At 37.1% G+C, this 144,179-nt stretch overlaps 1 protein-coding gene across 3 annotated transcripts; it reads left to right on the top strand.

Annotated features, from left to right (window-relative positions):
• Positions 1 to 24,164: 24,164 nt before the first annotated feature.
• On the top strand, positions 24,165 to 130,476 carry HECTD2 (HECT domain E3 ubiquitin protein ligase 2). 3 transcript variants are annotated; one of them, XR_010341779.1, is made up of 22 exons: positions 24,276 to 24,413; positions 37,985 to 38,114; positions 75,866 to 76,004; positions 76,710 to 76,812; positions 77,549 to 77,638; positions 94,375 to 94,439; positions 97,216 to 97,261; positions 99,005 to 99,114; positions 100,540 to 100,688; positions 101,644 to 101,767; positions 104,106 to 104,202; positions 107,289 to 107,396; positions 109,013 to 109,145; positions 110,063 to 110,151; positions 112,830 to 112,988; positions 114,398 to 114,472; positions 115,164 to 115,251; positions 115,336 to 115,442; positions 116,807 to 116,922; positions 117,491 to 117,634; positions 122,510 to 123,596; positions 129,502 to 130,476. XR_010341779.1 is itself a non-coding variant. In XM_012454765.3 (21 exons), the coding sequence occupies exons 1-21, from the start codon at positions 24,276 to 24,278 to the stop codon at positions 122,628 to 122,630; spliced, it is 2,331 nt and encodes a 776-aa protein (XP_012310188.1). In that variant the 5' UTR covers positions 24,165 to 24,275; the 3' UTR covers positions 122,631 to 124,980. The 3 variants fall into 3 exon arrangements, 1 of the variants encoding a protein (XP_012310188.1); XR_001107869.3 differs by lacking the exon at positions 129,502 to 130,476 and having other exon boundaries at positions 122,510 to 122,851; positions 123,429 to 124,013; XM_012454765.3 differs by lacking the exon at positions 129,502 to 130,476 and having other exon boundaries at positions 24,165 to 24,413; positions 122,510 to 124,980.
• The last annotated feature ends 13,703 nt before the right edge of the window (positions 130,477 to 144,179 follow it).

Raw genomic sequence — 144,179 nt, 5'->3', positions numbered from 1 at the left:
GTGATGCAATGAGATGAAGTGAGGTAAATGACATAGGCATTGTGACTTAGCATTAGGCTGCTACTGACCTTGAACCAAGCACTGTGATTCAGCGACAGTTGAGATAACTACTAAGTGGCTAACCAGGCAGGTAGCATAGACAGGGTGGATATGTTGGACAAAGGGAGGATTCCCATCAGAACAGGACAGAACAGGATGGCACAAGATTTTATCATGCTGCTAACAGAGGCACACAACTTAAAACTTATTAATTGGTTATTTCTGAAATTTTCTATTTAGTATTTTCAGACTGCAGTTGACTTCAGGTCTCTGAAACCACATAAAGCAAAACCAAGGATAGAGAGTGGGGGTACTGTACTGGCATTCTTATTTTTGAGAGCTGCCTTTTCAGCTGAGAAAAGGGGGAGTAAGTCCAAGACAGCCACATCTGCCAAATAGCAGGTTGCATGGATGGAATGGGCAAAGACAGAGTGAATAAGTAAATCATATGGTTAGCCAAGAAACTTTCCCCACTTTTTAAAGGCAGTTTTAATAGTTTGGAACATGTATGGTTTTCTTTAGGAAAAATCACAGGAATATCTGCATATATGAAATAATTGCATAGGCACCATAACTCCAAAAACAATTATTCCTTGTCTGATGAGAATTAGAGATGCTGCTGATTTTTAACTCATGACTTTGATTCAGGACTCAACTGGAGCATGGCTAAGTTACTTCAGATAGAAGTAACTTAGTTTTTCTAAGAAGCTCCAGTTACCTGGGCTACAAAGCCCATTCCATAACACTATGTCCATCGTACAGATAAATAAATGACCAAAATGTGATGACCATGTTTGATCACAAACATGGACTTTTTGTCTTCTAGCCTCAATAAGTTGGGATTTCTCTTCCTAGAAAAGTCCACGCCATTTGTCCTCTGCACAGCTCTCTCCCTCATTTGCTCACTTTCATCACCCCCAAAACATGCACCCTTCCTCTCATCTCCCACCAAAACTCTTACTTATTCTGCCTGATTCCATTTACCTGCCCACTTCACCTCAAGGGCCAGCTTAAATTAGGTGTCCTTGCTCCATGCTCCATTAGTACCCTTTGTTTAGCTGTTCCATGACATTTATTCAGCTGAATTGTGGCTGGTTTCATCATCTGCTTCTTCCTACTTCACTAGGGGTGGGCTTCTGGAGGGCATCTATTGGGTGCTTTAATCCCAGCATTTTATTTGGCACAAAATAGACTCTCAGTAAATGGTGTATGAAAGATGTTAAGATGCCCTCCCTCCCGTAGTTGTGTGAGAATCCAGTGAGATGAGATATATGAGATCAAGTTTCAGATGGTAAGACTTTTTCTAGATGTTAGGTAGTTTTGGCAAAATGGAACACATATAAAATTTGTTTTATTGTACCTATATTTAAGAGGAAGTTTGGTACAGCTTAAGCTTTTTTCAATGATTAAGGGGAGTTGGGAAGGTAATTAATCTTTATAGATTACTTTCTCAGTGCCAGGTCCTTTTCATATATTCTTATTAATCCCTCCAGCAATCCTGAAGATAGGTATTAATATCTCCTTCTTACAGATAAGAAAATTGGAATTCAGAGAAACCAAAACACTTTCCAATATCACACAATAAATGGCAGAGCCTGGATTTGACCTAAGTTCTGTGTGCTTCCAGCACCCATGTTTGCCTCCCTACAGGCCTTTGCAGAGGGAAGGATCTTAGGTCCTAGACAATTACTCTGCTCACCCTTTCACTCATTCCCCTATTCCACACACTTGAAAAATATTTATATACCAGAATAAATTGCCTAAGGTATGCAGCTGAATGGTAGCTGAGCTCAGGATAGTCCAAGAGTCTGCATAGGTGTTGACTGGACTCCCAGAAGTCAGAAATTGTCTAAAGTCTCTCCACAGCAAAAAGACATGACATTCATCCATAATGTAAGCAAATTCAACAAATCAACTGGATTTTGATAATTAAATAAGTTGCGTCTCTGAAAGATTTTGGTATCAGAATGATGCTGGCCTTATAGAATGAGTTAGGAAGGAATCCCTTCTTTTTTTATTTTTTGGAATAGTTTCAGTAGGATTGGTACCAGCTCTTCTTTATACATCTGGTAGAATTTAGCTGTGAATCCATCTGGTCCAGGAGTTTTTCTGTTTGGTAGGTTTTTTTTAAATTGCTGATTCAATTTCAGAACTCATTATTGGTCTGTTCAGGCAGTCAGCTTCTTCCTGGTTCTATCTTGGGGGGATTGTATGTTTCCTGGAATTTATCCATTTCTTATAACTTTTCTAGTTTGTGTGCATAGAGGTGTTCATAGTCTCTATGGATTTTTTTAAATTTCTCTGGGGTCAGTAGTAATGTCACCTTTGTCATTTCTAATTGCATTTATTTGGATCTTCTCTTATTAGTCTAGCCAGTCATCTATCAATCTTACTTATTCTTTCAAAAAACCAACTTTTGGTTTCACTGATCTTTTGTATGGTTTTTCACATCTGAATTTTGTTTAGTTCAGCTCTGATTTTGGTTCTTCTGCTAGATTTGGGGTTAGTTTGCTCTTGCTTTTCTAGTTCCTCTAGTTGTGATATTAGGTTGTTAATTTGAGATTTTTCTAACTTTTTGATGTAGGCATTTAGTGATGTAGGCACTATACTTTCCTCTCAACACTGCTTTAGCTGTGTCCCAGAGATTCTGATATGGTGTATCTTTGTTTTCATTCATTTCAAATAATGTCCTAATTGCTAAATTAATTTCATTGTTTACCTAAAAGTCATTCAGGAGCAGATTGTTTGTTTAACTTCCATGTAATTTTGTGGTTTTCAGCAGGTTTTTGAGTATTGATTTCTATTTTTATTGTGCTGTAGTCTGCGAGTACGGTTGGTATGATTTCAGTTTTTTATAATTTATTGAGAGTTGCTTTATGGCCAAGTGTGTGGTCTGTCTTAGAGTATGTGGCATGTGTAGATGAGAACGATGTATGTTCTGTTGTTGTTGGGGGTAGTGTTCTGCAAATGTCTGTTAGGTTCATTTGGTCAAGTGTTGAGTTTAGGTCCCAAATATCTTTTTTAATTTCCTGCCTCAGTGATCTGTCTGATGCTGTCAGTAGGGTGTTGAAGTCTCCCACTGTTATTGTGTGGTTATCTAAGTCCCTTCATAGGTCTCTAATAAATTGTTTTATGAATCTGGGTGCTCCAATGTCAGGTGCATATCTATTTAGAACAGTCAACTCTTCTTGTTGAATTGAACCCTTTGCCATTATGTAATGCCTTTGTCTTTTTGATCATTGTTGCTTTAAAGTCTGTTTTGTCTAAATAAGAAAAGCAACACCTGCTTGCTTTTTTTTTCCAGTTTGCTTGATAGATTTTTCCCCATCCCTTTACCTTGAGCTTATGGGTATCACTGCATTTGAGATGAGTCTCTTGAAGACAGAATACCTGAAACACTTCTATGAACTTTTCAGGGTGCTGCTCAAGTGTAATGCATTTGAAAAGCCCTTCTGGATGCACTTAGAGTTAATTATTCCTTCCTCAGAGCACTCATAGACCTTTGTACATACTTCTGCTATAGTTCCTTTTCACACTGTGCTATGCTGAAATGCACCTTCTGCTAGAATGAGAAATCAAAAAGAGTAGGAACTGTTTCTTAATTGTCTCAACATCCTCAGAGCCTACCTACACAATTAGATGCTCAATAAATGTTAATAAGATGACTACCAAAAACGAAATGCTTCTTGCACGTTATAGCCTACTACCACCACTAGAGAGCAATGTAACCAAGATTACTATACACCACAGGTACAGTTCCAGATGAATAACAAAAGTAGCTTTTTAAAAAATATCGTATTTCTTATACATTCTTTGTAATTTTTTCCACGCCTTTTAGTCAATTTGTATTTAAGTTTGAGGAAATATCCAACAAATGTAAAAGGAACACTTGAAACAGAGACTAAGTGCCAGAGTGCTAAGGAGTGTAAGAATTAATTGCCTGGCCTGGAGACAAAAAACTACAAGCTACAAATGGGATTGGAGATGGGATTCCTTTCAGACAGAAAGCAGCCATCCTAATAAATTAGTGCTGTATCTTCTCACATTCTCAAAATGCTCCATTCTCCACATTAGCCATAAGGTAGAATTAAGCATTATTGTATTTAACAACGAAATGAATTACAAGGAAATACGAATATTGAGTGCTTATTTCCTTGTAATTCAGTAAAATACAAATCAAGCGCAACTTTCAGTTTAAGAAGTTTCCGTATATTTATTTCTGGAACATAGCAATTCTACAGCTGGTTTTCCTTCTGTTTAGATTTCAGGCCAGTGATAAAATAAGAATTCAAGGGGCGTCTTTTTCTTTCTTTCTTTCTTTCTTTCTTTCTTTCTCTTTCTTTCTTTCTTTCTCTTTCTTTTCTTTTTTTCTCTTTCTTTCTTTCTCTCTTTCTTTCTTTCTGAGACTGAGTCTCACTCTGTCACTCAGGCTGGAATGCAGTGAGTGATCTCAGCTCCCTGCAAACTGCCTCCCAGGTTCAAGCGATTCTCCTGCCTCAGCCTCCTGAGTAGCTCGGATTACAGGTGCATGCCACCATGCCCAGCTAATTTTTGCATTTTTTAGTAGAGACAGTGTTTCTACATGTTACCCAGGCTGGTCTTGAACTCCTGACCTCAAGTGACCCACCCATCTCAGCCTCCAAAAGTGCTTGGATTACAGGTGTAAGCCATTGCACCCGGCCTCAAGGGACAAGTTTCCAATGTGACATTTCTTCTGTACAATGTAAATAAACTTTAGTGGAAACTCCACTCAGTGCCATTGCCAGGGCACCAGATGACACCTCCTCTGTGAAACTTTTCCCCACCTTTCCAGTCACAAAAAAGTTCCCCACCAGTTTTGCTCCCATAGTTCTTTATTTGTACCCCCTTGATAGTACCCTTCGCATTCTACCTTGTGTTGTATTTACCTGGGTTCATGCCTTAGCTCCCCTCCTAGACTGAAAATCCTGGAGGATCTGGGCATGTCTGTTCATCCCCATGACCCAAAGAGTGTCTATTAACATCTTGCACATCATAGATGTTTGCTAAGTTGTGTTTAATTAAACTAAATGGAATGGAGTTTGTGTTCCAGTGACTGTGGCTCTGAAGCCTGCTTTTTTAGTCTGTTTTCACTTTCTCTTCCCACAGTTGATTTAGCAGAAGCACCAATCAGTTTTAAATGTGGACAGATTAATTTTGATTAAATAGCTTTCTATCATAAACATTTAGATCCAGTACCACAATTTAGCTAATAGTCACATATTTATTACTTAACCTCACTTGGCTTCAGTTTCCTCATCTGGATTTTTAGAAGGGGAAACGGACAAAAATGTTCAAAGAAAAACCATAAATTAATAACTAATGTCCCTTTTGGTACTTTTTCCTACCCATGAAGCCTATGTTTTGAATGATTTGGCCAATCTAACTGCATTTACACATTCAAAGAAGTTTATTATTATCTCTCTAATGAATTCAAGCAAAAGTAATTGTTAGCAGTTGAATAATGTGTCGTTATAATACTGATGATGACAGTTTTGGCCCTAATTATGTATTTGTTTATTGAATGCCTACTGGTTATCAGGTTCTGTTCTTGACATTAAGGATAATGGTAAACAGAAGAGTCAACATCCCTACCTAAGTGGTGCTTACATTCTAGTAAGGGTAAAAACAAAGAAACTTGATTATCAAAGTGAAGCAGGTCTGTGCAGCACTATTTGATTAATAATTATATGACTTAATTTAGGCTTTTTAAAGCTTTGAAAGAGTTTGGGTTTCATACTGTCTACTGTGTCTAGGGACATTCTTTGTCAAGGACACCAGTGGATAGAAGCTCTCTGATATTTCTTCTACCTTGAATATTCTGGTCACAATTTTCCTGACTACATTAGTTTTCTACTGTGGTGTCAAAAATCACAAACTTAATGAATTAAAAAAAAATCATTCATGATCTCATAGTTCTGTGCGTCAGAAGTCCAGGTAGACTTGACTGGTTTCTCTACTTAGGGGCTCACAAGGCTGGAGGCTCTACTAGAGACAACCCACTTATAAGCTCATTCAGGTTGTTGGCAGAATCCAGTTCCTTGCAGTTGTGGGGCTGAGATCCCTGTTTCCTGGCTGGCAGTTAGGCAGGGACCTCTCTCTCAGCTCCTTAGGGCCATTTATATTCCTTCTCAGGTAGCTCCCTCTATCATCAAAGCCAGCAATGACACAGGGAGCCCTTCTCATACTGAGAATTTCTCTGACTTCTGCTGCCAGTCAGAGAAAGCATTTCTGTTTTCAGGGCCTATCTGATTAGATGAGGCCCACCTGGATATTCTCCCTATCTTAAGGTCAACTATGCCATATAATACCATACCATCACAGGACTGAATCTCATTACAACAGAGGGCCTGGGTAGTTGGATATAACATCTTGGGAGATGATTTTAGAAATTCTGCCTACTGTACTAACCAGTGGAATTTTTGCCTCAAGCAGTCCATCATTAAGAGTCTCTTATTGCCAAACAGAAAGATTTCAGATTCATGCCACAGATAAGGGTTTTAGAATCATATAATGTGATTTTATTTAATAGAATGAAGGTCTTTTAAAAGTGCAGGTTGGGGCCATGTTTGGTGGTTCACGCCTATAATCCTAGCATATTGGGAGGCCGAAGCAGGCGAATCACTTGAGGTCAGGAGTCTGAGACCAGCCTGGCCAACATGGCAAAACCCTGTCTGTACTAAAAATACAAAAATTAGCCGGGCATGGTGGCAGGTGCCTGTAATTCTAGCTACTCAGGAGGCTGAGACAGGAGAATTGCTTGAACCCAAGAGGCAGAGGTTGCAGTGAGCTGAGATCACACCACTGCACTTCAGCCTGGACCCTGTCTCAAAAGAAATAAAATTAAATTAAAAAAAAATAATAAAAGAGCAGGTTGGAATTTTATGAGACTTTTTTTCTTTTTTTCCTTTTTTTTTTTTTTTTGAGATGGCGTCTCCCTCTGTCATCCAGGCTAGAGTGCAATGGAGGGATCTTGGTTCACTGCAACCTCTGCCTCCTGGTTTCAAGTGATTCTCCTGGTTCAGCCTCCCTAGTAGCTGAGATTACAGATGCCCACAACCATGTCCAGCTAATTTTTGTATTTTTAGTAGAGACGAGGCTTCATCATGTTGGTCAGTCCAGTCTTGAACTCCTGACCTCAGTAATTCACCCGCCTCAGCCTCCCAAATTGTTGGGATTACAGGCGTGCACCACCACACCTAGCCCTTTATGGGACTATTTTAAGATTATTTTAATCTATTTCCCTTTATGTCTTTTCCTTATGAAACATCATCTCTTTAGAAAAGTATAAGGTTAATCACAGATATAATGAGCAGCTTCAAGTAACTGAATTCAATTAATGTTAAGAATATTTAAGAATTGCCATTTATAAAATATTTTTATGCCTAATCCTCTAAGATATAGGTTAATAAACAATACATTTTGGGGTTCCATTTTTAACTGGCATTCATTAACTTTTAATATTTAACTATTTCATCAACAGAAATAGAATAGGATGAGCTGACATCTGAAAGGGTAAAATGATGATAATCATACTATCAATTTTATGCAGCATTTTTACTTGTGTGGAGTTGAAGAGTAAAGGAACTTTGTTTTGTTTATATTTTTGAATCTATTGACAATTTGAGATGACAGTTCAATTTTCACTAAGTAATGATTACTTAAAGCTCATTTTCCCCACTTCAACAGATAAAAAATATAAAATTGGTGTCACTGCAGCTGCAATGAAATAATGCCTTAAAGAAAAGCATAAAATGTATGATTTTAAGTTTCAAGAGCATTTATCTCTGTCAGATGTATTATGGACAAATGACTCAATCCATCAAAATACAATTCGTTAAATATAGTTTTGTTAAATGTTGTAATTAACCTATGTCTTTTCCTTAAAAGTTTTCAAAACTAAGATTAGGAAGCAAACACCACTACTCTCTGAAAATGATTCTGGCAAAACATATTAGACTAGATCTACCACCATCTGCTTCAGAATCACCTGGAGTAGATCATTAAAAATTAGGATTTCTGGGCCCACTCCCAAAGTTACCATACCAGCTAGGACTTGTTTTGTTGCAAGTAACAACAACAACAATAATAATAAAACTCAAACTCTTTCTTAAAACAAAGAGGACTAAATGAGTCAAAGGAGTTCAGTAGCTCATCAACGTCATCAAACATCTGGTTCCTTTTGTTTCTTCCTCTCTGCCCTCCATGGCGTCAGCTTCATTCTGAAGAGAACTATCTCCAATTCCCTGGGAACTTGCTTCCTCCACCACATCTTGGAAGAGAGAAGAGCTTGCTCCTGCAAGTTCTCTATGTAAAGAAGCAGCCTGACTTAAATGTTCCTGGAAAAACACTTCATCTCTTGCTAACCTGAATTAAGTCAAGTTCCCATTCCTGAGTGATTCACTCAAGAGATGTACTTGCACTGATTTACTTTGAGCCATGTGCCCTCTTAAAAGCAGATATGGAGACATCTCCTAAAGCACATTGGATGGGGATATATATAAACCAAGAAATGGAGAAATTGATGATGGGAAGACATCACAAAGCCCATGATATTTCTCAGACTCTACATTCACACAAATAGTACATCACATTTCAGGGAGCACCCTTCTTATAGAATACGATATGAAGCCCACCCTCCCCCTTATTCTCCCTTTATAGTTTCTCAACTTGACAGCCCTAGTCTCTGGGTGAAGTCTAAAAGTATGAATTTTAATAAACTACCCAAGTGCGTCTGCTGCATACAAAAGTTTGAGGACCACTGCACTGCACTGTAATACTTCTTGAGGATAGTTTCATTAATTCTTATATCCTGGGAACCAAGTCAAATATGTGGTCTAATATACAGTGAGTGATCAATAATGTTAGTCAATTGATGATTTATTACTTTTTGTCAATTAGAAAAAGTTGGTCAAAAAACCTTTTAAAATTAAAACTTTCAGTGGCACAATATCTATAGTGGGAAATAGCAGAGAGCACTGACATTCAGCCTAGCTTTTCTGGGCTTATAGACAAATGTCTCATCAGTAGCAATAAACAAAAGAATCTAACAATATAAATTGTTGTGGACATCACTAAGAATTCAAATTTCTCCTTAGAAATGTGTTTCCAAAAGAGGTTTATGATCAGTATAAATTATAAAAGCATATAAGTTTCAAGATCATTATGGAACTTCTTGACTTTCACTATGAGCTTCTTTACTAACATATTAATACTTCTATATTGTAGAAGTAGATATTTTAGTGCCATTTAGCGTTCTGTGACTAAGAAAATTTCCTTTGCACTGAACAGAAGGGTCAAAGAAGGAAGTGTTGGTGTCCTCACCAAGAGGTGGCATCTAAGTGTTCTGAGGAAATAAATGTATAGGCCCTTATGTACAGACCTGTGTATAAACAACTTTTGTATATACACATAGGATAGCTTTTTTGAACTTATACAGCTGTACATAAAAGTAGCTGATATTAAGCCTGTGTCAATAGTTTGGATTTTTTTTCACTTGTACATTTGGGATTTTCTTTTGGTTGATCATTAGATTGCATTAGCACAGACCATGAAGCCAGGAACTCCCTGACATCCTGGAAGGTGTCCTCATGTGGGCAATCCTCATACCTTTTATCCTACGGCTGATAAAATAACACAGCACATCAGCCTCCTTTGAAGAAAAATATAACAGAGTAGCCCCTGGAAGGCTTAAAGTACCTCCTTTTTTTGTGGAGATTTACCATGTGAGTAAATCTTCATTTCTGCTTGAAGAACTTTCTTTAGCATCTCAGGAGTATTAATGCCTTTGCCTAAATAGTGATACTGGAAATCAATCTCATAATTGCCTGCTCTTTAAAAAGTAAACTCCAGAGTTGCATCAGTAAGATGGTAGAATAGGAGCTTCCAGCACTAGTGTCCTCACAGAAATATCAATTTGAACAACCATCCATACATGAGAATGCCTTCACAATAGCTGGGAAATCTAGTTGAGAGATTATGGCACATAGTGGAGCATAGAGATGGGGAAGGATGCATTGTAAAGAGTAGAAAGGATAGTTTCACATTATCTATATCACTCCACCCCCAAGTAGTAGTAGCCTGAGTAGTGTAGTATGGATAGAAAGGCCCTCTGTGAGGGGCAAAGGAGAGTTCAGTGAACATCAAATGTCACTGTAAACCCCATCACCAGGCCTGCCCGAGACAATACTAGGGCTACACTGGCCACGTGAGACTCCTAGGACCCAGGCTCCAAGCCCACCCCAGCAAGAGGCCAGCCTCTACAGACTCAGAATCAAGGCCTGCCTCAGTGACAGTTTAGCCCCCATTAACACAGGTATCAGGCCAGCCCTTACAAGCCCAGACTTCAGGCCTGGCCTCATGGAGCCAAGCTCTAAGCCCATCCTCCTAGATCTAGTCACTAGGTTCACTCCAATAGACTCTAGTAACAGGCCAGCTTCCATGTATTGAAGCACCAGGCCCATCCACCCATGGAAACAGTCACCAGTTCAGATCACTTGGGGACTCTAGTATGAAGCCCACCAATAGACCCTTTCAGTCAGCCCACCCAGAATCTTTGGATGGGCTGACTGGTGAAGTACTTTCCTTGCTGAAGTCAGTCTATAAAGACTGAAAGATGTGCCTACTTCAAATGCCAGACACCAAAGCAAGGCCAAAAGGATCAAGAAAACATACAGTCCTAAAGGAATAAAATAAATCATCAGTTACTTATCCTAAATAAATAGAAATCTACAAACTGTCTGACAAATAATTAAAAACAATTGTCTTAAAGAGGCTCAGTGAACTGCAAAAGAAATGCAGATAGATAACAAAACAAAATCAGGAAAACAATTCTTGAACAAAATTAGAAGTTCAACAAAGAGATTGAAGCCACACCAAAATAAATCCAACAGAAAATCTGGAGCTGAGAAACATAATGCCACTGAAAAATTCTATAGAAAGTTTCAACAAGCTGACAAAATCAAGGAGAAGAAAGAATCAGTGAGCTCAATGACAAGCTACTTGAAATTATTCAGTCAGAGGAACAACAACAACAAAAGAATGGAAAAAGTCTACAGGACTTAGGGGATTCCATCAAGCAAACCAATATATGGACTATGAGAGACTCAAATAGAAGTAGAGAGAGAGAGAGGGAAGAAAGCTTAAAGAAATAATGACAGAAAACTTCCCAAATATGTAGACGGAAACTCCAGCTTTACCAAGCCCAAAGAACTTTAAATAGATTAAACATAAAGAGATATTCATTGAGACACCTTATAATCAAATTGTCAAGAATCAAAGAGAAAGAATTTTGAAGCAGCAAAAGAAAAGCAATTTGTCACATAAAAGGAATTTCAGTGAATCAGGCTAATAGTCAATTTCTCAGCAGAGATCTCACATGCAAGGAGAGAGTGAGATCACATTTCTAAGTGCTGAAAGAATAATATGAGTAAGATTTTCAACCAGAAATACTATTGGCAAAGCTGTCCTTCAGAAATGAAGGAGAGATAAAGACAAACAAAAGCTGAGGGATTTCCTTCCTACTACACTTGACTTATAAAAGATGCTAAAGAAAGTTATTCAAGCAGAAATGAAAGTAACATTATTATCATTAGTAACATTAAAATATACAAAAGTAAAAAATATTATAAAAATAATAATATAGTCAAATTCAGAATACTCCAATACCGTAATGTGGTAGTGTGTAAATCAATTTTAACTCTAGTATAAAAGTCAAAAGACAAAAGTATTAAAAATAACTACAGCAATAATAATTTGCTAATAGATATACAACAAAAAAAGATGTAAATTGTGGCATCAATAACATAAGTTATGAGCCGGGGAGAAAGAAGGTAAGGTGCACAGTTTTTGTATGCAGTCAGAGTTAAGCTTTTATTGACTTAAAGTAGGCTGTTATAACTATAAGATGTCCTAGCTGGGCGTGGTGGCTCACACGTGTAATCCAAGCACTTTGGAGGCCAAGGCAGGTGGATCACCTGAGGTTGGGGTTCAAGATAACTATAAGACATCTTGTGCAAGTTCCATAGTATTCACAAGGAAAAAAACCTGTAGTTGTTGCACAAAAGAGAAAGATATTAAAGCATATCACTTTAGAAAATCATCAAATAGCAAATGGAGGCAGCAAGAGAGAAGGAAAGAAACAAAGGAACTAAAAACAGAAAATAATTCACAAAATGACCGAATAGGTTGAGTATCCCTTATGTGAAATGTGGGACTAAAGGTATTTAAGATTTTTTTTTTGATTTTAGAATATTTTCATTATACATACCAGCTCAGAATCTTTAATTCAAAAATCCAAAATCCAAAATGCTCCAATGAACACTTTCTTGAAGCATCATGTCATCCCTCAAAAAATTTCAAGATATGGAGTATACTAGATTTTGAATTTTCAGATTATGGATACTCAACCTATAGTCAGTCCTTACTATCAATAATTCATTTAATTGTAAATGGATTAAATTCTCCAATCAAAAGACATAGTGTTGCTGAATAATTGTATAAAACAAACACAGGATCCAACTATATGCTGCCCACAAGAGACTCACTTTAGGTTTATGCACAACACATAGATGAGAGCGAAGAGATGGAAAAGGATATATACCATGCAAATAGTAACCAAAAGAGAGCCAGACATAGCTATACTTATGTCTGACAAAATAGACTATAGGTCAAAAACTGTAACAACAGACAAACAAAGTCATTATATAATGAAAAAGGAGTCAATTCATCAAGAGAATATAACAGTTATAAAATGTAAGTGCTTAGCATCAGATAATATAAATGTATAAAGCAAAATATTAATAGACCTGAAGGAATAAATATATGGCAATTTGATAATAGTAGATGATTTCAACACCCCACTTTCAATAATGGATATATCATCTATACAGAAAATCACTAAGGAAACAGAGGGCTTGAACAACACTATAGACCAAATGGACTTAACAGATATATACAGACTAGTCCATCCAACAGCAGTAGAATGCATATTCTTTGCAAGTGCATGTTCTGTGAACAATCTCCAAAACAGATATGTTAGGCTACAAAATAAGTCTTAACAAATATAAGATTGAAATCATCTTTTGTGACCACAATGGTATAAAACTAAAAATCAATAACAGAAAAACAATTGAAAAATTCATAAATATGTAGAAATCAACATATTCTGAAACAACCAATGATTCAAGAAGAAATTTTTTAAAAGGTTAAAAGTAAATCTTCAGACAAAAATAGAAATACGATATACCAAAACTTATAGTGAAAGCAGTTCTAAGAGGGAAATTTGTGGTGCTGACTGCCTATATTAAGAAAAAAAAAGATCTCAAACAATTTAGGCTTAAACTTCAAGGAACTAGAAAATAGAACAAACTATACAAAAGTTAACAGAAGGAAAGAAATAAAAATCCAAACAAAAATAAATAAAATGAGACAAAAAAAATTTATTGAAAATAACGAAACTGAGAGTTGACTTTTTGAAAAGGTAAGATTGACAAATCTAATGAAGAGACTCAAATCAATAAAATTACAAATGAAAGAGTAAACATTACAACTGATAGTACAGAAATACAAAGGATCATAAGAGACTAAAATGAGCAACTGCATAGCCATAAATTGGGTAACCTAGAAGAAATGAATAAATTTCTATAAACATACAACCTAATAAGGCTGAAGACATGAAGAAGTAGGAAATGTGAACAGACCCATAATAGGTAAGGGGATTAAATCAGCAACCAAAAACCTCCCAAGAAAAAAGGCCCAGAACCTGATGGCTTCACTGGTAAATTCTATCAAACTTTTACAGAATAATTAACGTCAAATTTTCACAAACTTTTCTGAAAATCGAAGAGGAGGGAACACTTACAGATTCATTTTATGGCCAACATTACACTGATGTCAAAGCCAGACAAGGATTCTACAAGAAAAATACAGACCAATATCCCTGATAAACATAGCCACAAAAAATTTTCAATAAAATACTAGCAAATCAACTTCAACAGCATATTAATATATCATATATCATGATCAAATGGGATTTATCCCTGGGATGCAAAGAAGTTCAACATATGCAAATCAATAAATGTGATATACTACATTAACAGAATGAAGAATAGAAATCATATGATCATCTCAGTAGGTGCAGAAAAAGCATTTGACTAAATCCAAATCCTTTTATCATAAAAATGCTCAACAAATTAGGTATACAAGTAATGTACCTCAATCTAATAAAGGCCATATATGACACACCCACAGCTAACATCATACTTAATGGTGAAAAGCTAAAAGCTTTTCCTCTAAGATCAGGAACAAGACAGAGATGCCCACTCTTACCATTTCTATTCAACATAGTACTGGAAGTCCTGGTCAGAGCAATTACACAAGATGAAAACATAAAAGTCATCAAATAGAAAAGGAAGAAGTAAAATTTTCTCTGTTTGGAGGTGGCATGATCTTACACACAGATGCTCCTAAATTTATAATGTGGTTACATCCCAATAAATCAATGGTAAGTTGAAAATCTCTAATGGTAAGTTGAAAATCTCTAAGTTGAAATGCATCAAGTTATGTCCCAATAAATCAATCAAAAGATTGAAAAATCATAAGGTAAGCCATCATAATTCAGATACTCCTCTATTTACAATGGGATTATATCTTAATAAACTCATTGTAAAGTCAAAAATTCATAAATAATACCATCATAAGGATGGTGTGTACAATAAACTCTAAGGACTCCACAAAAAATGTTAGAACTAATAAATTTAGTAAAGTTGCAGGATGTAAAATAAACAACATTATTAGTTGTTTATTATACACAATAATATTATTAGTCTGTAGACTAACAATTAACTGTTCAAAAAAGAAATTAAGAAAACAATGCCATTTGTTAAAATGTCCAAACTACCCAAGGCAATCTACAGATTCAATGTAATCTCTATCAAAATTCCAATGGCATTTTTTTACACAAATAGAAAAAGCAATCCTAAAATTCACATGAAATAACAAAAGATCAAAATAGCCAAAGTGATCTTGATCAAGAAGAGCAAAGTTGGAGGCATCACACTACCTGATTTCAAAATATATTACAAAGCTATAGTAAACAAAAATAGTATGATACTGGCATGAAAACATTCACATACACCAATCAAAAAGAATAGAGACCTCAGAAATAAATCCACTCATTTAAAGTCAATTGATCTTTGACAAAGGTGCCAGGGACACACAATGAGGAAAGGTTAATCTATTCAATAAATGGTACTAAGAAAACTGTATATTTGCATGCAGAAGAATAAAATTAGGCCAGGTGCAGTGACTCACACCTGTAATCCCAGCACTTTGGGAGGCCAAGGTGGGCAGATCACCTGAGGTCAGGAGTTCAAGACTAGCCTGACCAACATGGTGAAACCCTGTCTCTACTAAAAATACAAAATTAGCTGGGAGTGGTGGCCATGCCTGTAATCCCAGCTACTCAGGAAGCTGAGATAGAAGAATTGCTTGAACTCATGAGGTGGAAGTTGCAATGAGCTGAGATCATGCCATTGCACTCCAGCCAAAAAATAAGAGTCAAACTCCATCTCAAAAAAAAAAAAAAAAAAAAAAAGAATAAAATTAGATCCTTACCTCACACCATCTACAAAAATCAGGTCAGAATAGATTAAAGACTTAAATGTGAGACCTGAAATTGTAAAACTACCAGAAGAAAATATAGGGGAAAAGCTTCTTGAAAGAAGTCTTAGAAAGGAATTTTTTGGCTATTATCCCAAAAGTATAAGAAACAAAAGCAAGTATAGATAAATGAGATTCCATCAAACTAAAAAGCTTCTGCATAGCAAAAGAAACAATCAACAGAGTGAAGAGGCAACCTATGGAGTAGGAAAAATTATTTACAAACCATGCATCTGATAAGGGGTTAATATATAAAATACGTAAGGAATTCAAACAACTCAATGGCAAGAAGACAAATAACCTGATTTTAATGGGTAAAGGATCTGAAAAGACTTTTCTCAAAAGAAGACACACAAATGGCTAACAGGCATATTTAAAAATGTTCAACATCTCTAATCATCAGAGAAATACAAATCAAAACCACATTGAGATATTGCCTCACACCTATTAGAATGGCTATTATAAAAAAGATAAAGGATAACAAGTGTTGGAGAGGATTTGGAGAAAAGAGAACCCTTATGCACTGTTGGTGGGAATGGAAATTGATATAACCATTATGGAAAGTAATATAGAAGTTCCTCACTACCATATGATCCAACAATCCCACTTCTATTAATAGATATACATGCAAAGGAAATGAAATCAGTATCTTAATATCTGCATTTTCATATTCATTGCAGCATTATTTACAATAGCCAAGAAATGAAATCAACCTAAGTGTCCAGGGATGAATGAATGGACACACACACACACACACACACACACACAAACACACACACACTGGAATGTCTGTCATTCCGCCTTTAAAAAGAAGGAAATCCTGTCACTTGGGACAACAAGGATGAACCTAAAGGATATTGTGCTAAGTAAAATAAGCTAAGCACAAAAAGACAAATACTGCATGGATCCTCACTTATATGTGGAATCTAAAAATGTTAAACTCATGGAAGCAGAGAGTAGAAGGGTGGTTTCCATGGCCTGGGAGGCAAGAAAAATGGTGAGATGTTGGTTAAAAAGTAGAAAATTTCAGTTATACAGTACAAATAATGCCTTTGTTTTGTGCTGTTATCACAGAATACTACAGAATGGGTAATTTATAAAGAACAGAAATGTATTGACTCAAAGTTCTGGTGCCAGCATCTGGTGAGGGTTTTCTTGCTGAGTTACTCCACTACAGAAGGCAGAAGGGTGAGAGAGTGAGAGAGAGGCAAAAGAAGCCTAAACTCATTCTTCTATAAAGAAACGCACTCTCGTGATAACAAACCCACTCCTGTAATAACAAATACACTCTTGTGATAACAGCATCAATTCATACATGAAGACAGAGCCCTCATGGCCTACTCACCTCTTAAAAGTTTCATTGCTACAATAGCGATTAAGTTCTAGCACATGAACTCTAGGGGACACATTTGAACCATAGCAGATAAGTTCTGGAGATCTAATGAAGAGCATGGTGACTAGAGTTAATAATACTATATTGTATACTTGAAATTTGCTAAGAGAGTAGGTCTTAAATGCTCTCACCACATACAAAAAATAAGGTAATTATAAGAGGCGATGGAAATATTAGTTTGATTGTGGTAACTATTTCACAAGATATACATACATCAGAACATTGCATTGTATACTTCAAATCTATACAATTTTTATTTTTCAATTATACATCAATAAAGCTAAAAAAAACTATAAAGTAAATCAACTCCAATACCTGATGTGTTCAAAGAATACAAGATTTATTCAAATCTTTCCAGAATGCACCCTACTGATCAAAGCATGATTATAAAATAATATTAATAGTTGCCGAGTCCCCAAAAGCAGTCTCTGTGAAGCATTTAACGTTCACCCATTCAACAATATTTGTTGAGCCTGAGGGCCAGGAAGTGTGCTAAAGACTAGGGATCCTCTGTATATGTCCTTAAAAACCTCTAAAGGCAGAGATGTTATTACCTAAAGATGCTTAGATTGGATTTTCACCTCAGTAATAGCTGATTATTTCAGTATCTCTAGAAGAAAATGTTCTGTTAGGATGCTGGACAATAGGGAGGCGCTGAGTAGGCTTCCAATAGCAGTCCTTTATTAAGTGGCCAAATCTACTCTGGGTTTACAATATCCTAAATGGTACACAATTATAGGATAGCAAAATAAATAAAATGAACATTTATTCTTGCCATAAACATTTATCGAACAGCTAGTCTATGCTTTGTGGAGAGTACAGAGATGAATCTGAACAGTTTACTAGAAATAATTCCTTAATTTGCCCATCTATGAAATGGGAATGAGTCCCTACTCTACAGCAATACTAAAAGCAGGTTTCTGAGAAGAAGACATGAACAAATCCATGGAAAGTGCTTAGCACAGTCTCTAGTGCCCAGCAGTGCTCATTAAGTTGGATTCACTAAAGTTCAGCATAGTTCACAAAGCACTTTTGCATGTTTTTTCACTTTTTTCCACAACAGTCATACAAGGTTAAGCAAATTAATTCAAATACAGCGATTTTGCCAAAACTACATAATTAGTTAAAAATTGGAAGAGCCAGGACTAAAGCCAATTTTCAGAATTCCTAATTTTATTCTAATACTTTGAGTTGAAGTGTAGAGGCATCTTTTCTAACTCTGAAGAAGAAAATTCATGTTTTTATAAAGGTTACTGTAATTCCTGAACTATTATTAATCATAGAATCGAGATAAGAAGATAGCTATTTTACTTGATTAAAGTTGTGCCTGAAACAACAGGTTAAACCAGTAGAATTTCAACCAATTGACAAGTTTGGGAATGAACTAAGACAAAAAAACTATGGGTTCATATGTGTGTGTGTTTGCACTCATGCATGTGCACATATGTGCATGCATTAAGTGTGACAGGAATTGTTTCGCTGTAAATGACAGAAGACTAATATGGATTTAAACAAGATAGGGATTCATCTGTGTCACATAAAAAGAAATGCAGATATGGGCAGTCCAAGCACGTTTAGCAGTTCTACAATTTCAGGACTGTTCCAACTTCCTTCTCTCTCTCCATCACCCTGTCCTTAGTGTTTTGACATTCATCCTCATGCTTGCAGCCTCCTGTTATAAGATTGTAGCACCATGTTCATATATCATATTTTCATTTCAGGAAGAATAAAGGTAGCAAATACTTTCCCTAAAATGTTCAGCATACATCTCATTGGCTAGAATAATGTTACATGATCATCCCTAGCTGCAAAAAAGTCCAGAAAAGAAATCACTTTTATTTGAGCATACTGTTATGCCAAATTAAATCAGGGTACTCTTAGCAAGACAAAAGGTAAAAATGTATATGCCATTCTGACTTGTTTGGATGACTTCAGCAGCTTTAGAATACACAAGTTAACTTAGACTCAAGAACAATTTAAATAAGTATGTCACGCATAGGATTCTTCTGATATGTGATTTGTTTTGTTGTAGTTTTTCTTGGTTTTGTGTAGAAAACAAATGTAAAATTGGGGTTAAATTTAGAAGGGTTATAAATATATCCAGGTTAGACTATTAAAATTTCACATGTGGCATTTCTATAGAACTAGTTTATCAAGCAGAACTCTTTAATTAGCATTAGCACTAATTAGAACTTTTTAATTAGCATTTCCTTTGAAAATATCTAAAGAGGACATCCAAAACCAACTTGAAAACACATACAGCCACATCATAAATTCGGTTTCACCAACAAATGCAAACTCCTATGAAAACAATATTTAAAAAAGAAACAATAAAAAAGGAAGAAGTTATTTAGCCTTTTAGGCTTTTATCAGAGATCTTTTAAACCTGCTCTCATTACTTTGGTGAACATTTGCTTACATATATTCTGAACAATGAGGTTAAGATACAATGAGGCTCATTAATTAATGAGTCACTAATTTGGACTTGATCTTTTAGAGCTGAGATGCAGCTCTAAAATGTACTGTCCAATATGGTGGCCACTAGTCACATGTGGCTGTTCAAATATACCTTACATAACATGAACTAAAATTAAAAATTCAATTCCTCTGATAATAGATACATTACAAGTGCCCAATAACTACATGAGGCAATTGGCTACCATATTGGACAGTGCAGATATAGACCATTTCTCCTGTTACAGAAAGTTTTACTGATAGCACTGCTCTAGAAGATTACGATTTTAAAGAAGCAATATCAAGACCAAATCATCTGAATGAGTCTAGTCCATCACTCAGAGCATTTTATAATTTATCTTTGGAAAAGATTTCAGAGCCCCCGTACAAACCACTTCAAGAAAACATCTTGTTTCGTTTCTTCTGAGTTTGCTGAGTGCTTCCTCAATAGCACACTCCAGTCACCCTCAATAGCACACTCCAGGTAGTGGGGACTCAAGGAGTAATTAGACATAATCTTTCCCATCTATGCCATGACTTATTAGGGAAATAAATAACTAAGATGTATTGTAATAGGTCTATAAAAGTAAGTATATACAACATGATCTGTGAGCGGAAAGAAAGGAATGATTCTATTTAGGATATTAAGAAAGTGCCTTCTTTTGAAAGAATTCAGGAGAATGCCACACTAGGGGGCAAATTTTTAGCATAAAGGGTTTGAAAGACTATTACGGAATTTTAAAACAAAGGGCTGGCAAGAAATTATATATTTTGAAGAGGTCATTCTGGTGGCTGTTAGAGCAGGTAAGAAACTGAAGGTAAGACCAGTTACTAGGCTACAGAAATAATCGGGGTTAGAGATGTTGAAGGCCTTGATTAGGTCAATGGCAATGGGCATGCAGACAGAGAACAGATTCAAGAGAAGTCTGACTAAAAATAACAAAGCTTGATGATCATTCACTTTATTCTTCAGTCTTGGCTCTGTATAACATTGTGCAATTTTAAAAAACATCCTCTAAAGATTTATCACATCGCTGGGGTTATTCTAAAGAATGAGTTACAAAGATTCAAAACCAGTCTTTCAGTATGTTCTATTTTTATAAAAACAATGGAAGAAATACTGTGTGGGGTGTGTGTGTGTGTGTGTGTAGATACAGGAGATTTGTAAAGATACAGAGCAAGGTCTTAGTGAATATCTAAAGTTTAACTCATTCTGCTAATCTGTATTTTCTATGTTTTTCTGTAATGACAAAGCATCTTTTTTTTTTTTTTAAATAAAGAAAAGATTTTTTTGTTTTGTTTTGTTTTGAGATGGAGTCTTGCTCTGTTGCCCATGCTAGAGTGCAGTGGTGTGATCTCAGCTCACTGCAACCTCCGCCTCCCAGGTTCAAGCAATTCTCCTACCTCAGCCTCCCCAGTAGTTGGGATTACAGGGGCCCACCAAAATGCCCAGCTAAATTTTTTTTGTATGTAGAGACAGGCTTTCACCATGTTGGCCAAGCTAGTTTCAAACTACTGACCTCAAGTGAGCCACCTGCCTTGGCTCCCAAAGTTTTAGGATTACAGGCATGAGCCACTGTGCCCAGCCAAATTATTTTTTAAATAGTCATTTAAAAAATCCACAATCGTTACACCTAAGAAAGAGTTCTAACAATCTTTTTAATAAGGTCAATATGGCTAAAATAAGTATATTTCCCTAAGTTTACTACTGGACAATACTCAGTTGAAACATACAAAAGATGTCTTTTTTAAAAAATAAGTTGCACTATTTCATGGCTATACCTTCCAAAATTAAGGTATTAGTGGTATAAACCATTCTTAGGTGACCTGTGCACCTATTTTGCTATTGTTTACTACATTAGTATTACTATATGTAATTAAAATAGAAGTTATCTATAATTTCAACCTTTCATTACCTTGCAATTTTGTCTTTCTTTTTCTTCCAGGGAAATAATGAGTTCTCTAACCTCCACTCCCACCCTGCAAAACCCTAGTCCCCATAGGTAAATTAATGAGCTCAGGTTTTCCATCTGGACTTAGAAACATGATATGCTTCTCATACCACACTCCTAGTTTTTCCAAAGCGAATGAGTTTATACTTGGATACCCTCACTGTTGCACTTCTGACACTTGGCATAGCTAAAAATCACTTTCTCCATATCTCTGTACAGAATGGCCAGAGCTCTCTGTATGTCCTGCTTTACAATACTCTCTTTTCCCTTCTGGGTCTCCAGAAGCACACTGATGGCATTTGGTAATGTGTCTCTCAAGCACACCACAAGTTCCCCCAGAGCTATCATTTTACAGCTTTCCAGCAGGCCCCATTCCCATCCTCCAACCCCCTCCTGGACTATGTATGAGGGAGGGATGAGGTGGTGTGATTGAGGACATTTATTTAATAAGAAGTAAAAGGAAACATGAACAAATTATCTTTTTTTAATACCGAACTCACAAGTGAATTACTCAGAGAATTTGTTAAGAAATGGGTTATTATCTACTCTGGTGCAGTAGCAGAAATTAACATTTCTGACTTGCCTTGTTTTGCCAATATTTAAGCATTTTGTTCTATTGAATGTGACTACATGTACAGACACTTTTATTTAGTCTCACACATAAAAAAAAAAGCAGAAGGTCTGTTATCCAAGTGGTTTCTCATCCAAGCATTTTTATAGCAAATTACTAAATCTAGTTGAAAACAATAGGAAAGAGGATACTTTTCTCTCTAGCATTTGTTTTATCAACCTAGACTTAGCAGCACAGAATATCTGGAATTGCAGTTAAAATAAAGGCTTCATTTTATAAAATAACTGTTGAATTGTTGCTGTATCAATGATCAGCATACAGACCTGTTAAAGCAGAAAATAATGGTATGTTCCTCTCTATGGGATGAGCATTTCAGTATAAAAGGAAAGAAAATCCTGAAAAAGAATTTAAGAAAAATATTAATAGAAAGGAGAAGGAGGATGCTTCAAAGTAATTCCTGGATACATCATTTTCCCTCCAATGGTAATTAGTAATGAAATACTTTTTGCTGACTATACGGCACTAATTCTATAACTTTTGTTAATTAACAATAGGTGGCAACAGCAACTATATTAAAGTAGAAAGCCTTTCTATAAATTAAAATCAGATTTCATAATTTAGAAGGCAACATTGCTTGTTTCAGATCTACTTGTTACAAATTGTGGATCTGAAAAACATGCAACCTCATCTCATATGCACCATAACTAGTATTTAGTTTTACTAATAACTCCAAATTATGTAAAACAATAGATACTCCCAAATCATCTTTGGGTTTGTTTCAGAGATATTTCTGGTTCTTATATTTGGACCTAGGTACTTTTAATCTAAAAATTCACTCCACCTCAAATAAAATAATGAAGGCACGGATTAAAAATCTGATAGACCTGAATATCGAAATTCCTTGCTTTTAATAGGCAATATAGCACATTCTTACTCCCTCCCTTCTCCTAGATCAGCAGGTGTCTCCGCTGCTCCAGTAGACCGAGAAAAAGGAAAAGGAGGGGGCGACAACAAAGGAAAGCAAAGCGTCTAGGTGTCCTGGTGGTGGAGGTGGAGGATATTTTAATTTCAATAATTAAAACTCTTTTCTTCGGCTTTCAAGTTCTTACTCCTATTTCTAATGATTTGATTGAGGACTGTGCAGCAGGGTTTGAGTACGTACATCTCTAACGGAAAGGAACAAAGAAGGGATGGATAGGAGGCAGCAAAGGGTTGCGAGGAGAGAGCAAAACGTAGGTGCGTGGGAACGGGAAGGGAGAGGCGGATTTGGCAGTCAAAGAGGGACAAGAGAAACAGGAAGGGAAAGTGTGGCATGGCCGTCCAATCCTGTGGGGGAAGAGGGAAGGTGGGGCCCACCACGTCGCACTCCTCCCCACCTCCAGGCTGTGCCGGTGTAGTTTGAGGCCCTCGAGGCGTGTACGAAAGGGTCGGTCGCTGAGCAGGAAAGGCTGTCTCAGGCTGCGCAGGCTCAGGGCCGCCTCTCCTGGGCCCAAAAGGGCGGGCAAGGATAAGATGGCAGAGGCCCAAAGGCGGACAGCTTTTGTGGGCGCCTGGAAGAAAAAGGCAAAAGGCCACCAGCCCAGACCCGCAGGGCGCTCGTCCGCGGGACTAGGCACCACAGGCCAGGGCCGTCAGTGAAGGGTAGTCCGTGCCTACGTCCCGCCCTATTGGTACCACTAGGACACTCTATCCCCGCCCAACCCTTTGCAGGGCTCGACTTCTCTCCCTCAGTGCCCATCCCTAGTCCATGTTCTCCTGCGCTGCCCCGGTGCGGGAGTCCCCTCCTCGTCATCTCGGACGACACTATGCAAACAACATGGCGGCCGGGCGTCGACTGCGGCGCCTTCTCTCAGGGTTGATGAGGGCGGCTACTGCCGGCGCTCCCGACCCGCGTCGCGCGAGCCCCGGGCGGGCGGGGAGGCAGGAGCAAGAAACCTGTGGGAGCGGAGGGGAGCCGCGTCCGCAGAGCTGGCGCGCGCGGGGGTGGCCGTGGGTGCGCGCGGCCTCGAGCTCGCGCGCAGAGGCGCGGGGGCGGAGTAGCGGCGGCGGCGGCGGCGGCGGCTGGTAGCTGCCGCCCAGAGCCCTCTCGCGGCCGCGGCGGCAGCAGCAACGCCAGCCCCTGCTACATTGAGGCCGCCGCCGCCACTTGGCGCTGCTGCCGCCTGGCGCTCCCGCCGCCCGGCCCGACATGAGTGAGGCGGGTCGGGTACCCTCGCCCGCCACTCCGGTGGTGGTGGCGGCGGCCGCGCCTGAGGAGAGGAAAGGGAAGGAGCCGGAGCGCGAGAAGCTGCCGCCCATCGTGTCGGCAGGCGCCGGCGCGACCGCGGTAGGTGCTGGGCCGGGGCCGCCTGGCGCCCCGACGGCGGGAGTCGGGAGGGACGGTGGCCGCGCGAGGGGCTCTGGGGGCCCCCGGGCAGTGCAGAAAGACGCACCCAGGCCGCCCTTCCTTGGGCCGAAATATAAAGAGTTGTGCTTCGTGGACATCCCCGAACACTTCGGGAGCTACACCTTCCACCCTCGGGAAATGTTGGGGATGGTCGGTACCGCTGGATGTTTGGGTTATTTTCTAGGGCTTGGGCCCCCACTTTCTCGAAGAGCATGACCTGCGTCTTGAATCGGCATGATCTGTTGGATGAGCAATAGGTGTCAGCAGGCGGGAGTGGGTTTTCCACAGAGGTGCCTGCCTTCCTTGGAGGCGCGCAGATTTCTGTCTTTTTCCTCGCTTTTCTTTCCCTTCCCCCTTCAGATTAAACAGGCTCTGCGGCGAGTTTCCACTTAATTGTGACCTTTCCGTTGCTGTCAGGGTAGTGGGAGGTAGATGCATCAGTGATGGTTTTATTTTTCATATGGTACAGACATGTGACTCAGGTTGGGGGAGGCTTTTTGAACCTTTTATTTAAACTCAAGTTATCTAAGCTTGACAGGGATGATTTCCCAGCTGTATCTTCCTAAGGGTTATTTGAAGAGCGCTCTCAGGCTTCAAACTACATATTGCCAGATGATGTCATGGGACAGCCCCCTCCCCCACTTTCTCTATTTTTACTGGTGGTTGTGACTGGTTAATTTGAAGCACAATTAAAAAAAAAAAATTAACCTCGGATTTTGCGATTTTTTATTTTGACATAATATTTAACTACTTTTTGAAAGTTTGCTTTGATATATTTAAAGATCATGACTTGTCATGCAGTTGTGTGTGACAAAATAGTAAAAGTTTAGTGAACATTATACATTTTCTTTATTCCTACTTGCAATTCATTTCTTAAAACCTCCCTCTTAAATGACTAAGAACTTACCAAAATAGCTCACTCTTCGTTAAGTACTGTATTGGTGTTAGGAATAATGTTTGGATTCGGTAGGTTTTAAAAAATGTCTGAGGGCCGTGTTAACTGGAAATTGTTAAAACAAGCTCTTTAAGTTAAATCAATGCAGCAAATTGTGAACAGTTATGATACACATTAAGGGTAGCTACAGTTGATTGGTAGATTGGAGCTGGGGTTAGGGATTACCCTGGGAAATGCTTTGAAGGAATTTGTCACCCAGCTGTTTGGAAACCTGGTTCTTGATGCCAGTACCTCAGGTTTTCAGATTTTTTATAGGAAGTTTTTAACTCACAGAGTTCCAGCAGTTCATTTCTAATTTGGTTGTTTAAAACAGTAAATGCCTGTTCTTAAAGAAACAGTTAAATGAGTGGGTTTAGGTCCTCAAGCAAATGCTTTCCCAAAAACCTATTTATCCCAGTGTAACTGAAAAAATGCCATTTTGGAATAAAAATTTGCAAGTGTGGATACAGGTCTACAGTCTGCTTTGGGATTTCAAGTTTTTCAGATTTTAGAAAGGTAATTCAGTGCGTGTATGGTATTTAATACCCACAGTAAGGGCCTAGCCAGTTCTCTCTAATCAAGCATATTAATAATTGCAGTGAAATGTATGTGTTCATGCTAAAGGGAACAAAGTCAGTAGCGTCAAGCCAGTTCAGGACAGGTGCACGTTCTTGCCTCCAAATGAGTTGCAAAAACATTTCAGTTTCAAGAATTTATAGGACTTTGAAATTGTAAATAGAGGATTATGGACTTGTACTACTAGACAAAGAGAATATAGTCAAGAAAAAAAATTAAATCTTGAATTAAACTTTGAAGAGATCTAAGTTGGAATAGAAGAGGATAAAGATACATAGAAAAACTTGAGGGTTTTTTTTTTTTTTTTAATTGAAACGAAGTCTTGCTGTGTTACCAGGCTGGAGTGCAGTGGCGCGATCTCGGCTCACCGCAATCTCCGCCTCCCGGGTTCAAGCCGTTCTCCTGCCTCAGCCTCGCTTGTGCCTTATAAAGTCTTTTGGAGTCAGTACCACTGATTTTTTATGACAGCTAAAAAAAAAACCCCAGAATTTATGACAGGATCTGTGGCAGAATATGTGTGTGTGTTTGTCAAAGAGAGACTTCAAAGCTACAATTCAGAGCTATAGCAGTGAAGAGCCTAAGTATAGAAAATCTATGCTTGGTCCTTGGTGCATTCAAAGAATAAGAAATCCAGGAGAACTGGGATGGTGATGGACTTTCACAGCGGCTAGAGAAGGCTATGGTATGTGTGGGGAGGGGAAGAAGGTCTTGGTGTATGAGGTAGGTGGGCAGGGAAAGACAGCTTGCGGCCTCTTTAGTTGTTTTTCAGCCTCCTGTAGATTAAATAGAGCTCCTAGAGGTTTGCTTATGAACCTACGTGTCATCAATAACTTTTTCTTTGAGACATTCCAGTGATTCTTCCTTTTTGCCCCAGCTTTATGGCTCTACCTGTCTACTTTGTGTTTATGACTCAATTCATGACTCTATAATAGTGGCTTTTTCAGAAAATCATTGTATCACATTTATGAGAATGTGGAAACAATTGAATGTGACTGCTTACTAAAATAAATAGAAGATCAGTTTACAGTGACCCTAATTAAGGTTGAAGAGTTTAGGTTACATCCTGTATGTTTACAGAAAGGTAACAGGGTGGGAAAAAGAATGCTGGAAAGGGCAGTCCCAAAGTGTTTTATCCTACGACTACCTAAGCATGAAGGAAGTCCATTCCAGGAGTCAGGAGGTGCCTAACACAGAAGTTTCAAACCTGACTGGCCACAGAGTTACCTTGGTAGCACGTTAAAGTCCTGTCCTACATCTCACCCTAGAGTACCGGTTTTCAACCTTAGATGCACAGTAGAATTAACTAAGGAACTTTTAAAGCCATCATTATCCAGGTCCAAATGCAGGCTTATTAAATCAGTATTTCTGAGGATGTTGTTCAGGCATCTTTAATTTAATTCCCTGGGTATACTAAGATTGAAACTTGAGACCGTATATACTGAGTTAAAAGCTCCACGGGCAAGACATAGGAATCTGTATTTTGTAACTACCCTCTCCCAAATCTACTTAGTTTGTGGAGCAGCATTTGAAATGGACTGCTGACAGGCATGGATTAAGTGGAGGAGACAGCAGAAATCAGGCATGGTGGGTAACTGAAAGAAATGGCAGGTTACGTGGTTCTAGTTAAAGATGTTCAAGAGGCTCAAGATAGAGCCCTCAGAGACTTTCAGTGTTTGGGTCTTGGCCTTGCTGCTGTGGAGAGGTGATGCAAAGTCCATGGAGTCAAGCAGAATAAAGAATTTGAAGTAGTGTATGGTTATGAAGGGCTGATGTTATGAATATTAAATTTACTGAGGTTGATGGATTGGAGTGGATCATTATAAATTAATTACTGATGTATTACAAATATTTTAAAAAGTGGTGAATGAGAAAGAAGAAAATGCTCAGAGGTGGGGCAGAAATAACAGGGGCTGTGAGGATGAATTTGACTGTCTACTTCTATACCTACAGGTGAACAGAAAAGAGAGGTTCTGCATGGGATAGGGTACCAGTACAATGGGTTCCAGAAAGAGTTAGATTTGACTTAGGTCAGGGAGATGAAGAGAAATGGGAGGAAATTAGTTGAAAATTTTAAAGGGATGCTAGCCCATAATGAAAGATGAGGGTAAGAGCTTGAAGGTGAGCTTAAGTTGTATGGAGAGGATTTGATGGAAAGCTCAGTTACAAGAATGAGAAGTTTGCTTATCAGGTGCATATAAATGGGGTTGATGGAGTCCCTGGGACAAAATGTAACTACCAATTATCGAACATCTGTTATGTTTAGCTTTGTGCTAGGTGCTACAAAAAAAGCAAAAACAAGGTTTTAAAAAATGGTATCTGCCTCAGTGTATACAGGGTTAACACATGAAAAGCAAAGCAATATGTAAAAGCTATAATGAGCCATAGAAACAATTTGTACTATCAGAGATGAGAGAAAGGAGATCACTGTGTGCAGAACTGTGAAGAAAGGCCTTGAAGTAAAGGTAATGATGTAGGCTGGCTGGCCATGAAAAATGATAGGGTTTGGATAGGCAGAAGAAAGTGGGCAAAGTAATCCAGTGAAGAAAACAACATGATCAAAGCTTAAAGGGAAAAATTAGCAAGTAATAAAGTGAACCCAATGGAAGCATGCTGGGAACTTGTGGGAGGTAAGAAAGATTCCATGCGGGCTGGAGCCAGATCACTAGGCAGAGAAGCTTAGACAGTTTTTTCTGTGGTTAGTGGGAAGCTATTGGAATTTCTGAAATAGGGGAACAACATAATGAAATCATTATGTTAGTAGTGTATAGTTTAGCTAGAGGAGGAAGGAGGAAGAAAGTGAAGCAGGGAGCATTGTAGCTCATACCTGAGGTGATGAGTGCATCCACATAGGTGGTGGCCATGGGACAGAGTGTAAGGGATGTAAGCATACACACGATATGGAACCTAACTAGACAGCAGAAATGAAAGAGAAGAAAGATTAATAAAGGAAAAGGACTCTGAGGTTTCCAGATGAGGTCAACAGCATCCCAAATTAGAGAGCAAAAAAGAGAGAGAGAGAAAGAAAGTGTGTGTGTGTGTGTGTGTGTGTGTGTACGTACTTAACAACAATATGCCCAACTAGGTATTTGGAACAATCTTATATGGAAAATCTTGTGCCCTTTGTTTATTATATTCTAAACAAGAGGTAAGACGGGAAAGAATGAATGCTATGGTGATGATGTTTTAAGTAATTTAATAAACTACAGATATTACAAATATACAAAATAAGTGTTTATAACAATAATAGCTATTTATTGTGTGCCTACTTCGTGCTAAACATTTGCCATGTAGTCTTTTATTTAGTTAAATAATGCAACCAAAAGCAATCACAACAACCCTTTGAGGAAGATATTTTCCCACTTCACAGAAAAGGAATCTGAGCAGGTTATGTGTACCCTGCTAAAGAGTAAAATGGCTAGTCAAGGACAGAGGTTGCTTTATAACTGAGACGTTTCTGACTCATGTTCTTTGCCCAATTCTGAACATTCTATATCTGTGGTCATAGGTAATAGGGCCATGTGGTACAAAGAAGCTGCAGTTATAGCAGTATTTCTAGTTTGAAAAAAAGCATGTCGTCCAGTAACAAATTTGTTCAAATTTTTATTACTAGAGATAGAACAATTAGAGGAAAGATTTGTTCTAGGATATCTGATTTTTTTTTATGGTATGAATAAATCATTAAATTATATGTAAAATCAGTTTGATTGAAGCAAAATACTCCAAGAGACTTAAGATATAAAAAGAGAGGGCTATGGCTGTATAAATACATACCCAGCATGTCTGTAAGTTTGAGTGGGTTGTAAAGTCTCTTTTTCAACTTTTTTTAAACTACAAAGCCATAATGTATTGCTTGCTTATTCTCCCCTTCATAAATAACTCGTTAGGACACAAATAATTTATAACTATATTTAACAATTGGAGAAAAGTGGTCAGTATACATTGTGAAGCAGAGAACCTCCAAAAAAGTCAAATATGATGCTGCTTTGCTGTTTGAAACTCTCTGTCTGTAAAATGGGGAAAATAATACTTGAACCTACCTCCTAAGGTAGAAATGAAGTCTAAATTAATACACATAAAACATTTAGAAAAAAACCTTGTACAAAGTAAGCACTTAATGTTACATGAGATTATTAAAGTCATGTGTCACATTAACAATGTTCCAATCAATGACAGATCACATAATCTGAAGGTGGTCTAATTCCTTTTCTATGTTTAAATATGTTTAGATGCACACTTACCATTGTGTTACAGTTGTTTACAGTATTCAGTATGGTAACATGCTCTATAGGTGTTTGTAGCTTATGAGCAATGGGCTATATCATATAACCTAGATGTGTAATAGGCTATACTATGTAGATTTGTGTAAGTGCACTCTGTGATGTTTGCACAGCTGCAAAGTTGTCTAACGAAGCATTTCTCAGAAAATATCCCCATTGTTAAGAGACACATGATTGTATTTACAAACCAACATCTGTAGCTGAAAAGCTGTTTGTAAGCCAGCCAGCCCGCCCTTTCTACTCTACTCCTGTCCTGTAGATTTAGTTCTTTTTTTCCACAGCCTTCTATATCAAGCTTTAGGCCCTGTATATATTGCTTTTGCCTTTATAAACCTGTCTGACCCTCCACTGTCCCCCCCAAATCAGAGTTATATTATCCTGCCCCTCCCAACCCCCCAGAATTAAGGGATGTCATACACTCCCTGAACTCTTTGTGGCTGATTTATGTCTCAGTTTGTATTAATTTCTTTTGAAGAGGAAAAGAAAGAGCCTTCAAAAGGTGTACAGCTACTATTGCCAAGTAGCAACTTTTGGCATAGTGTTTGGAAATTAACTTTATTTTTAGTTAGAGATGAAGAAGAGTAGAGAAAGATCAACAGAAGATGATGAGGAAGTAGATGGAGCTGAGAAAGCTCTAAGAAGTTTTGATTTCCCTATTTTTTCTCCTTTTTTTTAAAAAAAATAGTTTTATAGTTGACTCTGAGTGAAGAATCCCTTCTTGTATGGTAAAATATTATACTGATGAGCTATATGAATAACTACTTGTTCTTAAGTTGAGATGTGTAACTTGGAGGATATCTGTGTGACATTCTAGTAAGCTATCGAAAACATTTTTTGAAATGAACAATTAAATGAATATGCCTTTTAAAAATAGAAATTATTGAGATTTTACCAATTCAGCTGAATTGAAAAGTAAGTCCGAAATTTGAGTCTGCTTAATATATTTCAAATTAACGTGGTTTTGTTCTAGATGTTATTGTTAAAAAAAAAGAACAAGACTCTTAATTGGTTGAGAAATTTTGCCTGCATCAAATTACACATTTTAAAAGTAGTATTCTACTGTGTAAGTATAATGTATTCATGTATTTTTATCTTTTCCTATGTAATAAAATAAATGAATAAAATCTCTGATGCCACCTTGCTTTCCTAATGATAAATGAACACTGAAATTTCTGAGCTTCAGGACTGATGTTTTTAGGGCTAATTTTCAGCCATCTTATGATCAATTGCATTGATTTTTTTGGCGGTGTGGGGCAGGGACAAAATTTTGTTTCAGAATCCACATCCTTATTTCTTAGTCTCCATTTAAAGATATGATTTATATCACTTAAACCAACTTGGGCTGGTGCTATGTAGGTTGGGAGGGAAGTTTGCACCTTGAAAGTAGCTGACTTTTCGTATCTTAGTAGAAGGATGTAGAACAAAGTTAGCATTTCTGATTTTATAACCTACCATCCTAACAGGGAACTGTGAAAAATACAAAAAGAGGAACAAAATATCTTTACCCAGTATCAGGACCTAATAGTAGACTCTAAGTTATATTGTTGGCTCCAGGATGGCTCTGACTGGTAGTTTCGATCAGTTTATTAAAAGCTGGTAAAGCAGGATTTCTTAAATTTTTCTGTTTTAATTTGAATCATATAAATATACTTTTATTTACCAGTCTTTTGACATAATAACCTTGGCTCAGTATCTCAGGAAGCCACTCATTCTTTTGAAAAAGTAGTTCGTATATGCATCGCAGATTTCTGGACTCATTTAGACTAAAGGGTGAATTTTGTAGACATAGCCATTCAATTTAAAATATATTTTAATTCAGAAAAGTGTTTCATAATGGAACAGTCAGCACTTCTTTTTCAAGGATTGGGTAGAATGTGAAGAAAAATGCTGGTCTTCTAAAGCAACTTTTGGAGTAGAGAGGATGATCAAAATAAATTTTAGCAGAATTTTGAATATAGTAGAACTTGTTAGTCAATTCAGAAGCAATTATGGAAAACCATGGTTATTCTTATTGCCATTGGTAGAAAAATATAACGAAGAAATCGGAAATTTAAGATTCAGACTGTTCCTTAATAGAGGTTGAAAGTAGGAACTCATGTAATCAAATAAAATTTAAAATAAGGTTGAAAATATTTAACTATGTTAATAGCAGAACAGAGACTCTAAGTATTTGTGTATTTCAATATTTTGAGATTATTTTATACTATAATTTTACATATCATTTGTGTGACTACATCATCAAAAAGACCACTGAAGTCCATGTAAGGTACTTGTGAAGTAAGATTTTTGATTAGTTATTATAATTACTACGTAACATTTTTCTGCTGTTTGCAGTGTTTATTGAATTCGAGTTTAATAAATGTATGGTTAGCCTCTGCCTAGAGAATCAGGTCTATTATTTATTATGCCAGGTTTAAATATGTTGATTAGTTTTTTCCCTCAATGAATTCTTAGTGTTTTTCCCTATGTTCTCTATTTGTACTTTTCTTCAATCTGTAACAGCTGGTTGAGTATCCTGCTACTCTATTCTTCAACACCCCCAGCCTACTGTATGTAAGCTGGCCACATTCCAGGCCATGACCTTTAGTGTTCTCCCATAGGACACATAGATAACATTTACTACACTTCTCACCAAGCCAGATATAATAGCTGTGATCCAAATTTCAGAAGGTTTGTAAAGTAATGTTCTTCAATGTTTAGTGTAGTCTGGAGTTTGGTGTCATATTAATACCCAATAGCTTCTTGATTTTATTCTCTAGTATTAATCAGTTTGCCGTTGCACAAATGATGCCTGGTTTTTTTTCTCATGAAAGTGTTAGGTTGTAAGATTTATTTTGTGGAAGCTGATGTGGGGCAACTGCTGTTTTGAAGATTTACTTAAATCTATCAATCATGAAAGTATCCATGATTAATTTCATGTCATCTCAAGTATAAAGTGTCAAGAGCACAATTATTTTACAAACGAGATTTATTAGACCAAGGATTTTTTATGTTGTTTAAGCTTTTCTGATTACAAAAAAAAGAAAGAAAGAAAATCAGTCCACTATGCCTCCTTTGGCAAAAGAGAATTTATTGGAATGATGCACATGGATTGGAACCAGAAAACAAACGGGAACAGAGTGGCTGTTTTTTGTGCTCTGCTATTCTCTCTTAGTCAGTCTTTTCTATATTCCTCTAAAATCTGGAAAGACCTCTGATCGACTTATTAGGAAGCATCAATGTCCCCCATGCCAAGCCAACTAATACATGGCTACCCTAATTGCAGATGGGCTACCTCTTGGTCGAGTGCCTGCCTCTGCTGTAATCCACAGCCATTCCTGCACAAAGAATAATAGCAATGCTATGGGGACCATGAGTGGGCAATTTAAATAGAAGGGGACATTAGATTTGGCAGCCATTATAATGTGCTTAGCAGCTTTTCCCTCAAACCTTTGCATTCTTCCCTCTTCAGGCTTTTTTCCCCTTCAGTAAAGCTTCTGAGCCATCCCTGCTCATTGCTTTCATTTTCTAACTTCCCATTCATTTGTCAATTTATTTTTATAGTCCCTGCCACTACCATTACCCTAAATCTGTTGTCTCAGCTGTCCTCAAGATTTCATAATTGCCCATTTCAGTTAGGCACATTTTAGGCCTAACTACTCTTTATTATTTAACATTATTGACCATTTTTTTTCTTGAAACTTTATCCTCCCTTATTTTTAACACATCACTTTCTTCTGGATTTCTTATCTCTTTGGTCATTCATTTTTAATCTCCTTTGCCAGCTCACATCATATGTGCCAATATTTCCCACAGTTCTGTCCTTGTATTATCAGGTGTGTCCAATCTTTTGGCTTCCCTGGGCCACACTGAAAGAAGAATGGTCTTGTGTCACACATAAAATACACTAACCCAAACTATGGCTAACGAGCTAAAAAAAAAAAATCACAAAAATTTTTTAAATGTTTTAAGAAAGTATACAAATTTGTGTTGGGCTGCATTCAAGGCCATCCTAGGCTGCATGCAGCCTGTGGGCTGTGGGTTGGACAAGCTTGTTGCAGGTTTTCTGTTGCTACATTACAATAACCCTGTTATAAAAATTTATAATTTTTTCATGCAAAGCATACTTTTGCCTAGTGAGCATTGGTTCCTTTTTATAGTTACTCATAAATCATGTTGATATAACCCAGTCTAGAATTTTCTTCAAAGATGCCCTCTTCTATACAGTGAGGGTGTCAAAATATGCCTATTCTTCTGAAATTTGAAGAAAGCATTTTACATTGTTCATTTCATTGACTTTATAATTGATGGGAGGGTTTGTTCATTCTCATTATGCTTCAGACTTACACCTCAAATAGCTGTTAACATTTGGTCATTGCTTGGCCCAGGTTGCCATTCCTCTTCATTCCCTGTTATTACTATCTCTGTTCAAATTTCATTTCTCCGAGTAGGCCTGGTTTAGCTTCCAGTATTCCTGCCCTTTATTCTATTCCCTAGACTGCTACCTTAGTGATTTTTTCTAAAATACAGATATGATCATGTCATTTCTTGCTACCATATTGATTTTTTTCTAAAATACAGATATGATCATATCATTTCTTGCTGAGAAGTCCTCAGTGATTTTTCCCTATCTCCGTGCAGGATAGAATCTATACTCTGTAGCCTGAAGGCCTCATAATATGACCACTACCTACCTTTCTAGTCATATCTTGCTAGACCATTCTCCCTTTCTGATTCTATATTCCAACTGCACTGGTACCTAAGTTCTACTGTTGCTTAGTCTTAGATGACATTCATGACAATTGCCAATGAAAAAATTCCCTTCATGTGTTAAATTATTGTGGATATTTACAGTTAAGTTAACAAAGGTCTGTTGCTGAGGGGCTATTTATTATATAAGCATGGCAAACCTTATTTTACAAATTGTTTACTTTCTTATAACTTTAAATTTGTGTGTCCAGTTTGGCATTTGTTCCCACTATTAAGATTTTCTGACAGAATAAAACATACAAATAAGCAAACTTAGCCCCAGTCATTAATAAAATTCTCATTTAAGCATCCTAATATATATAATAAGGAGTGATTTACTTTTTCAAATATGTAAACTGTTTAGATTTCGTTTTCCTAGTCAACACACTAGTTTTGTGTACTTGAACAAATTGCTTTAATTTGCAATATTATGCAGTTACGTAATTTACTATTTTATAGAAAGATAATGTGTATCACTGTCTTACCTCTCTTTTCAGTTTTCTATCTTTGAGACTCTACATTATAAATCCACTAGACATTATAACTGATAGTTGTTGAAAAACTTAATTGAATTTTTAATTTTTATCATTTGGAGATCCCACAAGTGAACTAAGCAATATTCTTTGAGACCTCCTTTTATTAAGAAAAGGTGAAGGAAGAGGGAAGAAAAGAGAAGAAAATGTTAAAGGTTTTCCTGGATGGCTTGGGACAGCAGAAGTTTCCCTAAAGTACAATTAGTTCTGCTTATGTAATTTTCTCTGGTTAAGTGAATTGCTCCTAAAGCGATTAAATTTAACTCCTAAAAGCAGAGATTACATCATCCACAAAGGGTTACTGTGAAAAAAGTCTGATGTGTTTAACACACCTACTGTCACATGGTAGGCCCTTAATTAGTGGCAGCTGCTGAAGTGAGAGACTGTAATATAAGTGTTAAGAATACAGATTTCATGGTCCTTCAAACTGGAGTTTGAATCTTGGCTTCCCATTTATCAGCTCTGTGAACATGGGCATGGTAATTCAATTTTTCCATCTATAAAATGGGGTGTAAATACATGTGGGAATGTTATAATGTATTAAAGAAGCTACTGTAGTAGGAGATATATAACAAATACTCAATAAATAATTTGTTTCCTAATGCAGAAATGTAAACCCAGACATTACTGAGCTGAAATCTAGCCAAGAATCAAGTAGCAAGCAAAAACAAAACAAATTATAGTAAAATCTATGAACAAGCAAAGATGTCACACCAAAAAAATGCTTATATTTCTTTACTTTACTCATGGAAGTGTCCCTCAGGTTCCCATTTAGTGCCCATTTCATCTCCATTGCTTGTTAGTCAGGTCACTTCAGGTGAGTCTCAGATAGTTCCACTTTTCTTTCTGTGAAATAAAGGAATTAACTAATTTCTAAAAGTCTCTTAATTCCAGAGACTTTTTAATTCTATGTGCATAGTATCTGAAATGTATTGTCTTTGGGCTCCTTTATACTAATTTTTTAAAAAATAAATTTACTCTAAAGTATAGCACCTATGCACAAGATTCACTGTATGACAATCTTTGTGATGAATTTCTAGTCCAGCATGAAGGGCTAATATAGAATGATTATAATTTCAGTGGAACAATTTAAATAAATTACAAGAATAAATAGGAATGATTGGTTTTGTAGAAATGTTGAACACTGGAAAAAGCTTCAGAAGCAAGTTATGATAGGCTATTCTGCAGTTATAAATTAGCCCCAAGTTTCAGTGATTGAAAACTGTTAACATTTCTTATTGCAAATGGTATAGTCTAACATTGGTCACGATCGGCTCTGTTTCACATAGTTACTCAAGAACCCCAGCTAAGATGCTGTAACAACTCAGCCTGGATGGTTGCCACAGTTGAAAAGAGAGAAGAGCTAGAGTTTTGCTCCAGTCTTAAATGCACTGATACTTTCTGACCCAGAAATAACAGATGTAATTTCCACTTGTGGCCTATTAGAATTAATCAGATGGCTCTACCTAACTGTAAGAGAATGGGGAATTTAGTGAGCGTAAATGCTTCTGCTATGTTATGATTGAATTCTGGAAAGGTAAATGGTGATCATTCTGGTGAATTAAGGGGGAGATGAAAAAGAAACTCCTCCTCTACTGTTGAAGTGAAGATGTTACCTTTAGATTAAAAAGTAGATGTTAAAGAAGTTAACTACTATATTCTCTTGAGCATCTGGAAGCTGGAACATAGTATAAAAAGATCTCAGAGAGCTGAGAATAAGCTCTGAGGCAGCTCTATAGCTTAATCTTGCACTTTAAATTATGCATAAAGATTTTATATATAATTACAAAATACTGATTAATTAAATATGTACTATGAATTTTATAGAGTTATTTCATGTAAGATGTGTTAATGGATAGATTCTGTGTTTTAGAAGATTGCTGTTACCTGTGCCTAAGGATCCCAAAGTACTTGGCACTACTTGTGAAAAAAAAAAAAAAAAAAAAAATGCTGGTATAACCAATCACAGTGTTTAGAAAAAATAAACTCTAAAGGGTTGTCTTTTTACCCGAACCTGTAAAGTTGCATCAGATGAGAGGATAGCCTTCAGTGAATCAGCCTGTAAAGAATCACAGGCATGCTATTTATTAAAAATAACATTTATGGAGGTCACAAAAATAGTATTATTTAAATACATAGTTGAAATAGTAGTTAACATTAATGGAGGGTGTACAATGTGCAAGGAACAATGCTAATTATATGCATTATTTCTGTTAAATTTTACAATAACTCTGTAAGATGGGTACTGTTATTCCTATTTCCAAACTTCTCAATTTGTAAGTGGTTAGATGATAAGGCCCTTGCAGTTAAGTCCTAGAAAAAGTAAGTTAAATTTATATACATTTTTATTATCTATGTATTATCAAATTAAAGTCTTTTATAAATGTTTGTGATTTTTACAATAAAATAATTTAAGTATAGGTAGTAGGAATTAAATAGCAATGTTAACTTTTCTGTTTTTAGGGTTTGGACAGAGGAGCCAAAGGCCAGATTTCCACTTTCAGCAGTTTTATTTCAGCTGTTAGCCCGAAGAAAGAAGCCGCTGAAAACAGAAGTTCACCTGCACATCTCATTTTCCCTAACATCAAGAATGGTAAATAATTTTTAAATATATTTTGGCTGAAAGTATATTATTAAATTATTTAAAAAGTAGACATTAATTATTCAGCATTATTCTGATATGTCTAGTTAATACAACAAAAAGAAGCCGTATACATATTTACTGGAAACAGCAAAATCTTTATTTTTAGGTGATTGTTACCTAGAATAAGAGAATGAAATACAAAACTCGTGAATAATAAGCAAATTTGATTAGAGAGGTGGCTACATTATAAATAAAATAAATATACATATATATTTTATATATCTATTATATAAATGTATGTATGCAAATATTTAGTAGATATCCCATATTTGAGCAGTAATCAATTAGAAGACTTTATGGAAAATATATGAAATACTTAGAAATAAACCTAAAAGGAAATGTGTAAAATATATATGGAGAAAGCTATAAAACTATTATCTAAAGACCAAAAGGTAGTTTGAATAGAAAAGCTTACCATAAATATTACAGAGATGTAACATAAGTAAAAAGATAAATGGAAAGAATGTACATTATTTATAGTAGTGATATTTGAAGCAATCTAATTAGATTAGTTAACTAAATTATGTTAATCTATATTGCAAATACTGTGCTGCTGTTAAGAATATGATGTGTATGTAAAGTGACTAAGAGAAATGTTCACAATACATTGTAAAGTGAAAAAAGTAAGTTACATCATTATAGGTAAAATATGACTCCAACATTTTTAAGTGCAGCGAAACCTTTTGTACTTTGAGCATAGAAGGGTGCTCACCAATCTGTTAATAGTTTCCTCAGGGAGGTAGAATTGTATATATTATTAATGTTTCTTTATGTAGCTCTATACTGTTTTATCACAGAAAATGTACATTACTTAAATACTTCTAAGTGCCCCTCACCTTGTAACAAGACAAACCTTCAAAGGTTTAAATGCCCCTCACATTCTAACCAAACAAAACAAACCTAGAAATATTTAAGGACATAGTTTCTGGTAAATTACCTATGTCCATAAGCTGCATGTGGTATAAATTATTCTTACACAGAGATTTTCTGTTTGACGCTCTAAGCCAGTGCTAGACCTATTCTACATTCATACAGGTTAGTGTTTATAATACTTCATTTTTGAACATTTGCTGTTGATGACTTCTTTATTTATTTGCATACACAAACACCCCTCCATTATGCCAATATTGCCCCAAGGAGACACCTTTGAATTTACACTCTGATTTCTATCTACTCCATTCTTTCTATACTAATATCTTGATCTCTGAAGTCAGTTTGCCAACTCATATGCCTACAAGTTTTTGAGTGGCTATATTGACTCTGAATATGGTCCACTTATTTGAGCTTCTACCTCATCTGTGTCTCAGATGTCTGCTTCCCTCTCATCTGTGCCAGTCTTGTGGAATCTGGACTTAGCCCCAACCTGAACTTGGGGTATTTGCATACGTGACTTTGACCCTAGATGAGTAGACCTTTTAGCAGACTTCCTTTATCTTATTAGAACTCCTGGTGCTGAATTCTCCTAGCTGTTCTATCTGGATGCCACCTCAATTCAGGTGTGGCATGAAGTTCATTTGTTAGGGGCACTGTGGAAGTAGTTCTTTTATTATAGAAAGTTAGACTACATCTTCCAAATGTAAGTATGTTTATAATTACTTGATCTCTTGGGAAGCCACTCTTACTTGCCAATAAGAATGTTTTCTCAAAGATGCCTCATTCTTGGCAGTTATTACAGTTTTCCTCCCTCTTCTCTGGTAGCAGGACCTATGCTGGGTATTCTCTAACAGCTTGTTTCCCATGTCTTGTCTTCAAGTGGTATTAGGGAAACTGCAAAAACCCAGCGTGGGTTCACCTAACAGCTGAGGAATGCCTTTGCTCCCTGTGAATCACATGACTAGGTATGCCTGTCAAATTGGCTGTCCTTTTAGAAAGATGTGAAAAGTGTAGGAGTTTTACCTACTATAACAGCTGCTAGTGGTGATACATCTTCAGAGAAACAACCTGGATGGTAAGTGATAGAGGAGAGGAGGTTAGCACTACATCCTCTCTTACACTTTTGTATCTTTCTAAAATTATGATGCCCCTTTCACACTTGAAACATTTTTAAGCAGCACGGTTATCTTTAAAAGAAATGAAGCAATTCTTCCCCAAATTTTTAAAAATATCATTGCAGTCTAAGTAGTTCAGAAAAGAGTAGCTGTGAACTCTGACATTTACTTTAGGAGCAAGCTCATAGCCAGCTCAACCCATTTCATGAGTTTAGTAGAACCTTGATATGACATAATGAATTCTGCAGTTTTTTCTCACCTTGGATAAAAGCATCCTGTGATCTTTGTCACTCTAAAATAGCCAGGGAAGAACAAGTGGTCTTCAGCTGAAATAACGATGGGATCTGTGTGTGAGTCCTGTGATCTTCACAGATAAAGTACCATAGAGTTTCACAGTTTCTCTAAGAGCAACTTGAGGGGCAGCTGTTAGACGAAACCTGGCACAGGGCTTGCCATTTGGGAAAAGCAAAGGACTTGTCACATTAGGATTCCTACCTTAGAAGTATTTTCAAGGCCCAGGTAACTCCATCTACAGGTTTCCTTAGAGAATGGACTGACTTTAGACTAAATCTCTCAGATCTTTCCCTTGATCAGAGTGGGAAACTTGGATTTGACTTTTCTTAGCTCTTCCTATGGGAAGAGTTATTTTTTCTTTTTTATATTAAACTCAACTTTTTATTGAGTAGGTAACACATTTTCAAAAATGAAAAATATAAAAATAAATATGTTTCAGACATCTCACTTTCACTCTCTTTTCTGTTGTCTCTTGTATTCTTTCCTGTTTTTTTTTTTTTTTTTAGGCAAACGCAAACAAATATAAATAAATATTCTCATTTTCCCCCTTTGGTGGGTAACTGTGTATACATCATCTGGAACCTTGCTTTTTGTTCAGTTCATGTATTCTAGATATCTTTCTGTATCAGTACATGGAAAGCTTTATTATTTTTTACAAATATATTCCATCGTATGGAATGTATTGGATGTACATTGTTACTGGAGTAAGTAAACTGGATTTATTTACTCAGATTCCTATTAAAAGAAATGAATTGTGTTCATTATTTTGTTATTGTAAACAATGCCACAATGAATGACTATACATATATCACTTTGTTCATCTACAGGTGTATCTATAGGATATTTCTAGAAGTGGGGTTGTTGGGTCCAGGAGTAAATGCATGTACAGTTCCTTCAGTTTGAATCCGTCTGTTTGTTTTAAAGACCCAGCATGTGGTACATGCAGTCTATACTCAGTTAATAATTTACTGAATGAGTGACGAATGAATGGAAGGCACTTTTTCTGGGTTTCTGGCATGTTTACCCTGTTGGAATATCAAATTGATCTCAAGGCTGTAATAAGTTCTGTAAGATATGTCCAGATTAAGACATCTATTTCATAAAAGAAAACTTTATAGAGAGGAGACTTTCAAAAGTTTTTATAACGAGGCTCATAAAAGAACATTTCACTGATGCTTTTATTACAGTTTTACAAAATATACATCATTGAACTTAGTAAAAAGTACATCTCCAAAATCTAATGAATGTATTTGCTTTATTTGGCTCTGATGGCTAAAGTCCTGTGAGTCAGACTTTTTTTTCCATCTTTCTTTCTTTCTCTCTCCCACCTTCAATTTTATTTTTTGCCAAATGTTCAGAAAAGTCATCCTATAGACAATGATGTAAACACCCCTTGTTATGACTAATCCATTCTGGTCTTTCCTCATTTCAGCTGCCTGCCACTATTGAAGTAGTCATAGGCAGTACCAAAGTACTAAACTGATACAGGGATCCTTCAAATTGTAACTCATTTATTATTACATGCCTGGACTCACACATTGTCAGTTAAGAACTGAGTCTTTGACTCAACTACTACCTATAACTGCCAGTGTGACCTTAAACAGATAACTTAGCCCTCTTGTTTTTTATCGTGACTGAACATTTGTAGAATGAGGAAATTGGGCATGTTGAGTCTTAAAGTGTCATTTATACCTGAGTTTTATTATTTAAATGGTTAATTTCCTAATATATTGATTTTGCTTGATGCTTGTTGAATTTTTTTTCTTTCTTTGGACGTCTTACAGTTTACTAGCTCCTACACCCATGTGGATTTAGTTTTTCATTTTATTATTTGTTTTTATACATAGTATAAGGTTTGGCATTGTTCAACAGTCAGAATAACACAGGTTTTATAGCTTTTCAGGCTGGGTTTGAATTCTGGCTCCATAACATACAAACTGTACAATCCTAGAAAATGTGTTTAACCTCTCTGTGTTTATTTTCTCATTTGTAAAATTGGATAATAAAGAAGCTACCTTATGAAGTTGTAAAGATATGAATGAAAGCATTTAAAAATATTTAATACTATGTCTTAGGAAATTCAATACATGTTATGACAATGTATATCTATTGTGGAGGAAGGTATTATGATAGGGCAGGAACATTACTCTTATCTCAGCAACTGATGGCACACATTTTTAAAGTCCAAAATGTGTTACACATGCAGAAGATGATAATCAACATTTCTATGCATCTTGATAATAAAATTAAAACCCAAGAACTCAGCACTCAAGAACACTACTGGTACTGTAAAAGCCCCAGGGAGCCCACCCCCAATCACATTGCCCCACCCTTCTGTCCAGAGGTTAACTATTGTTCCCATTTTTATAGTTCCCTCTGTGTGAATGAGTCCTGAGAAACAAAGGACACCTCTTGGAACATCTAGCAGAGCTGCAATTGAGACTATTAGATGTCTGTCAGAAAGAGCCCTCCAACTGTCAAGAGTACTATAGGTTTAATCTGTGAGGTGAACTGAGTATCTTCAGCTGAGTCAGCAGAGAAAGAAGAAGAGAGCAGGGACTTCATGACACCCCTGGTAAGCCAGGAATAAGAAGTCGGCTCACCTGTACATTCTATCTTTAGTTTAAAAAAAAAGAGTACAAAGGCAGTCAGGGTCTTGGTGATGATAGGTGTCAACATTGCTAAATTTCAGGCCATTCATTCTAATCTGTATGGAGTGTAGTTCTCACCCCAGGCCGCTGTGATTCCTGTTCCTTTGAATCAGATATCTCTCTACCTTTGTATCTGTCTCTCTGGAAGCTTGTTGAGCCATCTCTTGCCTTGGAGGTTTTGAAATTGCAGTGTTGTGCCTTGGTGTGGGTTTGTATTCATCCCTTCTGCTGCTAGACATACTCATCTAGCAGCTGTATGTCCTGAAATTCCAGAAAATTTTGTTGGATTATTTTGTTGATGATTTTCTCTCCTCTGTTTTTTCTATTCTTTCTTTCTGGATCTCCTATTATTCAAAAGCCAGATTTTCTGGACTCCTAATTTTCTTACATTTTTACTTGTATTTCCCTTCTCTTTTGCTTTATGATTTACAGAATTTTCTCAAAACTTTTCTATTGAGTATTTTACTTCTGCTATAATGCCTTTAATTGTGAAGAATTTTTTTCCCCTCTGAATCTTTCTTTTTACTGGTACCCTTTTATCTCATGGTTGTACTATCTTCTATTCCTCTGAGAAAGCTAGTAATAGGTTCTAAATTTTTTTCTTCTTCCTGCATGGTTTGATTCTTCCACATTGCTTTTGTCTGTTTTGGTCTCTGTCCTCCATATTGGAGGCTTTCATCAGAAGTTTGGTAGTCTTTGATTTTCTGCTCATGGTTAATAGTAGGGAACTAAAATGGATAATTGGAAGGTGAGGCATAAATAAGATTTGTTGACCATAGCTTTATTATGAGGTGATATGAGTGGCCTGTTGATTGGGGAACCCTGATGTCCATGTCTTCAGTTATTTCTTCTTAGTCTAATCAGATTCCCCATGAAAGTGTCTTCCAATCTTCTGTCCAAGGGAGGGGCAGGGTAAGTATTCTATTTGTTGGAAGAAGGAGATTGGGAGTCTCTCTTGATTGGTCAGTCGGTTAGTATTCAGTAATTAGTTGTTTACTGCCCCTATGTCTTGGTATAGTTCTTATAACCTCATCTGTGTCTGGCATTCGCTAGTCCAAAGCACCTCTGTTTTACCCTCTCCAAATAATAGGAATTTACAGACTTCTGCTTGTGTAGGGATGGAGGAGGGATAGTTATATAGTGGCAAGGGAGAGATCTAGGAAGCTTTTTCTTTAGTTTTTACTATAGTTCTAATTTTTGCCTCCCCCCTTATATTCCCAGTTCTGATTCTGTGCCCTTTAAGAATGCTGCAGCGTAAATCAAGTTACTTTGGGCTTGGTATTTAGCTGTTTCAGGTCTACTAAACCCATTTTCACTGACATCTCTGCCTTCTAGTTTTTTACCTTTGAGGCTCTGGGTATTTCACCTGTTCTGTTTGTCTTTATAGAGTTATACCTTTGAAACAACAACAGAACCTTTTACTGTAGTTCCAGTGAAATTTCAGGAGGAATTAAATGTGCTCAGTCTGCCATCTTAACCCAAAAAACCTGCATTTGTTTCTTTGTTTAACAGATAAGGAGTATGAGATTCTGAGAAATTATGTGATTTATGTTTATACGTATTGAAGTATCTATTGAGTATAGTAATAAACCATCCCAAAACTTGGTGGCTTAAAATACCAGTAATGTTTATTTTATTCACAAATACATAATTTCTCTGGGGATCAATGGGAACAGCTTATCATTGTTCTCCTGAGCATTAGCTGAGGGGGCTTGAATACTGAAAGCTGGACTCACCTGAAGGCTTGCTCACTCCTTTGCCTGCTGATTGATGCTGACTCTAGGCTTGGACACTAGATGAAACACCTATATGAGGCCTTTTCAGGTGGCTCCTTGGCTTCCTCACAGCATGATGACTGAATTCCAAAGACAAACATCCTGAAAGAGAGAGCCAAGCACAAATGTTACTGCCTTTTAATAACCTAGTCATGCAGCTTCACTTCTGCCACATTTGTTGATTAGCAAGGAGTCATTAAGGATGGCTCATATTCAAAGGGAGGAGAATTAGACTCCATCTTTTGTTGGGGGGAGTATAAAATAATTTATAAACATAATGTAGATCCAGAAAAAGAAGACAAATTTGTTTGATTGGTTGTTTATTTTTTTAGTTTTGTTTTGTTTGTTTTAGAAATTTTCTTATACCATGTTCTAAGGCAGAAATTCATAATTAAAAATCCATTTTCTATAATAGACAATGTATACATTGTAAATTTCCATACATGCTGAATTCCACTATTACAGGTCATTATATAGGTTACACTATTAGAGAATTTTAAAACTTTTTGGTAGGTTTATAAGTCTTTTCCATTTTGTTCTTGAATAGTGTAGAGATGAAAGCAATCTTAAAAAATGATCTAAACTAGTGGTTTTTAAACTTGTTTTTGTTTTTGATTGTGACAAAACACTTAAATACAATTTTTTAGAGCATAAGTATAGTAAGCTGAGTTACTCTGAGTAAACCTATTCATTTGGCCCCATTCCCCTGAGGTGGCCCTTAAAGTTCTTTTTTGAAACCTTAGGAATGACTGACTTAAGCCATCCTCTTTTTTTTTTTTTTCTTTGGTCCTTTAAGTTCTGGGATACATGTGCAGAACATGCTGGTTTTTTACATAGGTATTCACGTACCATGGTGGTTTACTACACCCATCAACCCATCATCTACATTAGGTATTTCTTCTAATGCTATCCCTCTCCTAGCCCACCACCCCCTAACAGGCCCTGGTATGTGATGTTCCCCTCCCTGTGTCCATGTGTTCTCATTGTTCATCTCCCACTTATGAGTGAGAACATGCGGTGTTTGGTTTTCTGTTCCTGTATTAGTTTGCTGAGAATGATGGTTTCCAGCTTCATCCATGTCCCTGTAAAAGACATGAACTCATCATTTTTTATGGCTGTATAGTATTTCATGGTGTACATGTGCCACATTTTCTTTATCCAGTCTATCATTGATGGGCATTTGGGTTGGTTCCAATCTTTGCTATTGTGAACAGTGCTGCAATAAACATACGTGTGCATATGTCTTTATAGTAGAAAGATTTATAATCCTTTGGGTATATACCTTGTAATGGGATTGCTGGGTCAAATGGTATTTCTGGTTCTAGATCCTTGAGGAATTGCCACACTGTCTTCCACAATGGTTGAACTAATTTACACTCCCACCAACAGTGTAAAAGCATTTCTATTTCTCTACATCCCCTCCAGCATCTATTGTTTCCAGACTTTTTAGTGATTGCCATTCTAACTGGCATGAGATGGCATTTCAATGTGGTTTTGATTTGCATTTCTCTAATGACCAATGATGATGACCTTCTTTTCATGTTTGTTGACTGCATAAATGTCTTCTTTTCAGAAATGTCTGTTCATATCCTTTGCCCACTTTTTGATGGGGTTGTTTTTTTCTTGTAAATTTGTGTAAGTTCTTTGTAGATTCTGGTCACTAGCCCTTTGTCAGATGGATAGATTACAGAATTTTTCTCCCATTCTTTAGGTTGCCTGTTCACTCTGATAATTGTTTCTTTTGCTGTGCAGAAGCTCTTTAGTTTAATTAGATCTCATTTGACTATTTTGGCTTTTGTTGCCATTGCTTTTGGTGTTTTAGTCATGAAGTCTTTGCCCATGTCTATGTCCTGAATGATATTGCCTAGGTTTTCTTCTAGGGATTTTAAGTCCTATGTTTAAGTCTTTTATCCATCTTGAGTTAATTTTTTTATAAGGTGTAAGGAAGGGGTCCAGATACAGTTTTCTGCATATGGCTAGCCAGTTTGCCCAGTATCATTTGTTAAATAGAGAATCCTTTGCCCATTGTTTGTTTTTGTCAGGTTTGTTAAAGATCAGATAGTTGTAGATATGTGGTGTTATTTCTGAGCCCTCCGTTCTCTTCCATTGGTCTATATATCTGTTTTGGTACCAGTACCATGCTGTTTTGGTTACTGTAGCATTGTAGTGTAGTCAGAAGTCAGGTAGCATGATGCCTCCATCTTTGTTCTCTTTGCTTAGGATCGTCTTGGCTATCTGGGCCACTTTTTGGTTCCATATGAGATTTAAAGTAGTTTTTTCTTCTATGAAGTAGGTCAATGGTAGCTTGTTGGGGATAGCATTGAATCTATAAATTACTTTGGGCAGTATGGCCGTTTTCACAAAATTGATTCTTCCTATCCATGAGCATAGAATGTTTTTCCATTTGTTTGTGTCCTCTCTTACTTCCTTGAGTAGTGATTTGTAGTTCTCCTTAAAGAGGTTCTTCACATCCCTTGTAAGTTGTATTCCTAGGTATTTTATTCTCTTTGTAGCAATTGTGAATGGGAGTTAACTCATGTTTTGGCTCTCTATTATTGGTGTATAGGAATGCTTGTGATTTTTGCACATTAATTTTGTATCCTGAGACTTTGCTGAAGTTGCTTATCATAAGCTTAAGGAGATTCTGGGCTGAGATGACAAAGTTTTCTAAATATACAATCATGTCATCTATAAACAGAGACAATTTTACTTTTTTTCTTCCTATTCAAATACCCCTATTTCTTTCTCTTTCCTGATTGCCCTGACCAGAACTTCCAATACTATGTTGAAATGGAGTGTTGAGAGAAGGCATCCTTGTCTTGTGCCGGTTTTCAAAGAGAATTTTTTCAGTTTTTGCCCATTTGGTATGATATTGGCTTTGGGTTTGTCATAAATAGCTCTTTTATTTTGAGGTATGTTTCATAAGTACCTAGTTTATTGAGATTTTTGACATGAAGAAGTGTTGAATTTTATCGAAGATCTCTTCTGCATCTATTGAGATAATCGTGGTTTTTGTCATTGGTTCTGTTTATGTGATGGATTACATTTATTGATTTGCATATGTTGAACCAGCTTGGCATCCCAGGGATAAAGCTGACTTGATTGTGGTGGATAAACTTTTTGATGTGCTTGCTGGATTTGGTTGGCCAGTATTTTACTGAGGATTTTTGCATCGATGTTCATCAGGGATATTGGCCTGAAATTTTTCTTTGTGGTGTCTCTGCGAGGGTTTGATATCAGGATGATGCTGGCCTTGTAAAATGACTTAGAGTGGAGTCCCCCTTTTTTTTACCATTTGGAACAGTTTCAGAAGAAATGGTACCAGTTCCTCTTTGTACCCCTGGTAGAATTCAGTGAGGAATCTGTCTGGTCCTGGGCTTTTTTTGTTTGGTAGGCTATTAATTACTGCTTCAATTTCAGAACTTGTTATTGGTCTATTCAGGGATTCAACTTCTTCCTAGTTCAGTCTTGGGAGGGTGTAAGTATCCAGGAATGTGTCCATTTCTTCTAGATTTTCTAGTTTATTTGCATAAAGATGTTTATAGTGTGCTGTGATGGTAGTTAGTGTTTCTGTGGGATCAGTGGTGATATCCCCTTTATCATTTTGCATTGTGTCTATTTTGATTCTTCTCTCTTTTCTTCTGTATTAGTCTGACTAGTGATCTAACTATTTTGTTAATGTTTTCAAAAAACCAGCTCCTGATTTCATTGATTTTTTTTTGAAGGGATTTTTGTGTCTCTGTCTCCTTCAGTTCTGCTCTGATCTTAGTTATTTCTTGTCTTCTGCTAGCTTTTGAATTTGTTTGCTCTTGCTTCTCTAGTTCGTTTAATTGTGATGTTAGGATGTTGATTTTAGATCTTTCCTGTTTTCTCCTTTGGGCAATTAGTGCTATAAATTTGCCTCTCAACACTGCTTTAGCTGTGACCCCAAGATTCTGGTACATTGTGTTCGTTCTCATTAGTTTCAAAGAACTTATTTATTTCTGCCTTAATTTTGTTATTTACCCAGCAGTCATTCAGGAGCAGGTTGTTCAGTTTCCATGTAGTTGTGAGATTTTGAATGAGTTTTTTAATCCTGAGTTCTAATTTGATTGCACTGTGGTCTGAGAGACTGTTTATGATTTCCATTATTTTGCATTTGCTGAGGAATGTTTTACTTCCAATTCTGTGGTCAATTTTAGAATAAGTGTTATGTGGTACTGAGAAGAATGTATATTTTGTGGATTTGGGGTGGGGAGTTCTGTAGATATCTATTAGGTATGCTTGGTCCAGAGCTGAGTTCAAGTCCTGAATATCCTTGTTAATTTTTTGTCTAATTGATCTGTCTAATACAGACAGTGGGGTGTTAAAGTCTTCCACTATTATCATGTGGGAGAGTCTCTTTGTAGGTCTCTAATAACTTGCTTTAAGAATGTGTATGCTTCTGTATTGGGTGGATATATATTTAGGATAGTTAGCACTTCTCGTTGCATTGATGCCTTTGCCATTGTGTAACGCCCTTCTTTGTCTTTTTTGGTCTTTGTTGGTTTAAAGTCTGTTTTATCAGAGTCTGGAATTGCAACTCTTGCTTTTTTTTTTTTTGCTTTCCATTTGTTTGGTAAATATTCCTCCATCCCTCTATTTTGAGCCTAGTCTTTGCACGTAAGATGGGTCTCCTGAATACAGCACACCCATGGGTCTGAACTCTTCATCCAATTTGCCAGTCTGTGTCTTTTAATTGGGGCATTTAGCTGGTTTGCAGCTGGTTAATATTGTTATGTGTAAATTTGATCCTGTCATTATGATGCTAGCTAGTTATTTTGCCCATTGATTGATGCAGTTTCTCCACAGTGTCAGTGTTCTTTACAATTTGGTATATTTTTTCAGTAGCTGCTGCCGATTTTTCCTTTCCATATTTAGTACTTCCTTCAGGTGCTCTTGTAAGACAGACCTGATGGTGACAATCTCTCAGCATTTGCTTGTCTGTAATGGATTTTATTTCTCCTTCACTTATGAAGCTTAATTTGGCTGGACATGAAATTCTGGGTTGAAATTTTGTTTCTTTAAAAACATTAAATATTGGCCCCCACTCTCTTCTGACTTGTAGGTTTCTGCAGAGAGATCTGCTGTTAGTCTGATGGGCTTCCCTTTGTGGGTAACTGAACCTTTCTCTCTGGCTGCCCTTAACATTTTTTCCTTCAACCTTGGTGAATCTGACAATTATGTGTCTTGGCATTGATCTTCTCAAGGAATATCTTTGTGGTATTCTGTGTATTTCCTGAATTTGAATGTTGGCCTGTCTTGCCAAATTGGGGAAGTTCTCCTGGAGAATATGAAGTGTATTTTCCAACTTGATTCCATTCTTCTTGTCACTTTCAGATACACCAGTCAAACATATGTTTGGTCTTTTCACGTAGTCCCATATTTCTTGGAAGCTTTGTTCATTCCTTTTCATTCTTTTTTCTCTAATCTTGTTTTTATGCTTTATCTTATTAAGTTGATCTTCAATCTCTGATATCCTTTCTTTGCCTTCGTTGATTTGGCTATTGATACTTGTGTATGCTTCATGAAGTGCTTGTGCTCTGTTTTTTAGCTCCATCAGGTCTTTTATGTTCTTCTCTAAACTGGTTTATTCTAGTTAGCAATTCCTCTAACCTTTTTTCAAGGTTCTTAGCTTCCTTGCATTGGGTTAGAACATGCTCCTTTAGCTCAGAAGAGTTTGTTATTACCCACCTTCTGAAGCCTACTTCTGTCAATTCATCAAACTCATTCTCCATCCAGTTTTGTTCCCTTGCTGGCAAGGAGTTTTCTTGCTGGTGAGGAGTTGTGACTCTTTGGAGGAGAAGAGGTGTTCTGGTTTTTAGAATTTTCAGTCTTTTTGCGCTGGTTTTTCCTCCTCTTCGTGGATATATCTACCTTTGGTCTTTGATGTTGGTGACCTTCAGATGGGGTTTTTGTGTGGACATCCTTTTTATTGATGTTGATGCTACTATTCCTTTCTGTTTGTTAGTTTCCTTCTAACAGTGAGGCTTCTCTGCTGCAGGTCTGCTGGAGTTTGCTGGAGGTTCACTCCAGACCCTGTTTGCCTCAGTATCAGCAGCAGAGGCTGTGGAACAGCAAAGATTGCTGCCTATTCTTTCCTCTCAAAGCTTCAGAGAGGCACCTGCCAGATGCCATCCCGAGCTCTCCTGTATGCAGTGTCTGTCGACCCCTGCTGGGAGGTGTCTCCCAGTCAGAAGGCACAGAGGTCAGGGACCCACTTGAGGAGGCAGTCTGTCCCTTATCAGACCTCAAGCACTATGCTGGGAGATCCACTGCTCTCTTCAGAGCTGGCAGGCAGTAACATTTAAGTCTGCTGAAATCCCCCACAACCACCCCTTCCCTCAGGTGCTCTGTACCAGGGAGATGAGAGTTTTATCTATAAGCCCCTGATTGGGCTACTGCCTTTCTTTCAAAGATGCCCTGCCCAGAGAGGAGGAATCTAGAGAGGCAGTCTGGCTACAACAGCTTTGCCCAGCTGAGGTTGGCTCCACCCAGTTTGAACTTCCTGGAGGCTTTGTTTACACTGTTAGGTGAAAATCGCCTACTTAAGACTCAGTAATGGTGGACATGCCTCCTCCAACCAAGCTTGAGCATCCCAGGTCAACTTCAGACTGCTGCGTTGGCAGCAAGCATTTCAAGCCACTAGATCTTAGCTTGTTGGGCTCTGTGGGGGTGGGATCTGCTAACTAGACCACTTGGCTCTCTGTCTTTAGCCCCCTTTCCAGGAGAGTGAACGGTTCTGTCTCGCTGGCATTCCAGGTGCCACTGGGGTATAGAAAAAAAAAAAAAAAAAACTCCCACAGCTAGCTCAGTTTCTGCCCAAATGGCCACCCAGTTTTGTGCTTGAAACCCAGGGCCCTGGTGGCATAGGCACCCGAGGGACTCTCCTGGTCTGTGGGTTGCAAAGACTGTGGGAAAAGCATAGTATCTGGCCAGAGTGTACCATTTCTCAGGGCACAGTTCCTCCTGGCTTCCCTTGGCTAGGGGAGAGAGTTCCCCTACCCTTTGTGGTGCTTCCCTGGTGAGGTGATGCCCCACCCTGCTTCGGCTCACCCGCTGTGGGCTGCACATACTGTCTAACCAGTCCCAATGAGATGAGTCATGTACCTCAGTTGGAAATGCAGAAATCACTACCTTCTGAGTTGATATCTCTGGGAGCTGCAGACTAGAGCTGCTCCTGTTTGGCCATCTTGCCAACCACTTCCTCCTCTTTCATTTTACAATGTCTAAACTGAGGCCTAGGGACTTTCAGTTGCCTACTAAAGTTAACAAATTTCACAACTCAGCCAGCAATAGGACCAGTCCCATACTTATTTAATTAAAAATTATTTATGGTATGGGTGGCAGCTCACACCTATAATCCCAGCACTTTGGGTGGCCAAGGCAGGCGGATCACCTGAGGTCGGGAGTTTGAGACCGGCCAGACCAACATGGAGAAACTCCGTCTCTATTAAAAATACAAAATTAGCCAGGCATGTTGGTGCATGCCTGTAATTCCAGCTTCTTGGGAGTCTGAGGCAGGAGAATCGCTTGAACCCAGGAGGTGGAGTTTGCAGTAAGCCAAGATCGCACCAATTCCACTCCAGCCTGGGTAACGAGCAGAAGTCCATCTCAAAAAAAATTATTTGTAATGAAACTCAAGGTATAGCATTTTGCAAGAATGTGTATCCAGCAGCAAACCTTTTTATGTCAGCACTTCTTCTGTAGCAGTAGAGGGATAAGGAAGGGAAACCCAGGTTCTTCCTCCTGAATATCCAGTCTCCATAAAGACTCTTACTTACCTCCAAAACTGCTGTTGCCATCTATGCTGGCTAACCAGGAACAGTTATCAATCTCCTAATCACGTGGCCAATTTAAAATGTCAGTCTTTGTTTTGGTGGCTGTAGTTGTAGAAAGCTTCATATTCCCAGTTTCCAACCAGAGTTGTGATGCCTATGAAAACAGTGAGCTCACAAAATTTGGCTAATAATTTCACACTCTTATATATAGTTATATTCTGATCTTCACATTTTTTAATATATTGGCAACCCCCACCACAGCCCTTATTCTTCTTACGTTGGCTTCTAGTGTTTTACTTAATGTTTCTAAGCAACCAACTAAAATTGGCAAGGGTATATTAAAAGAAAGGGAAAATGATTACTGCTTATCAGTTTAGCACAGTGTTCCTAAGTATTCACTGAATGAAAGTTAAATGATAGATTTTTCAATGATAAATATATTTTTGTTTTGTTCACTGTATTACAGTATTCTATATTGCAGAAAAGTTTGCACATAATAGAACAAAGATTTGCCTCTATTTATAATGTCATTTTGAGATTTAATTAGTCTCTCATCATCATACGTATTGATTTTCTCCTTTTGAATTATATTTTAATAACCATCTGTGAGAGCAGGCAGAAAGCCTGTCTCTGGAAACAATGCCTTGATATTCAGAGACTTGAGAACAGCTATGATCTGTTATTTTTCTTTTCTTAATAGCTGAATGTCACATCCTGTAGTTTGGTTTTCATTCACTAATCTGAGCAAAGGATTCTGCCTTTCTTTCTAATTCATATTCCATTAACATAGTGTGTTAAGATTCTGCATGACTCTTCAGTTTAAGTTACCTTTTCAATTAAAAATAAATCCAATCTGGGCTTCTGTTTTCTCACCTTGCCCTATAATCCTCTTGGTCTTGGAATTACTATTTCTCTTATGTAAGAATCTGCCCATTCTCAGGCTCTGCCAAAATCCAGTTCTCTTACTAATTCAGATTTCACTCGTCCATCTCAGCATGGTATTAATAAAATGAGTGGGTGTAAAACTGTATATATGTTCTGTGTGTGAATAAGTTAATTTATATTTGAATGAATCTGTTTGTATTTAATTGTAGGTGCTTATAGCCAGGTTGGAAAAAAGTGTGTGGGAAGGGATAAGAAAGGGTAAATAAGCCTGGTGAAGAGGAAGAAAAACTACAGAGGAACCACAAAAGATAATAGTAATACAACTGATGTTGAAGAGAGGAGATGACTATTATTTATATATTTTCTGCTGAGATGCCCTTTTCATTCCCTTCAATAAAGATTTCCAAGTATAATCTATAAGAAGTCATTTGTGGAGATATCTAATTTTGTCACTAGGTTTTTTTTAATTGTATTTTAGGTTTTGGGGTACATGTGAAGAACATACAAGATTGTTGCATAGGTACACACGTGGCAGTGTGATTTGCTGCCTTCCTCCCCTTCACCTATATCTGGCATTTCTCCCCATGTTATCTCTCCCCCACTCCCCACCCCCCGCTGTCCCCTCCCTTATTTCCCCCCAACAGACCCCAGTGTGTAGTGCTCCCCTCCCTGTGTCCATGTGTTCTTATTGTTCAACACCCGCCTATGAGTGAGAACATGTGGTGTTTCATTTTCTGTTCTTGTGTCAGTTTGCTGAGAATGATGGTTTCCAGGTTCATCCATGTCCCTACAAAGGACACGAACTCATCATTTTTGTTGGCTGCATAATATTCCATGGTGTATATGTACCACATTTTCCCTGTCCAGTCTATCATCGATGGGCATTTAGGTTGGTTCCAGGTCTTTGCTATTGTAAACTGTGCTGCAGTGAACATTCGTGTGCATGTGTCCTTATAGTAGAACGATTTATAATCCTTTCGATATATACCCAGCAATGGGATTGCTGGATCAAATGGAATTTCTATTTCTAGGTTCTTGAGGAATCACCACGCTGTCTCCCACAATGATTGAACTAATTTACACTCCCACCAACAGTGTAAAAGTGTTCCTGTTTCTCCACATCCTCTCCAGCATCTGTTGTCTCCAGATTTTTTAATGATCACCATTCTGACTGGCGTGAGATGGTATCTCAATGTAGTTTTGATTTGCATTTCTCTAATGACCAGTGATGATGAGCATTTTTTCATATGTTTGTTGGCCTCATATATGTCTTCTTTTGTAAAGTGTCTGTTCATATCCTTCGCCCACTTTTGAATGGGCTTGTTTTTTTCTTGTAAATCTGCTTTAGTTCATGGTAAATTCTGGATATCAGCCCTTTGTCAGATGGGTAAACTGCAAAAATTTTTTCCTATTCTGTTGGTGGCTGATTCACTCTAATGACTGTTTCTTTTGCCGTGCAGAAGCTGTAGAGTTTGATCAGGTCCCATTTGTCTATTTTGACTTTTGTTGCCAATGCTTTTGGTGTTTTGGTCATGAAGTCCTTGCCTACGCCTATGTCCTGAATGGTTTTGCCTAGGTTTTCTACTACGGACATTATGGTGTTAGATCTTATGTTTAAGTCTTTAATCCATCTGGAGTTAATTTTAGTGTAAGGTGTCAGGAAGGGGTCCAGTTTCTGCTTTCTGCATATGGCTAGCCAGTTTTCCCAACACCATTTATTAAACAGGGAATCCTTTCCCCATTGCTTGTTTTTATCAGATTTGTCAAAGATCGGATGGTTGTAGATATGTTGTGTTGCCTCCGACGCCTCTGTTCTGTTCCATTGGTCTATATCTCTGTTTTGGTACCAGTACCATGCTGTTTTGATTACTGTAGCCTTGTAGTAGAGTTTGATGTCCGGTAGTGTGATGCCTCCCACTTTGTTCTTTTTGCTTAGAATTGACTTGGCTATGTGGGCTCTCTTTTGGTTCCCTATGAAGTTTAAGGTGGTTTTTTCCAGTTCTGTGAAGAAGGTCATTGGTAGCTTGATGAGGATAGCATTGAATCTGTAAATTACTTTGGGCAGTATGGACATTTTCACGATACTGATTCTTCCTAACCATGAACATGGAATGTTTCTCCATCTGTTTGTGTCCTCTCTTATTTCGTTGAGCAGTGGTTTGTAGTTCTCCTTGAAGAGGTCCTTTACATTCCTTGTTAGTTGTATTCCTAGGTATTTTATTCTCTTTGTAGCAATTGTGAATGGCAGTTCGTTCTTGATTTGGCTCTCTTTAAGTCTGTTATTGGTGTATAGGAATGCTTATGATTTTTGCACATTGATTTTGTATCCTGAGACTTTGCTGAAGTTGCTTATCAGTTTCAGGAGATTTTGGGCTGAGATGATGGGGTCTTCTAGATATACAATCATGTCGTCTGCAAATAGAGACAATTTGACTTCCTCCTTTCCTAATTGAATACCCTTTATTTCTTTTTCTTGCCTGATTGCTCTGGCTAGAACTTCCAGTACTATATTGAATAGGAGTGGTGAGAGAGGGCATCCTTGTCTAGTGCCAGATTTCAAAGGGAATGCTTCCAGTTTTTGCCCATTCAGTATGATATTGGCTGTTGGTTTGTCATAAATAGCTTTTATTATTTTGAGATACATTCCATCGATACCTAGTTTATTGAGGGTTTTTAGCATAAAGGGCTGTTGAATTTTGTCAAAGGTCTTCCTGCATCAATTGAGATCATGATGTGGTTTTTGTCTTTGGTTCTGTTTATGTGGTGAATTACATTTATAGACTTGCGTATATTGAACCAGCCTTACATCCCCAGGATGAATCCTACTTGATCATGTGGATAAGCTTTTGGATGTGCTGTTGTAATCGCCTTGCCAGTATTTTATTGAAGATTTTTGCATCTTTGTTCATCATGGATATTGGCCTGAAGTTTTCTTTTCTTGTTGAGCCTCTGCCGGGTTTTGGTATCAGGATGATGTTGGTCTCATAAAATGGTTTGGGAAGGATTCCCTCTTTTTGGATTATTTGGAATAGTTTCAGCAGGAATGGTACCAGTTCCTCTTTGTATGTCTGGTAGAATTCGGCTCTGAACCCATCTGGACCTGGGCTTTTTTTGGGTGGTAGGCTCTTAATTGCTGCCTCAACTTCAGACCTTGTTATTGGTCTATTCAGGGTTTCGACTTCTTCCTGGTTTAGGCTTGGGAGGAGGCAAGTGTCCAGGAATTTATCCATTTCTTCCAGGTTTTCTAGTTTATGTGCATAGAGTTGTTTGTAATAATCTCTGATGATGGTTTGAATTTCTGTGGAATCTGTGGTGATATCCCCTATATCATTTTTTTATTGCATCTAATTGATTATTCTCTCTTTTCTTTTTTATTAATCTGGCTAGTAGTCTGTCTATTTTGTTGACCTTTTCGAAAAACCAGCTCCTGGATTTATTGATTTTTTGAAGGGTTTTTTGTGTCTCAATCTCTTTCAGTTCTGCTCTGATCTTAGTTATTTCTTGTCTTCTGCTAGGTTTTGAGTTTTTTTGATCTTGCTCCTCTAGCTCTTTCAATTTTGACAATAGGGTGTCAATCTTAGATCTCTCCTTGCTTCTCTTGTGGGCACTTATTGCTATATATTTTCCTCTAGAGACTGCTTTAAATGTGTCCCAGAGATTCTGGTATGTGGTGTCTTCATTCTCGTTGGTTTCGAAGAACATCTTTATTTCTGCCTTCATTTCATTGTTTATCCAGTCAACATTCAAGAGCCAGTTGTTCAGTTTCCATGAAGCTGTGTGGTTCTGAGTTAGTTTCTGAATTCTTTTTTTTTTTTTTATTGCATTTTAGGTTTTGGGGTACATGTGAAAAACATGCAAGGTTGTTGCGTAGGTGCATACGTGGCAGTATGATTTGCTGCCTCCCTCCCCTTCACCTATATCTGGCATTTCTCCCCATGCCATCCCTCCCCAACTCCCCACCCCGCTGCTGTCCCCCCTCCCGCCCAACAGACCCCCGTGTATAGTGCTTCCCTCCCTGTGTCCATGCGTTCTCCTTGTTCAACACCCTCCTATGAGTGAGAACATGTGGTGTTTGATTTTGTGTTAGTTTCTGAATTCTGAGTTCTAACTTGATTGCATTGTGGTCTGAGGGACTGTTTGTTATGGTTTCCATTCTTTTGCATTTTCTGAGGAGTGATTTACTTCCAATTATGTGGTCAATTTTAGAGTAGGTGTGATGTGGTGCTGAGAAGAATGTATATTCTGTGGATTTGGGGTGGAGAGTTCTGTAAATGTCTATTAGGTTGGCTTGTTTAAGGTCTGAGTTCAAGTCCTGGATGTCCTTGTTAATTTTCTGTCTGGTTGATCTGTCTAATCTTGACAATGGGGTGTTAAAGTCTCCCACTATTATTGTGTGGGAGTCTACATCTCTTTGTAAGGCATTAAGAACTTCCCTTATATATCTGGGTGCTCCTGTATTGGGTGCGTATATATTTAGGATCGTTAGCTCTTCTTGTTGCATTGATCCTTTTACCGTTATATAATGTCCTTCTTGGTCTCTTTTGTTCTTTGTTGCTTTGACGTCTATTTTATCAGAGATGAGAATTGCAACTCCTGCTTTTTTTTGCTCTCCATTTGCTTGGTAAATCTTCCTCCATCTCTTTATTTTGAGCCTTTGTGTATCCTTGCATGTGAGATGGGTTTCCTGCATACAGCACACTGATGGGTTTTGTCTTTTTATCCAATTTGCCAGTCTGTGTCTTTTGATTGGGGCATTTAGTCCATTTACATTTAGGGTTAATATTGTTATGTGTGAATTTGATCCTGCCATTATGATGCTAGCTGGCTGTTTTGCCCGTCAGTTGATGCAAATTCTTCATTGTGTTGATGCTCTTTACCATTTGGTATGTTTTTGGAGTGGCTGGTACTGATTGTTCCTTTCTATGTGTAGTGCCTCTTTCAGGAGCTCTTGTAAGGCAGGCTGGTGGTGATGAAATCTCTGAGTACTTGCTTGTTCACAAAGGATTTTATTTTTCCTTCACTTATGAAGCTTAGTTTGGCTGGATATGAAATTCTAGGTTGAAAGTTCTTTTCTTTAGGGATGTTGAATATCAGCCCCCACTCTCTTCTGGCCTGTAGGGTTTCTGCTGAGAGATCTGCTGTAAGTCTGATGGGCTTCCCTTTGTGGGTAACCCAACCTTTCTCTCTGGCTGCCCTTAGCATTTTCTCCTTCATTTCAACCCTGGTGAATCTGAAGATTATGTGCCTTGGGGTTGCTCTTATAGAGGAATATCTTTGTGGTGTTCTCTGTATTTCCTGGACTTGAATATTGGCCTGCCTTGCTAGGTTGGGGAAGTTTTCCTGGATAATATCCTAAACAGTATTTTCCAGCTTGGATTCATTCTCTTCGTCACATTCAGGTAACACCTATCAAACGTAGGTTAGGTCTTTTCACATAGTCCCTTATTTCTTGGAGACTTTGTTCATTCCTTTTTACCCTTTTTTCTCTAATCTTGCCTTCTCATTTGATTTCATTGAGTTGATCTTCGACCTCTGATATCCTTTCTTCTGCTTGGTCAGTTTGGCTTTGAAACTTGTGCATGCTTCACAAAGTTCTCGTGTTGTGTTTTTCAGCTCCATCAATTCATTTATATTCCTCTCTAAGTTGTCCATTCTTATTAGCATTTCCTCAAATCTTTTTTCAAGGTTCTTGGTTTCTTTGCATTCGGTTAGAACATGTTCTTTTAGTTCACAGAAGTTTCTTATTACCCACTTTCTGACGCCTGATTCTGTCATTTTATCACACTCATTCTCCATCCAGCCTTGTTCCCTTGCTGATGAGGAGTTGTGATCCTTTGTAGGAGGAGAAGTGTTCTGGTTTCAGGTGTTTTCATCCTTTTTGCGCTAGTTTCTTCCCATCTTTGTGGATTTATCCACCTGTGGTCTTTGTAGTTGCTGACTTTCAGATTGGGTCTCTGAGTGGACGTCTAGTTTACTGATGATGAAGTTATTTCTGTTGCTTAGTTTTCCTTCTAACAGTCTGGCCCCTCTGCTGTAGGACTGCTGAGGTTCACTCCACACCCTGCTTGCCTGGGGTTACCTGCAGCAGCTGCAGAACAGTAAGGGTTGCTACCAGTTTTTTCTTCTGCTATCTTTGTCCCAGAAGGATGCCCGCCAAATGTCAGTCTGATCTCTCCTTTATGAGGTGACTCTTTGGATATATGGGAGTCAGGGAGCTGCTTGAGGAGACAGTCTGTCCTTTATAGGAGCTCAAATGCTGAGCTGTGAGCTCCATTGTTCATTCAGAGCTGCTGGGCAGGTACGTTTACATCTGCCGCAGCTGAACTCATACACCCCTTTTTTTTCCCCAGGTGCTCTGTCCCAGGGTGTTAGGTCTTTATTTAGGAATTTCTGTTATGCTGCTGCCTTATTTTCAGGGCTGCCCTGTCTAGCAAGGAGGCAGGCTAGTCACTGTCTGCCTGCAGAGGCTTTGCTGAGTTGCTGTGGGCTCCGCCCAGCTGCCATGTGAACTTCTCTGCCGTCCCGTTTATATGGGTGTAGTTAGAACTGTCTTGGCAATGGTGGCCCGCCTCTGTAATGACGGACTCTCTCTGTAATGGCGGGTTGCCTCGGCAGTGGCGGGCTGCCTTGGCAATGGCGGACTGCCTCCGTAGTGGAGTGCCTCGGTAATGGTGGACGCCCCTCCCCCACAGAGCTGCACCATCCCAGGTTCAGCTGTGCTTGCTGTGAAGCTCTCAACCCAGAGCATTTCCAATTGCTGGGTTTTTTGTGTGCGTGTGTGTGGGTGGGACCAGCTGAGCCTGATCACCTGGTTCCCTGCCTCAGAGCCTTTTTTTTTTTCTTTTAGTTGAATGGTCGACTCTCTTGCCTGCTGAAAAGGTGCTGGGATCTGTGTACTTTCCCGTGCGGCGACCCACTGAGCTGGCTGAAACAGTGGCGCTGAGATTCGTGATGCCTTTTTTTTTTTGCCCGGGAATCTCCTGGCCTGGCTCCCTGTTTCAGTCCCCTTTTTTAATTAGATGAATGGGCGACTGTGGCTTCCTGGACCTCCACTCGCCAGACCCAGACAGTGTTTTTTACAGAGAACCACCACGCCAGGGTGCCAGCAAAACAGCCATGCCAGCCAAAACAGCCACATGGGCCAAAACAGCTGCGCTGGCAACCCGTGGGCCTCCTCCGCCTGGGATTCTCCTGGTCTGTGGGCAATAAAAATCCGTCTGGAAATGCGGTGTCCATTCACCCTCTGTGCTTTCACTGGGAGCTGCAATCCTGAGCTGCTCCTAAGTGGCCATCTTACAAGTACCTCTGTCACTGGGTTTTTTCTTGGGTGCTGGTGAGGCACAGCTCCCCCAAGAGAATGCTGTGGGTTCTTGGTCTCCAGCCTCTTAAAGAATAAGCAATGGGACCACTGCAGGTGCACTGTAGGCTCATAAAAGTAAATATTGGACCCAAGAAGTGTTGCAGAAAGGTGATTTTATTTAGGTAGAGAAAAGAGAAGAAGAGAAAGACTTCCATGAAGAGCATGGAAGGGGATTCCAGAGAGGAAATCCCAGAGGGGAAAGGCAGCACCCACCATGTGGGAGGGGATTCCAGAGAGCTGGAAATCTGGTGTGGGAGAAGGAGCAGGGGAATTCATCCTGGGAGAAATTTCCACCTTCCGCAAGATGCTGGGCCAATGAAATTAGTTTCTTAGAACTTCTGCTGGAGTGATTGACTTTTAGTTTCTTCCCGTGCCCACAAAATTCAAACATAAACCATTAAATCTCCTGGATGGATAGAGATGGTTGGGGAGCATGCTGCCGGGAAATTCTTGCCCTTAAAACTACACCCCCTCATGGATCCGGAAAGAGAACACATTCCCTCAATTTCACTTACTTATAAACTGAACCTCTGTCCAATTTGTGTTTATAGTACAAATTACTAGAAATTAGGTATTTCCATAATTAATGAAGGATATAAAATTAACCATAAAACTGAAGTATATTTAATAAACTGTTCTATATCATCAGAAACCATGGAATAGTGTTTCTCAGTATGGTGTGCAGACTAGCAGCATCAGCATCACCTGGGAACATGTTAGAAATGAAAATTCTTCCCAAGGAAATGGGAGGCTATGGGCGCAGTTTCAGCAGACTTAAATGTTACTGCCTGCCAGCTCTAAAGAGAGCAGTGGATCTCCCAGCACAATGCTTGAGCTCTGATAAGGGAAACTGCCTCCTCAAGTGGGTCTCTGACCTCCGTGCCTTCTTACTGGGAGACACTTCCCAGCAGGGGTCGACAGACACCTCATACAGGAGACCTTGGGATGGCATCTGGCAGGTACCTCTCTGAAGCTTTGAGAGGAAGGAACAGGCAGCAATCTTTGCTGTTCTGCAGCCTCTGCTGCTGATACTAAGGCAAACGGGGTCTGGAGTGAACCTCCAGCAAACTCCAGCAGACCTGCAGCAGAGAGGCCTCACTGTTAGAAGGAAAGCTAACAAAAAGAAACAGAAAGAAACAGCATCAATGCCACTTTTCCTCCAAAGGATCAGAAGTTCTTCCCAGCAAGGAAACAAAACTGGACGAAGATTGAGTTTGACAGATTAACAGAAGTAGCCTTCAGAAGGTGGGTAATAACAAACTCTTCCGAGCTAAAGGAGCATGTTCTAACCCAATGCAAGGAAACTAATAACCTTGAGAAAAGGTTAGAGAAATTGCTAACTAGAATAACCAGTTTAGAGAAGAGCATAAATGACCCGCTGGAGCTGAAAAACACAGCATGATAGCTTTGTGAAGCATACACAAGTATCAATACCTGAATCAATCAAGCGGAAGAAGTAATATCAGAGATTGGTGATCAACTTAATGAAATAAAGCCTAAAGAGGAGATTAGAAAAAGAAGAATGAAAAGAAATGAACAAAGCCCCCAAGAAATATGGGTCTATTTAAAAAGACCAAACATACGTTTGATTGGTGTACCTGAAAGTGATGGGGAGAATGGAACCAAGTTGGAAAACACCCTTCATGATATTATCCAGGAGAAATTCCCCAACCTAGCAAGACAAGCCAACATTCAAATTCAGGAAATAGAGAAAACACCACAAAGATACTCCTCGAGAAGAGCAACCCCAAGACACATGATCGTCAGATTCACCAAGGTTGAAATGAAGGAAAAAATGTTAAGGGCAGCCAGAGAGAACGATCAGGTTACCCACAAAGGGAAGCCCATCAGACTAACAGCAGATCTCTCTGCAGAAACCCTACAAGCCAGAAGAGAGTGGGGGCAGTATTCAACATTCTTGAAGAACAGAATTTCATATCTAGCCAAACTAAGCTTCATAAGCGAAGGAGAAATAAAATCCATTACAGACAAGTAAATGCTGAGAGATTTCATCACCACCAGGCCTGCCTTACAGGAGCTCCTGAAGGAAACACTAAATATGGAAAGGAAAAACCAGTACCAGCCACTGCAAAAATACACCAAATTGTAAAGAACATCGACACTGAAGAAACTGCATCAACTAGTAGCCAAATAACTAGCTAGCATCATAATGACAGGATCAGATTCACACATAACAATATTAACCTTAACTGTAAACTGCCTAAATGCCCCCAGTTAAAAGACACAGACTGGATTTCCGCCAAGATGGCCAAATACAAACAGCTCCAGAGTGCAGTTCCCAGTGAGAGCAATGCAGAAAGCAAGCGATCTCTGCATTTCCAACCAAGGTACCAGGTTCATTTCAATGGGACTGGTTGGACAATGGGTGTAGCCCAAGGAGGGCAAACCAAAGCAGGGCAGGGCAGTGCCCCACCCAGGAAGTGCAACTGGACGGAGGGTCGGGGACTCTTCCCCTCTGGTACTCTGGTTCAGATACTGCACTTTTCCCATGGCCTTTGCAACCTACAGAAAAGGAGATTGCTGCCAGGCTGAAAAGCTCTGTGAGTTACTAGCACAGATCTGAGCAGCAGCTGCGGCTGGTATTGCGGGTTGTTGGCACAGATCAGGGCAGATGATTTGACTAGCATCGAGACAGCCTGCAGGACAGAACTTCCCGCTCCCCAGAAAGAGGGAGGTGAAAGCAGTAGACAGGTGATACAGCTTGTTGGATCCCACCTCCACTAAGACCAGCAAACTGAAGCCCTCTTTCTTGAGAGTTTTGCAGCCAGCACATCAGTTCAAGCTTGAACCGGGATGATCAAGCTAGGAAGGGGGAAGAGCATCTGCCATAACTGATCTTACCTGTGTAAACAAAAGCCAGAGGAAGCTTACATGGCAGTTGGACTGAGCCCATGGCAGGCCAGCAGCACCTCTGCAGGCAGACAAGGGACAGCCTGCCTCTTCAAGTAACTCCTTGACCCCTGCATAACCAAAAAGACGCCACATACAGGAGAGATCTAGCTGACAACTGTCAGGTACCCTTCTGGGATGAAGCTACCAAAGGAAAGGTTAGGCAGCAATACTTGCTGTTCTGCAGCCCCCATGGGTGATTCCCAGGCAAGCAAGGTCTGGAGTGGACCTCCAGCAGTCCTATAGCCAAGGGGCCTAACTGTTAGAAGGAAAACTAAAAAACGAAAAGAAATAGCTTCAACATCAGCAGAAAGGATGTCCACTCAGAGACCCCATTAGAAATCACCAACTTCAAAGATCAAAGGTAGATAAATCCATGACGATGGGAAGAAACCAGTTCAAAAGGATGAAATCATCAAAGACCAGAATGCCTCTCCTCCAAGGGATCACAACTCTTCACCAGTAAGGGAACAAAACAGGATGGAGAATGAGTTTGATGAATTGACAGAAGCCGCCTTCAGAAGATGGGTAATAAACTTCTCTGAGCTAAAGGAACATATTCTAACCCAACACAAAGAAACCAAAAACCTTGAAAAAAAGGTTAGACGGAATGCTAACTAGAATAATGAGCTTAGAGAAGAACATAAATGACTTGATGGAGCTGAAAACACAGCATGAGAACTTTGTGAAGCATACACAAGTTTCAATAGCCAAATCGATCAAGCAGAAGAAAGGATATCAGAGATTGAAGATCAACTCAATGAAATAAAATGAGAAGGCAAGATTAGAGAAAAAAGAGTGAAAAGAAATGAACAGGGCATCCAAGAAATAGGGGATTATGTGAAAAGACCTAATCTATGCTTGATTGGTATATCTGAATATGATGGGGAGAATGAATCCAAGCTGGAGAACACTTAAGAATATTATCCAGGATAACTTCCCCAGCCTAGCAAGGCAAGGCCAACATCCAAATCCAAGAAATACAGAGAACACCATAAAGATAATCCTCAAGAAGAGCAACCCCAAGACACATAATCATCAGATTCACCAGGGTTGAAATGAAGGAAAAAATGCTAAGGGCAGCCAGAGAGAAAGGTCGGGTTACCCATAAAGGGAAGCCCCTCAGACTCACAGCAGATCTCTTGGCAGAAATCCTACAAGCCAGAAGAGAGTGGGGGCCAATATTCAACATCCTTAAAGAAAAGAACTTTGAACCCAGAATTTCATATCCAGCCAAACTAAGCTTCATAAATGAAGGAGAAATAAAATCCTTTACAGACAAGCAGTTGCTGAGATATTTCATCACCACTAGACCTACCTTACAAGAGCTCCTGACAGAAGCACTAAACATGGAAAGGAATAACCAGTACCAGCCACTGCAAAAATGTACCAGATGGTAAAGACCAAAGGCGCAATGAAGAAACTAAGTCAACTAACGGGTGAAACAACTAGCCAGTAACAAAATAGCAGGATCAAATTCACACAACAATATTAACATTAAATGTAAACAGTGTAAATGCACCAATCAAAAGACACAGACAGACTGGCAAACTGGATACAAAGTCAAGATCCATCAGTGTACTGTATTCAGGAGACCCATGTCACATGCAGAGACACACATAGACTCAAAATAAAAGGATGGAAGAAGATTTACCAAGCAAATGGAGAGCAAAAAAGAGCAGGGGTTGCAATCCTAGTCTCTGATAAAACGGACTTTAAACCAACAAAGATCAAAAGAGACAAGGGCATTACATAATGGTAAAAGGATCAATGCAACAAGAAGAGCTAAGTATCCTAAATATATATGCACCCAATACAGGAGCACCCAGATACATAAAGCAAGTTCTTAACAACCTACAAAGAGACTTAGACTCCCACACAATAATAGTGGGAGACTTTAACACTCCACTGTCAATATTAGACAGATCAATGAGATAGAAAATCAACAAGGATATCCAGGACTTGAACTCACATCTGGACCAAGCAAAGCTAATAGATATCTACAGAACTCTCCACCCTAAATCCACAGAATATACTTTCTTCTCAGCTCCAGTTAACACTTATTTTAAAATTGAATAACATGCTCCTGAATGACTACTGGGTAAATAACAAAATTAAGGCAGAAATAAATAAGTTCTTTGAAACAAATGAGAATGAAGATGCAACATACCAGAATCTTGGGGACACAGCTAAAGCATTGTTTAGAAGGAAATTCATAGCACTAAATGCCCACAGGAGAAAGTGGAAAAGATCTAAAATCAACACCCTAACATCACAATTAAAATAACTAGAGAAGCAAGAGCAAACAAATTTAAAGACTAGCAGAAGACAAGAAATAATTAAGATCAGAGCAGAACTGAAGAAGATAGAGACATGAAAAACCCTTGAAAAAAATCAGTGAATCTGGGAACTGGTTTTTTGAAAACATTAACAAAATAGACTGCTAACCAGACTAAGAGAAAAGAGAGAAGAATCAAATAGACATGATACAAAATGATAAAGGGGATATCACCACTGATCCCACAGAAATACAAACTGCCATCACCACATATTATAAATATCTCTATGCCAATATACTAGAAAATCTAGAAGAAATGGATAAATTCCTGGACACATACACCCTCCCAAGACTAAACCTGGAGAAGCGAATCCCGGAATAGACCAATAACAAGTTTTGAAATTGAAGCAGTAATTCACACCCTACCAACCAAGAAAAGCCCAGGACCAGTCAGATTCACAGCCATATTCTACCAGAGGCACAAAAGGAAACTGGTACCATTCCTTCTGGAACTGTTCCAAACAATAAAGTTGCTTATCAGCTTAAGGAGGGACTTAAGAAAAAAAGAGGGACTACTCCCTAACTCATTTTGTGAGGGCAACATCATCCTTATACCGAAACCTGGCAGAGACACAAGAAAGAAAGAAAATTCAAGGCCAGTATCCCTGATGAACATCGATGCAAAAATCTTCAATAAAATACTGGTAAACCGAATTCAGCACCACACCAAAAAGCTTATCCACCATGATCAAGTTGTCTCCATCCCTGGGATGCATGGCTGGATCAACATACACAAATCAATAGACATAATCCATCACATAAACAGAACCAATGATTATTAAACAAAACGATATGATTATCTCTGTAGATGCAGTAAGACCTTCAATAAAATTCAACACTTCTTCATGCTAAAAACTGTCAATAAACTAGGTACTTATGGAACATTTCTCAAAACAATAAGAGCTATTTATGACAAACCCACAGCCACTATCATAGTGAATGGGCAAAAGCTGGAAAAATTCTCTTTGAAAACCAGCACAAGACAAGGATGCCCTCTCTCACCACTCGGTTTCAACATAGTATTAGAAGTTCCAGCCAGGGCAATCAGGAAAGAGAAAGAAATAAGGAATATTCAAATAGGAAGAAAAGATGTCAAATTGTCTCTGTTTGCAGATGACATGATTGTATATTTAGAATACATTGTCATCTCAGCCCAGAATCTTCTTAGCTCATGATAAGCAACTTCAGCAAAGTCTCAGGATACAAAATTAATGTGCAGAAATCACAAGTATTCCTATATACTAATAGTAGACAAACAGAGAGCCAAATCATGAGTGAACTCCCATTCACAATTGCTACAAAATGAATAAAATATTTAGGAATACAGCTTACAAGGGATGTGAAGGACCTCTTCAAGGAGAACTACAAATCACTGCTCAAGGAAATAAGAAAGGACACAAATGGGAAAACATTCCATGCTCATGGATAGGAAGAATCAATAACATGAAAATTGCCATACTGCCCAAAGTAATTTATAGATTCAGTCCTATCCCCATCAAGCTACCATTGACTTTCTTCACAGAATTAGAAAAAACTACTTTAAATTTCATGTAGAACCAAAAGGTAGCCCAGATAGCCAATACAATCCTAAGCAAAGGGAACAAAGATGGAGGCATCACACCACCTGACTTCTGACTATACTGCAAGGCTGCAGTAACCAAAACAGCATGGTACTGGTACCAAAACAGATATATAGACCATTGGAATAGAACAGAGGCCTCAGAAATAACACCACACATCTGCAACCATCTGATCTTCAACAAACCTGACAAAAACAAGTAATGGAAAGAAGTTTTTCTATTTAATAAATGCTGTTGGAAAAACTGGCTAGCCAAATGCAGGAAACTGAATCTGGACCACTTTCTTACACCTTCTACAAAAATTAAGATGGATTAAATACTTAAGCATAAGACCTAAAACCATAAAAACCCCAGAAGAAAACCTAGGCAATATCATTCAGGACATAGACATGGGCAAAGACTTCATGACTGAAATACCAAAAGCAGTGGCCAACAAAAGCCAAAATAGACAAATGGATCAAATTAAACTAAAGAGCTTCTTCAAAGCAAAAGAAACTATTATCAAATTGAACAGGCATCCTACAGATTGGGAGAAAAATTTAATCTATCCGTCTGAAAAAGGGCTAATATCCATAATCTACAAGGAATTTAAACATATTTACAAGAAAAAAGAAATCTCATTAAAAAATGGGTGGAGGATGTGAACAGATACTTTTCAAAAGAAGGCATTTATGGGACAAACAAACATGAAAAAGTGACCATCGTCACTGGTCATCAGAGAAATGCAAATCAAAACCACAATGAGATACCATTTCATGCCAGTTAGAATGCGATCATTAAAAAATCCGGAAACAACAAATGCTGGAGAGGATGTGGAGAAATAGGAGTGCTTTTACACTGTTTTTTACACTGGAAGACAGTGTGTCAGTTCCTCAAGGATCTAGAGCCAGATGTACCATTTGACCCAGCAATCCTATTACTGGGTATATACCCAAACGATTATAAATCTTTCTACTATAAAGACACATGCACATGTATATTTATTGCAGCACTGTTCACAATAGCAAATATTTGGAACCAACCCAAATGCCCATCAATGATAGACTGGATAAAGAAAATGTGGCACATATATACCATGGAATACTATGCAGCCTTAAGAAAGGTTGGGTTCATGTCCTTTGCAGGGACATGGATGAAGCTGGAAACCATCATTCTCAGCAAACTAACATAGGAACAGAAAACCAAACACCGCATGTTCTCACTCATAAGTGGGAGTTGAACAATGAGACACAGGGAGGGGAACATCACACACTGGGGCCTCTTGTGGGGTAGTGGGCTAAGGGAGAGATAGCATTAGGAGAAATACTTAATGTAGGTGACACATTGATGCATGTAGCGAACCACCATGGCACGTGTATACCTATGTAAGAAACCTGTACCTTCTGCACATTTATCTTAGAACTTTAGTCATAAAAAAAATACAAATTCTTGTGCCCCACTCCAGACCTACTGAATTACAAACTTTGGGGAGGGCCCAGTAGTCTCTGTTTTAAAGTTTTAACAAGCTCTGCAGGTTATTCTGATTTACAGTAAAGTTTGGAAACCATTGCTGTTGTATAAAAAATTAGCATGTGTATGCTATCTTCTAATATGGAAGTTTAAAATATTTTCCAACACTAAGGAAATTTATCTTTGCTTATTACTGTGGATGATAGAGCCAAGGGTAGATGCTTGAATACAAGCGCAGGTAAAGAAGGTAGGAAGACCTTATTAGCTATGTTACTTCTGTGACAACTGATATGGCTGTGTTTGCATAGTTGAAAATATATCCTGATTACATTAGAGTATAGCAATTCTATATATGTATATTTCATTGTAGAACTTAAAATCTGTAAGATTAATCGTTCTGTTGATTTAGAAGTGTTAATACTTGAGAAAATACTACAATCAAAGTAAAAAGCTTAGTAGATGGGCTCAACCACAGAATGGAGGGGACAGGAACCAATGAAATGGAAGACAGCAATAGAAATTATTCAGTCTTAACAATAGAAAATAGATGAAATATCAACAGAGTCTCAGGGACCTCTGATACTATAACAAAAGGTGTTATATTCCTATTATCAGAGTCCCAGAATGAGAGGAAAAGACAGTAGGACTGCAAACATAACCCAATAATTACTGAACATTTCCTACATTTGGTGAAAGACATAAGCCTGCAGATTCAAGAAGCTAAACAAACTTCATTCAGAAGAAATCCACAGCAAGAAACATCATAATTAAACCTGTCAAAACTGAAGACCAACAAAAAGATGTTGAAAGCAGCCAGGAAAAATTGACACATTAGAATGCTGTCATTTGAGTATTTGTCCCCACCAAAATTCATGTTGAAATGTAATCCCCAGTGTAGCAGTATTGAGAGGTGGGACCTTTAAGAGGTAATTGAGTCATGAGGGCTCTGCTCTTATGAATAGATTAATTCATTCATGTGTTGATGGAATCATGGGTTATCATGGGAATAAGATTGTTGACTTTATAAAAAGAGGAAAAGAGCTATGAGCCAGCACACTCAGCCCCCTCACCATGTGATGCCCTGCACCACCTCAGGACTCTGCAGAGTCCCTATTAGCAAAAAGGCCCTCACCAGATGCAGCCCCTCAAAAAAACCATTTAAATAACAGATTTCTCTTCAGTATCCATGGAGGCCACCAGAAGGATATGCTACTGGATTTTTCAAATGCTAAAAGGACTATCAATGCAGAATCCTATACCTGATGAAAATATTTTTCAGAAATGAAGGGAAGGGAAATCAAGACATTTTCAGATGAAGAAAAACTAAGAATTTGTTGCCATTAGATTTACTCTAAAAGAATAAAGAAGTTCTGTAAACAGAAAGGAAACAAAAAAAGAAGGAACCTTGAGATGTCAGGAAAGAGGAAAGAAAGTGATGAACAAAAGTATAGATAAATACAATAGACTTTCCTTCTCCTCTATTGTTTTCTAAATTATATTTGGTAGTTGAAACAAAAATTGTAACGCTGGTGTGGTTCTAAATGTATGTAAAGGAAATACTTACGAAAATTATGACTGAGCACAGCAACTTACACCTGTAATCCCAGTGCTTTGGGAGGTCAAGACAGGAGGATGGCTTGAGGACAAGAGTTTGAGACCAGCCTAGGGAACATAGCGAGACTCTGTCTCTACAAAAAAATTAAAAATTAGACATGTTGGTGCATGCCTGTAGTCCTAGCTACTCAGAAGGCTGACATGGGAAGATCACTTGAGTCCAGGCATTTGAGGCTGCAGTTAGCTATGGTCACACCACCACACCCCATCCTCAGTGAAAGAGCAAGACCTTGTCACACACACAAAAAGAAAATTATAAACAGGGGTAGGCAAAGGAGGTAGGATTTCTATACTTCATTCCAGCTAGTAAAATGATATGAGTAGCCTATGATAAATCGTATATCTATAAGGTAATATCTAGAGAAACCTCTCAGAAACACTATATATAAATCAAAAGAGAATTCTGAAACATTTTTAACATGCAATGGCCAGAAAAGTAACAGAAGTGATAAACAGAGAGAAAAGAAAATAAAATCACAGACTTAAGATCTACCTTATCAAAAATTACATTAAATGTAAATAGTCTAAATAAAAGATACTGTCAGAGTAAACAAAAAATATGACCCAACTGTATTCTATTTATAATAAATTCACTTCAAATGTAACAGTATAAGCAGGTTGGAAGCAAATGGATAGAGGAAGAAATATGCAAACATCAGTCAAAGGAAACAGAAATGATTATATTAGTTTCAGATAAAGTGGGCTTAGAACAAATTAAATTCATGGAGACACGTGAGGAACATTATGTAATGATATAAGGGATAATCACCCAAAAATATATAGTGATTTCAAATGCATACACGCCAAACAGCAGAGATATAAAAGATGCAGAGAAAATACCTGAAAGCAGAAACAGAAAAATCCACAATTAGGTATTGAAGTCTCCAACTCTAAGTATATATTTGATGAAACTAGATAGAAAATCAACAAGTATATAGAAGAACTCAGTGCCACTATCAACCAACAGGATCTAATCCTCATTTATAGCACGCTCTGCCCAACAACAGAATACACATGGCATTTCAAGTGCCAATGGGACTGATTATATTCTGGGCCATAAAACAACTCTGAAATTTTAAAGAGTTGAAATAATGCAAAGTATGTTTTCTGACTGTAATCATATTAGAAATCAGTAACAGAAAATAACAGGAGCATCTCCAAAATTCTTGGAAATTCAAATTAATTTCAAAGATAAAGTCTCAAGGGAAATTAAAAAATGGATTGGATGGAATGAAAATGAAAATATGATAAAATATATCAAAATTTTGTGGGATACCACTATAACAGTGCTGAGAGGGAAATTTATGGCAGTCATGCATATATTGGAAAAGGAGGGAAGTTTCAAAACGAAGATCTAAGCCTTTAGCTCATGGACCTAGGAAAAGAAGAGAAAATCAGCCCAAAGCAAGCAGGAAGGAGGAAATATAAAGATAAAATCAGTCAAATTGAAAACAAAAAAAATTGAGAAAAATCAATAAAACTAAGAGATGGTTCTTTGTTAAGATCAATAAAATTGACAAACCTCTAGGAAGACTGACAAAAACATAGATTATCAGTATCATAAATGAAATAGGAGATATTACAACAGACCCTGTAAACATCAAAAAAGATAAGGAAATACTACAAACAATTCTACACACATAAATTTCAGATGAAATGGACCAATTCCTCAAAAAACAAAAGCTATTGCATCTCTAGTTTGAAATAGTTCATTTGAATAGTTCTATAACCACTAAGAAAATTGTTTCTAGTTTTAAAACTTTAAAAAAGGAATATTCACATCCGGATGGTTTCACAGGAGAATTCTACCAAATGCTTAAAGAATTAACACCATTTTTGTGCAGTCTCTACCAGAAAATAGATGAGAAGGGAACACTTCCTATTTTATTTTACAAACTGGTATTACACTTATTACAAAACCAAACAAAGATAGTTAAAAAAAAAGAAAAAGAAAGAAAATTACAGATCAACATCCCTCAGGAATATAGATGGCAGAAATCCTTAACAAAATATTAGCAAATAAAATTCAGCGATATATGAAAAGTTACACATCATGACTGAAAGGTCATTCCAGGCAATTAATGTAATCCACCATACTAACATGCTTGGGAGGGATTCCATGCAGTAAAATCATTTGACAAAATCCAACACCTGTTCATGATGAAAAAATTAAAACTCCCAGAAAAATAAGAAAAGAGAATATTTTCCTTTACTTGATAAACAGCATCTAGAAAAATCCTGCAGTTAACATTTTCTATAATTGTGAAAAGACTGAATGCTTTTACCTTAAGGTCAGGAACAAGGCAAGGATGTCTGCTCTTAGCACTCTTATTCAACATACTAAGAATCAAAGGGAGTACCCTTATATTGATAAAGCTTACCCTTTTTCTTAATGGCTGGACTTAGTGCTTTCCCTTTTAAGAGTGGGAATAATGCAAGTATGTTTGCTCTTACTCTTATTCAACTCAGTGCTGTAAATTCTAGCCAATACAAGAAGGCAAGAAGAATTTTTTTAAAATGTAGATTAGAAAATAAGAAATAAGACTGTCCCTGTTTGCAGATTACATGACTGTCTATGAAAAAAAAATCCCATAAAATCTCCCAAAAAAAACGTTCCTAGAATTAATAAGTGAGTTCAGTAAGGTTGAAGAATACAAGATAAACACAAAATCAGTTATATTTCTTTATGTTAACAGTGAACACGTGGACACTAAAATAAAAATGCATGTCATTTGTAATGACTTAAAAAGCAAAAGTTTTAAATCTAGCAAACATTACAGAATATGTATGCTTAGAATTATACCATGCTGATGAAAGAAATCAAGATGTAAGTAAGTGCAAAGGCATACTGTGTTCATGGATTAGAACACTTATTGTAGTAAAGATGCCAGTTCTCCCCAAATTCATACACAAATTTCATGCAATTCCTGTGAAAATTCCCATAAGTTTTTTTGTTTGTTTTTGTTGATATAGATAAGATTGTTTTCACATTTACTTGGAAAGGCAGAAGAACTAGAATGGCTAAAACTGTTCTTTTAGAGAATAGAGTTAAAAGAATCAGTCTACCTGATTTTTGTTATATAGCTACAATAATCATACTGAGATACTAGTGGAGGGAGAGATACAAGGATTGGTAGAACAGAATAGAGGGCCCAGAAATAGATCCACACAAATATGCCCAGTTGTAATTTGACAAAAGTGCAAACGCAATTCAGTGGAGGAAAACTAGCCTTTTTAATAAATGGTGCCAGAGTGATTGGATATCTATAGACAAAAAATAATAAACATTAACCTGAAACTCACACCTTAATACAAATATTAAGTTAAAATAGGTAATTGACTTAAATGTAAAATGATTGGACTTTTAGAAAAAAAATAAAACCATAGGTAAAAAATCTTTGGCCTCTAGGGCTAGAAAAGAGTTCTTAAAACTTGACACCAAAAATATATTCCATAAAAGAAAAATTTATAAATTTGTCTTCATCATAACTTAACCGTTTTGCTCTGAGAAAGACCCTGTGCAGAGGATGAAAAGACAGGCTACAAAGTGGGAGAAAATATATGCAAACTATTTATATATGTCAAGGAACTATTATCTAGACTATATAAGGAACTTTCAGTACTTAACAGCAAAAAAGTAAGTAATCCAGTTAAAACACAGGCAAAAGATGTAAAGAGACATTTCACTGAAGAGGATATATGGGTGAAAACTAAGCACATTAAAAGATGTTCAACATGATTAACCATTAGGAAAATGAAAATTAAAATCACACAGTAATATTACGCAACTGTAAAAAAATAGTGACAACACCAAATGCTGGTGAGGATATAGAGAAACTGGATCACTAATATATTGCTGGTAGGAATGTAAAATGATACAACCGCTCTGGAAAACAAGTTTGGCAGTCTGTTAAAAAACTAAACATGTAACTGCCATACATTTACCTCAAAGAAATGAAGACTTGTTTCACCCAATAACCTCTACACAAATGTTTCTAGCAGCTTTATTTACAATAACCTAAAAACAGATGTCCTTCAATGGTTGAATAGTTACATAAGCCATGGTACACCCATATAGTGGAATACTATTAATAAAAAGGAATGAACTATCTGTATATGCAACAACTTGGATGAATCTCCAGAAAATTATGCTGAGTAAAACAAAACCAATATGAAAAGGTTACACAGGTGTGATTTCTTTCATATAACATTCTTGAAATGACAAAATTATATAAACAGAATAATCTAATGTTTCAGATACTTTTCTGTTTTCAGAAATCAAAATTATAAGACTTAGAGAGGACATAAGTGCATATACAGTCATGATGTTTCAGTCAAGGATGGACCACGTATATGACAGTGGTCCCCTAGATTATAATACAATATTTTAACCATACCTTTTCTGTGTTTACATATGTTTAAATAAACAAATGCTTATCATTATATTACAGTTGCCTACAGTATTAAGTACAGTAAAATGCTATACAGATATGTAGCCTGGGAGCAATAGGCTATACCATATAGCCTCGGTGTATAGTAGGCTATACCATCTAGGTTTGTGTAAGTACATTGTATGATGTTCACATAGTGACAAAATCACCTACTGGCATGTTTCTCAGAATGTGTCTTCATCATTAAGCAATGTGTGACTTATAATAATAGTAACTGTATTCAAAAAGCTAATAAACATTAAAAACATTGAGCTTCATTGAAATAATCCCTGAAAGGTGACTTTTGGGAAGAGAGGAGAAGAAAGAAATGTTAAATTACATTGACAGACAATTTTGAGGGGGAAGGGAAAAAGGGAAGAAGCTCTATATTAACTATACACATCAATGTAAGTTACAGCCTAATATGTGTTGCGAATGCTGTAGGGGAGTGGGCAAATAAGCCCTCCAGTAAGTGCCCTTCACTATGGTTGGCTTTTCTTTATTCTCAGAGTGAATGTAATACAAAATAATTCATTTGTGTTCTGTTCATGTTCAATTAATCTTGTGTTTTATAATTTGGAAAAGTTTAATGATTCATTATTTTGAATGTGTTTTTATACTTCACAGTGAGAGACCAACCACCAGTTAGCCTTGATGTTAGACAAAAACAGCGTATCTCTATGGATGCATCATCATCCGAAGTGAAGGCCCCAGTCCTTCCAGAATGTATTCTTCCTATCCAGCCCAAAACTATGAAAGACTTTCAGTAAGTTTCAGCTTACTATGTAAATGTATAGTCATCTGCATGTCAGCACTTTATATAATTTAATGTCTTTATTTGAGAAATTAATTTAACTTCATGATCATTATAAGGTATTAGCCAAGAGTAGAGATTCAAAAGACTAGATGTCTCAAGTTGAAAGTGAAAGAAAATAAATGTATGAATAACAGGTAAGAGTTAGATAGGCTGCAGCAAAATAAAGGAAACACTAAGTAAGAGTCTGTGAATCAAAACAGGCAAAAAGAGATAAAAGTGGCAATTAAATAATAGACTTACCATTTTTAAAAATAAGAGTTCATTTATGGTGTGACACATACTATAAAAGTTATGTCACCATTCAAAAAAATCCAAATGCATATTTGATGACTAAGTGGGAATGATAAAGACAGAATGTAAACCAAGTCTCCAGAAGTTTAGCTATGAAGGGAAGGAAAGAGTGATCATTGAAAGAGACTTGTTAAGAATTATCTTTTTTAAAAAAATAAATAAATGGGAAAGTTGAAGCTGGATTAGTATCTTAATCCAATTAAGAATTATAAATCCATAAACTATATTAACTAACTGGGACATATTTCTTTATTTGGTTTCAGTATTTTGTATTGCATGTTTGGTGACACTTATTAAAAAGTAATGCCAATTTATCTGAATATGTCTATATATAAATATGGTTAATGTATGTTTTCATTTTAGGGAAGATGTAGAAAAAGTTAAGTCATCAGGAGATTGGAAAGCAGTACATGATTTTTATCTAACAACATTTGATTCTTTCCCAGAATTAAATGCTGCATTTAAGGTAATTATACATAAAACACATTTTTCATTTCACTTTTAGTTTTCAATTTTCCAAAAATGATACAATAAATTTACCTCATTTTCTACTCAATGTTGATTTAAACATGCATATATATTGATTTCAGAAATTATACAGTATATACAATTATGTAGTATTACAAATATTATATAAGTACATGGGTTTTCTTAGGAGGGTTTTTTGTTTTGTTTTGAGATGGAGTCTCATTCTGTTGCCCAGGCTGGAATGCAATGGCGCAATCTCGGCTCACTGCAGCCTCCACCTCCCAGGATCAAGCAATTCTCATGCCTCAGCCTCCTGAGTATCTGGGATTGCAGGTGCCTACTGCCACACTTGACTAATTTTTCTATTTGTAGTAAAAATGAGGTCTCACCATGTTGGCCATGCTGGTCTTGAACTCCTGGTCTCAGGTGATCCTCCCACCTTGACCTCCCAAAGTGCTCAGATTATGGGTGTAAGCCACTGCATCCAGCCCTTAAATATTGTTTTTACTTGCTCTAATGTTAATGTTTAACTCCATTCTTTCAGTTTTAAAAAAGAAAGTTATTAAAATAATCTTCGTACATTTCTTTTTATTTTCAGAAGTTTTGTCTAACAGTTCTCTTGAATTATCAGACTAAAAAATAGTAGAAATTATAAAGGAATAGTATGGTTCAAATATTACTAAGAATAGTCTTTAAAATGTTGAATATACTTAAATCTTAAATTGAATTTGCAGAAAGATGCCACTGCCTCATTTAATACCATTGAAGACTCTGGGATTAATGCTAAATTTGTGAATGCTGTATATGATACCTTAATTAATACAGTAAGTATTATGACATGCAAGTAGTATAATTCTTTGTCTCTTCTGTATTTCAAAAGCAGCCACACAAATATTGTAAAAATCACCTTATAACATAATTACCTTAGAAATTCTGATGCAATTTTATAGTAAATGTAGCTGGAATTCTCAGAAAGTTAGATTATTTTATTCTTTTATTTTTAACCATGAATTAAGCAGCAAATACTTTTATATCCAATCATTTTTAAGAAAGACATGCTAAAATCATGCTTTACTTACTCAGCAAAAGGAGATAAGTTATTTAATTACATTGGAATTGCACTGAATCTGTACAACAGTGGTTCTTAAACATTAGCCTCTATCAGAATCACAAGAAGGGCTTGTTAAAATACAGAATTTTAGATTCAGCAGGTCTTGGGTGAAGCCCAAGAATTTTCATTTGTAACAAGTTCTCAGGATATGTTGATGCTTCTGACCCAGGGACCACATTTTGAGAACCCTACTGCTATAGATCAATTAGTGAAAAATTGACATCTTTTCAATCCATAAGCATACTGTATCCCTTTAGGTACCTAGGTCTTCTTTAATTTCTCTTGGTAATGTTTTGTAGTTTTCTGGGTGGAAGTGTTACACATTTCTCATTAAATTTATTTCTAGGTACTTCATGTTTTTTGATGCTATTATCATTTCATTTTCCAATTGTGACTAATATATGGAACTGCTTTCATATCTTTATCTTTATCTGAATACAGTTGACCCTTGAACAATGTGAGGGTTTGGGACGCTAACCCCCATGCAGTAAAAAAAAATCTGTGTATAACTTTTGATTCCCCAGAAACTTGATTACTAATAGCCTATTGTTGACCAGAACTTTTACTGATAACATAAACAGTTAACATATATTTTATATGTTACATGTATTATATACTGTATTCTTACAATAAAGTAAGCTAAGGAAAAGGCAGTGTTATTAAGAAAATTATAAGGAAGAGAAAATATATTTATTATCTATTAAGTAGGAGTGGACTGTTATAAAGGTCTTGATCCTTACTGAGTAAACTGAGGAAGAGGAGGGGTTGGTCTTTCTGTCTCAGGTGGCAGAGGTAAAAGAAAATCTGTACATAAGTGGGCTTGCACAATTCAAACCTGTATTCAAGAGTCAAGTGACTTTGCTATATTAATCCATTAATTATAATAATACATCAGTAAATTAACTTGGATTTTCTGTGTATACAGTCTTGTCATTTGTTGAAAAGGAGAGTTTTATCTCCTAATTCTTGTGTCTTATATGGATGTATGCATGTATTTGCATTGACTGGGACCTCTTTCACAATTGTGAATAAAAGTAGTAATAGCAGACCTCTTTGTCTTATTCCCAATATGAGTACTTCACTATTTTTTTTTTTTTTTTTTAAGAGATGGGGTTTCACCATATTGGTCAGGCTGGTCTCGAACTCCTTTCCTCGGGTGATCCACCTGCCTCGGCCTCCCAAAGTGCTGGGATTACAGGCGTAATCCCAAAGTGCTGGGATTACCGCGCCCAGCCCCAAGTACTTCACTATTAAATATAAACATCCTTTGTCATTAAAGAAATGAAAATAACATTACATATCCGTCAAAATTAATAAAATTGTTCCAAAACTTTACCATGTATTGTGGAACAGTTGGAACTTTCATCCCTTGATGATGTAAGTATAAATTGGTACAACCACTTTGGGAAAAATATTTGGCATGATCTAACACTAAGCATATGCATATTCTGTAACCCAGTAATTCCATTCCTAAGTACACTTCTCTGAACTTAATTTTTTTTTTTTGAATTTTAATTTCTTTTGAATTTAAGTCATTTTTTGCAAACTAGGAAACAGAATCAACCTAAGGCAATCTAGTCCTCAAGGGATCCAGGCTGAGTCTATGATCTTTAGCAAACAACATCATAATACAGATTTGCTAGCAACAAAGTATAAATTCTCAATAATAACCACTTACCTACCTTTTTTATTAGGAAACAGCCAAAAGTCCAATTCTTAAAGGGATGACATACAGAACATCTTAATCTACAAAGGTCAGAATGACCCAAGTTATATGCTGAACAAACTATTGGTGAACCAAATCAGAGCTGGCCAAGGATTGGTAAACAGAGAAAGTGTTCACATTTTGAACACTTACTCTGTGGCTTAAAAAATTCCTGGTTGCTGTCAGTAAGAAAGCAAATAAAAATTATTGCAGATGGATATACGCTGATACTTTATTTTACCAAGGTCTTCCACTGGAACTTGAAGGTAGAGATAAGTACAAGGTATAAGATAATTATCCCTTATCTCACTATGTTGCTCAGGCTGGTCTTGGACTGCTGGCCTTGAGCAGTCCTCCTGCTTGGCCTCCCAAACTGTTGGGATTATAGGTATCAACCACCGAGACTGGCTAGGAGGGCTTTCCGTAGACTAAAGACCAATGTGGGCATCATCTGTGCTGCAGAGTCTTGAGTATTTCTCTTTACTGTTGGGGATTCTGGTAGCCAGACTGGTACTGGATACCGTCATAACATGCTGACACAGCTACAGTTGGAGCACACACCATGCTACCTGTGCACCAAGAACTTGGCCATGGTTGGCATGAGGCCCCATGGCATAACCCACATGACAGCCACTCAGCCTACGCCAGCATGGACCAGTCCTCTCTGAGTTCTTTTGACTTGAAATATTAATGTTTTATGTACATTAAAAAATTGAATCTACAGACATGAGGGGAAAACCCCTAAAGTGAAATACAGACAGAAAATAATTAACCCTAAGTATATTTTGAATGAATACTGTAACCATATTTTCAAAACTTCGACTGAAAAACTTTTATACATAGTACTTTATGTAATCCTAGATCTTTAACTTTTCTTAGTAGTTTGGGATTTTTTTCCCCCTCAGTGGTATAGACAAATAATTCTGAAATTACATACTATGTATTGTTGAACTAAACAAATAAGTAAATATATCAGTTTCTGAGAGTCAGGTTTCTCATTTTAGAAAAGGGAGATACCAATATGGGATGAGGGAGGCTAAAAACAATTCCGGGAATTAAATTCAAGTTGGAGGCATTGTAATGATCTCATGGTTTTTAATAGATGTAGATACATGTGTGTGCATGCAAGTGTGTATGTTCTAGTCCTGTGCACTGAAAGGGCCTACAGCAATAACATGCCAGTAGCAATGTAGCAATAAGTACTTCACTGTACTTATCTTGGTTTCTAAATACCATTTCACACTAAAAAAAAAAAAAAAAAAAAAAAAAACATAGCTCCCTAGAGAAATGGCTAATTCTAAGACCAAGGCAGGGAAAGTACAAAATGAACCTGGAACATCTGGTATCTCACTATTAATTATGATGTTAGCTGTAGGTTTTTTTAATAAATGTTCTTTATCAAGTTGAGGAAGTTCACTTCTATTTCTTGTTTGCTGATAATTTTTATCATGAGTGGGTGTTGGATTTCATCAAATGCTTCTTTTGCATCTATTGATATGATCACATGATTTTTCTTTTTTTTATGATTTCAACTTAAACTTTTATTCTTTTTTTTTCTTCCTTTTTTTTATTGTATTTTAGGTTTTGGGGTACATGTGGAGAACATGCAAAATTGTTGCATAGGTACACACGTGGCAGTGTGATTTGCTGCCTTTCTCCTCATCACCTTTATCTGGCATTTCTCCCCATGCTATCTCTCCCCACCTCCCCACCCCCCACTGTCCCTCCCCTATTTCCCCCAACAGACAACTCACCAGCAAGGGAACAAGGCTGGATGGAGACTTTTCTTTTTTAGCTTGTTGATGTGATGAATTACTTCATTTTCAAATGTTGAACTAGATTTGCATAAATTGAAATAAATCCCACTTGGTTGTGTTGTATAATTTTTGTATATTTTTGGTTCAATTTGCTAATATTTTGTTGAGGACTTTTTGCATCTATGTTCATGAGAGGTATTGGTCTATAATTTTCCTTTCTTGTAATATCTTTCTCTGGTTTGAGTATTAGGGTAATGCTGGCCTCACAGAATGACTTAGAATTTATTCTCTCTGCTTCTGTTTTCTGGAAGAAATTGTAAAGAATTAGTATCATTTATTTCTTAAATATTTGGTAGAATTTACCATTAAAGCCGTCTGACCTGGTGTTTTCTATTTTAGAAGGTTAACAGTTATTGATTTGGTACATTTAATAGACACAGGCTTATTCAGATTATCTGTTTCTCCTTATATTAATTTTGGTAGATGGTGTTTTTCAGTAACATATCTAGGTTATGAAATTTATGAGCATAGAGTTATTCATAATAGTCCTATATTATCCTTTTAATATCCATAGAATCAGCGTGAGAATGATCTTTCATTTAGTTTCGTGTTTTCTCACTTTCTGTTGTGATTAGTCTTGCTGGAGATTTATCACTTTTATTGATCTCTTCAAAAAAATTATAATTTGGTCATGTTGATTTTCTCTATTCCCTTTTATCAGTTTCATTGACTTCTCCAATTTTTATGATATTTTGTCTTCTGCTTACCTTGGATTTAATTTGCTCTTTCGTTTTAGTTCCCTAAGGTGGGCACTTAAATGATTAACTTTAGATTTTTTTGCTAATATATTCATTCAGTGCTATACATTGCCCTCTCAACACTGCTTTTGTTATGTCCCACAAATTTTGATAGGTTGTATTTTCATTTGTTTTCCAATGCTAAACACAGACTTACCATATGATCCCGCACTTATACTCATACATATTTACCCAAATGAGTTAAAAATTTATGTTCACTCAAAAACCTGCACACAAATGGTTATAGCAGCCTTATTAATTACCAGAAATATCCCTCCATAGGTGAAGGGATAAACTGTGGTACATTCCATATCACGGAAATTATTCAGTGATAAGAAGAAATGAGATACCAAATGGACATAAAAGACATGGAGAAACCTTAAATACATATTGCTAAGTGAAGGAGGCTAGTCTTAAAAGGCTGTTAAAAAGACAATAATGGAGATATGCAGCCAAGATGGCCAACTAGATGCATCCAGGAGGAACATCTGCCACACAGAGAGGGGACATCAGGAAGACTGGCACACTCCAAGCAGATCTTCAGAGAGAAGGCATTGAGATTAGACAGATGGAGGACATAGATGCTGGGCTGAAGGGAGAAGGAGCTGGGAAACCTGAGTGGGGCTACCAAGTACTGGAACTCATTCATGACTCCCAGCAACTCCTGTGGAAAGGGTGAGTTGAACAGGCAAGAAGCAGCCTGCTCTTGCAACGGACCTTCAGAATCCTGGCAACAGGAGAGTCCATGACTCCCATGGACACTTGAGCTAGCAAGAGAGTTGCTTACACAGGTGGTAGGGACAGGACTCCAGCCTGTGTGGAACCCAGATGGTTCGGTATGGGAACATCTGCAGTGGAGCATGGCCAGGGATGCCCATCTCTCAAGACCCACCGTGCTGCTCTAGGAGACTTTACCCTTGAGATGACTGTCAGACCTGAACAGAGTAGGGCGGCCTTGCCTGTGAGACGGTGCCAGACCAATCTGAGTGTTTCTCTGACTGCTGGCCTCTCCCAGGCCCCCAGCCTGGCCACACTCACTTGCAGTGCACCCTCGATGCCTAACCAGGTTACTTCCTGGGCACAGGTCCGTCACCAGCAGACCACTCCTGACTGTCATAGAGTCCAACAGAGTGGCCACCACCAACACACACCACCCTACCTGCAACCTTCCCCCATCACCACCTCCCCTGCACTGCTTTGCCAGCATGAATTTGTGCACAGTAACCTTCCCACCACTTTTCCAAGGTTTGTGGGTGAGTGGACCTCATTTCTCCCCACTGCATCAGTAGGTGCGTGCACCCCACCATGCTACTGCTGCATGAGTACATGCTGCTTCCCCCACTGGCATTCAGGCACCCAATCATGCCGCAATTGCTGCTGCAAACGTGCACATGGACACTAGCAACTCACACCCCCCTCCACTCCCATGCTGCCACTGCTGCTGGTACAAATGCATGTGCACAGAGGCCAGCATCCTTGCCCCAACCAGCACCCCACACATACTGTACCACTACTGCTGCCAGCTCAAGAGCATGCAGCAATTCCACAAGCCTGCTCCCACTAGTACCTTGCCCCAGCTGATGTGTATGCATCCCACCACACAGCTCTGAGTGGCTGCTGGCACATGCAAGCAAGCACAGATCCAACTGCCACCACCCCGATGAAGTGTTGTTTTCTGGCACCACCCATCAGAGTTGCTGTCAGTGGACCAAGAAGACCTCAGCCCTTTTGGCACAATAGGTTCCTAACCTTGAGGGGATGGAGAACAAAGCCAAGGGCTCAGTGTATGCAGCCCAGGAGTGCTAAGCTGAGCCTTGGCCCACTAAAATTTTCCAGAAACAAAGCCATTCAACTGAACCCTCTTTATACCACAATCAAACCCACAAGTGCATCAAAGAAGATACAAGCAAAAAGAAAAATCCCATTTGAAGGATAACAACTCCAGAAACTGAAGGAATGTCAACTCACTCAGATGAGAAAGAAGCAGCATGAGAACTCCGACAAATCAAAAAGCCAGTGTCTTCTCACCTCCTAATGACTGCACTAGTTCCCCAGCATTGGGTCTTAACCAGGCTGAAATGACAGAAATAGAATTCAGAATATGGATAGGAACAAAGATCATTAAGATTCAAGAGAAAGTAGAAGCCCAATATAAGGAATCTAAAGAATACAATAAAATGATAAAGTAGATAAAAGATGAAATAGCTGTTTTAAGAAAGAACCAAACTGATCTGACAGAGCTGAAAAACTCACTTCACAAATTTTCTCCCATCTCTACAAAAAAAGTTTTTAAAAGTTAACTGGGTGTCATGGTGGTACATGCTTATAGTTCCAGGTACTTGGGAGGCTATAGTGGGAGGATGGCTTGAGCCCAGGAGTTCAAAATTGCAGTGAGCTATGATTGTGCAACCGCACTGCAGCCTGAACAACAGAGTTAGACACTACATAAAAAAAAAAAAAAATAGAATGCAGTTGCAAACATTAACAGCAGAATTGACCAAACTAAAGAAAGACTAACAAAGCCTCCAAGAAATATGGGATTATGTAAAGAGACCAAATCTGCAACTCATTGACGTCTTGGAAAGAGAGGAAGAGAAAGCAAGCCATTTGGAAAACTTATTTGGGTATATCATCCATGAAAATTTCCTCAACTTCACTAAAGAGGCCAACATTCAAATTCAGGATATTCAGAGAACCCCTGCAATATACAAGATGACCATCCCTAAGACACACAGTCCTCAGATTCTCCAAAGTCAAAATGAATGAAAAAATGTTAAAGGCAATTAGAGAGAAGGAGCAGATCACCTCCAGTGGGAACCCTATCAGGCTAACAGGAGACCTTTGAGCAGAGACCCTACAATACAGAAGAGATTGGGAGCCTATATTCAGCATTATTAACAAAAAGATATTCCAACCAAGAATTTCATATACAGCCAAACTAAGCTTCATAATCGAAAGAGAAATAAGATACTTTTCTGATAAGTAAATGCTAAAGGAATTCGTTACCACCAAACCTGCCTTACAAGAGATCCTTAAGAGGGTGCTAAATATGGAAAGGAAAGACTGTTACTGGCCACTACAAAAACATACTTAAGCACACAAACCATTGACACTATAAAGCAACCACACCAATTCTGCATAATAACCAGCTTAACAACATGATTGCAGGAATGTAAAAAGACTAATTCCCACATAAAGGCACAGAGTGGCAAATTCGATAAAGAAGAAAGACCAAACTATATGCTATCTTCAAGAGACCCATCTCACATACAGTGACTTCCATAGGCTCAAAGTAAAGCAATGGAGAAAGCTCTAGGAAGAACAATAGAAAAGAAGAAAGAGCAGGTGTTGCTATTGCAATTTCAGACTAAACAGACCTTTTAAACCAACAACTATCAAAAAAGACAAGAGCATTACATAATGATAGAGAGTTCAGTTCAGCAAAAAGACTTAAGTATCCCAAATATATATGTACCTAATACAGGAGCACCTAGATTTATAAAGGAAGTTCTTTAGAGATCTACAAGGAGACTTAGATAACCACACAATAATAGTGGAAGACTTCAACACCCCACCAACAGTATTAGATGTTTGAGGGACAATCTAACAAAGATACTTGGGACCTGAACTTGTCATTTGACCAAATGGACCTAACAGATATCTACAGAACTCTCCACTCCAAAACAACAGAATACACATTCTTCTGAGCTGCATATGACATGTACTTTAAGATTGACCACACAATCAACCATAAAACAATTCTCAGCAAACTTTTAAAAAATGAATTCATACCAACCACCATAGCACAATAAAAGTAAAAATCCATTCTGAGAAAAACACTCAAAAGCATACAATTATAAGGAAATTAAACAATCTGCTCCTGGATGACTTTTAGGTAAGCAGTTAAATTAAGGCAGAAATCAAGAAATTTGTTGAAACTAATGAGAACAAAGATACAACATATCAGAATGTCTGGGTCCCAGCTAAAGCAGCATGAAAGGAAAATTTATGGAGCTAAGTGCCTACATCAAAATGTTAGAAAGATCTCAAGTTAACATAATATCACACCTAGAAGATCTGTAGACACAAACACAAACTAACCTCAAAGGTAGCAGAAGACAAGACATAACCAAAATCAGAGCTGAACTGAAGGAAATTGAGACATAAAAAGACTATACAAATGATCAACAAATCTAGCATTTGGTTTTTTGAAAGACTAAGATTAATAGACCACTAGCTAGGGTAATAAAGAAAAACAGAAAATCCAAATAAACACTATCAGAAATGACAAAGGGGACATTACCTCTTAGCCCACACAAATACAAAACTCCTCAGAGACCACTATGAACACCTCTATGCACACAAACTAGAAAACCTAGAAGAAATGGAAAAATTCCTGGAAACATGCAACCTCCCAAGATGAAACCGTGAAGAAATGGAAACCCTAAACAGACCAATAATGAGCTCTGAAATGGAATCAGTAAGAAAGAGCTTACCAACCCCCAAAAAAGCCCAGAACCAGGTGAGTTCACAGCCAAATTCTACCAGATGTACAAATGAGCTGGCACCATTTCTACTGAAACTATTCCAAAAACTTGAGGAGGAGGGACTCTTCCCTAATTCATTCTGTGAGGCCAGCATCATCTTGATAATCATCTTTTGTGTGTGGCAGAGACACACACACATACAGAAATAAAACTTTAGGCCAGTATCCTTGATGAACACTGATGCAAAAATCCTCAACAGAATAGTAGCAAACTGAATCTAATGGCACATCAACAAGCTATCCACCATGATCAATTAAGCATTATCCCTAGGATGCAAGGTTGGTTCAGCCTACACATATGAGTAAATGTGATTCATCACATAAACAGAACTAAACATGAAAACCACATGAAGATCTCAATAGATGCAGAAAAGGCTTTTGATAAAATTCAGCTTCCCTACATGTTAAAAACCCTCAACAACTAGGCATTGAAGGAACATACCTCAAAATAATAGGAATCATCTGTGACAAACCCACAGCCAACATCATACTGAATGAGCAAATGCTCTAAGTGTTCCTCTTGAGAACCAGCACAAGACAAGGATGCCCAGTCTCACCACTCCTATTCAACATATTGCTGGAAGTCCTAGCCAGAGCAAGTAGGCAAGAAAAAGAAAAAGAAGGCATCCAAATAGAAAGAGAAGAAGTCAAATGTTTGCAGACATTATTCTATACCTAGAAAACCCCATATCCTCTGCCTAAAAGCTCCTAGACCTGAAGAACAATTTCAGCAAAGTTGACTAAATCAATATACAAAAATCAGTAGCATTTCTATATACCAGCAACTAAGCTAAGAGCCAAATCAAGAACACAGTTCCACTCACAATAGCCACAAAAAAGAATAAAATACCTACAAGTATTGCTAACCAGTGAGGTAAGGAGCACTAACAATGAGAATTACAAAACTCTGCTCAAAGAAATTAGAGATGAACGAACAAATGGAGAAACATTCCATGCTCAAGGATAGGAAGAATCAATATCATTAAAGTGGTCTTACTACCCAAGGCAATTTAGAGATTCAGTGCTATTCCAATCAAACTACCAATGGCATTCTTCACAGAATTAGAAAAAAAAAAACAGCAACCAAAATAGCATGGTACTGGTTCAGAAACAGACACATAGACCAATGGAACAGAATAGAGAACCTAGAACCAATGACACACACCTACAGCCAACTGATCTTTGACAAAGTCGACAAAAACAGGCAGTAGGGAAAATATTCCCTGTTCAATAAGTAGTGCTGGGGTAACTTACTAGCTATATGTAAAAGATTGAAAGTGGACCCATTTCTTTCACTGTATACAAAACCAACTCAAGACAAAGATTTTAATATAAAAACTGAAAGTCTAAAAAGCCTAGAAAATAACCTAGGAAATGTCATTCTGGATGTAGGCCCTAGCAAATATTACATGACAAAGATGCCAAAAGCAATTGTGACTAAAACAAAAATTGGTGATTGAGACCTAATTAAACTAAAGAGCTTCTGCACAGCAAAAGAAACTATCAACACAGTAAATAGACAACCTGCAGAATAGGCAAAAATATTTGCAAACTATGCATCCAACAGAGGTCTAATATCCAGAATCTATAAAGAACTGAAATAAATTAATAAGCAAAAGCAAATGACTTCATTAAAAAGTGGGCAAAGGACATGAACAGACATTTTTCAAAAGAAGACATACATGTGTCCAACAAACATGTGAAGAAATGCTCAGCATTGCTGATCATTAGAGAAATGCAAATCAAAACCTCAATGAGATAACGTCTCACACCAGTCAGAATGGCTGTTACTAAAAAGTCAAAAAATGGGAGGTTGCAGAGAAAAGGGAATGCTTATACACTGCTGATAATGTAAATTAGTTCAGCCATTGTGTAAAGCTTAATTACCATTTGAATCAGCCATTCAGCCATCCCATTATTGGGTATATACCCAAGGGAATATAAATTGTTCTACCATAAAGACACATGTCACGTGTATGTTCATTGCAGCACTATTCATAACAGTGAAGACATGGAATCAATCTAAATGCCCATCAGTGGTAGACTGGATAAAGAAAATGTGGTACATGTATACCACGGGATGCCATGTAATCATAAAAAAGAACGAGATCATGTCCTTTGCAACAACATGGAGGGAGTTGGAGACCATTATCCTAAGTAAACCAACACAGAAACAGAAAACCAAATACTGTATGCTCTCATTTGTAAGTGGGAGCTAAACAACAAGAACATATGAAACCTAAAAGGGAAACAAGGGACAGTGGGGCCTGTATTAGGATGGAAGATGGGAGGCAGAAGAGTATCAGAAAAACTACCTATCAGGTACTATGCTTATTTACCTGGATGACGAAATAGTCTATACACCAAACCTCACACCATGCAATTTAACTATATAACAAACCTGCACATGCGCCCCTGAACCTAAAAAATAAAAGTTCAAAAAGAAAAGTAAAAAAACAGTGGATGCTGGTGAAGTTGTGGAAAAAAGGGAACAATTATACACTGCTGTTGGGAACGTGAATTAGTTCAGCAATTGTAGAATGCAGTGTGGCAGTTCCTCAAAGAACTTAAAACAGAACTACCATTTGACCCAGCAGTTCCATTACTGAGTGTATACCCAAAGGAATATAAATTATTCTACCGTAAAGACACTCGTACATGTATGTTTGTTGCAGCACTATTCACAATAACAAAGATATGAAAGACATAGAGCTAACCTAAATGCTCATCGACTTTAGACTGGATAAAGAAAATGTGGTATATATACACCATGGAATGCCATTAAGTCATAAAAAGAATGAGATCATTTTCTTGGCAGCATTATGGATGAAGCTGGAGGCTATTATCCTAAGCGAACTAATGCAGGAACAGAAAACCAAGTACTGCATGTTCTCACAAGAGAGAGCTAAACAGAGTGCATATGGACAGAAAGAGGGGAACAACAGATACTGGCGATTACTTGAGGGTGGACAGTGGAAGGAGAGTGAAGATCAAAAAACTACCCATCAAGTACTATGTTTATTTACCTAGGTGATGAAATAATCTGTATACCAAACCCCCATGACATACAGTTTGCCTATATAACCTGCACATGTACCCCTGAACCTAAAATAAGTTTTTTAAAATTGCAAATTATTAAAAAGTGACAATAATGAATTATAACTGACTAGGTAAAATAAGTATCTGATCCATACTGATAATGGGAAATATCCATATTGATAATCAGTAAGTACATTATTGCTAGGGAGATAAATATATAAATAAATGTAAGAGCAAAGAAAGGCTTTTTTAACAGTAAAATATGTTCCTGTCAAAATACCACTGATCTTCACAGAAATAGAAAAAACAATTCTAACATTTATACAGAACCACAAAGACCCAGAATAACCAAAGCTTTCCTAGGCAAAAAGAATAAAACTGGTGGGATCACATGACCAGACTTCAAATTATACTACAGACTTAACAGTAACCAAAACAGCATGGTGTAAGAATAGTCATATAGACCAGTGGAACAGAATAGAGAACCCACAAATAAATCCAGATGTCAACAGTGAACTCATTTTTGACAAATGTTTCAAGTACATACTTTGGGGAAAGAACAGTCTCTTCAATGAATGCTGCTGGGAAAACAATATCCCTATGCAGAAAAATGAAAGTAGACCCATATCTTTCCATATACAAAAATCAAATCAAAATCCATTAAATGCTTAAAGACCTCAAACTATGAAACTACTAAAAGGAAACTGCAGGACATTGGAGTGGCCTAAGACTTGAGTTCTACCCCACAGGAAACAGGCAACCAAAGCAAAAATGGACAAATGGGATCACATCAAGTTAAAAAGCTTCTGCACAGAAAAAGAAAGTCTTAACAAAATGAAGAAACAACTTACAGAATGAGAGAAAACATTTTGCAGACCACCCACCTGACAAGAGATTAATAATCAAAATATAACAAGAAAATATAACTAGAAAAAATAAAAATCTAATAATCCTATCAAAAATAGGCAAAATATTTGAATAGACAGTTCTCAAAAGAGATATATAAATGGCAAACAGGCATATGAAAAGGTGCTCAACATTATGGATCATCAGAGATACACAAGTCAAAACTACAATGAGATATGTTGTCACCCCAGTCAAAATGACTTTTCTCCAAAAGACAGGCATTAACAAATGCTGGCAAGAATGTGGAGGAAAGGGAACCCTCATACACTGTTGGTGGGAATGTAAATTAATACAACCTCTATGGAGAACAGTTTGGAGGTTCCTCAAAAAACTAAAAATAGAACTATCATATGATCCACTCCTAAGTATATATTCAAAAGAAAGGAAATCAATATATCAAATATCTGCACTCCCATTTTCATTACAGCACTATTCATAATGGCCAAGATTTGGAAGCAATCCAAGTGTCCATTTAGACAAATGGGTAGAAAAAATCTAGTTCATATACACCATAGAAAACTATTCAGCCTTAAAAAAAAATGAGATCCTGTCATTTGCAGCAACATGGATGGAACTGGAGGTTATTTTATTAAGTGAAATAAACCAGGTGCAGAAAAACCAGAATCACATGTTCTTACTTATCAATGAGTGCTACAGAGTAAAACAATTGAATTCATGGAGCTTGAGAGTAGAAGGATGCTTACCAGAGGCTGGGAAGGATAATTGATGGGAAGGCAGAGGAAAGGGTGGATTGTTAATGGGTACAAAAAAATAGAATAAATAAGACCTAGTATTTGCTAGCACAACAGGGTGGCTATAGTAAAAAATAATTTAGTTGTACATTTTTAAATAACTACAAGAATGTAACGGGATTGTTTGAAACATAACAAATGCTTGAGGTGATGGATACTTTATTTACCCTGATGTGATTATTACACATTGCATGCCTCTATCAAAATATCTCATATAACCTATATATACACCCACATAAATAATATACCCACAAAAATTAAAAATTTAAAAAACTCAATAAAATTTGAATAAATTTAGAATAAATTTAAAGTTAAAAAATTAAGATTTGCAACCATCATAGTAATAATTGATTCACTCATTATCTTAAATAAATCACTAAACCGACACTACATGCTTGTTCATGTGATACACTAAGGAAACATTATGAGTTTTCCTTTCCAAAATGTGTAACCTGAATCAAATCTAAGAAATTAGCAGAAACCCCCAATTAAGAAATAATCTGCCAGACAGGTGGTCTGAACTCTTCCAAAGGTGGAGAAGAAAAAGCTAGCCAAATGTAGTAGTTCATACCTGTATGAACTAACAGAAGTTTCACCTAATACAAAGACCCTGAGAAGGGAGCACAATTGGAAGATCCAGAAATAAGGCTTATGTGACTAATCTTGGTGAATTAGGGAGAAAGGAGACACTAAGTTGGTAAGAGATGAGACTGCATATGCCCATGTGAGTTTGATTGTATTGTAATGGAAAGTGATTGAGTATTTTAAGCAGGGATCACTTATAGTTAAGAAAGATCTCTCTAGATGCTTAGCAGAAAATGGTCTGTAGTGTGTCAAGAGAAAGGAGTTAGGAAGGCATTGCAGTAGTTAAAGCAAAAGTTGATATTTGGATTAGCAATTTTGGCAATGAAAATAATGAGAAATGTTTGGACTCATAAATTACAGAGTAGAGCTAGTAAAAGTTCCAGTACATTGAATGTGGCACTCAAAGGCAAGAAAGGAAACTGAGTGGATGCTGTTGCCATTTAATTAGATGGATAAGGGATTAGCAAAGGAGAGATCAAAGTGTTTAAAGAAGAAAGGAGTAGTCCACCTTGTCAGATGTTGCTGAGACATTTTGTAAGGTTTGGACAGAGAATTGACCATTGTCTTTCATAAGCTATAGATAATTGATGACTTTAGTAAGTCTTTAATAAGCCTATTTGGAATGAGCTGAAAGACAGTAAGAAGAGAGTGAGTACAGATAATTTTTCAGGACTTTCACTATGAAGGGAAGCAGAGAAATGAGGTGGTAGCTAGAAGGGTACATGAATGGTCCAAATGAGATGTTCTAAATAAAAGCAATATATCGGTCAGAGTCCTGGTAGTAAACAGACAGCACACTCAAATTGGTAACTTGGATTATTTACAAAGTTGTTAGCAGAGTAAGTGAGACCATAAGGAGAGCACAGTACCCCAGGGGAGAATCTAGAGATGAGCTGTGGGCGGGAGGGCTGCATTAAAGGAGATGGGGTTTTCACTCTAGGGACACAGCCAACCCATGACAGCCATCTCATGGTTACTCTGCAGGTGGTGAGCTGAGGGAACAAAAACACCAATTTCACTCTCTTTTCTTTTCTGCTAGTGCTTTCTATTAACTGAACCCAATCAGAAGGCAAAGGAGTCTAGTTGATGTAGTCCTTCAGAGTCAGCCTCCAAGGGCATAGAGCAAAGTGGAGAAGAATGGCAAATCTTTGCCTGTGATGTTAATCTGTGTTGTTATACTAATAGGAATGTTTTAGTAGAGAGGGAGAAATGGATGATACAGAAGAGATAAGAAAAATAACCATGTCCTTGACAAGATTATGGGAGGGGATGGGATGTAGGACTCAAACGAAGGGGTTGGCCTTGGTCAAGTGCAGTTGTAGGCAAATTGGTAGAAGTTACAGTGGGACAGTGCATCTGTTATCTGGGTGCATCTGCTTTCTCACTAAAGTGTGTAGCAAAGTCATAAGTGGGAACAATGCTGGGAAGAAGGTGTTAGAGATTTGAGGAATAAGAAGGTTTGAAATATAGTTGTCTTGAAGTGTAGAGAAGTAAATGAACTAGAGAAATATGGAACTATTAGTGGTATTGAGTGTCCTCTTCAGGTTTATGGTCATAAACTTAAAGTATGTCCAGTCAGCACATTTGTTGATTTTTCTCCTGCAGCTTTTGTTGCTCAGGGGCAAACACTAAATAAGTGGTTGAGCAGGGGTACTCTCTGGGTGTGCAGGGTTACTGTAAGCAGAGGAAGAGAAAGGAATGATATATTAAATATATATATGTATGTGTGTATATGACATAGAGCTAGGCTGAATGAGTGCTGACAGACATGTCTTGGAAGTAATGGTTGTGGTTTTAAATAAAGGCATAATATATGCTTATTGGCATTTGCCACTTTCATATAACAACATGACACAAATTTTACTGATTATTTGAAGTTTCTTGTTAATGGAGCTTCTATACTATTATAAACTAAAGTATTATCTAGATGTATTTTATTTTCATTTATTCTTGGGATGTTTGATAGTAAATAAGATTTTTAGTATTGGGATTATTAAACTATAGTGTAATGTTATATTAGTAAACATGTTACTCTTGGATTCATGTTCATTATTCTATTTTGTCAAGTCAGGGAAAGTGAAATTTATTTTCCAGTTATGTAAAAATTCTGTTGGTCATCAACCATCACCATATATGTTTGTGTATGTTGTACACTACACATACCACGGATATTCATATTATAATCTTATGTCATTGATGCTTTCTAGAGTTCTTAAATGTAAAATCAATACTATTATAAGTGTCAGTCCCAAGTCGTCAAGTCTGATTTTAACTATTGAAGCAGATCTATAAATATAATTAACATATAAACATCACCTAAGTAGATAATCCTAATTACCTTATTGTTTTCTTTTGCCTACAGCCTCAAGACATTCAGAAGACAGTATTAAAGGGAATCATTAACAGCCTGTTACGGGAATGGAAAGGGTAAACTAATATTTTCAATATTTAGTTAATCAGTATAGATGTCTAACTTACACATATCATATATCTTTAACATATGTATATTTGTTTTACTCTCAGAAAAGATTTTAGTTGAGTTATAATAACATAGATGAGAAGGGAATTATAAGCCATTTACAACAAAGCTGTATAACTTGAGATCTGTGACTTCTCAGTAGGACCTATAGATGGGCATAAAAAGATCTGTGAATTCTTTTAAATTTTATGTAAAGTTTTTTCTATGCGGATATATATGCATAACAAAAATGGAGTGAGTACTTAGATCAGTAACCTAACTGAAATAATGAGCATTAAATTTAGCCTTGGGCTTCCTGGTAGCCGGAGCAAAATTTTTCTCATTTCTAATATAAGGACACATAAGGCCAGCTATTAAAGTATTTTTTTCTCTCAGTACTAAATATTAAATTCTTATATAAGGAATCATGGGCAATTTAATTTATAGTGTTTTGAACCATGAATATGCGTAATATAAAAATGTACTTTTAAAAGTATGTATTTTAATGTATATTAAAAGTATATTATTTCAATAATAACTTCTATTAAAGCCAAAGGAATGCCATTAATTACAATTCAAATGTTCATATTACGTCTAGTTTAAAAGTAATACCTCCTTGTTAGTGGTGAGAAAAAAAAGAAAAAAATAATGAAAAATAAATAAATAAGTAATACCTAAGTAGAATTTTTAAATGTAATGTTACATGTACCGTATATATTTTAATAATATTTTAATTGTTCTGATTTTGAAATAAATTCATGCTTATTATAGAAAACAGGGAGAAGTCAGAGAAGTATAAAGAAGAAAGTGCCAGCCTGGCCAACATGATGAAACTTCGTTTCTAATAAAAATCAAATATTAGTTGGACATGGTTACACATTCCTGTAATTCCAGCTTACTCAGGAGGCTGAGGCAGAATTGCTTGAGTCCTGGAGGCAAAGGTTGCAGTGAGCCAAGATCATGCCACTGCAGTCCAGCCTGAGCAATAGAGTGAGACTCTGTCTCAAAAAAAAAAAGAAGAAAGTAAAACAATTTAATATTTTGCAGTGTTTTTCTAGTCATCTTTTTAAAACAATTAAAATCATACTGTATGGTTTCTTGTGACTTTTAACTTAATGGTATTTTCCTTAGTTTATTACTCTAGTAATTTGTTTGCATTTTCCTTCTTAAACCACACCTTTAATGTCCGACTAATAACCTAGAATAGGAATGTATTGTAATTTACCTAACCTTTCTCTAAGAATGGTTGTTTATATGAATAATTCCACAGTGAACATTTTGTACAAAAATCTTTTCTGAGCATTTATGTAAATTGTTTTAGAAATTGAATTACTGTATCAGAGTGTAAACATTTTAAGACACTTAATACATTTTGTCAGATTTCTTCACAAAGCAGTTTTGATAATGTACACTTCTAACAGCAGAGGGCCTGACTGAGACCTCAGTGGTATCTCCTTGTAACAAAACTTGGCCTAATTTGATAAATGAAAAGTGGATCTCATTTTTATGTACTTTTCCTTAATACTAATAAGCTTAACATTTTATCATTTATTTGCTATTTTTATTTATTCTTTTGTAAGCTTTCCATGTACTTTCGCCTTTTTTTAATTGCAGATTTGCCTGTTTTTCTGTTAGGAACTCTTGCTTATTATAAGAAAATTGACCTTCTTGTATTATATTTTCCTATATCTCATGTTTCAGAAAATCAGTTACTAGCCTCAAAGAGAAGAAACCCCTGTTACTTCTCAGTTAAGTGTCTGAGGACTGAAGAGTTAAGGCCAAACTGAGGTTAACTGCTTCCTGAATATTATAGTAAAAATACCATTTAAAAAATTCTAATAAATCAAACCTACTCATACAATTTATTGTACATGCCTGATAATTTATGTGGGCGTCAATGAACTTGGCAAGATTATGAACTTCTATGTAGGGTAGGAAAGGACTTACAGGCAAAGATGATATATACAAATAGATCTTGAGTGGGCAAGAAAGAAACACTCGACAGCATAGATAATAACAAAAACTTTAATATCTGGATTTTGTTTTTCAATCCAGGACCCAGTTAGGAATCATGAATTGCATCTGGTTGTCACAGAGGTGAACCATTTTTAATTCAAGAAGTTACTTCCGGATATCTGTGTGAATTTACCAATTAGATCTTGAGCAGGCAAGAAACACTTATTAGCCTTGGGAATAACAAAAGTTCATGGTCAAATCTGATAATATGAGAATTCATATTAAGATGGAAAAAATTACTTACTTTTCCTGATTTCAGTTGGAAGCATACTAGATACATTTAAAGTATGATTTGATTTACAGATATTTCTGTATCACTTTAGGAATGGACCTATAAGCACAAGCATATTTTCTTTCTTTAATACATAAATGTTCTTAAGTAAAGATTATCCTTTATTAAAACAAAAACCTAAGTATTCTAAAATTGATGATTTTTTATTACACTCCTAACTACTTCCAGATTTAATCATATTTACCTCACAAAATGTTATAGCCTGTTTAGCTCAGTCTTTAGCTATCTTCAGAACCAGCCTAGGAGAGGCACAGAAGCACTTGTATTCCCAGCATATTATGGACGTGTCCCTTTTCAATAATAATGCATTTTAATTTAATCCTAGTTTTTGGCTTTTCTCAACTCAATCTTCATAGAAACATTTATTGGTCTTTTTAAATTAGATGCTATGAGAGTAAACATTCATCCATAATAAATTATTCTTGTTTCTTTTTCAGTCCACGAACAAAAGATGATCTTAGAGCATATTTTATACTTTTACAGGTAAGAGAACCAGAACTTCATTGAAGTTGTCTAAGTCAGATCTCAATCTCTACATGTATATCTGAAATGATATTAAATATTAAGTATCATTTTAGGCAACATTATTGATTCTTTTTAGAATTACAGTTACCTGTAACCAGAAGATTAAAGCCATAACAAATAATCAGAAGCTAAATTATATGTGAGAGTAAAATTTTGATTTAGTTCCCGCCATAGTATTCAGAAACAAACAGAATGGAAGCACTTCCTCCTCCTCCATTCAAACCTCTTTCTTGTAACTAGTTTTAATGGGCTTCAGGATTTTCTTTTATTTTCCCTTCTAGTATGTTTTTCACTTCACTATGTATTTTTCAATAACTTGAGTTAGAATTCTCATGGAAAGATGAGTTCTTTTTTTAATTTGCTGTAAAGCAAAGATGATGAACCTTTTCCTCTTGATAGATACAGATTAATAGATAAAGAAATTAAGATCCAGACAAATGAAAAGCAATTTTTACTTTTTATTATTTTTTGAGGAAGAAATACATTATTACCATAGCTAGCATACTAGTAATACATTTACATTATTCTTTACAATTTATAAAAGTTGTCCATGTATATTATTATCTCATTTAAAAGTAAGGAAAAACTATATTAAGTATAGTGTTTAGTAAAATATTATGGCATTATAATATTAATATGTCTAATGAAAGAAAATATGCAGGGTAGGGATAGAGAAAGTAGAGAAAGAAGAAAAAGGAAAAAGTGGAAAAGAGGGGGGGAAATGACCAACAGGTAGTTAAGAAGAGAAATGTAAGGAGGGAAAATAGAGAGGTAAGAGAAGAGCCCAAACTCAAAACTACAAAAAAAAGAAACAAAGAATAAAGATATGTAGGATAATAAAAGCTAGAAAGATGACTCAGAGCTCAGATTTTAGGTGAGTATATTGATCAGCCATAAGCTCTGCTTATATTTTGTTCTTCTCAAGAACCATCACCAGATGAAGTTATCGATTAAAGTCAGTCCCAAATTTTGAGTTGTTCTGGCAGTCAGTTTTGAAAAACACATGGTCCTCTCTTATTTTTCACAATTTTAGGAGGTGTTTTTCAATAGTATTTATTTTTTCCATGAAATGTACATTGTGCTAGAATTTTAGATTTTGGAAACATAACTAGAGGTTTTTCTTAGTTTACAAGTATTCCTTCAGTGTCCCTTTATCATTTAAAAGTTGTCAGAAGCTGTATGTGGTTCTCCCCTTGTTCTTTGTGAGATATGAGGCTAAGTCATTTTACAATGGCAAAAGTTTCACAACCAGCTCTCACTTCATTTTTCTAGCTTTTAATCAAGGAAAGCCCAGGTTTTATGCTTTTAATTGGTTGATAGTGATTGAAGGCACTTTTTATGAAGGTGCTTTATATACATTTTCTTTTTCAATACTCAAAACAACCCTTAAGATAGATAATATCATTCCCATTTTACAGATAAAGAAATTGAGAATAAAAGTCTACGGAATATACCTAAGGGCACGTAGCTAGTAAGTGGTAGAATTAGCCCTCAGACTCAGATCTGTCTTATCTCCATGCCCACGCTCTTTTCACTGTACAGCCGCAGTGTAAATGAAAGTCTCTGTTAAATAACAAATAGATTATTGTAATTTTATAATCTCAAATTTTGTTTCCTGAATTTACCACTTATTAAGCTTAGTGTCTTTCCTTTTACATGTTAACAGAATTTTAACACAATTATCTTTAATATCTTTTTCAGAATCCTCAGTTTAATAACACATCTACGTATGTCATCTATGCTCACTTGCTACGACAGATAGCTACCTTAGTGGAAGCTGACCATCATTTCCTAGTTCACTGGTTTAAAAAGTAAATCATTCTATGATACTAAGAACTTTTTTAGTCTCACAGTTTTAAATTTGGTATTAGTAATTTTACAATAAAATATATTTAAATATTTTCAGGTTGTTAGAAATTGTGCTTATATTCACAGTGCTTCAAAAGCCAATTATAAAACTTTACTTTAGTACTACATAAAGGGTAATGAAAAATCTGTTTTTAGTATAAGTAACCAATTTGCTTGCACAAGCTGTTGAGAATTTCTGTCTACTGCCTTCACTTTTTATATAGCACATTCCTATTATTGTTTATTTATATATCTCAAAGATGGCAACTAGATTTGCTCAGACACTACTATTTTAATGTATGTCTTTTTATTTTCTATCTGTGAATTCATAAATTTTACCATTATTTAAATGGTGCTTTCTCGTTACCTAAAAATGTCATTGTAAAATATAGGTTAGCCATCAATATCAATTTGTAAAAGCATATTACTTTTTTCACAGAACTATACCCACATGAACAATGACTTCTCTATGACTGATAAAAAGCTAGAAAGGCAAAATACGTCCAAAAGGTATTTTAAATACAGTAAATTATTATTCATAGTAGTTATATTCTATAAAGTCATCACAAACATAGAATTAATAAATACAGAACCATTGCTTCAAGAGAAAATGCAGGGTTAGGTTCCTGTGAGCCTCTGATCACATTTTTGTCAACCAGTCAATATATGATTTTGCTTTATAAGTGTTTTTTTAAAGACACACTTTAATAGAAGTCATTGATTCATTATCAGTGAACTCAGGGCCAGCAGCTGTATAACTCATGCCTGAAAGAAGCTTCTCTAACATACATATTTTCTCTGTAGGGCACATCACAACCTTCTTATTGGTAACACTAGACAGCATTTTAGCACTACACTTGGCCATTTTGAAATAGCAAAATCACCAACAAAAAGCACCAAAATGTAAAAAACATGAAGCTAAATGGATCACATAAAGGACACTTGCAAAGAAAGATTATTGAGCTGAAACAAGGCGGAACATCACTTTGTTTGACCTCAGCTGGGAATGTGCATGTCAGGAGACACGTTTTTCACATCTCCACAAATGACCATGGAAACACAAGTATTGATTTGGGAATTAACAATTACATTTTAGCAAGTAGGCAAATGTAAACGTATAGAATCTATGAATAATGAAGACTGAATATTGAGTCTTAAAAATAAAATGTTACTAACTTTATAGTAATGTTGGTGTTTATTTCTCATTTAACTAAGACGATATTCAAGGTAAGATTTTGTATCTTTTCAAATGTTTGGCAATTTAAGAAACAAAATTTGAGGGAATAGTCTAAAATGTTGTGGCTTAAGATGCAGTTTGATATCTAACAGATAATTTTGGAAACAGGAAATGTGAATTTTGATTGCAATTATTTTGAAATCTTTACCAGATTGTCCCAGAAGAGGTTCAAACAACTGGTAGAGAGATTGCTGCAATTTATTTCTTTACGCCTGTTTCCTGCAAAGCCTGAAGAATTTCCACCTATAACAAAATGTTCCTGGTGGATTCCATCAGCTGCTAAAGTATTGGCTTTACTTAGTAGGTTTTTATTATTCTATCATTTTTTACTTTTCTTTTGTTACATATTAGGGATATTTCTTAAGGATTTCAAAAGACTATAGAGGCATTCTTAAATTTTAAATCATTTCTTTGAAGGAGATAGTTGTAACTTATTTTCTACTTTGATAATAAATTTTACAATTTATAAGCATGAAAAAAGCTTTATGCTTTTGTCAACCAATCAGTATATAACTTTGCTTTGTGAGTGTTTTTTTAAAGACACACTTTATTTAATAGAAGTCATTGATTTATTATCATTGAACTCAGGGCCAGCAGCACTATAACTCATGCCTGAAAGAAACTTCTCTAACATACATATTTTCTTTGTAGGGCACATCACAACCTTCTTGCTAGGAACACTAGACAGTACTACACTTGGCCATTTTGAAATAGCAAAATCACGAACAAAAAGCACCAAAATGTGAAAAACATGAAGCAAAATGAATCGCATAAAGTAAACTTGCAAAGTGTGAAGGAAAAAGTTGTACTTTATTTTCTACTTTGATAATATATTTCACAACTTGTAAGCATGAAGAAAGCTTTATGCCTTTTAGTGGGCAGTATGCTGTATTACGGCAATTAAGTGCATATGAGCTGCTCTATGTAGTGATTTCTGAAAAAAAAAAAGAACTTCCATTAACTACTGCGGACCCCTAGGAGAGAACACACAGAAATGGAAGCAAATGGCCATCTGCATAATCCCTTTAATACCATTGTGATCCTCACTACAAGTTTTTTTTTTTTTTAAATAAGAAACTATTGGCTGCATTTAAACCACAATTTTAAAATTACCCTTTACATTTAGAGCTGCAGTTATTTAAAAAGGAGTTTCTAGGTCAAGACTATCTAGTAGACATTAAAATGATGTTTTTATAATTAGAATGAATCTTGTGCATGTTGGAAAAGGTCTTTATGTGAGAATTTTTCTTTACAGATACTGCAAACAATTTAGTTCACCCTCCCCTTATTCCTTATACTGATTTCTATAATTCTACATTGGATCACATTGATCTCATGGAAGAATATCATACTTGGCAAAACTTTGGAAACTCTCACAGGTATGAACAAAAGTTCCTTTGATTATCCACCTAAATGAAACACTATTCAAAAGAATGACTAGATTTTAAGTTTATATAAAGTTTACACATACCTTTACATATAAATGTATAAATATATTTCAGATAGCCTTGAAACACCATTATATTTATTAAAGTAGTTTCTTTTTCTGTTACATTTTGAATTTATATACATGATAATTTGGTTTTGGTTTGGTTAATAGCATCTTTTCAAGAAGGGAGAGGTTCTATCTTAGTATGCAGTCTTATCTCTTACTATTCTATGCACAGGGGTCAACAAAATTTTTCTATAAAGAACTAGATGGTAAATATTTTCGGCACTACAAACTATAGAATTCTGTGTCACTATTTTAGCACAAAAGTAGCCTTAGACAGGATGTAAATTAATAGGTGTGTCTATGTCCCAAATGACTTTATTTACAAAAACAGGTTGTAGGCCATTATTTGTCTCAGGGCCATGGTTTGCAGATGCCTGATCTAATATATTGATCACACACAGACACACACATAGATTCATTTCGTTTCTCCTTTCTTTTGTAAGAAAAAGTAATTGTCCATTAGGTGCAATATAAAAAGAGAAAGGGCCTCACCAGAGCTTATTTATCATAATAATTAATAGATTTGTAAAGCAGTCACCAAATTATTTAATACACTGCACTTTATAGCCACACTTCTAGTTTGGATTAAACTAGCAAGACTATTCCAAACATAATTTCTTCTCAGGCCATGAGATGTTCAGGGGATTAAATTTAATTCTAGAGGAATCTGAGTAAAGATATATGGTGTGTATATAAGTAACCTCAAAACCCCAGATTAGTTTGTAAATTGGTTAAACTCTCGAAGGACCCTCTTTATCAGAAGTGGCCGGAAACATAGAATGGCCTCTGGACACATCTCATTGCACATCTGAACACTCATAACTGAATAAGAATTTAAGTACTGGGGACCCTGGTCAGTGTGATGGATATTTTCTTGGCAAATTTTACTTTACAAAGATACTTTTTCCTTCCATTTTAATAACATGTTGTCGATACAACCACAGAACTCCAAGAATTATTGTGCATATTTCAGTGATAACATCTTATAATGTAGAGCTTCCTCTAAACTGCCGCAACACTGGTGTACCAAGAATGAGTTACACTAGGGTTTTAATACTAGGATCCCTTCAACCCTTGGGTAGCCAGCCTGAACCTAGAAGGGGACAGGAGCCCTATGGCAAGTCACTCTGGCCTTGAGCAGCCTCATCTGTTTATTTCAGTGTATCATTCACAAAGTATCATTTCTCTTGTGCATGACAAGGGAAAGGTTGAGAACCACTGTCCTAAAGTACATAATAAAACTAATACATATCTTACTAAGTTCATTGTATTTTCTTATTTCCGATTTTTTGTTAGCATTAATGATTCAAAGTAATTATACACCAGTACTGAAGAACTTTTAACGTTTATTGACAATTTTGTCCCATGGTAAAAGCCATCTCATTTTCAGTTTACACTAAAGCTATATCCTTTTTCCTCATAATGCCTTTTTTCTCAGTGGTCAGAGTTGTACCACCCAACTGTGTTCAGATGGATTCCAGCTGTAACTGATGGATTCATTGTAGTTAACTTTGAATGACAGTCCTACTCCTGAAGTGTCATTGCTGCCATATTCATTCTTTCTAAATGCATTTATCTCAGGATAGTTGGTGGCTTTTTTGTGTAGCATAGAATGTTCTAGCCCAGGAGAGGTTATTTTCATAACTTTTGACTATAATGTGTAATTACAAATACATACCGTTTCCCATTACCACACCATTAAATATAATGCTAAATGCAACATACATTTCTGATTTCTTTTTATTGGTCTTAAATATATTTACTTTTTATATACTATAGTTATTGTTAGATTTTTTTCATTTCTAAAGCTCATACATCAGAAGTTGCCATATAATGATGGAGTCTTATATTAATTTTGAGCACATGAGTTTTCTGTACTATTTCACCAACACTTCTTCTAGTTCTGGTGTGGGCTGTGTTTTTCACAGGTGATGATATACATTGAAATTATTTGTATATATGATGTAAGTGGTTAGCACACATTTCAGAACCTTTGATGTAGCTTCTGCAGAGAATAAAGGGATTGCACATCTAGTAATGATACATTCTTCACATGGTTGTGAGAATTAAAAGAAGTGATGCACATACAATCATTTTGTATATGGTAAAACACAATCCAGAAGTAATGTTTTATATTGCTACAAGGGGTACCTTAGATTCCCTTAGTGTAATTTTGCTAAAAATACACCATTTTGCTTTTTCTTTTTTCACTTGTTGAGCAGGTTTTCCTTCTGTCAGTACCCATTCGTTATTTCTATAGCTGCAAAAAAAATCATTATTCAAAGAGACTCAGAGCAACAGATGATAAACATCGCAAGGGTAAGTCAGCTATAAAAACATATTTATGCTGACTATAATCAATATAGTAAATAATAAATAATTTAAATGTCTTGTGAATTGTTCTAGCATAATCAGGAATGTTAAAAGCAAAATTCGTGTTATATTCACCCAAAAAGTGCTTAAAAACTGTTAACAATTTGGGAGACAAGATAACTCATCTCTTCTGATCAGCTTCTCATTATATTACAAATATAGTAGGAAGAGTAAATGCTTCTCACAGATTCATATTACTGAGAGTTTGTTGGACCTTGTTTTGCAGATACCATACCACCAACCTTAGATAACCAGCAGAGCATTGAGTGCTGCAGTGAAACAGAGTGTCATTAGGCAAACCACTCAAACCACTGAAACATTTTATAGGTTTTATGAAAATCAGAAACAACTGAAAAAGTACAAAATGAAACAAAAAGCATATCTTGGAGGACTGAGAAATATGTCCCAAGAATGTGAAAGATGTTTTATTGGTTCTTAGGAAACCAAAGTACAGGGAGACTCACAGAAGCTGGAAATAGCAATCAGACTGAGTTTAGGCAAATTGTAAAGTAGTATGAAGTTATCGCTCAGTCTGTTTTTACCACTCCCTATCCCTTGTGTTTCAGCTCAGGACAGTAAAGTTATGTACTTTATCTAATAAATATCAGATTCAATGAGGTTTTTTTGTTAGAGCTCTAAACTATATGCTTAAGTGATTATGTATTTCAATCATCTGCTTGTGTGATGTAATTGCTCACATTTTAAAAGAGGGACTCTTGGCTGTGGTCTTCTTAAATTGAAAAAGAAATATAGAGTAAAAAGAAATGATTTCCATCTTGTTCAAGAATATAAAAAGAATCCTAAAGCATAAATTATAATCACAATACTATAAAAAATAAGAATGTTTATTCTTCAGTAATTCAGTTCCCAGAAGGTGAGTATTTCTTTCTATCACAGAGAAGGACAAAAGATTTGACTAACTGGTGATATCCCAAAGTCATCTTATACTGAATGTGGGAATATTAGAAGAAATGTTATTGCCTATGCCCATCAAGGGAATTCCAAAGCCACACTACCCCCTGAAGAATGAGTTTAAACAGGTATCTTCAGCACCAGAATTGTTACTTGATCTTGGGTAGATATTGGCTCAATGATTAGCCTATATAGCTACTTATTCTGACATTTTCTGTTAGTTGTACTCATACAATGTCATGCGCCTTTTTAATATTTTTTTCAACTTGGTCTACTTTTTTTATATTTGTAAAAAAAAATCTACAGTGCTTTTTTTTGTACATAACAGAATGAGCTAGTTTGTATTAAACTAGCAAGACTAAGCAGTTTTTTCTGTGTCACTCACACTTAACATATCAAGTATCTTTTTGTGGAATTTTTCTACTTTAAAGAATGAGAGTGGCAGGTGTAGACTGTTACAGGCTAAGTTTTCTGCAGAGCATGGAAACGAATGAGTAGACACTTGACATTGAGAGTCAAGTGGCATTCAGCTTTTTATGGGTGTTTCCCAACATTTTAACTTGTAAATTGCCATATCACTTGGAATTAATGACTGGTGACTATTTTGATACAAGGACAGTCTTACAAATAGTCACAGTGTAAGCAAGAACTTAAATGGTACAATCTAAATATACAAAAGAAGTTTCTAACCTAAAATAATTTCCTCAGTCAGACTGTTGAGAATTGTATCATTGTTGGGTTATTTTTTCATTGGGAGCATTTTCCAGTAAATATGAATTTCTAATGGGAGGAGTAGCTACTAACCTTGTTTGCCATTAGCATCCTAGCATAAATTTGTTTATTAGTTATTTCCAATGTGACAGTACCCAGGAACTAGAGTGGGAACAGAAAAACGGTCCGCAACACAGGACACTATCCTACGAATGCAGACTTCTTTGATAAGTGAGGACACAGAGAAGCAAAAGGCTGTTAATAGCATTTAGCATTGTATATTGGAGAAATGGAGAAGGCTCTGAATCAGAGTATTTTATTATAGTAATCTTCAAAATCATAAGTAGCCTTAAATTGTAGATTTGTGATATTAAAATGTTATCTATTAAAGCAAATTGCTGCATGTATTTAAAATGTCTGAAATGTTTATCTTTAATCTGCACAATAGTTTTCATTGTTACCAAAAAGAGATATAGTCTAAGACTATTTAAATATATAAGCATGTAGATTTTATATGAAAAATGACATATATTCCTTCTATTTTTAAATATGTTGTTTTTCACATATTTAGTGCCTATATTTTGAAAAATGGTGACAAAAGAATTTTGAGTCACTCGTATCTCCATTGCCCAAGCAAAGCCATTAACATTTTAGTACATTTTCTTTTTATATTTTTTCTATAGTATCTTTAAAAGAAACAGTTGAAATAGTATTGTAAACACAATTTTATTTCCTACTTTCTTCAGTTGTACCTTCCTTATACTATTTACATAGTTTTTATGACCATTATTTTTTACTAACTGTATTATATTTCATTAGTTCAATATGTACTTAAGATATGTCTAAAGTTTTGTTTTTATAGATAATGCTATGTTGAACATTGTACTGTATAAAATATGTTCTAAGTTAGAATTTTCAGTGGAGGGATTATTGGGATAAAGGGTATGAATATTGTTATGGTCTTTGATACATGTTGACAAGTCAGTTTTTTAAAGTAGACTAATTGTTCCTTTAAAGAAAATTCAGTATCTAAAAAAATCATAAGTCCAGGTTTATCATCATAAATATATAGCTTACTTTAAATGTTCCCATTTTATATTTGTATTTATTAAACAGAAAACTTTGCTATTTAAGAGATGAGACATATGGAAACTGTGATGCAACATTTTTTACTATAAAAGGTGAATGATTTTTGGTCCTCCACTTCGGATCCCCTTTGGTTATCATTGTTACAAAATGAAATAATAATAATCATTTTCACAAATCAAAATGTGTATAATTTATTTTTATAAAATTGTTTATATAAGAAATGGCATAGACAATAATTATTTTTACTAAAGTGTTTAAATGTTTTAAATGAAATTATAGTCTAAGTAAAAGCAAAAATTTTTACTTTCTTATTTAATTAGCAAAGTCTAGTGGATAAAGTATCTCGAAGACAGAGACCTGATATGAATATGTTATTTCTAAATATGAAAGTAAGACGGACACATCTGGTTAGCGATTCACTTGATGAGGTATAATTTATTCCAAAATGATATTAATTAATTAAAGCTTAAAATTCTATAATATGATTTATTATAAAAATCTTAGTAAACTTTTTTTTAGATTCATTATTTTGTTTATTTGTTTTTGTTTTTTGTTTGTTTTGTTTTTATTATACTTTAAGTTCTGGGATACATGTGCAACTTGTGCAGGATTGTTACATAGGTATACACATGCCATGGTGGTTTGCTGCATCCATCCCCCAATCATCTACATTAGGAGTTTCTCCTAATGTTATTCCTCCCCAATCCCTCCACCCCCTAGCCCCCCCCACCCCCCAACAGGCCCTGGTAAACTTATTTTTATTTCTGTATGCCAATAAGTGTGCTTCCTTAAATTTTTTTTGAAGATCTTGTTAAATACCAGGCTTCCTTAAATTTTGATACCATAGTCAAAATCAGGTCTGTATCCATAATTGTCTTATATTCATGTTTGTATGTTTATTAATAGTTCGTGAATGCCCCAGAAAAGGATTTGATGTAGAACACTTAAATGAATAATTAATGTTTCTTAGTATATAACCTAGATTCCAGACCCACCTTTGTTACTGGTTATATGTGTAACAGTCATTTAACTTCTCCAGGTCTCAGACTATATAAAATTAGAGGTCTGACCTATATTATTCTGGGCCTATTCACCTCTAGCATACTTTGCTTGCATTTTCATGTATTATCATAAAAATACTTCAGCTAGATCTTAATATATGGTTATTAGAAGATAATGGCTGATTAGCTATGTGATTTTTTTTTTCTTTTTTTGGTGACAAGTTTCATTTTGTCACCCAGGCTGGAGTGTAGTGGTACAATCAAAGCCCACTGCTGCCTCAAACTCCTGGTCTGAGGGTCTCAAGCCATCCTCCTACTTCAACCTCCCAAGTAGTTGGGATTACAGGCTCAAGCTACCACACCCAGCCCTAGCTGTGTGATTTTTTAAAGTTTAGCATTGACGGGGAGTTAAAAAAGAAAAAGAAATGAATTATCTTATGTTGTGCTAAATTAAAATTTGAAGGCAGTAGATACCAGGAGGCAGTACTTTGGGCAAGGTACCTGACCTCTCTAATTCTGTTTCCTGATCTATAAAACATAGTAAACACCTAGCTCGCACAGTGTTTGGCAGATTTATTGGATGAATGGATGGATGGAGTTTTGTAGCATTGCAAATAAGTTAAAGACTGCCAAGGCTGGGCACAGTGGCTCATGCCTGTAATCCCAACACTTTGGGAGGTCCAGGCAGGCGGATCATGAGGTCAGAAGATCGAGACCATCCTGGCCATTGTCAAACTTTGTCTCTACTAAAATACAAAAAAATTAGCCAGTTGTGGTGGCATGCGCCTGTAGTCCCAGCTACTCAGGAGGCTGAAGCAGGGCAATCACCTGAAATGGGGAGATGGAGTGGAGGTTGCAATGAGCCGAGATTGTGCCACTGCACTCCAACTTGGGCAACGGAGCAAGACTCCATCTAAAAAAAAAAAAAAAAACAAAAAAAAAACAAAAAAAAAACTACCTAACACATTTCCCAGGATTTAAAAAGTTAATTCATTTTTTCACTCCCCTTTGTTCTCCTCTGCCTGTATAATGTCTTCAAATAGCTAACCCGGAAAAGAGCAGACTTGAAAAAGAAGTTGAAAGTTACATTTGTAGGGGAAGCTGGTTTGGATATGGGTGGTTTGACTAAAGAATGGTTCCTTCTTCTAATTCGCCAAATTTTTCATCCAGATTATGGTAAGTATTTAATATACTTTTTATAAACCATGTTTCTTCATAATTGTTAGAGTCAAATAGTCACCCTTATTTTTAACTTACTCTATAATTTTACAGACTTTTTGTCAATCATAAATGTTGAATAATTGTTTAAGGACGGTTATTTACATTTTAAAAGCTTGTTTGATTGATGATCAGTTGATTTTCTTACTGGAAATCCTACACAAAATGTATCAAGATTAAAAATAAACATTTATGAGGAGACATCTCTATCTTTTCTGAATAAGTCAAATGCATGAAAATTTAATTTGTCATTGAAATAAAAAACATTTCAAATTAAAACACAAAACTATAGTTTGCTCTATAGTAACATTTAAAGCCTCTTTCATTAATGGGTCATTTTAATAAATAAGAATTCATGGAGAAAAAATAAGCCTTTGAAATTTAATTTTTATTTTACAGAAACTACCTTTATAATCCTTACTATCTGTTAAACTTTTCAAAGGAGACTTTTCAGTGTTTTCCTTATTCTTTAGCTTGCTTTCTTTTTTATATGTGTACGTGATGGGAAATAGGGATGACAGTGATAAATTGAAGTCTCCAGATATCCTCAAAATTAATTTTGATCATAATTTGTAATCTATGAAACTATAATTTTTGTAAAGTTATCTGATTAATTTCTATCTTTTTACCCTGTTTCTACCCTTGGTTCAAGAAAATAAAATGTTCTCCCTATATATTTAATATATCTATTTATATTTGTGAGATTTGCAAATATATAGTCCCTTAAATCAATCTGAAATTTTGACATGAAAGATGGTTTATAACAGAATTATTATTGAATTGATTAGCTTCTAATAGATGAGATGCCATGTACATGTTTACTACTTTTTTAATTCCATCATGTTAATAATACAGTTATTTTTGTGTTTTTTTAGGCATGTTTACATATCACAAGGATTCACACTGCCATTGGTTTAGCAGCTTTAAATGTGACAACTATTCTGAATTCCGATTGGTTGGAATTGTATCCTTTATACTTTCCACTAGGAGGTGCTAATACATTAGAGATTTTTAAAGATTTTATCTGTATTTTAGAAAACTATTTTCTTTAACCATTTTATCCAAATTAAATATTATTATCAAATGTACTATTAGATTTTCAGTAATATTCATTATGCGTAATATCCTATATGTCAGTAGATTTAATTAATTGAAAGAAATGAGTTTGATTTTTTCTGAAAACCTTATCTCAAAATAAAAATGGTTCTTTCCTAGTTCACATATAATTGAAGTTATCACTAATTTAAGGTACTTTTTTTAAAAAAATCAAAGTATTTTCCATTTATAATGAAGTATTTTTTCTGTTCTTTCACTTTATGCTCATTTCCCTCAATTTACTGAATTGAAATTGGGGGAATTAAATAGCTCTTTAATATGCCTCCAAATCCTGAAACATAAAGGAAGGATCCATAAAAATTGAATGGAATTAGAATATTTAAAGCATATAGTGTTATTTTATAGTATTTTTTAAATTTTATAAGTCCATTTGCAAGCCTGTGATTCCTATCAGGTATATTGTAAAGGGCATTTCTACATTGGGTAGGAGATTGGACAAGATGCCTTTTACATTAGCTTTTTAGATTCCAAGAAATATAATTGTTTGTGGAAGAAAGGAGGGACGAGTAAATAAATAAGCAAACACTGGAGATAAGAAGGTTTAAAGCGGGGGTGGGGGGGAATTCTTCATTTGTTCTCAGAGTCAAATGACCATATGGCAGTCTGTGCTAAGGAGTTTTGAGAAGGAAAATACACAATATATTTCTCCCAGAGAGGATAGAGATTTTAAAATGGAACAATTATATTTGATTAACATATGGCTGATGAGAGTAGTGGGACATTATAAGCTGAGAGAATGATGAGAATAAAAACGGCTAAATTGTGCCGGGCTTGTTACAGAGCAGCAATGAGCACACTGAAAGTTATGAAAAATACCATCCGAAAATGAATGAAGAGCCATCTTTGAATGTCTGTCTTTGTTAACATCTGTTGAAATAAATTATAAGGCATATATATGGAAATTGAGAGACCAGATTAGTAAAAGAAAGGATATTAGGGGACAAACTGCACATTGAGATAGTAAACTCAGCTTGAAATTTTGTATATATTGTCATGTCTAAAGGTCCAAAATGCTAAATTCCACAAAAAGAATAACACTTAACAATTCCAAGACTCCTGTTTATATTCTAGTATCTACAGTAATCATTTGTGGAATGTTTCAACTTCATTGAAGGCCCTAATCATTGATGTTTGTCACTACACTATGACCTATTTAAATTTTCATACATATATGTTTGTCATGCTTTATATTCATATGTCACAATTTAGATTTGGATGATATTATGATTCTAATATTTATAATAAAGTTTTAAGTTATATTTTTAAGTGATAGTATACATAAAATTATGAATTTGCTAATTGTTTTTTTGCAATAGACATTCATTTCTATTTAGTCATTACCCAAAAGAGCATATTAAGCATGTTTAGATGTTCCGTATTTCAAGTTAAACAATTAAGTCTAAAAATTATAATTGCTACTCTCATTATTATGTGTGTTTATCACACACAAATATAAAACCTATAGAAAGCAAAATTGATGCTGTAAAAAGAGGAGAAATGTGAGATGAGAGTGGATTGTGGTCAAGTAAGGGGTTGGGAACTGAAATTTGAGAAATAACAGGTATGACCATTGAGAAAATATAGTTGGTTTCATATATATCTCCAGGTTTAAAATTTCAGAACCAAAGATGTGTTATTCTAGTAGTTCTGACAGTGTTATGTTTCTAATACAATGATTTTGAAGTATAAAGCCTTATTATCAGCCTTCATTACACCTTAGCAAATTGAAATTTTGGTGGTCTTCCAATTTTTAAAAGTTATTTTCAGTAATTTACCTAGTCCATATGTTTAGATTTCCTTCTGAGCCTATAAAATGAATTACTTCTTATTAACTTCTTATTAACTTCTTGATATATTGTGAAATTTGATCTAAATTACTCTTTCCATAAATGAATAAGTTACATTCCACCATATAACTAATAAATAATCCTAAGCAAAATTTATAACACCTATAGCTTTTTAACTTTGACATTGAGAAACTCCAAAACACAACAAGTCTTTCAAGTTTTACTGTTGGAAATTATCTATCCTATTAATTTATCAATAGCATATTTATATCCATATGTTTATTTAGTTTAGCTCTTCACACATTGTATTTAGTTTTAAAATAACTAAAATGACTATCTCCAAAATCAGTATTCTACAGTGAGTTCTACTCAATAAACCGTTACTGCTGCTTATAAAATTGCCAACATCTTTGTTTAAATTTAGAAAATGTTTTTTTATATGTTAAGTAATTACAGGCATGTCTGAAGTTGCTGTCTGTTGTGATCTTAGATAAACTTTTCTAGGGAAATCATTGAATACCATCAACTAAACCACTCCTTTTTACATGACTTTTTGTAATCAAGGAATTATATTATGTAAAATAAAGGGGAAATAAAGAGGGGAAAGGAAATATGTGAGACTAATTAGAAAGTCAGTGTTAAATCTGAAAAATGTATGCAAGACATAGACTGATGCATAATTCAGAACTCATTTGTTGTCATGGATTTTATGTTAATGCTTAACATTTAGTATGCATAGCTTATGGGACTAGCTGTTTATAACAGCATCACCTTGGATATTCGTTTTCCTCCCTGCTGTTACAAGAAATTATTGAGCCCTCCCATCATTCCTAGTGATCAAAATATACCAGTAGGCATCTGCAGTGTTACCGTTGACGACTTATGTCAAATTATGCCTGTAAGTATAAAGTTATTAATATCTCATCCTTTAATGTTAAATCATCTTTTTTCTACCTGCACAGTCTCTTTTCTCCGAACGCTATTCTTACTTTTAAATATGGTTTTCTTCTACCTTTTCTTCTCTAACTCATCTCCTTTTTCATCTAGCTTTCTCCTTTAGAGAGACTTGTCACCCACTTTGCAGTGCTCCTAAGCTCTTACAACTCAGTAGAATAGACTTGGACATCAGAAAGGCAGTAATTCGAATCCAGGCTCTGCCACTTACTAGCTCTGTGAGCTTGGATAAGTTATTAAACCTTTCAGCTTAGTTTCTTTATGTGAACAATGACATCGTTTTTATTAATAATTTTTAAATGATGACAGTTATATCAAATCTATGCCAGCCTAGATTTGTATGAAAATTTGTGGTTTTAAAGGAATAGAAAATTCATTATGTAAAATATAGAAAATCATTCTAATCATGCTGTTATTTATCTTTTTCTAATAACTTAAAACTAATTTTTCATAAAAATTAAAAATTTTGAAATATTACGTGTTTTTCTATTTTTAAATCTTTATGGATAACTTCAGTTATAACATACTGTAAGAAAATTTTTTCTTTTTTTTTTTTTGTTGAGACAGAGTCTCACTCTGTTGCCCAGGCTGGAGTGCAGTGGCACCGTCTCTGCTCACTGCAACCTCCGCCTCCTGGGTTCAAGTGATTCTTGTGCATCAGCTTTCCAAGTAGCTGAGATTACAGGCATGCGCCACACCGTGCCTGGCTTTTTTTTTTTTTTTTTTTTTTTTTTTTTAAGTAGAGACAGGGTTTTGCCATGTTGACCAGGCTGAGCTCGAACTCCTGGCCTCAAGTGATCCACCTGCCTCAGCCTCCCAAACTGCTGGGATTACAGACACGAGCCACTGCACCCAGCCAGAAAAATGTTTCTTTTAGTGTACTTAACGTTTTCTTGGGGGGGCGGGGCACTGTATATGTATGAACCATATATTCATGCATCCACATGCGTGAACTGTATGTTTTATGTTTAAAATATGAGTCCTAAAACATTAGCAGATTTTTGTAGGAATATAAATTGATACAGAGAAATACTACAAATTCATAAACAATAATGTGGCAGATAGCAGTGAATTATGATGGACATTACATTAGAGGTATGCTTAGCTTGCTGCTTAAGAATAGACCCCAGAGTTATGCCCCTGTGGTTTCAACTAGATGGTTTCCCCATCTGTGACCCGTAGTGAATTTTTTCCTAGCTTCTGGATGGTAGAAATCATTAAGCATTTTGTGCCCTGGAAAATACATGTCAAATATGATCTTTATATACATACGAGTGAGCTATAGAAGAGCCACTTAACTATCCTAGCTAATGATATTTGATTGAAAAAGGCATAACAGATTACTTTTTATAGGAGTTGGCCCATGGATTAAGTGAACTCTTATCACACGAAGGCAATGTTGAAGAAGATTTCTATTCAACATTTCAGGTACTGTTAAGGGCAAGTAGTTATCTGTTAATTATAAATTTCATATATGAACAATGCAATTTGTTATTAAATACCCACTGTTAGAAATGATGAACAAGGATTAACCAATACATACAATCCTCTGTCTTAAAGGACCTTAACCTGATAAAGTAGACACGTGTAGATGAGCAGTCAGTGAACGTGCTTAATGAAATTCACTAAGGGTCAGGCTCTCTAGGCAATTACATATCCCTTTGAGTTGGTTACTTTCTCAGAGCTTTTCCATTTCTAAAAATAAGCCTCTCCTCTAGCTTCAACATTAGAAGTTAGGAATAGAGACTGATGGTTCAGACCAAAACTCTCATTTCCACTCCTTTTACAATATTTGGGAAATGGAAATTACAGTGATCTACAGAGCTCCAAAGACTCGCATATTATCTAGATGACCACACAAGTTTTGTGTGCTTCATTAAAGTATTTAACTGTATAGGCAGGGTTAAGTTAAGGCACAATTTTTTAACCCTATAATTCTTTTATGAACCCTTGTTCTTAATACAAGAAGCTTAATATTACAAGAGCTTAAGACTTTTTATACTTTATGTGTTTAGAAGGGAGGGAAAAAAATCTGTTCTTTTTAAATTTTACACATCTTTTCACCAAAGTCTGTTACTATATCGACCATATTAATATGTGTGATGGCATCTCCCATCAGGTTTTCCAAGAAGAATTTGGAATAATCAAGTCCTATAATTTAAAGCCAGGTGGTGATAAAATTTCAGTTACCAATCAAAATAGGAAAGGCAAGTTAATACCATTTTTAATTAAAATGAATTCATATTTGCCATTTGCTTTTACTGTTTAACAGATGTAAAATTGCTTTTCAGAATATGTACAGCTTTATACTGACTTCCTTCTGAACAAATCCATCTATAAACAGTTTGCTGCATTTTATTATGGATTTCATAGTGTGTGTGCTTCAAATGCCCTAATGGTGAGTTTAAAACTTTAAATCAAGCTTTAAATTAGGTTTCGTAATACTATCTTGTTAACAAATAATTATTAAATATTTTAGTAGATAAGCTTTTAAAATGGAAAATATTTTCTACTTTTTAAAAGTAGAACTAATAACAAAAATAGTTCTCTCATTTCAGCCTTAATTCTCTAGAGGGGAAAAGATCCAGTCAGTTCATTTTTTCTCCCCTTCTACTATGTCTTCTAGAGCTTTACAAACTTTCTCCCAGTAGAATGGATAAAGGGGTCCATGGACTCAGTATCTTAATACTGAAGGACAAGGCACACAACACAGTTAACATGTAGCTCCAGGGCAAAAGCCACAACTCCTTAATAATTAAGGAACATATGTATAGCCGCTTCCTGCTACCTCAGGGCTCCCTCAGCAACTCTGAGTTGCCTTTTACCCTTAGCAAGTGGTTTATCTCCAGAGTTATGGTGGACTCAGATTGGTCTGACTTGTCTTAGCCATGTGAATATGGGTCAGCTCCTATTTAGAATACCATGTCAGAAGTAACATAGGGTACCTTTCAGTCACCCCAGCTACCCAGGGCATACTTCATCATGCCACTTGTATCTCCCTTAGTTTTATTATGAGAAATATTATCATAATATTCTTAGAATATCTCTTATTATGAGAGATTGGAGTAAGGTCTTTCTTTTGAATTATTTTTCATGGGACAGAGAAATGGACTATAGAAATTGCTGTGGGGCAAAAGCAAGTGGCTTACATTATTGCCAGCTTGTTTTAGAGAAACCTCTGTAATATGTTTGCTGTTGAAAATACCTTTGAAAAAGAAACACTTTATTAAGCTCTAGTTAAGTTTTCTTTATGACACTCTGGTAGTTGTGGGAGTGGACAGAGGGAAAATAAGAACTAAATGGCATAGCATGGTCTGTTTTTAGAACTTTAATCTCTGTAGACGGTAGACTAACCCATCTAAAAAGTGAAAAAACAAAGAAGAGAGACACAGGACAGACTATAACCAAGTACCCATACTCTACGGTGCACACAGGAGGTGTGGGATATTGGAAGGAGGTAGGTGGATCAGTAAATGTTGGAGCTTCATGCAGGATTTTGGAGAAGAATAATTTGGACTTGTGCACAGTCATTTGCTTGTTTTTCTGGCAAACTGCTAATTAGTATTTTACAGTATCTGTAAACTTCAGAAGCAAAAATATCTTGCCTTGGTAAGAAAAATATACCCAGAGATTTTTCTTCAACAAAAATGGTTTCATTTACTATGAGAAGTCATGACTTTTGTGATTTGATCCAGTGAAAATAGTTACAATTTCACTTAAAACCATCACTCTTTAATTATTGTTTTTGATAATTATTGGCAGCTGCTTCGTCCTGAAGAGGTTGAAATTTTGGTCTGTGGAAGTCCTGACCTGGATATGTATGCTCTGCAGAGAAGTACTCAGTATGATGGCTATGCAAAAACAGACTTAACTATAAAGTGAGCTCTTTATACTTCTGATAGTGGGGATGTGGAGAGGGAACAGAAGAGAGTGTGCTTCATCTATTTGAGTAACTTACAATATTTGAATCAATTAAGTTAGTCGAAATATTAGAGAGCCTCATGTTCTTATTTTATCTCTGGAAAGTCTATGAGAATTTTAATATGAAATCACTCTCTTTGGAGAAAATTCCATCAACAAATTTCTACAAAAGTGTAGAGATTTTAGTTTTAAAAAAATGACTTTGCTCCTAGAATTTCATGGATGCTGTCCTTACAAATAACAGTTTAATAGCACTGTGTTGAAAAATCAGACTTGAAAGTTATACAGGAGAAAAATGGTTCCTTTACTATCTACTGCTGAACTACTTATACACTTTTATAAAAATATTATAATAATGTTAGTCAAAAGTCTAATACACATATAGAAACTCACCATTCCTTAATTTTACATTCAGGATAATATGTATGTTTAAGGAAGTTCTTTTCCTTAGAGCTTCCTTTATATTATTTTATTATAGGATTTTTATCAAGACATTTGATGTAAATTTCCTTTGGTATTCTCTAGATACTTTTGGGATGTCGTGCTTGGATTTCCTCTTGATCTTCAAAAGAAGTTGTTACATTTTACCACAGGGAGTGACAGAGTACCTGTAGGAGGGATGGCTGATTTGAACTTTAAAATCTCAAAGAATGAAACTTCTACTAACTGGTAAATTTCTGAATCTAATTTTATTTTAAATCTAAAGGTTACTGCAAATACTACTAATAATACATTTGGAATCAGGAGATTTATTTCATTCGAAGTTATTTTCATAGAAAAATCTTCAGAGTAAACATGACCTTGAAATGTAAGAGATTTTGAGTAAAAGTTCTCTTACTAGTTTTTGAGACATACTAATACTAATAATTCATTTCTAACAATTTTTTACTTTGCTAGGTCACATAAGTGCTTCATTGTCTCTTTTAGAACCTAGTTACTTTGTATTATGCTGTCTAATATTCATTTTTATTTAAAAGTGAAATGTGTTTTTTATTTTTAGGAAAATCATTAAGTTGGGATATATGGTTTGTTTGTGGAGTTTTCTTTCTTTTCTGGGGTGGGGGGATACTATAATTAGTACCAGAAGTGCCTCTAATACTAGTTCTCTCTTTTTTTTTTTTTTTAATCTCATGCTTTTTGTATATGAAGTGATGATGATGATGGATTTAAATTATTTTCTAGCAGTGTTACTGCATTAATGCTTATCAGCTTACTCCTTTTCCCAAATAACTTATCATTTCTAAAGCTAATTTGAATAGACAAAACTTTGATTATAATCATTTTTTTCTCCTACCCCATACATTGAACATTCCCTGAGTGCTCTCAGTTCTTCTTTTCATTTTAAAACTGGAATCTGTTCTTTGCCTTTCCACTGCCTTCACCCTGGTAAAGTTACTTTTTACCTCATTACTAGCTTATTTTATCCTACTAAACTCATGTGCTTTAACACTATTTAGATCATGATATTTTCCTGGGCAACAACTTTATTGCCAGTTTAAGTTCTAGAATCTAGAGACTGTAAAATAAAGCTCTAGTCTTCTACCCCAGGCTACCTCCCAGTTTTCATTTCTTCCCATGCTTTCGTTAACAGGCTGTTTTGTTCATTCCTTAGATACATTTTATGCCTTTCTTTTTCCATGCTTTCCAGTTGTTCACTTTACATGTGACATGTGCCAGCTACCACTATTAAAGTCACAGTTTAATGTTGACTTCCTCTGTAAAGCCAAAAGTTATTATGTCTTCAGTAAGTTTTGCAAATATATTGTAGAAGTTATGTACTAGTTATCATATTGTACTTTATATCTGAATCATTTAGTTCTTCAAGGCAGAGGTTATGCCCAATAGCTGTTTCTTGAATAGCATTTATATAATCATCAAGATTATATTTAAAACACAAAATATTTATATATAATTTAAAAATTTCTACACAAAATTTACAATTAAAGTCCTAAAACAAAAAAATTCAAGAGAATTAAAAGTTCTCTTACTGGTTTCAAAAAAAATTGAAGAGATTTTTTTAGATTATAGATTTATTTGCTTAAAAGAAATTAATATTTTAGAATATTTTATATTAAAAACATTTTCAATTTTAAAAGCATAATCTATTTTAATACAAAGGTGACATTACTTCCAAACTTTCCCAATAATTATTATTATTTTAAGAATATGTGAGCTAACATGGCTTCAATATGAATCGAGAACAACTCTGGGATTCCCAGTGGAATCTCACATATATTAAATAAAACTGACCATCAAAAATATACAACATTTCGATCTGACACCATAATGGTATGCCTCAAAAGACAAGGACAACACTCCATCTGAAAGAGGAGTTTCTATTCATCTTATAAGGCCCACCACAGAAGATTCACTGGATTTTTGTTAGATAAGAATGATAATTTTATTAAAAAGTAGGCAAAGGACACAAACAGATACTTTCCAAAAGAAGACAACATGCAGCCAACAAGCAGATGAAAAAATGCTCAAGATCACTAATCGTTAGAGAAATGCAAATCAAAACCACAATGAGATACCATCTCGCAGTGGGCAGAATGGCTATTATTATATTAAAAAATCAAAAATAGCAGATCCTGACAAGGTTCCAGAGAAAAGGGAATGCTTATACACTGCTGATGGGAATGTAAATTATTTCAGCCATTGTGAAAAGCAGTTTGGAGGTTTCTTAAAGAACTTAGAACTATCATTCAACACAGCAGTTCCACTATTGGGTATATACCCAAAGGAATGTAAATCATTCTATCATAAAGACACATGCATGCATATGTTCATTGCAGCACTATTGACAAAGCAAAGATTGGGTTTAAAAAATGTGACACATATATACCACAGAATACTATCCACCATTATAAAAAAAAAAACCAAGGTCATGTCCTTTGCAGCAACATGGATGGTGCTGGAGGCTCCATCCTAAGCAAACTAACACAGGAACAGAAAACCAAATACCACATATTCTTATAAGTGGGAGCTAAACATTAGGTACATGTCAACACAAGGAAGGGAATGACAAACACTGAGACCTACTTGAGGGGGTAGGGTGGGAGGAGGAGAAGAATTTTAAAAACTACCTATCAGGTACTTACTTAACACCTGAGTGATGAAATAATCTGTACATCAAACCCTCATGACATGCAATTTACCTTACATAACAAATCTGCACATGTACCCCTGAACCTAAAATAAAAGAGGAAAAACATGTTGTATCATATCTCAACTCATTAGCAGTTAATGAAGCAGAGAATAACAGGAGTCCAGAAAAGAGAGTGAATAGCGTCAGTAAAAAGAGCCAAGAAATGAGGACATAATAATGGGCCCAATGAGCCAGTGCAGGATTTCAACTTTAAATTCATAGATAAGACCAGATGCCTTCTCCCAGTGTCTCTTAGAATGAAGTCCATGGAGAATATAATCTTCAGTCATTAATTGTATTCAGAATGCTTTTTTCCCCTAAAAGGTCATGAACCCTTGGAAATATTTTGTGGTTATCCTGATTATTTAGTAGAGTGTAATGTAGACTGGCCAAGATTGCAAAGCAAATTTCAAATTACATCCTTTTCCATCTCTGCTTGTCCTTAAGCAGCTTCTTTTGTAAATCATCCTGTCAAGCTTAAAAGTTATGCACAATTTGGTCCTGCACCCCATCAAATACATGTTACTGAAGCCCCTGATAGATTAAGATAATCCTGGACATATGTTTTCTTCAATAAACATTTCCATAAGATAGTCTTATGGTAGAATCTTGACGTTGTTTTCTTTCAGTTTTAAGATAGTTTGTATCTAGGTAGATGGGTATTAAATAAACTTGGAAAGCTCAGCCTTAACAGAAAGAAGAGAAAACAAATGTTTTAAATAACTAGGGAAATGTTATTAAATGGATGCATGAGACACTTGTATAAACATAAGTTGTTGTGTAGCTTAGGACTTTGTAAACAGAAGAGCACTTTAGAAAAAATTATACTAAAAAACTGACTTGGCATTTTCATTTTTTCTTTGCTTTGTTATTTGATGATATTTTTACTTCAAATAAAATGTTTATCTGATGCCTAAAACATAAGAATGTTAAATCTTACATATTAACAACACTAGTTTTTTAAGTCAGACTAATCTGGGTTTGAATATTGGGCCTACATCTTTGCCAGCTCTATATCCCTGAACAGATTACTTGTATATTTACATGTCTATTTTTCCTCACCAATAAAATGAGAACAGCCACATTTAGATTGCTTTGAGACTTAAATTAAAGGAAAAAACACATGTAAATGCACTCAGCTCAGTGCTTATCATAGACCAAACACTGAGTAAATGCTGATTCTAATAGTTTTAAGCCTTTTAATACAGGGGGCCTCTCAAAATTTAATTTTAAGTCATACAAACTTCTTTAAAATTTTTTTCCTTTTCTGTAGTGTATTCCCCTTTTTACTCATTGACTTCTCTGACAGCTGTTCTGATGCTGGGAAGTATATAAGGACTGAAGGAGTCTTAAGATAGCTGTAAAAATCCTAAATGATGGTAACATCATCATCAGATAGTTGAAAGAAATGACCAAAGGGATTGGGTTGGGGGAGATGACCAAAAGGATTCAGAAGATAATTGTTACATGTGCATCAGGGGGCATCTAGTGTCCCCAAAATGATCTTTTTAAAATTATTTTTTAATACTAAAAACTGGAATATAGTATCATTCATTATATTATCTACTCCTCAGCTGCTAGGTGTTTTGTGTAGATTACCCTTTTAATCTTGTAAACCATCAGTCTTCAACCTTTTTGGCACCAGGGATTGGTTTTGTGTAAGACAATTTTTCCACAGAACCAGGGAGGAGCGGGGAGAGTGGGAGGTGGTGATGGTTTTGGATGAAACTGTTGCACCTTGGGTCATCAGGCAGTAGATTCTCACAAAGAGCATGCAGCCTAGATTCCTTGCATGCGCAGTTCACAGTAGGGTTCTTGCTCCTATGAGAATCTAATGCTGCCACTGATCTGACAGGAGGTGAAGCTCAGGCAGTAATGCTCGCTGGCCTGCTGCTCACTACCTGCTGTGTGGCCCAGTTCATAACAGGCCACCAACAATGGTACCCATCTCTGGCCCTGGGGTTGGGAACTCCTGGTTATTAAACAACCTGATTAGGTTATTAGACAGCCTAATTAGATGGTTTACCCTATCATGTTGATGAGGAAACTAGGATTTGGGGATATTACACAACTCAAACAAGATAGTAAGTGGGGAAAGCAGAATTCAAATTCATATCTGTCTGACTCCAACAAAATGCTTCTTAAATGAGTTTCAAGAAGGTGGTAACATTGGTTGTCTTTGTCTTGTCTGTAACCATAGCCTTAGTGTCTAGAGTGGTGCCTGATACATAGTTAGGTACTCAGTAATTATCTGTTCAGTGACGGAATGAATGAGTCATCTCTTAACAGAGTGAAATAGATTTGAATGTGTGTGTCCTGGTATATTTTAAAGTTGCGTAACTGTCATTTTGTGTGTGTTTTAAGACTTAGTTTTTTTTTTTTTTTATTTTTCCTAGGTTACCTGTGGCCCATACCTGCTTCAATCAACTTTGCCTTCCCCCCTACAAGAGCAAAAAAGACCTGAAACAGAAATTGATCATTGGAATTTCAAATTCAGAAGGTTTTGGACTTGAGTAACCTAGAAGACTTGAAATACAATCTTTTATATGTAGCATTCACTTCCCTCTTACTGTGCCTTTAGCCTTTTCATGTTTCTGTCTCAACACTTTCACAAAGCTCACCAACTTTAAAGTATTGAGTTTTTAAAAAATCAAATATGAAGTATGTTCAACAAAGGCATAATTTTCTAAAAACACAGAAATTGCTTGAGTAAGGAAAAGTTCACGTGGCAGAGACAGGTATGGTCCAGTTCCTCTTTTTTTATAGCACTTTATCATTCTCTATACATAGTTTGTCACAGGCATTCCACTGGGAAAGCAAAGTGCAGTGAAGAATGAATTTATATAGTTGTACCCAGTGGCAGATTGTACACTGCTAGCACACAGTAGCAAAACAAACAGCTACATTATCTTTAACATAAGGCATGTAGCCATATTTTCATATAGTGGTAAACAACACAGTATCATTGCAAATGCAGTTTACAGGGTTTTTTGATATACTGGCTTGGGACCTATAAGATTCTTTTCAGCTATTGCTGAAAAGCATGTAAATAATTACATAATAGCCTGAGAATAATGGGATTTTGATAGTGCCATTTATTGCTAAAGATTTATTTTTACAAAGTAAATTCAGGGTTTTAGATGTGTACACAGCTTTTACATATGTATAAAGATGATTGTACAAGAGTATTTTCAGACTAATTGGATTCAAGGTTATATTCTTTTAAGTGCTGTTAGTCTGCATGCACATTGGCAGTAAACTAGTCACTTGTGTACTCTGTAATATTTGTATAATGATCATTTATTTCTTCTTAAGGGTCAAGATACAGGAAAAGAAATCAGATCTGAATAATCATTGATGAATTATGTCAGTTACAAGCACAAAAGAATATAACTGCTTTTATAAATATTTTGAATGATGTACAAGACTTATATCTACATTTTTTGATCACCAGTTATACCAAAACACTAATTTTTGAAAAAGGTAGGTTAAAGCATTTGACAGAAGTGAATACAATAATAACATTTGTGTCAAAATGATATAACTTGGTATAAAAATAAAATTCAAAGTTTTAGCCAAAATGTTTGTTTTTCACTGGATTCTGAATATAATAAATTCAAAGTACCCTTTTTTTAGCGTTTCTAATAAAGTAGTATGTAAAAATAAACTTCATTTTAAGTCAGACAGTAAATTTTTTTGATTTACAGCAAATGAAGCAGTTTTATTAGCATGTCAGAAATATTAGCAAACCAAGACTTCTCTACTATACCTTGACAGCTTTCCTTCAGAAAACTCTGAAGTTATATTTGCAATAATAATGAAACCAGCATTTAGTACCAGCATATGGTTCATGTGCAAATAATACTTTCCCCAAAATCTTTCTGGGCTAGGCTATTTTGTTGCTATGCTTCCTGCACCCAACCAGCAGAATTCTTCCAGGGTGGAGGAACTAATCGGCTTTTTCTCCAACAGTTTGGAAGCCAACCCACAAATCTTTGAGGAAAAGCAGTTACTTTGTTTACTATTCTCTTGGAGATGGAAGTGATTCCGCTTTTCCACTTGGGTATATTATTTCAAGAGTATTTCTTCTTAAAAATTTTGGAAAGACTAAGCGAGTAAAGGCATCCTCGTTTTGTTTCCTTTTGTTCTATTTGAAATCTGTATGCAAATAAAACTGCTTCTCTCTTACACTGCTTGAATTAGAAAATCAGCTTTTTAATGTAGGTTACCTCTTATAAGCACAAGAGAATCATGTATAAGAAACCAGATTTAAGTGTTTTAAATAAAATGTAAACAGTTTTTATTTGGTAGAGATGACTTATGGAAAAATTGTGTTGGCTTGGTCTGCATGTTTAATGATGTGCTTGTGTATCCGTTGCTGTGTCACTTTTAAATAAGAAGTCCACACAAGCAAGCCAAATTTTTTAATGACGAAGTCAATAAATAACTAGAGAATTTTTGTTATCTGTTGTTAAGTTGAAATTTATAATCATTTATCACAGAATTGCACATTGCCTTTATTTATGCTGTTTTTGGTTTACAGTGTAATAATACCTCATTTAAAAAATAAAAACCACTACTGTTACATTTTGTTAATTTAAAAAGCTAGAAAATTCATGTAGTTACTTTTTTACATATATAATCTGTTGATGAATTCCTGATTTTTGTATCTGCCACAGTAAATTAAAGCATTACATAGTATTTATCAGTATTTTTTAAATGTCCTCTCCTTTTTTAAAATCTTTGCTTAGTCAAATTTTTGTCTGTATGATTAGAAGTTTTTAAGTCCTTTTTTGTACAAGTCTGTATTGTATTAAATTAATTTCTAGATGAAATTTTTCAAATATTAAAATTATATAGTCAGTCAGGCTTCAGTTTATTTCTTTAACACTGGGCAATTAGAGCCATATGTTTAAAATATTTTATAAATGCAAGCTATTCTTTGCATTATAATGTCTCTTAAACTAGTGCTTAGGAAAATTCATTATATTATGAATTTTTAATGTTAATGTAATCCATAAAATAAGGTGTCATTATTATTTTATGTAGATGATGTTTAGATTTAACCATACATTTATGGTTTCTTCACACACCATTCCCTCTTCTGTGATCCTTCACCCACCTCTGAGCTCAAATTTCTTCCTCCTAAAGAACATCTATTAGAAATTCTTTTAATGAGGGTTGGTTGGTAGCAAATCATTTTAAATAACTGTCACCTTTATTCATGAAAGATTCATTAAGCATACATTTGTAGGTTGATGATTGTTTTATAGTTTATAATATATTAATCCATTACTTTTGATTTTGTTGTTGGTATAATTGTATGTCTTGGTAATCTCTTTTTCCTCTGGCTTTTTTTTTTCTTCTTGACTTGCAATTATATGTTTACTTCTGACATATCTATATATTTTTTCCTTTCTCTTTTAATATTTTTTATTTTTATAGGATTTTGGGGAACAGGTGGTAATTGGTTACATGAGTAAGTTCTTTTTTTTAAGTTTTTAATTTTTTATTTACTTTTTTGGGGGCTTCAAGATTTTTTTTTAATTGTACTTTAGGTTCTGGGGTACATGTGCAGATCCTGCAGGATTGTTGCATAGGTACATACACGGCAATGTGGTTTGTTGCCTCCCTCCCCCGTCACCTGTATCTGACATTTCTCCCCATGTTATCCCTCCCCAACTTCCCCATCCCTCCACTGCGCCTCCCCTGGCCTCCGCCAACAGACCCTAGTGTGTGATGCTCTCCTCCTTGTGTCCATGTGTTCTCATTGTTCAACACCCGCCTGTGAGTGAGAACATGTGGGATTTGATTTTCTGTTCTTGTGTCACTTTGCTGACAATGATGGTTTCCAGATTCATCCATGTTCCTACAAAGGACATGAACTCATCCTTTTTTATGGCTGCATAGTATTCCATGATGTATATGTGCCACATTTTCCTTGTCCAGTCTGTCATCAATGGGCATTTGGGTTGGTTCCAGGTCTTTGCTATTGTAAACGGTGTTCTCTGGCTACTTTTAAGATTTTTTTTTTTTTTTTTTTTTTTTTTTTTTCAAAAAAATGGTAGAACATCAAAGACAACATGTGTATGTGTGTTATTTTTTCTCCCACTTGAGATTCATTTTGGTTCTTGAACTATAGATTTGTATCTTTCATCAATTATGGAAAAATTCTTCATCTGTTTCCTCTTTGACTATTGCTTTTTCCTGTTCTCTCTGATTTTTCCTGTTGAACATATGTTGAGCCACATTCAATCCTTCCATCTCTTTCTCTGTACCTAATGTGTTGTTTAACTGACCCACTGAGTTTTTAATCTCAGTGGCTCCGTTTTTTAATTTCTAGAAACTATTTTGGTTTCTTTTAAATTCGCATGCTCTTTTTCCATACCATTTCTTCATACAGTTTTCTTTAATAATTTTGGCATACTTGTTTAATGTTCTCTTTTAAATTGTTCTACTCTCATTAGTCCTTGAAGTACTCATTTTTCTATTTGTTCTTCCATTGTCTCACAGTGGTTTATTTCCTTATGTGATCTGTAATTTTTAATTTTACATTTCTGTTTAAAGGATGATCTTTTCCTCTGGGCATCCTGTGTGTCCTGAATACTGTAAGTAGCCTAGCAAAGCAGTTTCATGTTGGTCTCAACCAAAAACAGGTTTCCTACAGATTTTTATGTCAACTTCTTCAATTAGAATTCTTTTTCCACTTGTGTAAATTTGGACCCCACACTTACAGTGGCACAGTTGGGATTTATGTGTAGAGTTCTTCTGTCTTCTTTTCATAGACAGAGCAGCCCTTCTAAGTAAGATCTAGGATTTATGCAAGAGAATTAGTTTTGGCTCCTCACCTTGAAGAGGCCTACAACATGTCTTTTGAGCTCATGTGGACATTAAAATCCATTAGAGAGCTCATCATCATGTGTCACCCTAATATCAGCACCTGCTTCCTATTTCTGGCTTATCATTTCTTCCTTATTTCCCATATCTAACTATTTCCTTCCTTTCAAGCTTGAATATATATATATGTAGATATATGTGTGTGTGTGTGTGTGTGTGTATGTGTGTGTGTGTGTATATATGTTGTTCAAAATTTATAAAAGCTTATAGTAATAGATAGCCTCTTCCATTTCAGCTTGGTCTGTAGAAACATGCCCATTGCACTAATGTTTGCTAATTTGTTTAACACTTGTTTATTGAGTGCCCATATTTCAGGAGGCTAATCCTTAGCTTCATATTCACATATTCTTTATAAACATAAGCAGCAGATGTAATTCTGAATCTTATGAAATCTTAAATGTGTATCATAGCAAGAAAATGTCTTAAGGGTTTTCATGACAATTATGCAACTCAGTGTTTTCATGCACTTTAGAGATTATAAAAACTTGTGCATACAGTAGAAGCATTAGTCACCACTGAGTTAAGCTGGTAAGTTTTTCTGTAACCAGACTTTACTTTTTCAAAGTGTACTTGCACACACACACAAATTACAATGGAAATATACAGAATTATTTCAGGAGAGTTTCTCAAGCACAGTCTTGTGCTGCGTTTCCAATTATATAGGCCACCTCATTTATAAGACGTTCAATATGCCCGCCTTGTCTATTGCTGCCACTGGCAATCTTATTCTTCTAATTTCTTTGGTTTGTAAACATTGCTATCATTTTGACTTTACCTTCTCTTTAACATCCATGTCAACAAGTTTCATCTTTACACTGTCCTACTCAATTTCTACAGCCTCCTCCGTGGTTTAGATACTCAACCCTTCATAACTAACTTACTTCCCTGTCTGTAGACTTATTCTTTTCCCAGTTTTCCTAAGGTCCCTACAGTTAATCTTTATAAAATTCTATTTTTATTCTTTGCCTCCCTACTACAAATCAAAGATGTATCTGGTGCTTATTTCGCCACCTTCTAACTGCAAAGCATAGCATAAGTTACACTTTTATTTTGCGTAATTGATTTTTGTTCTCTCATACCAACTTCCAAAAGAATAGGTCCTTTACTGTCTCCTGAACACACCCTTTTCAGTCCTATCTCTGCCTGCTCAACCTGGTGCCTTCTGTCGTCTTCTTTCTGTTCCTTTCCAACCAGTGAACTCCTCCCTGTCTATTCCAACTCAGCTGAGTCTCCTGCTCTCCACAACCTCCCCAGACCAGAATTTTCTCTCCCCTGCCAAACCTTATCCTGAACCATCACCAACCCCCAAAACAAACAAAAATCTAGCTGAAAGGCAAGTCTTTTTTATACCCTTCACACCAATCTTCATTTCTCAGATGTAGTATTTTCACACTGGTAAGTGGTTAAATGTGTGCATATCAGCAGCTCGAGAGCAGAGGTATTTCCTGTGTCCCTGCCTAGCACCTAGCACAGTGCTGGGTCAGTAAACTCAGGTAAAATCCTGCCTGACTTCTTGACTTGATGGGGCAGGTGAAACACTCACCAAATCAGTGTAGTGAACCAGAGACCTGCACGGGTAAGTGATTTCATCTTGAATTCATAGCCTGTTTCCCTGACTCACAGAAACCTCACATCCCAACTTCATTATCAGCAAACTGACACAAGAATAGAAAATCAAACACCGCATGTTCTCACTCATAGGCGGGTGTTGAACAATGAAAACACATGGACACAGGGAGGGGAGCATCACACACTGGGGTCTGTTGGTGGGGACCAAGGGAGGGACAGCAGCGGGGTGGAGAGGAAGGGGAGGAATAACATGGGGAGATATGCCAGATGTAGGTGATGGGGGGATGGAGGCAGCAAACCACATTGCCATGTGTGTACCTATGCAACAATCCTGCATGATCTGCACATGTACCCCAGAACCTAAAGTACAATTAAAAAAAAAAAAAAACAGTGTTTCAGCCTCTGGGAAATTCCTCTGAACCCCCACCCCAGGCCCTGTATTCACATCAGTCTTGGGCTACCTTTCCACTCCAAACTACACAGAGCCTCAACCTGCTCACCTCCAGTGATCAAGTTGCTCATTCATCAAAGGAAGCAGCAGTGAGTGGTGGTGGCCACTGTACATTAACTGAGAAGGGAAAAAACAAAAAACAGGTTACAGGATAGCTTTAATGGTACAATCCAAATTTTGAGTGTGTGTACGTGCATGAGACCATGCATGTATGACTGTGTGTATACATATGTGTATGTTCTAAAAGGTTATATTGCACTTTGTTAACAGTTGTTATCACTGAGATCATGCATGCTTTTACTTTTGCTTTTTATCTAGTACCTCAGGCATCTATAGGATATTAATTAAAGGAACAGGGATAAATATTTATGGATTACTTAATGGTGTATGTGGCATTTTATGCACACAATTTTACATTTCATTTAATCTTTACAACAGCAGCATAAAATTGTTATTTTCTCCATATTTCAGAGAAGTGAGTTGAAACTCAGACCTAGAAGCCTGCCAAAGGTCACACAGCTATCAAGGAGCCAAGGCAGAATTTGAAGTCACATTTGTCTGACTCAAAACATCACAGTTTTCCATTTCACATGCTCTCCCAGCTAACAAGGCTTTCCAGAAACTCCGAAGCTTGAACCATTCCACTGAAAGTGGAGAAAACATTTTCTTGCTGATTAGACTAGAAGTCAGTCAATCTGGATTCTAGTCCTAAATCTGACACTTAATGGTGTGTAACCTTGTATAATTTATTTACTTCCCTTTACTTCTCTTTCTGCCTTCCAAAAACAATTATGTATATTCTTAGAATTTTAAAATATACAAAATAATTTCTTCTGGGTCAAGAGAGAAATTATGTCTATAGTGGTGATTACTTATAAAACCATGACAGTGAGTACCTGTATATCTGACTACCTGGGATATAGACAAAGCAGTGTTTGCAGTGTTTGTGGGGAAATTTATAGCTCGAAATGTTTTTATTACCAAAAATAAAATTAATGGATCAACAAGTAAATTAAAAATTCAAGGGAAGGGAATGGGTAACAAAAAGAGAAAGAAAGATAAAAGCATCAATAAACAATTAAATGAGGAAACATAAAACCAGTGTAAATGAGATATAAGACCAAGAGCAGTTTTCTTGAAAAGATTGAAAAATCAATAAATTTCTAGCAAATATTAATCACAAAAAGGGGAAAACACACAAAAGTGGAATCAAATGCAGTTGCAAACAGCAGGGGGATGCCATGGAGCCCAGGATTCTCCTGCTCTTCAGGGGTGGCAATTTTGTCACTGCCTAGAAGAAAACAAGTTTGGTAGGACAGAATTTCAGAGGCTGATTTCACAATGCCTTCTAGAAAACAGCTAAGGATTTCCCTGTAGAAAGAAACTATATTGGACATATCCAACACACTTAGGGACTATTTCCAATTCTACTCTGTTCCTCACCCTAACCTCCTCTGAATTCTAGTTCCAGATTTCAGCAGCCTCTGGGCAGCTCCATCACCTCCTCCAAAATGCAGCCACTCAGGTTTCATATTCTCCCTTTCTCCTCCTCCTCTCCCTCCTGTTCCCCTTTCTCTTCCTCATCTACTCTAGCTCTATAAATGACACCATCTACCTGCTCACCCCAGGTTAACCCAAGGCATTGTTGTTTAACAACGCTTTCTCTTTTGTCCTTGTCCCTTTTGTACCCAAGTAGTTGCTAAGTCCCATCAATTCTGTATCCACAGTGTACCTGTTTATAAAGTGCCACATACACCTGTTCACAGGTCTTGACCATCTAATCATTGCAGTAGCTCTAATCTGGTCTGTGACAGGTCTCTTCCGCGTCAAACTCATCTGCATGTAACCCACCACCACATTGCTCAGAAACTCAATGATCTGACAGAAGTCTAATATCCAGAGTCTACAAGGAACTTCAACAAATTTACAAGAAAAAAAAACCCCATTAAAAAGTGGGCAAAGGAAATGAACAAATACTTCTCAAAAGAAGACATTTATGTAGCCAAGAAACATGAAAAAAAACTCAACATCACTGATGGAGAAATGCAAATCAAAAGCACAATGAGCTTAGGTGCAGTGGCTCATGCCTATAATCTCAGCACTTTGGGAGGCTGAGGCAGGCAGATCACCAGAGGTCAGGAATTCGAGACCAGCCTGTCCAACATGGTGAAACTCCATCTCTACTAAAAATATCAAAAGAATTTTAGCCAGGTGTGATGGCAGGAGCTTGTAACCCCAGGTACTCGGGAGGCTGAGGCAAAAGAATTGCTTGAACCTGGGAGTTGGAGTCTGCAGTGAGCTGAGATCATGCCACTGCACTCCATCCTGGGTGACAGAGCAAGACTCCATCTCAAAAAAAAAAAAAAAAAAAAAAAAAAAAAAACACAATGAGATACCATCTCACACCAGTCAGAATGGCTATTAACAAAAAGTCAAGACACGACAGATGCTGGTGAGGTTTCAGAGAAAAAGGAACACTTTTACACTGTTAGTGGGAATGTAAATTAGTTCAACCATTGTAGAAGACAGTGTGGCGATTTCTCAAAGATCTAGAAGCAGAGATACCATTTGACCCAACAATCTCATTACTAGGTATGTACCCAGAGGAATATAAATCATTGTTTTATAAAGATACATGCATGTGTATGTTCTCTGTAGCACTCTTCACAATAGGAAAGACATGGAATCAATTCAAATCCCCATTAATAATAGACTGGATAAAGAAAATAGGATATATATATATATATATATATACACACACACACACCATGGAATACTATGCAGCCATAAAAAGGAATGCGATTATGTCCTTTGCAGGGACATGGATGGAGCCGGAAGCTGTTATCCTTAGCAAACTAACACAGGAACAGAAAACCAAACGTTGCATATTCTTTCTTATAATTGTAAGCCGAATGATGAAAACACATGGACACATGGGAGGGGAACAAGACACACTGGGGCCTTTTGGTGTGAGGGGTGTGGAAAGGGAGAGCATCAAGAAGAACAGCTAATGGATGCTGGGCTTAATACCTAAGTGATAGGTTAATCTGTACAGCAAATCACCATGGCATTAGTTTACCCATGTAACAAACCTGCACATCCTGCACATGTACCCTGGAACTTGATGAAAAAAGGCCGAGCGCAGTGGCTCACACCTGTAATCCCAGCACTTTGGGAGGCCAAGGTGGGCAGATCACCTGAAGCCAGGAGTTCCAGACCAGCCTAGCCAACATAACGGAACCCCATCTCTACTAAAAATACAAAAATTATCCAAGCATGGTCGTGTGTGCCAGTAATCCCAGCTACTTGGGAGGCTAAGGCAGAATTGCATGAACCTAGGAGGCAGAGGTTGCAGTGAGCCAAGATCGCACCATTGCACTCCAGCCTGGGTGAGTGACAGAACAAGACTTCATCTCCAAAAAAAAAGGTTGATGGAAAAAAGAAAATAAAAGAAACTCTCAATGGTTTTCTATTGCCAACAACTCCAAGTCAAAACACATTTGCCAGGGATGAAAGGCTTTCAACTGTTCAACCCAATTTGTTCAACCTTAGCTCTCATGCATTCCCTTCAAATATGCCACAATTTTCCCAAACAGCACAAAAACTTGTCATAAACCCATGAAGAGAGTTCTGAGAAAAGGAGTTATTAAGAAATTATGCACCAATCTGAGTTGTCCTTCAAACAAAAAAGTGAAAACATGTTTGAACATGCATGAATTTAGGGAATGCAGCCCTTAAATGCCCACCTAAAACAAACAAAAACCTACAAGTTGACGAATTCTTAACGTCATAAGATAGAACAAAAGCAAACAAAACATTGTGTCGGGCAAATGAAGCCCTGTGTATGGAGCAAAGGAAACATGTTCTTTGCCATCCTCAGCAGAAGAAAGGATGTGGAGCTAGGTTTTGAATCTCACTTCTTTTTTTTCTTTTTTTTCCTTTGAGACCGAGTCTCACTCTATAGCCTAGGCTGGAGTGCAATGATGTGATCTAAGCTCACTGCAACCTCCGCTTCCTGGGTTCAAGCAACTCTCCTGCCTCAGCCTCCCAAGTAACTGGGACTACAGGCGTGTGCCACCACACCTGGCTAATTTTTTTTGGTATTTTTAGTAGAGACAGGGTTTCACCATGTTGTCCAGGCTAGTCTCAAACTCCTGACCTCAAGTGATCCACCTGCCTTGGCCACCCAAAGTGCTGGGATTACAGGTGTGAGTCACCACCCTCAGCCTGAATCCCACTTCTGAGTCCTAGACCTAGAGTTGAATCCTCCTCTGTCACATACAAGTTATGTGACCATAACAACCTACCTCAATATCTCTGAGCCTCAATTTCCTACCTACCTACCTATCCCACTACCAACCTATCATCTCTGTATATGTTAACCTATCATTTATCTGTATCTATCATCCTCATCTGTGTACCATCTCTATTACCTATCTATAATCCATCTATTGATACATATTATCTATCCATCCACATTATGTATCTCTTTGTAAATTGTTGAAAGTATTGAATGATTCCATCATTGGGGAAATGGCTCCTCTTCCTGCATACCACCTTTGACACACGCAAAAAGACAGGTCTTTGATTTTCCTCTCCCTCAAGGAGTGTTAGAATGAGAACTTACTTTCTCTCCACTCTAACTGCTGCCCCCAAGAGAGGGCAGCTGCTTCTTTATTGATGAGAGCCTGGTAGCAATTGGCCACATAAAATGAAGTATGGATCTCTGCACAGAAAAGGCACCTCAAGCCTTGTTCTTCCCTCTAGTTCTCCGGGAATCCCTGGCCTGCTTGAGCCTAGGTTTAGTGAGAGGTTGCAGTGAGCTTCCAGGCAGTTCTGATCAATGTCCCACCCGCTAGAAGACCTGCCATTGCATCTGGAGTGGTAGATGAGGAGAGGAGAGAAGCTTGAGTAGGCTCAAATTTCAGTGGCTTTGTATAGTAGAAATTCATTTCTAACTCACTTAACGGTTCTGGAAGGATGTTCAGGTCAGCGAGGCATCTCTGCTTCTCAGGATCACCAAGCTACTTCCATCTGGTGGCTTCACTATCCCCCAGGGCATCGTTGGGGTCCATATTCAGCAGGCTGAAGGAGAAAGCAAGTTGGATTCACTCTGAAGGTTTCAAGGTCCAGGCCCCAAAATAGTGCACACTACTCCTGCTCACACTGTGTCAGAGACAACTCAGTCACACAGAGGAGCAGGCTGCATTCTCAGCAGCAGATGCTAATACGAAATCGGGGGGTGCATAAAGTGTCTTGGGAGTCAATACTTGTGATAGGAAAGGGAGAAGAAACAGAATCAGGCAGAAGGAGAAGTCAAGCCATGGCACAGTCCTGACAAGCCCAGTGGGGAGCTCTAGTGTGGATGTTACCCATTGGAGATGTCCTTTATGGGGCCAAAATAGCCATGCCTCATGTGGTCCCAGAGGTAGGAGGCTCCTGGAAGGGTGTGACATTGGGCAAGGTGGATGAAGCCCTGCAGCTGAGGCCAACCCTGATGGAGGTGATGGCAGGAGATTGTTTACTGACTGCACTTGCTGCAGCAAGGCCCGTCCGGAGGCACACCTGCACGTCCACCATACACAGCCACACCTCGCTGCAAAGGAGTCTGTCTAAGAAGAGGGGAAAGCAGATTTGGGCGACAGCTAGCAGTCAGGCAAGATCTTGGGTCACAGTCTCCAAACTGATTTGACAAAAGAGCCCTGTACTTGGGAGTTGAATGCTATAGAAGACAGTTTGTGCTTCAGTTAGCCTTGTGTTTACTCCATCAGAACCCTGAGCAGAGCAGGGCTGATGGATGCCAGGTATCTAACCCTAGCAAGACTGCCTGTGAAGTGCCTAGACAGAGGTGTCTGATCAACATGGCTTCCATCTCCAGATTTTGTTGCTGAACTGGGCTTCTTTGAGAGTATGAACAGCCCCAACCAGAGCCCACCTCATCACAGCTCAGTGATTTATTAAGTAAAAGTTACACAACTGCTCTTATTTATTATGCATTGACCTCTGAGGCGCTGAGAGCCTATGATCACTTTCCTGGTTCAAGAGAGAAAGCTGGAGATCTAGGAATAAATCCCACACTTTGTACCAAGTGACCTACTTTTATTTCTCAACTGTCACCTCTGAGTTTCCAGTGGTCAAAGGAAAAGTTGGGAAGCTCTCTGTGCACGTCACAGCTGAGGATGCAGCTGCCAAGCCCTCCCTGCTCTGACCCGTCAAAGGACGGCATTGGGAAATTCAAACCAAACACAAATTGTGGCCACCCAGGAAGACTGCCTGGGTTAGTGCTCGGTCATCTAGACCCACAAGGGACCAAGATTGGGGTACCACCCCACACACACACTAGTGATTCTGAGCAGGGAGCCTGGCAGGCTGCCAGTTGAGGTGGATGAGGAGCAAGCAGGTTGCAAAGGAAGGTCCCCCCAGGATGGGCAAATCTGGGCCCACCAGTCCTCCACCTGCTACCCCTCAGTGGCTCCCAGACTGGAAGCCTGGCAAAGAGTGGATGACTGACAGAAGGTGATGATGGACTCTGTGGCAAGTCTCAGCATGTTCCCACTAAAGATCAGAGGAACCATCACAGAACTGGAGAGAAAAGACCATCTTTTGTTCAGGCCCTAGCCCACTCTGTGACCTTGGACAAGGGACCTCACAGAGCCTCCATGATTCAACCATTAAGTAAGCCAAGTATATCTAGCCTACCTCCTTTCTGGCACACTTTAAATCCTTGAGTCCATGGGCTTCCAGGGTCTGTGTGCATCCTCCTGGAAGTCAATGGCTCTTCCTGTCATTTTTCTTTTTGATTTTGTTAACCTAAAAAATTTCCACACACCAACTTTGGATCCCCCAGAGGACCACGTTATATGGAGAAACTGGTTAGTTCCTGGTCACCCAGAATCACAAGATGTGCCATGGGTTCATGGTTTCAGATGCAGCATTTGTAAGCATGCCAAACGAATGAATGAAGGTGGGCTTTTTTCCTATGGCTGCTATAACCAATTATCACAGATTCAGAGGCTTAAAACTATACGAATGTATTATCCCACAGTTCTGGAGATGAGAAGTGCAAAATGGGTGTTACTTGGCTTAAATCAAGGTATGGGAAAGGACACCTCCCTTTTGGAAGCTCTAGGAGGGAATCAGCTTCCTGCCTTTTCCAGCTTCCAGAAGCTGCCCACTGGCCTTGGCCGGTGACCCTTTCCCTTATCTCCAAAGCCACAGGGTGTCATTGTCTCTCTTGCCTCCTTCTTTCACTCATAAGGGCCTCTGTGATTACACTGGACCCACTCAAATCATCCAGGATAATTTATCCATCTCAAAATCCTTCATTCCGTCAAATCTTCAAAGTCCCAGTTGCCATGTCAGGTAGCATTCACAGCTTCCAGAGATTGGAGCATGAACATTTTTGGGGGCAAGTATTTTGCCTGCCACAGAAAGTTTTTTATTATCTGAATAGTTGAAGACAAAATGGACATAATAAGGAATGGTCAGAATGGCATACTGAGTCTTTCCCATGTATTCACTGATTTTCTACAATGGTATAACTATCATTCCTGTGATTTTTTTTTTTTTTTTTTGAGATGGAGTCTTGCTCTGTTGTCCAGGCTGGATTATAGTGGTGCAATCTCAGCTCACTGCAACCTCCGCCTCCCGGGTTCAAGTGATTCTCCTGCTTCAGCCTCTCAAGTAGCTGGGACTACAGGCACGTGCCACCATGCCTGGCTAATTTTTTTTTTGTATTTTTAGTAGAGATGGGGTTTCACTATGTTAGCCAGGATAGTCTCGATCTTCTGACCTCGTGATCTGCCCACCTCGGCCTCCCAAAGTGCTGGGATTACAGGCACCCAGCATTCCTGTGATTTTTAAAATGTAAATGCTATCTAAAGTATTGAAAACAATTTCAGATATTTTGCTGTTCTCGATACAGCAGAAATAATATTTAAAATGAAAGAAAAGCTTTATATACTTCATGGTTTCCTCCCTTTTCTGTATTTCCCAATGCATTAAGACGACGTCTTATTATTAAAAGGAATAAAATAGATCGCATGTACAGACACGGACAAATGTCCAAAATACACGGTTAAGTATAAAAAGCAACCTGCAGATCAGCATGTGTTGTGCAATCTCATTTTCATAAAATGATAGATTCATATGTTTGTTTCTATGGAGAAAATACCCACAAGAATATAAGCCACTGTTAACCACGTTATCCTGGGGGCTGAGGAAGCAGGGAGAAGGCAGCAGTACGCTTCCTGAGCCATCATGTCTGCAGTGTAATACATAAAATAAGCTCATGTTATTTTTTATAACCAGGAAAATATTAGGACAGTGCTTATCTGTGTTTAAAGACTAAGGGGATCTTCCAAAATCCCCTTTTATTGATGGAGAAGAGCATCAACCAAATTTTCAGAAGTCTGCCCAACCAATGTGAGCCTTAAGGACCTTGCCTCTGAGTGCTTCCTATTAGCTCCTTTCCAGTTCCTCCTTAGAAATGTGCAGATATGCCACCTGCCATTGCAATCACAGGGAATGTAGGTCAGGTAATTAGTAACCAGACTTTGTTTTGGAAAACAGTACATGAGGGCAAAATAGGTCAGTTCCTATTCCTTGGGGCAGAATCCCTGAGATTTCAAGAGGTAGGGACCCTGGAGGTCACTAAACACAAGCCGCCCTTGTCATAGCCTGGGGCCCAGAACTAGGTCACCAGCTAGCAAGCAGCAGAGCTGGGATTCAAGGCAGATGTGTGGGACTCCCAAAGTCACATTCTTCCCACTCAGCTGCTCCGTGGTCAACTACTGAATAAGATCCTTCCTGGGATTCCAACCGGGGCTCCTCAGAGTTTGCTGGGCCCAGATATGCAGTAATGGCCCACTCATGCCTCTCTTCACCTTGGACTGGGACACTGGGGATTGTGGGGAGTAATGGGGAGCATTTAGCAGTTAGCTCAGAGATGCACGTGTAACAAATGGATCAAAAGTTTGAGGGGCTGAGCTGTTCCCATTGCAAAGCCACATCATCTTTGTTAACACTGTAGTATTGACAATTTCTTAGGGGGCCTTGGCTCCCTGAAGTTGGAGTTTTACAACCAGGCCATTCTCTTGATGGAACTGAATGTGATATGATCATAGACCCCAGAATGGTTCTGGCCAATGAGAACATGGGTGCAGACAAGTGGGAGCAGCTTCCAGAAATCACCAAGGTTGTTAACCTTACCCACCCAGCACCAGGTGAACTGGAAGAGTCAGATAAAAAGCCTGAGATCTACCCAGAGGCTCAGGATAGGGCATCTGTCCAGGGTTCACAAAGGCCTGGAGTCTGTGCAGAAAGGCAGTCCAGCTGGTAACCAGCCTGGAGGCACGGCCTAGCACTTTCTTATTGTACCCTTTGCTAGTGTTGGTGCAGCTACCATAGTCTTCCCCAACCATGACAGGGCATTCAACACAGGATGATGGGGACATTCAGCATTAATGAGAAGCACAGCATTGCTTCTGTGTGACACCCCCAGGGGCCAGGAAAAAAATAGGCTTTCACTACCTAGGAACAAAGTCTGTCCCCATGAAGTCACCAAGCTTTGTCTCCAACAAACTCGAATCTCAGTGACACCATATGAATCCAGTCACTGTGCTGCTTCATTCTCTTGAAAGCTGGAAGCATGTGCTTTGTTCTACAGGGGTGAAATGAATAAGAACTAGAGCACCTATTCAGATTCAGCCTCCTTTCACAATGAAAGCATCTCCTCCAGAGCTGTCTAGAGTTTTGCTCTCATCAGTTCCACCTTTCAAGGACACAGTGATTGGGGAAACAATCAGCTAACCTCTGTACCAAAGGGCTGGTCCTTCATCCCACCCAAGAGCACAGAGAAGGCCTAGGAAAAGGAGGCCCCCTACTCCCCCACTGGCTAACAAGCCAGTGTTTGATAAATGGGGAGACAGTCCCCACCCAGGTCTTCCACTTAAAATCCTACCTGCCATGGCAGTGTTGGAGTGTTGGAAGATCTGAGACTTCAGGAGGTGCTATTTTCCAATGGAAGGATTTTGTTCCTTCTGAGCTTCTATATGCAAATGAAAGAGAGTTACGGCAAAGTCATTTTTGTGCCACTGGAAGTTGATTTGTTGAAGGCCTTCTCTTTTTTCCTGTCTTACTGTGGCCAATATCACAGGCTGGCTTTGAGGAAGGATGGAACCCATAAAACCACAGACCCTCTAGGCTGAGTCAGAACTCAGGGACCACCCAGGAGGGAACGTTCACAACACTGGAAACTTTGTAAGCAAGCTTGCAAAGGAGATGGATGCTCTTAGGACAAAGAAAGCCCAAAAAGATCTGGTCATCTTTTCAGGAGAGTAACTGCTTTTGCTTCACCAGATTTTCCATTTAGCCATCCAGGATATGCAAGAAAACACGAAAAAGCAAGTGGTTCCCTTAGTTCCCGGCCACCTTGCCAGCCTTCTCCCTCCTCTCCAACCCCAGAGTGGGCTGAAGCATCACAGCACTCCCTACCCTTCCCAAGGCTTGAAGATGACCTGGTCTAGGGGAGTGGACTATGAGAGGGACTAAACTAGTCCAGGGCACTGGGTAGGTGCAGAGAAGGGTGTGTGGAAGAGAAGGGGGAGCCTGGGGAAAACAGCTTGGCTGGCTCACCTGAGACATCCAATGCACTGGCAGACAGGCCCCACACTGGTGGAGCTGCCCTCAAATGAGGCCTCTCAACAAAGGGCCTTTTATTCCTTTCTGTAGTCTGAACTTTTTTTTTTTTTTTTTTTTTGAGATGGAGTTTTGCTCTTGTTGCCTAGGCTGGAGTGCAATGGCACGATCTTGGCTCACTGCAACCTCTGCCTCCCGGGTTCAAGTGATTCTCCTGCCTCAGCCTCCTGAGTAGCTGGGATTATGGGCGTACGCCTCCATGCCCAGGTAATTTTTGTATTTTTAGTAGAGACAGGGTTTCACCATGTTGGCCAGGCTGGTCTCAAACTCCTGACGTCAAGTGATCCACATACCTCGGCCTTCCAAAGTGCTGAGATTACAGGGATGAGCCACCATGTCCAGCTGAACTTTCTAATACATCACTGTGACCTACAGTAGAGAACTGAGTGAACTTTCTTTGTGATTTTGTGTGCGTGTGCACTCGTCCATAGAGGGAGAAGAGAGAGGAAGACTGCTCAGCCCTCACCTCAGTTAGATGGATGGCACAGGCAGGAAGAGAGAGTCTTGCAGGGACCATGATCAACTAAGCACAGAAAGCAGGTGAGGAGGAGCCGCTTCATTGAAATGAGGGTGAGTGTTTCAGGACTCCTACCACCCAGCTTCTCACTTCTCTCATGGCGTCTTTGCAGAACTTCAGAGATTCCAGAGCCCTAATAAATAGAAAACGTCCCCCAGCTAGTCCAGCTCCTCAGAGTGAGGCTGCAGGAGGAGCCCCAGGAGAGAAGAGCATGACCTGCCCCAACACATACCTGGTGAGGGCTGCACTAGGCTCCACCCTGGTTCCCCAGAAAGCTTGACCTTTACCAAGCCACTCTTTCTCTTTTCAAGATCTCTTGGAGCCATGTCAACTTGCAACAGCATGGCCTGCAGTTGTATCATTACTGGCCCTAGACAGTTTGCCAGATGGCTTTGCAGCCCTGGCTTCTCAGTGTGGGGCGGCCAGCACTGTGTCACGTGATCAGGATGGGTGCTGCCTTTCCTTTCTCCACATCTACCTTCCACCTCTGCTTAGTATGCGTGAAGCCTCCAGCCACACCTCTGCACAGCACTGAGGAAAAACCATGTGGACAGAGGAGTGGCAATGGGGTGAAGCCACGGTCTTCCTGGTGTCTCTGAAAGGGCAGTCCAAAGAGAAAAAACTGTGAGAGTGATGGGTCTCTATGAAGCGCCTGGCACCATGACTACCTGTGAGAGTGATGGGTCTCTATGAAGCGCCTGGCACCATGACTACCTGTGAGAGTGATGGGTCTCTATGAAGCGCCTGGCACCATGACTACCTGTGAGAGTGATGGGTCTCTATGAAGCGCCTGGCACCATGACTACCTGTGAGAGTGATGGGTCTCTATGAAGCGCCTGGCACCATGACTCCTGGTTGGCATCAACTGTTAGAGCCTCTTCGGTGTCTTTTCCCTGCACCCACATCCCTACTACTTTTCCCTATTTCTTCCAAAGTACTTGTTCAGACAGTTAATCCACAAAGAACTAGAATTTCTACCACCCTCCCTCCAACTGAGATCTTTGTCCCAATTCACTACCCTCTGCCAGTAAGTCTCAGGATTCATCTTGGTAGTCTCAACCCCCCAGAATTCTTCCTCAGGACTCTACAACCAGGTTCTCTATAGTCCCGCTCCAAACCCCATGGAACTTAGCATGACTTTTCTGCTTCCCTGGCATGGGGACAAAGAAAACACAAAGATGAAATAACCCTGGCCTTACCCTTTCAAAGCCTTCCACCTAGTAGGGAGATGTGATTTTCTTATGTAAATTATTTTTTACTATGAGGTCAGTTTGTGCTAGATAAGTCTAGAGTATATCATTTTACCATCGATGTAATTTATACGCACTGGTTCACATACAATTAATGCTTGTGTGCCCTGTAGGAGAGACTAAAAGAGCCACAGAATCCCAAGAAGGGAGCAATCATTTCTACATGAAGGCTCAGGGAGGACCAGGAGGGCAGAAGGATGAAGAACAAGGACTCCTGGGCTAGGCCAAGCAGATTTAAAATGTTCATTTCCTGTGTGTGACTTTGTACTTGTTAACATGTCGGGACACAGTTTCACTTATAAAGCGAGGATAGCAACACCCACCTGAACCTCACAGGGCTCGAAGACCTAGGAATTGTGTGTTTGGTGCTTGCCTCCTTGTGGATGCTCAGTAGGCATTACTTTTATTTCCATGGCAGAGGCAACCGTGTAAACTCTCTGAGGCCAAGGGCTACAGCAGGATCTAGAACATGGGCTATGGAGTCAGAAGATGTGGATTCAAATCTTAGCAAAGTATGTGCCCTTTCCGAACTTCTGTTTCTTTACCTATACAATGGGAATGACAATAGAACCCAACTCAGAGGGCCATTAGGAGGGCTAAATGGAACAAGCTCATAAGACATTAGCACAGGCCCTGACATTTATTAAGCACTTAATAAACATTGGCAACTGTCACTGCGTGGGAGCTCACGCAGCCTGGGCTGACTGGCAGGTTTCACTCACTGGCCAAATCCCAAATGTTCTATGTGGGAGCACAAGATAAAAGTCTCAATAGGGACCACAGACAGGACAGCCACAATCACCTGCTCCCTTTCATCCAGAGAACATTCTGCCCAATGTTGCAAAGGCTTTGTGGAAATTTCTGTTTGCTGAACTGATTTCAACACGTACCTCCATCCCACGAATTCCAGCCTGTTTGTCTTAAACTTTCTCCCAATAAACTGTTTACAAGTTCAAATAATCAGCGGTATCATCAATAGTACACCTACTCCTCAATTCAGTCACTCTAAGGACAAGTTAAACTGTGACTTTGCCTTAGAGCTGTTATGGTAATACAACAGTAAGTCATCTCTGTCCAGTTTACACAGCATCTTTGCCATACACCGTTACACTGGATCCTCACAACAACCCCATGAGACTGATGGGCAAAAGTAAATGGACCTTCAGTGACCACTCTAGGTTCTAAATTGGTGTTGCTTAGGGTCAGTGATCTGGAAGGAGAATTGTCTTAATGTGTGATGTGCATGACAAGCACACTGCTGTGAGTTGATTTGGGGTTGTTTTAGGGAACTGATAGCTGCCCTGGGGACCACCAGACCTCGATATCATCTAACTCAACTTTCTTATTTTACAAGTGTTAGAAAGTGAGGCCCAAAGTGACTTGCCCAAGGTTGTGAGATGGTCGGTGCAGAGCTGGGAACAGGACTCTGGTCTCCTAATTTCCACTTCTGAGATTTTTCCCACTACATCGCCCAGAACATTTTTGTTTGGTAAATTTTTAATAAAGTTTACGTAACCAGCACCCATATCAAGAAACAAAACATCACCCTAGAAGCACCACTATACCTCCTTGCAGATGCTAGACCCCAAAGATAACTACTGTTCTTATTTCTAATGTCTTAAATTGAGGTATTTTTCTGTGTTTAGATCTTTATATAACTATTAATATTTGTACCTTTTTCTCTCAACACCATGTCTACAAGATTCTTCCAGTGATCTTGCATATAATTGTAGCTCATAGCTTTTTCATTGTTACATAGTATTTTGCTGTCTGAATATAGTACGACATATTTATCCATTCACAGTAAATGGACATTCAGATAATTTCCAGTCTGGTGCTATTATAAAAGTGCTTCTCTGCACATTCTTGTAGGTGTCTTTTGGAATTTCTGAGTCATAGGGTGTACAGATGCTCAGCCTTAGAAGGTAATACCACACTATTTTCAAAAATTAAACTAATCCATCATGTGTGTGTAAGAGTCCTGCCCCAGCGCTATTTTAAGGTGAGGAAAACTGAGGCCCAGTGAGGGCAGGTGACTTACTCTGGGTCACACGGCCAGGAAGTGGCAAAGTTGGACAGGCATCCAGGTATCCTGGGCCGGATTTGTGTTATTTCTTCTGCCAGTTTACTCCAGCCCCATATATCAGCTCAAGCCTCAAGGCTCAGCTCCAGGTGTGCCCCACAGACCTTCCTCTCATCCCACCATATTGTTTGTATATGTGGCAGTCTCCCTGGTTGCCTTTTAAGCCCCTTGATGGGGATGAACCCAGCTGTGACAGAGCAAAGCGAGGCTGCAGCCCCTGCTCCGAGGAAGCAGAGGAGGCGGGAAAGTGCTCTGGAGCCTGAGAAGTGGGGGTGGGGGTATGTGAAGCAAATGGAATTAAGCACCTTCCACTCCACAGTTTCCTTTCATTAGGTGTCTTGTCTTCACAGAAATGGTCCCACTTACTTGGTGAGACTTCACGAAGGTAGGCTATTCGAAGAAGAGTGGCATTTGTGGATCCTTCCTCAGTCTAGGCACGTGGTGCTATAGAAGGTGCAGGCTGGGTTTCTTGTACCTGGGTCAGTGGGACACATGAGGGGAGTGGGGGTGGAGAAAGAATACAGAGGAGGAAACTGCAGCTTTCTGTTCATTGGGAAGGTCTGGGGAAGAATGGAGGGGCAGTTGATTTCCTGCAAAAAGA

Source organism: Aotus nancymaae, unplaced genomic scaffold (assembly GCF_030222135.1).
Source record: "Aotus nancymaae isolate 86718 unplaced genomic scaffold, 86718_ANA_hifiasm-v0.15.2.pri h1tg000010l, whole genome shotgun sequence".
NCBI classification, from domain to species: Eukaryota; Metazoa; Chordata; class Mammalia; order Primates; family Aotidae; genus Aotus; species Aotus nancymaae.
The sequence above is the reverse complement of the archived record's forward strand: the minus strand, read 5'-3'. Positions and strand labels throughout refer to the sequence as shown.

Excerpts from the sequence above, each read along its gene's own strand:
- HECTD2 (XM_012454765.3), top strand. The coding sequence starts at position 24,276 with ATGAGTGAGGCGGGTCGGGTACCCTCGCCCGCCACTCCGGTGGTGGTG. Across the intron at positions 99,115-100,539 it reads CTAGTTCACTGGTTTAAAAA|ATTGTCCCAGAAGAGGTTCA; the intron begins GTAAATCATTCT and ends AATCTTTACCAG. Across the intron at positions 100,689-101,643 it reads TAAAGTATTGGCTTTACTTA|ATACTGCAAACAATTTAGTT; the intron begins GTAGGTTTTTAT and ends TTTTCTTTACAG.